Source organism: Pongo abelii, chromosome 10 (genome assembly GCF_028885655.2).
Source record: "Pongo abelii isolate AG06213 chromosome 10, NHGRI_mPonAbe1-v2.0_pri, whole genome shotgun sequence".
Classification (NCBI taxonomy): Eukaryota; Metazoa; Chordata; class Mammalia; order Primates; family Hominidae; genus Pongo; species Pongo abelii.
In genome coordinates, this window is record NC_071995.2 from 36,725,713 (window position 1) to 36,847,608 (window position 121,896).

A 121,896-nucleotide genomic window follows, 5' to 3' on the forward strand; every position below is an offset into this window, starting at 1 on the left:
AAGAGAACCTCATTCAAATTAACAATTGACTTTCCATCAGAAACAATGAAGACACAAGGTAGGAGAATGACATACTCAAAATGCTGAAAGGTCAAAAAGTCACTTGTCAACCGAAGACCTTATTTCTAACAAAACTATCTTTCTAAAATGATGGCAAAATAAAGACATTCTCAAATATGTAAAAATGAAGAGAATTTGTTACTAACAAACCCATCTTACTAGACACACTAAGGAAGCTCTTTAGGCTAAAAGCAAGTAACTCCAGGCAGCAACTTGAATCCACACTAAAAAAACAAAGAGGGATAATAAACGTGATTTTGTAATTATAACAGTAAAAATATTTCTTCCCTTTTCTTCTTTTAACTAACTTAAAAAGCAACTGTAACTGCTTTCCTTCCTAATAGTATAGATAAATTATCTTGACTCCAAGCTAATGCCTATCCCTCCACTTTGTACTAATTCATTCCTCTCTTTCCTATGCAAGGACATACATTCCACAATTCTTCCCTTTTTATACCCTTCATCATTATTTTTCCCCTTCCTACCAGATTATTTTGTTTAGCACTTAAATTATACAGTTATTTTTGCTGGTTTATTAGCGAGAATTATGAGAGTCTGCACATATTACGGTTTATGTTTTTCAGAGTTTTTCTTACATAAAGAAGAAAAACAAACATTTGGGGGAGGAAAAATTCTAAGCCCATTAGAAGTAATTCCAATGCAATTTAAAAATTATCATCACTTGGGACACGTACTTCGTCATTTATTTGTACAATAAACATTTATTTGCACATAGGTAGAAAATTTAGTTCTACAAAATAAATCAATATCAAATATACACAAACATCAAATTTTACCAACTGGTTAATTACACAAGAGAAGAAAACAGAATGTGCACAGCTAAAAACCAGAAAGCTTCAGAAATAAAAAAAGAGAGATATTTTTAAAATAAATCACACAAGAAAACAAATGCAAGCCTCTAATTTGTTGACTTGCCTTAGCCAGGTAACTCCATCATGCTCCCTAGTACCTCCCATGTACTTGTGCTATCATACTCCAACCACTTATAGAGCTATCACCATGGCCAGGCCCTGAACAAGTCTTTATATTAGTCAATTCTTCATTCAAAAAATATTTGTGAAATACCTACTATGTTCTAGTTATTGATCACACAAGAGTGAACAAAATAATCAAAGTCTATGCCCTCATGCATCATATGTTCCAGCGGAAGCAAATAAAATCAACCAACCAATAAATAAATAAATAAGAAAGAATAACCAATCCTAAGTCCCATGCAGAGACTGTGCGTGTCACAGTGACTACTCCAGATTGGAATGTCAGGATAGGTCTCTTTGAGATGACATTTAAACTAAATCCCAAAATTCATCAAGGAGGATTTCCATGTTACAGATGAGAAAGCTTAAGCCTTAAAGAAGTTAAGTAACTTGACAATGTCACAGAGCTAGTATGTAATAGAACCAGGGTTCTTGAGTATTATTGATAGTGTATTAAATCTGGAGGCTGCCTTATTTGCAACTGAAAAATTAATTTCTCCCCAAGGTGGGGAGGAGCCTAATCTTTAGCTCTTCCCAGTACATAAGAAACCAATATTTCCATTCTATCCTTCTGCCTGTTATTTATTGAGTGTACATTTCCTTTAATAAATGATCGATAAATATGACTTTAAAACATACACACACACATACATTGTACATAGTGATCCTACAATAAAGATTGTAAAACTTCATTATGTGTGTAAATTAACTGATGAACCACTTAGATGTGCAGCTGGCAAGCCTGCAAATCACAGACTCAGAGGCAGTATGGTTGAGGAAGAGAGGATATAGTACTAACTATGCATTTTTTTTTTCTGAAACAAACACCACAGATGCTTTTGTTGCAATGATCAACGGACCACATCTTGAAAAGCCTCCTACTATGGTCTATTACAGTAATTCTCAAACTCCAGTATGAATTAGAATCACCTGGAGAGCTTGTTAAAACAGATTTCTGGGTCCCACCCCAGAATTTTTGATTCAGCAGGGCTGGGGTGGTATCTGAGAATTTGCATTCTAACAAGTTCTCAGAAGGTATCGATGCAGCTGGTTCAGAGACCACATTTTGAGACTCTCTAGTCTATTCAACAGAAAAGTCTCTCTAATCACGGCAATGACATACAGTTTTATGGAATTCCTCACTGTTTCCTCAAAAAAAGTCCTATAGCAAATAAAGAAAAAATGCACAATATGCCTTCTAATTTGAAGTAGAATATCTCATAATAGCATGGTCATCATTACAGCCTGTGGATTTACTGACCTTGATGGTTGGTTGGAGCAAAATGGGGATAGGTGTCATGTAAAAAAAGTGGTTAAACCTGCAGGAAGTTCTGGTTATAGCACCTATTAGGTGCGTAATTGATTGGTATCCTTGAAACTCTGCTTCAGCTGGTCTGTTTTCTACCTCAAGAACCATGCCAAAACAAAACAAGACAAAATAAAGCATACGAGTCTGTTTCAACGCATGCCTAAAAACAGCTGAGCAATTCATCTACTGTTGATTTTATTGATCTGATGCAGGGAGGTAACTTCACTCTAAAACCTTTGTTCATACAAACTACCTATAATTTGCCAAATTATTAAACCCGATAAGTATTGTAAGCCAAAAATAAAATCCCAAGGCCGCCAACCATCTGAATGGACCCCTCCTTTCTGCCATTCTAGTTCAGAACCTGATAGAAGAGAGGGTTGGACATGCCTCATTACAGCTCCCCAGAATTTACATCAACACAGACCTTAGATTTGATAAGAAGCATTTATAGTCTATTCTCTCTGAAGCCTGGTACTTGGAGCCTTCATCCACATGATAAAACCTAGGTCTCCACAAATCCAGATATTCCTTTCTATTGATAATAACTCTTTCAACCAATTGCCAGTCAGAAAATTTTAAAATCTACCTATGACCTGGAAGCCCTCATCTTTAAGTTGTCCAGACTTTCCAGATTGAACCAATGTAATTCTTAGATGTATCGATTGATGTATTGTGTCTCCCTAAAACATGTAAAGCTGTATCCTGACCACCCTGGGCACATGTCATCAGGACCTCCTGAGGCTGTGTCATGGGTGCATCCATAACCTTGGCAAAATAAACTTTCTAAATTGACTGAGACTTGTCTCAAGTACTTTGGGTTTATAACATGTGATATGGTTTGGCTGTGTTCCCCACCAAAGTCTCATCTTGAATTGTAGCTCCCATAATTCCCACGTGTGGTGGGAGGGACCCGATGGGAGATAACTGAATTATGGGGGCAGTTTTCCCCATATTGTTCTCATGGTAGTGAATAAGTCTCAGGAGATCTGATAGTTTTATAGGGGGAAACCCCCTTCATTCTCATTTTCTCTCTTATCTGCTGCCATGTAAGATGTGCCTTTTGCCTTCCCTCACCACGTGGAACTGTGAGTCCATTAAAGCTCTTTTTCTTTATAAATTACCCAGTCTTGGGTATGTCTTTATCAGCAGTGTGAGAACAGACTAATACGGTACATTTTAGAAAAGAAAGCTATATATTAGAACTTAGTTTGGCATCCAGAAGTATATCTCTCTGTAATCACTCTTTTATTCTACATTCCCTTGTCATTTGTTTCAATCTATACTGTGACATTTTACAATAATTTGCTTTACTGTTTCTCTCGTTTGTACATTTCCACAAGTTGATCACAAGCTCCTCCAAATCAGGAATCTTCTCTGTCTTGTATCTCCTTACAGCATTACTTTATTTTTATAAGGAATACTGAGGGAAAATATTGAGGAACAAATGTCCGAACAAAGCCAGGCTCCTAGGGGAATACGGTTGTTCCAGGGGATCACCTAGGATTAATTACAGGACTCCTCCGCCCAACCCTTCACCCTTACCAAATAGGTATTAAGGATGCTCAAGTCTCTTACATAGAATGGCCTTGTATTTGCATATAACCTATGCACATTGCACATACTTCCATACACTTTAAATCATCTCTAGATTCCTTAAAATACCTAACACAATGTAAATGCTGTGGAAATAGTTATACTGTATTTTTTGTTTTTAATTGTATTATTACTTTTTTTTCTCCGAATATTTTCCAGCCCTGGTTGGTTGAATCCACAATGCAGAACCACGGATACAGAGGGCCAATTGTATTAAAACAACAACAACAACAAAACACTCCTGCTTTGATAAACTATTGTTACATTTATCTCCTTTGTGAAGAATTAATGCAGATTGTAGCAATAAGCCATTATGACTTTTAGAAAATCTGTAAAGTGCAGGTAAATATTATTTGATGCAAAGTTATGGTTGTTTGGACAGAGGTAACAGTTATTAAGAGAAAGAAATGAACAGAGTAAATATGTTTGAAAAAGAAAAAGGCTATGGAGGAACCTGAGTCTAAAACACACCTCCAAAATGGCGCTTTCAGTGGCCACCTTACCCCTCCTCATCTTCCCTGGAGCCTGCTCCCCCTGGTTTGAATCAACTTCTATCAGGCACATCCTTCCCGAACTGGACTTCCAGGTGTTCGACTCCCTCCCTTCTTTGTCATGTTCTCAAAGGACCCCAGTCCATTATAATGTCTTCTTTCCCCCGCGCCCCATCATTGCAAGCTGTCAGTGTAATTACTCATAACGTAGGCTGTTTAATACCTCTTAGTCAGATTTAGTTTTCTGAAAAGGGATCGTTGCATCTTCCACAGACTGTGCAACATAGAAAAATTCTAGCGTTCAGCGAGTCAGTGAATCCCTCTGAATATTCACCAAGATACTGTTTTGGTTTGGATATTTAAATTATGTCAGGTATAGATCCCTAAAATTGGAGATGAAACAGTGAACATGACTTTCTATTTTCTCGCATGGTGGTAAGAACACTTAATATGAGATTACCCTCTTAACAAATGCTGAAGTGTACACTATAGTAAGGAGTATGAGATGTGGGACAGTCAAAAGAGGATCTAAAACGCAGGAGACGGAGGTTAAGCAGCGGTTTCCCGGGACTGGGTTGTGCTCCCGAACGTTCGCAGGTTCCAGGACTGACCGCTCACCCCGGGTGTTAACGGCTGGGCGGCAGCCGACCGGGTCCCCACTCAACGCCGAGCTACCTCGGCTCAGCCCCCTGGCCGCGAACTGGGGGTCCAGGTGGGAGCGGACCTCGCGCTACCTGCCCCGCTCGCGGGAAAGGCAGGAGAAGGGAGGTGAGTGGGTCCCCCGCGACAGAATCCGCAACTGCCCCGCATGCCCTGGCTGCAAGTCGCGACGCCTGCAACCAGAGGGCCCAGGGCGCCGGGACTGGGGAGGAGCGGGCCTGGGCGGCCCAGCTGGTCCCGGAGAGGCCGCCACGGAAGCCGACCCCGAGCCCTGGGGCACATTCTGGGGAGGGGGGATGGGGTTCCGCGGCCCCGATCACTACAGCCCAGGAGAGAACCCGGTTTTGAGCGTGGTTTTCCCCGCCTGCCGCCATTTGCACGCCGCGACTCTGTTTTTTAAAACAGGAGTGGAAGAGAAAGGCTCCAACTTATGTCCCTCTTGCTCTTCGGGGCTTCATGAAGGGACCTCCTACCCACACCCACCCCCAACCCGCCACAAACTCCAGAGCGGGACAGAGTCCGCGACCTTCAGACGACCCCGGCGCGAAAGCGCGCGCCCACTCGGAGTGCCACGAGCCAGCGCCGGCGAAGCAGGTGGATTCCACCGCTCCCCACCTGGTCCCACTTCAGCACCCGAGTCACTCCCGCTCCCGCCTCCTGGTGCTGGAGGACCTCACCCAGCACCGAGGGGCACGGACAAAACGGAGCGGGAAGTGCCCAGTTCTTTACGTCGGATCCGTGTTCGCGGCCGGCGCAGGGTCTGGCGCTGAGGACGCGTGTGCGGGGTGGTCCGCCGCCTCCAGCGCGGGCGCCTTAACCCCGCGGGTCGCGGCACCAAAGTCCCGACAGTGGCGGACGCCGGCACCAGGGGGCGATGGAGAGCAGGCGACACCGAGGGTGTCCATCCCATCCACCCAACCTGGTGCAACGCTCTGGGAAGCGCTATGGCAGGATTTCAAGGCCAGAGTTAAAAAGGCGCGTTCCGTGGTAACATTTTAATCCACCCACTGCCAGCTGCTGCCACTTCCCTTGCTACTGCCACTTCCCTTGCTACTGCACAAGGAAAGCCCTCTTCCACCTCTCTCCATTTCCCCAATTCTATAATACCTCCATTTAGTTTCATGTTTGTTTTGCTTTTGCATATTAAAAGAGGTACAATAATAGTTGTGACGCACAAGGCTTAAGAGACAAGCTATATAGACTGCAATCCGATTTTATAGGCTTGAATCCACCGTCGGTTGGTTATGAGATGCTTAGAAAATTATTTCCATTCTCTGTTCCTCATTTTCCTCACATGTACAACATGGATAATAACAGTACTGACCTCATAAGGTTATTTGGAAGATATGGGCATATAGCACAAATTGCCTGATGCCTAGTAAGCACTCAGAGCTCTCCTCCTCACAGAACTGTATTACAACTGAAAGAGCTTTAAAAACACGATTTTCTGAGGCTGAGCGCAATGGCTCAGGCCTGTAATCCCAGCACTTTGGGAGGCCGAGGCGGGCGGATTACCTGAGGTCGGGAGTTCGATACCAGCCTGACCAACATGGAGAAATTCGTCTCTACTAAAAATACAAAATTAGCTGGGCGTGGTGGCACATGCCTGTAATCCCAGCTACTCGGAAGGCTGAGGCAGGAGAATCACTTGAACTCGGGAAGCGGAGGTTGCGGTGAGCCGAGATCGCGCCATTGCACTCCAGCCTGGGCAACAAGAGCGAAACTCCGTCTCAAAAAATAAAAAAAGAAAAAAAAAAACTAAACAAAACCCATGATTTTGTATTGTACTGCGAATTTGTCGATTAGGGATGGGTGGGAAACTTCTGTTAGTGATCGGACTTTCAGGCTGGGCAACCTGGGTTGCAGTTCCACCTTCACCTCTTACAAAATGTGTGACCTTGGGCAAGTCACTTCACCTTTCTGCACCTCAATTACATCATCTGTCAAATGAGATAATAGCTCTTGTTAGGACTAAATAAGCTAACATTTGCAATTAATTTAGAATATTTACTATCAAATGTATATGCCTTTATAAAATGTAGAATTTACCTTTTATAAGGAGGTAACTTGTAATTCAAATTCTATGCAAATCCATCAGAATCTCAGCCTTATTACAAACACTGCTAGCTACATTTGCAATGTACTCTAACCATTTTCATAGTCTTTCCTTTCAACAAGCAATTACAAGTTAAACATGATAGTTAACATTTTCAATGACTGTAAGTAATAATTTTGGGAAAAATACTGAATACCGAATTATACTAGTTGAGGTATAAGATGTTAGTGACAATGTTAATTATTGTTTCCAATATTACTTATAAAATATACATTTTATACTTTTGAGGAAACAATTCAATATTCAGTGAATGTCTCCCTAAGCCTCATATTCACATTCTTTTTTAATTTTAATTTTTAATCTTTGTGGGTATATATTAGGAGTATATATTTAAGATTTACGAGGTATATGGGATATTTTGATACCAGCATACAGTGTGTAATACTTACATCAGGGTAAATGGTGTGTCCATCCCCTCAAGCATTTATCCTTTGTGTTACAAACAGTTCAATTATACTCTTATAGTTATTTTTAAATGTACAATTAAATTATTGTTGACTATGGTAACTCTGTTGTGCTATCAAACACAAGTTCTTATTCTTTCTTTCTAACTACTTTTTGTGCCCATTAACCATACCCACTTCCCCCCAGTTCCCCAACTGCCAGCCCCAGCCTCTGGTTACCTTCCTTCTCTCTGTCTCCATGAGTTCGATTGTTTTAATTTTAAGCTCCCACAAATAAACAAGAACATGCAAAGTTTGTCTTTCTATGCCTGGCTTATTTCACATAACATGACCTCCAGTTCCATACATGTTGATGCAAATGACAGGATCTCATTCTTTTTAATGGCTGAATAGTACTCCATTGTGTATATGTACCACCTTTTCTTTATCCATTCATCTGGTGATGGACACTTAGGTTACTTCCAAATCTTGGCTACTATGAATACAGCTGCAATAAATATGGGAGTATAGAAATCTCTTTGATATCCTGATTTCCTTTGTTTTGGGTATATACACAGCAGTGGGACTGCTGGGTCATGTGGTAGCTCTATTTTTAGGTTTTGAGGAACTTCCAAACTGCTCTCCATAGTGGTTGTACTAATTTACATTCCCGTCAACAGTGTATGAGAGTTCCTTTTCTCCACATCCTCTCCAGCATTTGTTATTGCCTTTCTTTTGGATAAAAGCCATTTTAACTGGGGTGAAGTAGTTTTGATTTACATTTCTCTGACGATCAATGATGTTGAGCACCTTTTCACATGCCTGTTTGCTATTGGTATGTCTTCTTTTGAGAAAAGTCTATTCAGCTATTTTGCTAATTTTTAAATTGGATTATTAGATTTCTTTCCTATAGAGTTGTTTGAACTCCTTATATATTCCTATATTAATCCCTTGTCAGATAGGTAGTTTGCAAATATTTTCTCCCAATCTGGGGGTTGTCTCTTTCCTTTGTTGATTGTTTTCTTTGCTGTGCAGAAGATTTAAGCTTGATTTGTTCATTTTCACTTTAGTTGTCTGGGTTTTTGGGCTATTACTCAAGAAATCTTTGCCTAGTCCAATGTCCTGAAGAATTTCTCCAATGTTTTCTTTTAATAATTTCATATGTTGAGGTCTTAGATTTAAGTCTTTAATCCATTTTGATTTGATTTTTGTACATGACAAGAGATAGGAGTCTATTTTCATTCTTCTGCATATGGATATCCAGTTTTCCCAGTATTATTGATTGAAGAAACTGTCCTTTTCCCAATGTATGTTCCTGGCACATTAGTCAAAATGAGTTCACTGTAGGTATATAGATTTGTTTCCAGATTCTCTATTCTATTCCATTGGTCTATGTGTCTGTTTTTATGCCAGTACCATGCTGTTTTGGTTACTATATCGCTGCGGTATAATTCAAAGTCAGGTAATGAATAATAATTCCTCCCATTTTGTTCCTTTTGCTCAGGATATCTTTAATTATTCTGTGTCTTTTGCAGTTCCATGTAAATTTGGGGATTTTTTTTCTATTTCTGTAAAGAATGTCAGTGATTTTTGTTTGTTTTGTTTTGTTTGAGACAGAGTTTTGTTCTGTCACCCAGGTTGGAGTGCAGTCATGTGATTGTAGCTCACTGCAACGTCTTCCAGGTTCAAGCAATTTTCATGCCTCAACCTCTCAAGTACCTGGGACTACAGTCACGTGCCACCACACCCAGCTAATTTTTGTATTTTTAGTAGAGATGGTGTTTTTGCATGTTGGCCGAGCTGGTCTTAAACTTCTGGCCTCAAGTGATCCACCTGCCTCAGCCTCCAAAAGTGCTGGGATTATAGGCATGAGCCACCGTGACCAGCCGTTGTTGGTATTTTGATAGGGATTGTACTGCATCTCTAGGTTGCTTTCCATGGTATGGACGTTTTAACAATATTGATTCTTCCAATCCATGAACATGGAATATCTTTCCATCTTTTTGTGTTCTCTTCAGTTTCTTTCATGAGTGTTTTGTACTTTTTAACTGTAGAGATCTTTCACTACTTTGGTTAATTGCTAGGTATTTTACTTTATGAGTAGCTATTGTAAGTGGGATTATGTTCCCGATTTCTTTTTCAATTTTTTTTTTGCTGTTGGCATATAGAAATGCTACTGATTTTTGCATGTTGATTTTGAATTCTGCAACTTTACTGATTTTATCAGTTCAAATAGTTTTTAGGTGGAGTCTTCTGGTTTTTCCAAATATAAAATTACATCATCTGAAAACAAGGATAATATGACTTTTTCCTTTCCAATTTGAATGACTTTATTTTTATTTTTATTTATTTTTTTTGACAGAGTCTCACTCTGTCACCAGACTGGAGTGTAGTGGCAGCCTCCCAAAGTGCTGGGGTTAGAGGCGTGAGCCACTGCGCCCAGCCAGATGCCCTTTATTTCTTTCTCTTGTCTGAGTGTTCCAGCTAGGACTTCCAATGTTATGTTGAATGTGGTGAAAGTGAGCATCTTTGTCATGTTTCAGATCTTAGAGGAAAGGCTTTCAGTTTTTCCTCATTTAGTATGGTACTAGCTGTGGGTCTGTCATATATGGCTTTTATGATGTTGAGGTATATTTCTTCTTTCCCCAGATTTTGAGGGTTTTTATCATGAAGGGAGGTTGAATTTTATCAGATGCCTTTTCAGCATCATTTGAGATAACCATATGGGTTTGTCCTTCATTCTGTTGATAAGAAGTATCACACTGATTGCTTTCCATATGTTGAACCATCCTTGCATCCCTGGGATAGATCCCACTTGGTCATGATGAATAATCTATTTAATGTATTGATTAATTTAGTTTGCTTAGTATTTTGTTGAGGATTTTTGTATTAATGTTCACCAGGGATATTATCCTGCAGTTTTCTTTCTTTGATGTGTCCTTGTCTGCCATTGGCATCAAGGGAATACTGGTGTTATAGAATGAGTTTGGAAGTATTCCCTTCTCCTCTATTTTTTGGGAATAGTTTGAGTAGGATTGGTATTAGTTCTTCTTTAAATGTTCAGTGGAATTCAACAGTGAGGCCATTGGGTCCCAGGCTTTTGTTTGCTAGCACACTTTTTGTTGTTGTTGTTGTTGTTGTTGTTGTTGAGACAGAGTCTCACTCTGTCACCCAGGCTGGAGTGCAATGGCATGATCTTGGCTCACTACAGCCTCTACCTCTGGGTTCAAGCAATTCTCCTGTCTTAGCATCCCAAGTAGCTGGTATTATAGGCGTCCACACCATGCCTGGCTAATTTTTTGTACTTTTAGTAGAGACAGGGTTTCACCATGTTGGCCAGGCTGGTCTCAAACGTTTGACCTCAGGTGATCTACCTGCTCAGTCTCCCGAAGTGCTGGGATTACAGGCGTGAGCCACCGCACCCTGCTGCTAGGAGATATTTTATTACAACTTCAATCTTGTTATTTGTTATACGTCAGTTTAGGCTTTGGATTTTATCATGGTCCAATCTTGGTAGGTTGTACGTGTCTAGGAATTTATCCATTTCTTCCAGGTTTTCCAGTGTATTGGGCATATAGTTGCTCTTAGCATCCGCTAATGATCCTTTGAATTTTGGTGATATTGGGTGTAATGTCTCCTTTTTCATCTCTGATTTTATTTATTTGGGTGTTCTATCATTTTTTCATAGTTAATCTGGCTAATGGTTTGTCAACTGTGTTTATCTTTTCAAGAAAACACCTTTTATTTTTTCTATTTTTTCTTTTTTCAATTTCATTTATCTCTGCTCTGATCTTTATTATTTCTTTACTTCTATTAATTTTGGGTTTGGTTTGCTTTTGATTTTCTAGTTATTTAAGATGCATCATTACATTGTTTATTTGAAGTTTGTCTTCTTTTTTGATGTAGGCACTTAAAAACTCCCCTCTTAACAATTGTTTCACTGTATCCCATAGGTTTTGGTATGTTGTATCCCTGTTATCATTTGTTTCAATAAATTTTTAAATTTCCTTCTTAATCTCTCCATTGACCCCCTGATCATTCAGGAGCACATTATTTAATTTCCATGTGTTTGTATAGTTTCCAAAGTTCCTCTTGTTATTGATTTTTAGTTTCTTTTTTTGTGGTGAGAGATGATACTTGATATAATTTTAATTAAAAATATTTTTAAGAGTTGTTTTGTGTACTGACATATGGTCTATCCTTGAGAATGATCTATGTGCTGAGGAGAAGAATGTTGAGTAGAATGTTCTGTAAATATCTATTAGGTCATTTTGGTCTATACTGCAGATTGACCCCTTTATCATTATATAATGACCTTCTGTTTGTCTTTATATTGTTTTTGTCTTGAAGTCTCTTTTCTCTGATTTAAGTATAGCTAATCCTGCTCTGTTTTGCTTTCCATTTGCATTCAATGTTATTATTGATATGTAAGGAATTACTCCTGCCATTTTGTTATTTGTTTTCTGGTGGTTTTGTGGTCTTATCTTCCTTCTTTCCTTGCTTCCTTTCTTCTTTTTAGTGTAGGTTATTTTTCTTGTGGCATGTTTTAATTTCTTGCTTTTTATTTTTTGTTCATCCATTGTATGTTTTTAGATTTAAAGTTACCATGAGGCTTACGAATAATATTTTACAACCCATTATTTAAAACTGATGACAACTTAACACTGATTGCATAAACAAAGTAACAAAGAAGCAAAAAGAAAACTAATAAAAACTCTACACTTTGACTTCGTCTCCCTGAATTTTAAATTTTTGCTGTTTCTATTTATATCTTTGTTTTAGATGTACTTACTATTACCAGTGAGTTTTGTACCTTCAATAATTTCTTATGCTCACTAATATCCTTCTTTTTTCAGATTGAAGAAATTTCTTTACCATTTCATATTGGACAGGTCTGCTGTTGATGAAATCCCTGAGCTTTTGTTTGTCTGGGAAACTGTTTATTTCTCCTTCACGGTTCAGTGAAGAAAACATAAAGGAGATATTTTACCAGATAAATTATTCACCAGATATTTCACCAGATATATTATTCCAGGATTAAATTATCCCGGAATAATATATCTAGTGAAATAGAATTTCATTCAGCCCTTTAATTTAGAATTTTCTTCAACACTTTAATATGTCATGCCACTCTCCTCTGGCCTGTAAGCTTTCTACAGAAAAGGCTGCTGCAAGATGTATTGGAGCTCCATTGTATGTTATTGATTCTTTTTCTCTTGCTGTTTTTAGAATTCTTTCTTTATCCTTGAGCTTTGGGAGTGTGATATTAAATGTCTTGAGGTAATCTTTGAGTAAAATCTATGTGGTGTTCTAACCTTCTTGTATTTGAATATTGATACCTTTCTTTAGGTTTGGGAAGTTCTCTGTTATTATGCCTTTGAACACATTTTCTACCCCTACCTCTCTCTCTACCTCCTCTTTAAGGATAATAACTCTTAGGTTTGCCCTTTTGAAGCTATTTTCTAGACAGTGTAGGCGTGCTTCTTTCTCACTCTATTTTCTCTTGTCTCCTGTTTATTTTCTAATAGCCTGTCTTTAAGCTCACTAATTCTTTCTTAAGTTTCTCACTATGCTCCTAAGAGACTCTGATGTATTCTTCAATATGTCAATTGCATTTTTGAACTCCAGAATTTCTGCTGATTTTAAAAATTATTTCAATTTATTTTTAAATTTAGTATTCTTAATTTCTGATAGGATTCCTAATTTCTTCTCCGTGTTATTTTGAAATTATATGAGTTTCTTCAAAACAGCTATTTCCAATTATCTGTCTAAAAGGTCACATATCTCTGTCTCTCTAGGATTGGTCAGTGGTGCCTCATTTAGTGTTTGGTGAGATCATGTTTTCCTGGATGGTCTTGATACTTGCAGATGATTGTTGATGTCTGGGCAGTTAGATATTTACTGGAGTTTTTGCAGTCTGTGTTTGTTTGTACCCATCCTTCTTGGGAACACTTTTCAGGTATCTGAAGGGACTTGGGTGTTGTGATCTCAGTTTTTGGTCACTGCAGCCATATCTATATTAGGAGACAGTCTCAGCCCAGTAATACTATGGTTCTTGCACACTCCTAGAGGTACCACCTTGGTGGTCATGGATAAGATCCAGGAGAATTCTCTGGATTACCAGGCAGAGACTCTTGTTCTCTTCCCTTACTTTCTCCCAGTGCTATGGAGACTCTCTCTCTCTCTCTGTGATGAGCTCCCTGGAGCTGGGGGAAGGGTGACACAAGCACCTCTATGGCCATGGCCACTGGGACCGTCCTAGGTCAGACCTGAAGCCAGCACAGCACTGAGTCTTGCCCAAGGCCTGCGGTCACCACTCCCTAGCTACCACTTATGTTCTCTCAAGACCCTAGGGCTGTACAATCAGCAGGTGGCAAAGTGAGCTAGGCTTGTTTCCCTCTGTTCAAAGCAGTGAGTTCCCCTGGGCCCCAGGCAGGTCCAGAGATGCTGTCCAGGAGCCAGGGCCTAGAGTCAGAAACCTTAGAAATCTACCTGATGCTTTATTCTACTGTGGTTGAGCTGACACCAAAACCACAGGACAAAGTCCTTCCCACTCTTCCCTCCCCTTTCCTGAGGCAGCGTTGTTTCCCTCCTCATGTCTACTGCCACCACAGGCCCACAAGAACGCTGCCAGAGTACTGTTGATATTCACTTAAGGCCCAAAGGCTTTTCAGTCAACTTGTGGTGAATGCTGCCAGGCCTGGTAGTTGGGGTCCCCTCTGGCCTGGAGTAGTTCTAGAAATGCCATTTAAGGGCCAAGGCTTGAAATCAAGAGCCTGCTTGGTGCTCTTCCCCATTGTGGCTGAGGTGCTACCCAGGCTGCAAGACAAAGTCCCCTTTACTCTTTCCTCTCCTTTACTCAAACAGAAGGAGTCTCTCCTCATAGCCACCACAGCTGGGAATGTGCTGGGTCACACCTGAAGCCAGTATGTCTCAGAGTAAGTCCCTCAGCATGTACTACCTGGTTCAGGGCCCAAGGACACTTTAGTCAGCAGGTGATGGATCCTGCCAGGGCTGGTCCTTCCCTCCAAGACAGCAGGTTTCCTTCTGGCCCAGGGTGTGTCTAGAAATGTTATCCAGGAGCTAGAGCCTGGAATGGGGGGCCTTGTGACTCTGCCTGGTGCCCTATCCCACAGTGGCTGAGCTGGTATCCAAGTTACAAGACAAAGTCCTCTTTACTTTTCCCTTTGCTTTTCCTCAAGAGGAAGAAAAGAGTCTTTTTCAGAGCTGCGAGCTGCATTGCCTGGGGTTGGGGAAGGGGTGATGCAAACACTCCTTTAGCCACCCAGCTCGTGTATCACTAGGTCACATGCACCCCAAGTCCAGTGGCTCTGAACCCAGCATAGCATCAAGACTTAGCTAGCAGTCGCAGTCCTTGTGGCCTAAACTGCCTTTTGAATTTATTTAGAACCCCGGAGCACTTTAGCCTGTGGTGGCAAGGCTTGCTGAAACTCAAGTTCCAACTGCTGGGATGGGCAATTCCCCTCTGGCTAGGGCTTATCTAAATGCTTCCTCCATAGGCAGTGGCTGAGTTCTGCTTGGTGTTGATAGCACTCGATTCCAATGCAAAGTCCCACAATTTCTGTGCTCTCCCTCCCCCAACTGCACAGATTCTCTTTGCATTATATGATCACTGCCATGGGATGAGGGAGGGGTGGTATGGGCAATTCGAGGTTGTCTCTCTTACCCTCTCCAGTGCCTCTTTCAGTGATTTGAAGTTAAAACCAGGTACTATGATCACTCACCTGATTGTTGGTTCTCATGATATGGTGCTTTTTTGTGTAGATAATGTTAAATGTGGTGCTCCTGCTGGGAGGATGACCAATGGGGGCTTCTATTCAGCCATCTTGCTCCACCTCTGACTATATTTATATTCTTTAAGGAAGAATATCTTTTTTCCTTGCTCAATTTTATTTCAGACCATTGGGATTTGACATTTATTGTGAAATATTTCAAGCACATAAAAATAGGAAAAATAGAGTATCTGCATCCAACACCTAGTTTAAAGAAGAAAACAAAGTGTTACCATGAAGCCCCTATGTAGTCTTCGTAGGTGCCCTCTTATCATTCACTTCCATCCACAGCAGGATAACCTTACTTTGAATTTCTTGTTTGCCAAATTCAAGCATTTATTTATATTTTTGCTATGCATACGTATGTCTCCTGCTATGGTCTGAGTGTTTAAGCCCCCTGTCAAAATTTATGTGTTGAAATAATGACTCCCAGAGATAGACTCCTTCTCCCTCTGCCCTGCGAGGACACAGCAAAAAGACAACAAGCCATGAACCAGAAAATGTCCTCTCATTAGACACAGAATCTGCTGGCACATTGATCATGGACTTCCCAGGATCCAAAACTGTAAGATATATGTGTGTGTGTGTGTGTGTGTGTGTGTGTGTGTGTGTGTGTGTGTATATATCTCTGTGTGTGTATGTGTGTGTTTTGTTTATAAGGCACTCAGTCTATGAACAGCAGCCAAAAGGACTCCTGAAGCATATATTTTGTATGTTTGCACATATTTAAACTTCATGGAATGGAATAATTTCTTTTTACTCTTCTATGACTTGATTTTTCTTCCTTAAAATTATATTTTTATGACTCATCCTGTTGATAAATGTCTGTAGTTCATTTGACCACTGTATTTAGGCTTCTGTCTAACAACTATATAACGCTTCGCTTACTCATTTTCTTACTGATAGATGTTTCCACAGTATCTTGCTTTTCAACAAATAGCTGCTCTGAACCTCTTTGTGCTTTTTTCTTAAACATATTTACAAACATCCTTAAAGTATTTTCTGAAGACTAATTAATGGTCATAAAATATGTTCATGTTTTCTGAACTTGGAAAAATCATGTTATCCAAATGGAAATTTTACTTATGTCATTCCAAAAACTGTTAAATAAGAACCCACTATATGTCAGATATCCTGCTTGGTATGGGGGATAGAGCAGCAAACATAGGCATGAACTCTGCCCTCATGGTTCTTATACTATTGTGGATAATAGAGGAGATTGATACTTTGGGGAATGTTCTGTAGTAAATGATGTCTGAGGTCTTACTTAATTTTGAGATTTTATGGTTCTATAAAATCAGACATGATTCTATGAACCAAAATGATTTTAAAGCCAAAATATTTTTCTTTCCTTCAGGAACACTTAATTATTTAACATGTAACCACAAAATGAGGCAATAATACTGAACTTAATGAGACAAAGCAATCAAGGATATTAAATTTTTACTCTTCAGTAAGAAAAGAATATGCAATTCAGACAGAAAGACTATGCAATAGGGAGTAAGCAAATAATTGGTCCAAGAAAAATAACTCCAATTGAAAGATAAGTAATAAGTTAAACAGAAGGAAACAAGATGGGTTGTACCAAAAGCTATTGCAAGAAAAAAAGAAGGAAACAAGCTTGATTTTTAAAAAGGGTTGAGGGGGGGTAGCTAAAAAATAAATGCCTAAAAATTCATGCCATAAACCAGATAACATTACAAATATTTCTCCTAAATCAAATAAATCATTAAAAAGTAGAACTTCCATGAAATGAGAAATGACCGAAATGCTACAGTGGCTCAAAGATAGATGTAGGGCACGATTATGTCAGGAATCCTCTCTACTTAACTATGGTGAGGCCAGAACAAGAAAGGGGAGGAAAATGTATGGCCTTCTTTTGTGAGCTTTAAAACCTTGACCAGGGAAGGAAATAGAGAATGGCAGATTTTTTTTCTTCCATCCCTTTATACGCGCCTCCCCATCATTTTCTTTTGCCTGATATAAAACACTCACTCATTTATTGAACATATAATGGACAATAATGGACAACATAAACTTGTCCAGTGTGCCAAACTATGTGCTATCGGCTGTGAATACAAAAAGTGAACAAGACTAAAAACATACCTGCCCTATAAGCTTATATTCTAGTGCAGTAAACAAATAAATGAAGAAGTAAGTAAATGCACAAATAGGTCAATTTTAGAATCTGATAAGAATTATAAAAAGAATAAACGTATGATGGGATAGTAATTGGAGAAGGTGGATGTGGAAGACAGGGAGATCAGGGAAGGCCTCTCTGATAACTTGAACTGGGACATTAGCTGCATAAAAAAAAAAAAAACAGACCAGGCATGCAAAGAACTAAGGAAAATGTTCCAAGGTAAGATAGATATATGTGAGCTAATGATTGGAGGGCAGAAGGGGTTTGCCATATTTGAGAAACAGAAAGGATACCATTGTGAGGGTCAAGTGGGATTTTTGTTTTTTAATATGGTGATTCTATAGGACATTCATGTAAAGGATGGGAATTAATCACTATAGAGGAGACACATGACTGCAAAGAGAGAAGCCCCTGAGAAATAAAGTAGGGTTCAGAGCTCAAGCATAGGAATTTGATTTTATTAAAAAAAGAGGTCCTTATTGCATTCTTACAGGAAGAAAGGCTGAGAAGATCTGTAAAATTCCATGTATTCTATGGGTCTGGTGTTGGAAATAAAACATGAGGACATTTCGCTCTGATGTTTTTTTGTTAGTCTGATTTTTGGAAGGCAGAACTCAGGCAGATAACATGCTTTTGATGTTTCTATTTCTCTTGGCCAGCAGGTTTGTGGAGGCAGTGTTGGCCAAGGTCCCAGCATCCAATCACTAGCTTTGTAGTGTCAAGAGGCAGAGAACAGTACACTCATTTTTTCTGGTGCAAATCATAGCTGTTGAATTATTGAAGATCTCCTTGTAGTGGTAGCTTCTTTATCGTGATGGTGATTGGGTGGATCTGGAGGTGATAGCTTCCTAATTAGTGAAGGGCAACATATCCTTTGGAGGTCCATCCTGGAGTCATTGTTAATTTAGTAGGTCATTTCCTTCAGATTTCACAATGGTTCTTCAAGTCATTTGTTACCCTGGAATAAATCTTTCCTGCTTAAGTGACAGACAGGGATTTTCTGATTTGACCAGTATCTTCAGGGTCCAAGATCAGTCATTCATGAAATAATAAAGTCATTCAGAAAATGATAGGGTTGGGTGGAGAGGAAGAAAATTTTCAACATAAGAATGTAAATGATGTGGTGGTTTGGGGATGGCATCAATGAGGATTTACAGCTGGTTCTATGACATGACATGAATTGCAAGAGCTGTTTTGTTTAAAATAAGAATCAGGAAGAGACAATGGTGAGCCAGTAGAATATCTATCCCACCTCCTGGCCCTAAATTACACTAAGTTTGTGAGAGAGAAAACTACCTGCATTTGAAAGCCATTAGAGAAAGCTTTCAGAAGGCAAGGGGTCAGAGGAATTTCAGAAAAGGAATGAAGATCTAATAAGAGACTTTGCTGATCACAAACTCTGAAGTTTAGGAAGGCACAGTGATGGCTGGGGCAGTGGCTCATGCCTGTAATCCCGGTACGCTGGGAGGCCGAGGCAGGCAGATTGCATGAGCTCAAGAGTTGGAGACCAGCCTGGCCAACATGGCAAAACCTCGTATCTACCAAAAATACAAAAAATTTGCCAAGTGTGGTGGTGTGTGCCTGTTGTCCCAGCTACTTGGGAGGCTGAGGTTGGAGGATCGCTTGAGCCCAGCGAGTAGAGGTTACAGCAAGCCAAGACTGCACCACTGCTCTCCAGCCTGGATGACAGAGTGAGACCCTCTGTCAGAAAAAAAAAAAAAAAAAAAGGCATAGAAGTAAGTGAAAGGGTTTTTCAGGGATTGGTAGTTACAATAGAGGGTACATAGAAATATTTGGGAATTAGAGTCCTAGGGAAAGTGGATGGCCTGGGAGCCTTGGGCTTCTCTAGATAATCAAGATAGACTGAAGTGTAAGGCATGAGGGGGTCAGTCTTTTTTTTTAATATTATTATTATACTTTAAGTTTTAGGGTACATGTGCACAATGTGCAGGTTAGTTACATATGTATACATGTGCCATGCTGGGGTGCTGCACCCATTAACTCGTCATTTAGCATTAGGTATATCTCCTAATGCTTTCCCTCCTGCCTCCCCCCACCACAGAACAGTCCCCAGAGTGTGATGTTCCCCTTCCTGTGTCCATGTGTTCTCATTGTTCAATTCCCACCTATGAGTGAGAACATGCAGTGTCTGGTTTTTTGTCCTTGCGATAGTTTACTGAGAATGATGATTTCCAATTTCAACCATGTCCCTACAAAGGACATGAACTCATCATTTTTTATGGCTGCATAGTATTCCATGGTGGATATGTGCCACATTTTCTTAATCCAGTCTATCATTGATGGACATTTGGGTTGGTTCCAAGTCTTTGCTATTGTGAATAGTGCTTCAATAAACATACGGGTGCATGTATCTTTATAGCAGCATGATTTATAGTCCTTTGGGTATATACCCAGTAATGGGATGGCTGGGTCAAATGGTATTTCTAGTTCTAGATCCCTGAGGAATCGCCACACTGACTTCCACAATGGTTGAACCATTTTACAGTCCCACCAACAGTGTAAAAGTGTTCCTATTTCTCCACATCCTCTCCAGCACCTGTTGTTTCCTGACTTTTTAATAATCGCCATTCTAACTGGTGTGAGATGGTATCTCATTGTGGTTTTGATTTGCATTTCTCTGATGGCCAGTGATGATGAGCATTTTTTCATGTGTTTTTTGGCTGCACAAATGTCTTCTTTTGAGAAGTGTCTGTTCATGTCCTTTGCCCACTTTTTGATGGGGTTGTTTGTTTTTTTCTTGTAAATTTGTTGGAGTTCATTGTAGATTCTGGATATTAGCCCTTTGTCAGATAAGTAGGTTGCAAAAATTTTCTCCCATTGTGTATGTTGCCTGTTCACTCTGATGGTAGTTTCTTTTGCTATGCAGAAGCTCTTTAGTTTAATTAGATCTCATTTGTCAATTTTGGCTTTTGTTGCCATTGCTTTTGGTGTTTTAGACATGAAGTCCTTGCCCATGCCTATGTCCTGAATGGTAATGCCTAAGTTTTCTTCTAGGGTTTTTATGGTTTTAGGTCTAATGTTTAAGTCTTTAATCCATCTTGAATTAATTTTTGTATAAGGTGTAAGGAAGGGATCCAGTTTCAGCTTTCTTCATATGGGTAGCCAGTTTTCCCAGCACCATTTATTAAATAGGGAATAATTTCCCCATTACTTGTTTTTCTCAGGTTTGTCAAAGATCAGATAGTTGTAGATATGTGGTGTTATTTCTGAGGCCTCTGTTCTGTTCCATTGATCTATATCTCTGTTTTGGTACCAGTACCATGCTGTTTTGGATACTGTAGCCTTGTAGTATAGTTTGAAGTCAGGTAGCGTGATGCCTCCAGCTTAGTTCTTTTGGCTTAGGATTGACTTGGTGATGCGGGCTCTTTTTTGGTTCCATATGAACTTTAAAGTAGTTTTATCCAATTCTGTGAAGAAAGTCATTGGTAGCTTGATGGGGATGGCATTGAATCTATAAATTACCTTGGGTAGTATGACCATTTTCACGATATTGATTCTTCCTACCCATGAGCATGGAATGTTCTTCCATTTGTTTGTATCCTCTTTTATTTCCTTGAGCAGTGGTTTGTAGTTCTCCTTGAAGAGGTCCTTCACATCCCTTGTATGTTGGATTCCTAGGTATTTTATTGTCTTTGAAGCAATTGTGAATGGGAGTTCACTCATGATTTGGCTCTCTGTTTGTCTGTTATTGGTCAGTCTTGATTAGCCTTTTAAATGAGGAGGGGCAATCACTTCAAGCTGTAGTCTGTGATACGGTGGCTGGGGAAAGTATGAGGCAGCCATTCTTGGTCTGACATTTGAATTCTCCTAGAGCAATACATGTATTATCACTGCAACTCCTTTCCTGACCACTGAGGGAAGATTAGACTTTCTTTAATCCTGTTCACAAGATCAGCACAACAAGTAAACAAGTAGAAGAGTTATTTCGGGAAGAACACCATCTACATTCAAGGAATCCTGTATTAGCTCCCACTGGACTATGAGTTTCTAGAAACCAGGGACATATTTTCTTCATAAAAATGTTCCTTTCCCATCATTGGTATCTGTTACTATATCTGGCATAGAATAAATGCTTATTCGTTTTTTGTTAAATGAGTGAATGGATGAGAGATTTAACATAATAACAGAAACCCTCATCTTTGAAAAAAGTCAAGTTGATTAGTGTTAGGAAATCTATACTTTTAAATAACCAGACTCCTTTCCAGTTTTCAAGCTGCTTTCTGCTTAAAAATTAGATAGTTAAAATATCTAATAAGAACAGGCAAACAAAGAACAGGAGGAAAAAGAGTGGCAGTGTCTTAAAACAGTGATCTACGATGTTAATGTTTAAACACCTAACTTCTTACTGAAATTTAGGTTTCATGGAGAAAGCACATGGGTATTTTGCCTTACAAAGAAACGATCCCATCTCTTGCATACTTACTAGGGAGAAACATTGCACTGTAACTGTGTTACTACAGGGAAAAAATCTGAATTGTTCCAAGACACAGAATGCCATTGTGCCTAAAATAATTGCTTTCAAGTAATGATTAATAACATATTTTCTTTCTAAAAGAAGTGTTTCTTTCTACTTTGAAAAGCATAATAGTTTGGCTTAGAAGGACTTCTACAGAGAATGTGAATTGCAAATGCATTCATTTTACAACATTCCATGACATGCCGCTGAGTACTTCATGCTCTTGACTCATTGAGATTTCAGAATGACAGCCAGATTGAACAAAGCTTAATGTATAATAAAAAACATCCTTTACAGGAACATGTGTTTCCAGGGTAACATAAGGGAGTTAGTAAAACACTCTGCTAAGTAGCTGTGAATTAAAAGATAGCATCCCATTGTCTTTAGTGTGAGATAGTGACTTGGCAAATCATTCTTAGGAGACCTCTGTGAACAAGGCTAAAATGCTGACACTTAATTTCCTTAAAATAAAAAGGTTGTATTCTTTTTGTTTTTGTTTTTGTTTTTCCTGCAGCTTATTAACATTTACAAACATGAGGGGATAATCTTAATAAATTGCATTGTTCAAGGTTTTATTAACACAGAATAATGTAACCTCAAAATGTAACTTACCAGCCGGGCGCAGTGGCTCACGCCTGTAATCCCAGCACTTTGGAAGGCCAAGGCGGGTGGATCACGAGGTCAGGAGATCGAGACCATCCTGGCTAACACAGTGAAACCCCGTCTCTAATAAAAATACAAAAAAAATTAGCCGGGCGTTGTGGCGGGTGCCTATAGTCCCAGCTACTCCGGAGGCTGAGGCAGGAAAATGGCGTGAACCCGGGAGGTGGAGCTTGCAGTGAGCCGAGATGGCGCCACTGCACTCCAGCCTGGGCAAATAGAGCGAGACTCTGTCTCAAAGAAAAAAAAAAAAAAAAAATGTAACTTACCATGGGATGTAGAATTACCAATTACATCTTATTCTTTTTTCTATTTAAAATTATTAAAACATTTTGGAGAATTTTACCTTAAAAGTCAAGGAACAATGCTAAAATCTGTTATTTCGTAAAAAGGGTAAGAAAACCCTACGGTAGAAATGGCAAGTAAAACTGATTCCAGTGGGCTGGGGGAGGACCCCAGATGCAGGTGAGACCTTGATCCCAGCCAGTGTCTAGGCTCTTGACACTGTCAGGAGAATGAATTCAAGGATGAGTCTGAAAGTAATGAAAGTACAGAGATTTATTGCAAAGGGAAAAGTACATACTCAAGAAAAAGGAGTGTGGATGTACTCAAGAGAGAGTCACATACAAGGGGCTGCTAGCTTTATGGGTTTCTTTAACCACGAAGTGGAATATTCGTGAACATTTCTGGAAAAAGGTAGAGATTTCTTGGAACTGTGGTGTCACCCATTTTTAAAACAAATATGGGTGTTCTCTGAACTGTCATGGCACTGATTCGTGTGTGATTTAGTATGTTAATGAGCATATAATGCGGTCCTAGGTGAAACTTAGGTCAAATCTAGTGCCATGTTGGGTCCAGTCAGTCTTAGCCAGCTTAGTTCACACCCTGGTTTTTCAGGGTCTTATCATTTCACAGCTTTTGCAACTATTTCAGAAGTTTCCTTTTGCTAGCCATGTGAAACTGCTTCCAGAATTTTCTAATCTCCTGCAACCACCCTGTATTATTCCTGTCTCAAAGTTTGTACTCTGTTTTGTTATGGAGGAGTTAACCAACAATAAAAATAAGATCTCACCATTAGAAAGGTGTATACTGTTTTCAGGGAACAAAAATCAGCCTATAATTTTGACCAAGGAGCATTTACTTGCAAAATATTGAAGCCACCTCTTGAATAATAATAATTAAAAATAACAATTTTACATAAAATCGGAGATCCTCAATTCCATCCAAGGGTGAGCCAGTTCCTTTACCATCAGTATACATCTCCCTTAACTCCAGGACAGGGAAAATGGTCAGCCTATTCTGGCCTTGTGGGATGTTAAGAAAAATTATCCGAAATTCATAAGACAAAAGCATGACTGTATAATCTTTATTGTTAATATAAAGGTTTTCTAGTAATCCTGAGTATCATCTGACTCTAAGGGAACAAATGTTTGTTTGACTTCCTACTTACTACTATTGAGGACCTGAACATACTATAATTCTGTAATCTCAGATATTAATTTGTAGAAAACTGATAAGATAAAAATTATTTTTATTTGCTATAAACATGTTATTTTTGTCTGATAGAGAAAATAAACCCAAAGATTTTATAGATAGATGGATGGATAGATAGATAGATAGATAGATAGATAGATAGATAGATAGGCAGATTGATTTTAGATATAGGATCTCTCTCTGTCACCCAGCTGAAATGCAGTGGCTCAGTCACAGCTCACTGCAACCTCTAACTCCTCGGTTTAAGTGATCCTCTCTGCTGACTCAGCCTCTTGAGTAGCTAAGACTACAGGTGCACACCACCATGACTGGAAAATTCATTTTTTTTTTTTTTTTTTTTTGGTAGGGACAGCATGTTGCCCAGGCTGGTCTTGAACTCCTGAACTCTCACAATCCTTCTGACTCAGTATCCAAAAGTGCTGGAATTAAGGTAATACTTTTGATGCCCTGCAGGCCTTTAACCAATTTTGTATCTCCCTTTCTATTTCTTTTTTCTTTCACTGACCATGCATATATAGATCTCTCTCATGCTCTTTTGAACGGGCTGATTACTTCACTATAAGTTAAATAGAACTTTATACATCCTCATTAGGTTTGGGAATTATGATTTGTAACATTTTGAAGATTATATTTTTGGCAGTTCTGGAAAGTCTTCTAAAATCTGCTTCTATCAGGAGAATCCACTGGATGGAAGGGCAGCCTGTGGATTAAGGAACATCCTGATAAACATGCCTTTGAAAACTGTCCTTGTGTCTCCCTGATTTTCTGGATTCCTGAGCTGCTACGACTGATCTGTAGGGTTTGGAAGTTTTTGTTTTTGTCTGGGAACATAGCAGACTGTACTCTTTCAGACTTGCATGTAACTATTTACCTAATATGTCTTTGTATTTCAAAAATTAAAAACAAAACTTGAGCTCTATAAGTCTTGTCAGATTACTATTTGGAAATTATAAGTTAAGTCCTCACTATTCTGGTTATTATCCTCCAGAGCTGAGTCTAAATACTCTCTCTAGGTTGTTGCTAGAAGTTGTGATATTTTTCTTATCTCCAGGTGAGAGCTGAGTAGACTTGGTTGGACATCCATCTTTAGTATAGAGACTGGAGGTTTGTGTATAATAATATCTTGTTTATGGCACTGCTGTGAAATCTTTGAAGGTCTGTAGAAGCTTGGAAAGGTAAAGTAAAGAACTTGAAGAAGTCTATATGTCTTTAAACAATTCAATAGTTTGGGGTTCTTAAATTCTGAGTAAGTGGGAGAGGAAGGGAGGGAAAGAAGAGAGGAAAGGCCAAAGAAAAGAAGGAAGGAAAATTTACTCAAAAGAGCTAAAGTTGTTTATAATGATATGACTTTGCTATATGTATTTTAAATCCTTGCATTGGTACTCCGATTAATAAGTAGCCAAGCTGCAGTCATACATTGTTCTCAGTCACCTATGTTCTGGACTTCATCAAATGACCAGTGTAAAAATGTTCCCTTCCCAAGATCAGATGCTAAGTTCAGAAAAATAAAATTGTTGAGGTACGTTTTTTGTTAAATTTGTTTTTTAGAGATGGGATCTCACTGTATTTCCCAGGCTGACCTCAAACTCCTGGACTCAAACAATCTTCCTGCCTTGGCCTCCCATAGTGCTGGGATTGCAGGCATGAGCCACCATGCCCAGCCTGAGGTATTTTATATTCCAGAAATATGGACCAGCTTCATGGACAAACATGATATGACAATGTAGAGAGAGAAAATTTGGGTCAAACTAAGCCACAAATGGAAAGAAGGTGAAATAATGGCTGAGTCTGAAGGGTCTAACCAATGGAGTCTTCAAAACAGAAAATCAAGCATAACTTTGGTGCATCAAGACAAGCTTAGAGCAAATAGCTTTCTCTCTTAGCTTACATTCAAATGCTCATATGGGTGAAGCACTTTGTTTTCCAAAGCCTCTGCCATCACTAAAACAAAATTATCTTAACTGGGAGGCAGCCAACCTGAGTACTAAGGTTATGGGGGTGACTAAGTCATATGCTTCAATGCAATATGAAACAAAGCAAACCCGAATGATGGTTATATTGAATAGCTCTAACATGGCTCTGTCTTTTGGCTCACATTTAAAAGATATATTTACTATTGGGGTTTCCATATAGGAATGTAATTTACAGAAATTTCTTCTTCCTGATCAACCGTTAAATACCCTGGTCTGTAATGGGGCTGGGAATCATTTTGTAACTGTAAATTTCATAGTGAAGTGTTAGGGAAAGTACCAGGTTACAAATCTGAAAAACTATCTGTCGTTTACCTGGTGTGTCAGTGTTATTGCCAGAAGAGTTTTTTACCCTGTTTTTGTGGATTAAAAGCATTAAAGAAAAAATGAAAAAAAAACATGTGGGTTATTGAGATCAGTCAATCCATGGGGATTACATGGTGGGTTCATATGTTGGATTCTAAAATACCTGGATTCTGGAGATGTTGCCTATAGGAGACCCTCTGGTACACACAAACAAAAGCACATTTGGGAGTAAACACTAATGTATAAATTTTTCCCCAGGAACACAATGATTTGGGCTACAAAATATATTTTACAATTATACCCAGGCAATTAGCACACAGTGGTAACAGCATATATAGTGAATTTAAAAACTTTGGTCTTCCAGAACAAAGGGAGCTTTGGGAGAAATAGGATCAGCCCTAGGAATATTAGAACATACAGAATATGTTGTTAATGAAATCAGTTACTCAGCCCTTCATGCAGGAATAGGATGTCTCCAGGGTATCCCATACCAGTGAGTAGGCAAATGATAGCAAGCTCCATGATGTAAAAATGGGGTTATCAAATGGAATAAACTTTAAGACAACATGCTGGAACACAATGGTGGGAAATAACTTGTGCTCTAACCCAAGCACGGCTTTTTGATATATGATTTCAAATGGAAGCAGAAGTGGCCCATGTCCATTTACCTGGCACACTGAATGTCAAGTCACAGTGATTCCATTTATGGAAAACAGTTAGGTCCTCTAATTTATGAGAGTTTCTACATGGAGACTATAATTTGCATCAGTGTCCATTTACTGCTTTGGCACCACGAATAAACCAGAATAAGACATACTTGATTGTATAATTTGTACAGATAGTAGATAAATTTTACTCACACACTCCTAATGGGAAGTTGATGTTCCATCTTAAAAGACACCTTCCACTGGGAATTCATTTCAATTCAGTCTTGTAAGACAAAAGAAGATATCTGAATATGTGTCTGATTATGTGCACAGAATACATGGTATCCCAAACCCAATCACACATTGCTTTTAGTTATATCCTAGTACAAAATCATATTTTATATGGGAAAGGGTCCTATTTGTTTGGAAGGGACAGTGAATGAATAATATAGTCTTAATTTATGAGTTGTTTTATCACTATATGTCTGATATCTATATTCATACTGTAAATTATTGGTGAGGCCGATTTGATAGTTGTCAGTAAGACCTACAATAATACAGATATAAATTATCAAATGTTTGAGGAATTCAAACCTCCTCAATAACTGATCCCAGTGGAAGACGATTATTCTGAAGAGGAGTTAGATTTAATTAACAAATCAGTTAATCATGGTTTTAAATCAATTAGCACACACTTACCACAGAGTCAAAATTACAATAGGAAAAAGTAGCAAGAGAAACGTTAAACTGATACAAAAACATGAGGCAACATGAAGGAATTATAGGATGGTTGATCTGCCTTTTAATGTAGATATCCACACCTGAGTTTTGTTTTTATTTTTATTATTATCATTTTTTGAGATGGAGTCTCGCTCTGTCGCCCAGGCTGGAGTGCAGTGGCACAATCTCGGCTCACTGCAACCTCTGCCTCCTGGGTTCACACCATTCTCCTGCCTCAGCCTCCCGAGTAGCTGGGACTACAGGTGCCCACCACCATGCCTGGCTAATTTTTTTGTATTTTTTGTAGAGACGGGGTTTCACCTTGTTAGCCAGAATCGCCTTGGCCTCCCAAAGTGCTGGGATTGCAGGCATGAGCCACCATGCCCAGCCATCCACACCTGAGTTATTATAAAAATAATCATTGGTATTTTGTTGACTTGCTTGCTATATCACTGGTGTGAAAGATGTAATTCTACTAGTGTAGATAAAGAACAATTTATTGTAAAAAGACCTGACTGAGTGTCACTAGATTGGACTACATTGCATGATTGAATCTCAGGTGGTCTGGGTTGACTGCATGCTTTACTCCAGAGTTGCCTGGAGCAAGGTACTGACCATTGGCCAACAATATAAAATATTTTAACTAGACAAATAATGTTCTGTAACCGTCGGTTCATGAGCTGTTTCAAAGGCAGGGCATACCAGCCTGTCAGCATTGTTTAGGTATAGTGATTTGATTTAGCAGTCTATCTAATTGCAATTGCCTTTGGTGTTGTTGGGACCTAGGGGTTTTGATGGCTGCAGCTGATTGCACAGCAGAAATGTGCCTATGTAGCCAGCTCACTATAAAAAATCCTCACCACAAGCAGACATTGGGCTTCCTGGTAATCAAAGTTTCACATATCTGCTGGTGATCGTTCAATAATGGAAAACAAAGAGCATCCTGTGTGATCCAGCAGTGTGAGGACAAAGACTGAACTTGAGATTGTTTCAGATCCCTTTCAAGGAATATTGTTTGCCTGCAGTTGCTATGCTCTATCTTAGCCTGTGATAAAACTATTCTATAAATATAATGTTTAGGGTCTGTAAGTTCTTTCAGCAATCAAACACTTAAGGTAATTAGCGCATAATTAATGCAGCATGCAAACAGGTTGTGCTATTCTAATAATTGAAGTAGAAACTGTAATTGTCAAAACATAAGAACACCTTTATTTATACATAGTAACTGAACTACAATATTTCTAAGACAAAGTTAATACTGAATAGCAAAATCACTTCAGCATAACAATACTCACTTTCTCATTGTCTGTTGTTCTCAATCAGATTTCAGAAATCTTTGAAAAAAAAATCATCTGTCCTACAATGATATTGAACATTTTTGTAAACTTCTAAATTTTGGTTGCCATTTCAATCAATTTTAAATCTTTCATGAAATTATTCATTGATAGAGCACGAAAAAAGTTTAGCTTTTTAAGTTTTTAGTGATTTGTAGGTCTTGAAAACAATGCTTGCAGAAAGATAGAGTTTGAAATTTATTTCTAAAAACAAAAGATGAACTGAATAAATTATACAATGATAACTTGGATTGTGTGCAAGATTTAATTTTAAATCCTATAAATATATTTTGAAATATTTTAATATATATGGAGAATCTTTGATAGAGCACACTTTTTATTGAATTTATATTCTATTCAGAACAGAATTAAAAGACTCATGAATAGAGAACATGTATTGTAGAATTTGGCTTATAAAAATAGTTGACATTGTAGGATACAAGATCAATATAAAACCAGCATACTTGCAATGAAATTCTGAAAATGTACTTAAAGAAACAATTTCTTTACAATAGAATAAAAAAGAATAAAATACTTAGGTATAACTTTAAAAAAAGAAGTACAAGATTGACACAGAGAGTCTCAAAACATTGTTAGAAGAAATTGAAGATTTAAATAAAAAGAAGAATAACACGTTTATAAATCAGAAGAATTATTGTTGAGAACCTATATTCTTTCAATTAATCTATAGATTCAGTGCAATCTCTTTCAAAATCTCAGTTGCCATTCTTACCAAATTGGTAAGCTCCTCCTAAAGTTTATATAAAAATGCAAGGGACTCACAACAGCCAAATAATTCTGGAAAAGAATGAAAGAACGAAATTGAAGGAGTCACATCTTTTTTTTTTTTTTTTTTTGGCACAATATCTCGCTCTTATCACCCAGGCTGGAGTGCAGTGGCACCATCTTGGCTTACTGCAACCTCTGCCTTCTGGGTTCAAACAATTGTCCTGCCTTGGCCTCTCGAGTAGCTGGGATTACAGGCATGACCCACCAAACCCCACTAATTTTTGTATTTTTAGTAGAGATGGAGTTTCCCCATGTTGGCCAGCCTGGTCTTAAACTCCTGGCCTCAAGTGATCCACCTGCTTCGGACTCCCAAAGTGCTGCGATAACAGGTGTGAACCACCAAGCCCGGCCATAACTTCACTTCTATGAGGTATCTAAAGTAGTCAAACTCATAGAATTAGATAGTAAAATGGTGATTACCAGGGAATCAGGGAAGGGAAAATTGGGAGTTGTTCAATGACTATAGAATTTCATTCATACAAGATGAGACATTTCTGGAGTTCTGCTGTACAACTTTGTGCTTATGATTAACAATATGATACACTTAAAAATCTGTAAAAAGGGTAGATCTCAGGTTATGCCTTTTTGACCATGACCACCACATACACACACACACACACAAACCACTAAAAAAACCACAACAAAAAATAAGGTAACCTGACACAAAGTTGCACCAAATCAATAGCCAAAGTTGCTGTAGTTTCATCTTCACCTTCACGTTTCCCTTAGCCAAAAATGAACTATTTTGCCACTGAGTTTAAAGCATCCATCAAACAATCACAAGGCAGAGCCATCAGAAACCTATACCTGATTTTCATGACAAATACAGGAATGCTGTATTAGCGAGTGGAGCCACTCCTGTATATCTATGCACATACACTTCAACACAAATTGGAATACAGTGGAAACTGTCCCCTGTTAGCAAAGCCACTCCAAAGGAATGGAAAAATCAATAATTAGCTGATGTAATAATACTGAATTGTCTCAAAACCAACTCATGGTTGATGCCAAATAAAAACACTGTGTTCTTATTAAAATATGATATTATTGAACAAATAAAGTACATTTGAAACCTTAAAAAATAAAAAGAAATTGTTTGGCAATTAAAAAAAAACACTTAACTTTGAATCAAAAACTGAGTTTTGCCGGGCGCAGTGGCTCATGCCTATAATCCCAATACTTTGTGGTGCTGAGGCAGGTGGATCACGAGGTCAGGAGATCAAGACCAGCCTGGCCAACATAGTGAAACCCCGTCTCTACTAAAAATACAAAAATTAGCCCAGCGTGGTGGCATGCACCTGCAGTCCCAGCTACTCAGGAGGCTAAGGCAAGAGAATTGCTTGAACCTGGGAGGAAGAGGTTGCAGTGAGCCGAGATCATGCCACTGCACTCCAGCCTGGGCGACGAAGAGAGACTCCATCTCAAAAACAAACAAACAAACAAAACACAAACAAACAAACTGAGTTTTAGAAATCTTTTTGCCACTATCTGACTATGTGACTCTTGTCAAGTAATTCCATCTCTCTAAATCTGGTTAACCATCCCTTCTCCCCAAGGCAGAATTAGTCAACAACTTTACATTTGATCCACATCCACAATTCCTTAGCATGTTTTTGGTCACATTCGTATGATTCTATTAAATTTGAGGGAAAAGTATAAACTAGAATTTAAAAGGCCTCTTCTTGCAATTCACTTTAGGAAACGTCAGCATTTTCTGAAAACAGACAAAATGCCTCTTGGGTTTAGTCCATGGAATCAAACACGATTTATGTATTTAAGTCACAGCTAAAACTAGAATCACAAAATTCACTCTACTGAAATTGTAAGCAAGACTTAAAATCAGAAGCAAGAATCAGACATTAAGCAGAAACATAATTTAGACTGACCAAATAGTTGTCCAAGGATTCTGACTCTTGATTTCTTATTGGGGTTCAAAGCAGAGATCAAGTAAGAGAATAAAGTGAGATGGAAGAACTTCACTAATTAATGGCGCAAGAACAGACACGAGTCTGGGCTTTCTCAATTTGATATGAATTCTGTGAGAATATATAGCAGTTGAGTCAATGAAGGACCAGGCATACTGGTTGATGTGTGTCCATACGTAGATAAACCTCACAAGCAGGGCGCTATTCATGACATTTTCATTTAAGCTACACTAGGGCAGGAGTTCTGGTCTTTTGATGTTGTTTTTCCCCTACTATATTCCTAGCTCTTAGATTAGTACCTGGGCTCTTATTGGTGTTCAATAAATATTGGCCGAAGAAATGAATAGATAACTTGCAAATATGGTTTGAATATTGGTCCTTGTGCTTAATAGATGTGCTCCTTTGATTAACTGCTTAATCTCTGAAGCCTTCATTCCTATATCCTTGAAAGGAGAATAATCTACCCATCAGATACGTATGAGGTTTAAATTACCAATCTAAGTACCTAGCGTGGTGCCCGGTACATAGGAGACATTACATAAAAACAGATTTATTTGCTTTTTTCTCCCTCAATTCATTACTTTAACTACTGTAATTATTTAAAGCAATATTATTATACTTTAAAAATATAACGACCACCCTTTTTTATGGTATTTTGCTGAGAGCAGTGAACAATTCTCCCAATTCTGTTTCAGTTAAATGAACTTATGTGAGAAGTTTTAATACATTTATTTATTTACTTATTTAAGGAAAGACCAAATATAGTATTTCCAGATACATATTCTTTTCTGCCTAATTCTTTAGCATTTTCTTTTAATCCTTTGAATTAGCTCTAAAATCCCTCTTTGGGGCAAATCATTACTACACCTAATTTAAGATACCCCATGGCCTCCTCTAGCCAGTAGTGTAAGCACAGGATTCTAGAGTTCTCATTAGCTTCTCAAATGAATCTAAAATTATCTATATATGCATATCTCTATGTGACCTACAAAGTTATCATTGTCAGTGGCAACCATAACAGAATGTAGGATTACTCACCATTATTTTGTCTGTATGGCAGCTACCACCATGTAAATGTGCACTTATAATGAAATACCATACATGAAAACCTCTTAAACAGTGATAAATTCATGGGTGTGTTTCCTCTTGTATATAATTAGGGCCTCAAAAAATAATCTATTTTCAACATGAACAGGATTCTCTTTGCAAGAAAAAACAGATGGAGCCAAGAAGGTAAATAAGAATAGTGTGATTTGGCAATGACCATCTCAACACACATTATAAAAAACTTATGAAAATATTTCCCAGTTTGAGATGGAAACTAAAACAGTCATGTATAGCACATTAAAATGTTAAACCTCCACATTTTCCACCAAAAATTTGTTTTGCACCATATTGTAAAATTTTTAAAAATGCTCTTTGAGCCATTAGTAAATATACCATAAGAATAGCTATCCTAAATACAAGTATGACCTTTGTGACAATTATGGTTTTGTCTGCCCAGTAACTGTACTGGGTACAATTGCCTCCCCAACTTAGGTTATAACAAGAGCCTCCTCCCCTCACTGAAGAGGTGAATGTGTGCCTGGGTTATGCACTGCATCTTTATCTTTTACTGCAATGACTTTCTTCAGGTTTGGTTGCTGAACTAGTTGGACAAATCAGGCCATCCATGCCCTTTTCCTAAGGTAGAGCAAGGTAGAGCCCTTTTTCTTCTGCAGACATAAATGTGACACCAGAGCTTCTGGCTATCATGTTCCCATCTTATAAAATGGCATAAATGAAAGACAAAAATGTAGAGAATCTTGGAAGTCAGTTTCTATGATCAAGTCCTGAGTTTTCTTGGTTGCTATGTTCCGGAAGTTTTCCCTTCAACTGTATGAGCTGTTCCAGCATCATTCAGTATCATTCCAATAAATTCTCCATTTTTGCTGAAACTAGTTTGAGTTGGATTTTATAACAGAGCTTACTAAAAAGTGTACACACAGAACTTCTACAGCTGTGCAAATCCCAAAGACTCTAAAACTGGTTCATAGTACCACTTACCCTCGAATTAATGAGTCATTTTGTATTTATTGGCTTGAAAATGAAAGCATGGTTGCTTTCTGTATTAGTGCACAGAAGAAAAATAGATCACGCTTTGTTTTGCCAGTCAAATGAAGAAAATTGGTTTGAAATGTTTTTCCCATGGAGGAGATTAGTTGAAATTTATCATGCATTACGGGAAATGGAACTAGAAATAACTCAAATTGATGTCATCTTCATGTATTTTTCATTGCTGTTCGCATTTCTCTGGGTGTGTTAAGAAAAGAGAATAGTTTACTCTTTCAAACTACAACAAAATGCTTATATATTTTTGTTTTAATATATAATCCCCTGCTTTCTTCTGAAGTGAGTTGATCCTCGCTAGGAAGCGTTGCTTGCTGAACTGGGTGATAAGTGGGAGAATACAAAAGAAGAGTAGCTAAAGAAAGCTAACACAAGAGCATATCTGTAATCAAGAAATGGCTGTAAGCAGCAAAGGAGGAGGCTGGGAGGCAGTAGGATAGATGTGGTTGAAGTGGATTTTGGCTAAAGAAGAATTCCTGGAGGAGGTTGGAAATGTTTAATGGGAATTTTGAGCAAGTATTGTTAAGGTACCACACTGCACCATTTTTCTTCAGTCTACCCACAACGTCCTCAGTAAAATCCATACTTCATGCTAACTAATGCTTTCTGGAGTTAGATTTGCTTTGCAGGGTGTGACAGAGTATTATTCCTTGATTTAATGTTACCAAGGTCATAAAAGCAAAACCAAAAACAATTCAGAGGTTTTCTGTGTGGACCTCATGACATTTGTTTTCAATTATAAATAACAATTGTTTTTCATAACGCATTATGGATTGCAATGGGTCTTATAAGAAATTTGGCACATCCATCTTAAACCCCAAATTTTGGAACTGTTTGCATTGTGTTGTTTATTTTTGAAAAGGAGAAATGAAGTGACAGTCCTCAGGTACTTTGAAGTTGAAACAAAACATACTGAAGGTACCATCTACAATCCTTAAGTGAGGAATAATCTATGGAGGATTTTACCTTAGAGACTTTGTCAAATGCTGCACTTCTTATAGATACCAGTTTAAATGGTCTTCGAAGTAAAGTGTGTTTAATTACACACTGTTGGTAAAAATAGTTCACGCAATTTGTAAGCAAACAGGATCAGCATTATAAAGATGTTTTTATTTTTTCTTCTATCTCCTATGGAACTCAGAATACATTCCCACATGTACTCTTTCCTTGGCATGAGTTCTAAACCATCTCCAGCACAAAGTGGTCTGTAAAGTTTCAAGGAACAATTATATAGCCATACCCTATAGGTCAGTGTTCCCAGTGCCCAGGCTATGGACCGGTATTCGTCCGTGGCCTGTTAGGAACTGAACCTCATAGCAAGAGGTGAGCAGCGAGTGAATGAATGAAGCTTCATCTGTATTTACAGACATTCCCCATCGCTCACATGAGCTCCACCTCAGATCAGCAGTGGCATTAGATTCTCACAGGAGCACAAACCCTATTGTGAACTACACACACGAGGGATCTAGGTTTTGTGCTCCTGTTGAGAATCTAATGCCTGATGATCTGTCACTGTTTCCCATCAGCCCCAGATGAGACTGTCAAGTTGCAGGAAAATAAGCTCAGGGCTCCCACTGATTCTACATTACGGTGAGTTGTATAATTATTTCATTATATATTATAATGTAATAATAATATAAATAAAGTACATGATAAATTTAATGTGTTTGAATCATCCTGAAATCATCCCTCTGCCCCAACTCCAGTCCATGGAAAAATTGTCTTCCATGAAACTGGTCCCTGGTGCCAAAAAAGGCTGGGGACCACTGCTATAGATGATGAATGGTTTAACTGTTGTGACACTTGAAAATTTCACTCAGAATTAGGATACAGGCCTAAGAATTTATGATAAGATTCTTGGTCTTTGCTACAAATCCTTCTCTTCCCTATTTTTATCTCTCTTTCTTTATCTCTTTTTTTATAAACTGGAGAAAATAAAGAATGAAACCAAGGCTCCCAGAGGATAGAATAACTTGATTACCATTATAAATTCATATATTAGGAATACTTGAAATATTACTTGAGTAAATAAATGTATTAGTGATTCGCTAATGGTGACCCCAAGAGTTAACCTCCATGCTACTCAAAAAGGATCCATACAGATGAAAAGGAAGAGGCTCCTAATTTACATCATAGAATGAGTTCTGGTCAAAAAGCTCTAGATAGGGTTAATTTCTCTTTGGAAAATCACTTTAGATCACTTTCTTTGAGAAGTTTGAAGTATCAGCATTTGATTTTCTCTTTCATCACTTATTTAACACCATGAGAATATGCCATAACTTGTTCTATGAAAGTACTAGATTCTAAGTTACAGTAAATATTTTGAATGTTGTGCTTTCTGTGCATCATATTTATAGGATATGTATATCCTTGGCCCAAATAATTCAATCCTGGAAGCAAACTGGATTTTAATACATTTTATTAGAATTGTGGAATTGTGGAAACAGCTGGAAGCTCTCAAAATTCAATAGACAATAATATTTCTACAAGTGCTTCCTACTGCTTATAGGCTTAGCTTTAACTAGCTACTTTGTTGTAAGTATCATGCTGTTGTCATAGCAACTTTGAAGAAGGTCATGATGTATGGGAAACTGAGTTGGTGATGACCTAAAGACATAGTCTAATAATGACTGCAGTAATGCCTCCTGGGAAAACTCCTCCTTTGGATCAAGGAGTTGTGATAATTCTTCAGAAATTCGATAGAGAAGGCTTACTTGGGGCTTAATATTTTCAAGCTAAAACTGAATGTATCTGAACACAGATTCCTTTCCTTCACTCCATTACCTACAACTTTGGCTTAAAGAACGATACTTCCGAGGCTGGTGTATGAATGACATAAACTGAATTCCTGTACTTTCAAAAATAATATTCTTTGTTTTCTTCTAAATATGGAGCCAATACATATCTTTACTTTTCTTCTTTATAGTCACTGATCTAGAAAAAACCCACAGTTTTCATTTGTAACAAAAATCTCCACTGAAACAATCATCTTACATGTAGCACATGAGTACTGAGCACAGAGTACTTTTCAAGGAATCTTGATGACTTAAGAAATTGACTATCCTTTAATTTTTTTTTCTGATTTCTTAATGTGGGGACATGAATGTGAATATCATTCTAAGCTTGAAAACTAAAACATGACAATTTCATTTGGAAATTATATCTAAAGTTTCTGTTGTGATTCTTAACCAGGATAAAATCTCCCAACCGAGATATATTCTTTTAAAGTTAAACCAACATCTATTTGTCTCTAACTGAATATTTCTAGTTATCCATACTGATAAAAAAAAAAATGATTACTTTGGGAGAGTAATTAAAATAGTTGGAAATTACCCAAATGCTTCAATATTTATATACATTATAACAGGCCAAGGAACAACTTTTCATCTTTGTTACCAAAATCCAACAAAGGCTACTCTGAGAGAAGCAGTTTTGCCTATAAGAAAGAACACGTCAGACGTGGGTTTAATCAGAGCTTGGCCACTTACTAAACACTTGTCCTTGTGTAAGTTATATATACCTTCTGAGTCTGTTTCCTCAAGTGTGAAATATAAATGAATCCTATGTTGCAGGACTATGGATAGAGAGAAAATATATGTAAGATATCTTGAGCAAAATAATGAAGGCTAGCAAACAGAAGAAGCATAGTTCATGATCACTATTGAAAAGTTTCATTAACTACTTATTGATGTTCCATTTGGTAATTATCTAACTGAGTGAAATAACTAATGGATTTTCTAATGAAGGAAAAGTAAATGGATATATCTCACCCCCAGACAACATCAGGGGCAAAGGCTGCCAAAGATATTTCTCCAAAATCCACAGAGAAGGAATCACACATTACCAATGTTTAGTACCATGTTTCCTTTTTTTAAAAAAGTATCTTATTCCAAAACTCAAATGAGGATATATTGTCAATTAAAAAAATTAAAACTCAATTCTTACGAAAGAAAAAAATGAGCTATCTTTAACAGAAAGCTATGTAAAGGAAGCCAGGAATCCAATTGAAGAAAACAGTCCTAAATCCCCAGAAGACAGCTGTGTAGCAGGCATAGCTGTGATACAGACAAGAGCCAGGGAAATACTGGGCAGAAGAGGGCAGTTTCCTGGCAAAGGCCCCACCCTCAAGACTAGATACCTGTGCCCCTAAATGGGAAGAGGCATTCCTGTTTTCACACCCAAAAAGTTGCCTTTTGGCCTGCCACACTCCCCTTGTACTGTACCCATATAAACCCCATACCCAGGCTCCAGGAGATGAGAAGACAAGCAGACAAGGAGACAAGCAGATGAACGGCAGAACGACCCTGCAGAGAAAGAGAGAAGAGGAGGAGCATCTGAACGAGCAGAGTTTGGCTGAAGGTGGTGGGAGAGGAGTTTGGCCACTGGACAGCCAACTCCAGGGAAAGATCACCTTTCCACTCCATCCCCCTACCAGCTCCCCATCCATCCCACTGAGAGCCACCTCCATCACTCAATAAAATCCCCACATTTATCCTTCAAGGTTGTGTGTGACTCAATTCTTCTGGGATGCTGGACAAGAGCTTGGAATACAGAAAGCTGTCACACTGGCCCTCTGCTCTGGCAAAAAGGCAGAGGGTCCACTGAGCTGGTTAACACTTAAGCCGTCTGCAGATGGCAAAGCTAAAAGAGCATACTGTAACACATGCCATACCTACTTGGGTTTTGGGAGTTGCAGGCACCTACCCCTAGACCCTACCATGGCGCCAGAGCCCCAGAGCGCTTGCCCCAGCTCCTGCACCTGCCCGTTTGCATGCTCCCCTTCTAGTAAGGGTTTTGAGTGCTTGGTGGCCAAACATATAAGCCATGCCCCAGTTGCACGTCCTGCAAGGGATGGGGGGGGGCGTCAGGGAACTCTCCCGTCTCAGCGGCACCACTGATTCAGATTGGTTTGGGATGTTAAATAACTCAGGGAAGTTATTCTCCAACAAAAAATATAAAGTGCAATACAAAATATAATTTACAGCACAGAAATATTTGATGACATATACAATTTGAGCAAATAGAAATTCCTCCTCCATCATGAACAGACTAAACCTTTGCAATAAAGTTGTAGTTGAAACACAAGGCAAACAAAAATATGACTCAAGCTTGGGTATAGGAAAGGAGAATCTACTTGACCTTACTTAGGAACTAAGCCGGTAGCAAAGGTAGTATAGACAAGGGAATATAGTACTACTTAAGCTGGTGGATTATATTTACATAGTCATAATACTGTAATGAAAATGGTGTTTACAAGTTGTCAGCTTTTCAAGTCAACCAATGGATAAAAGATGAAAGTTTCTATTATGGGATCAGAACATAGTGTAAATGTCAACAATTTTTCAAACAAAATACCAAAATTATAGCTGTAAGAAAGAAGCAGTTGGAAGGAAACAAAGGGGGGAGTGAAAAAAAACAAGGACAAGTGTATTATATTTATATCCTCTCATAGAACAGAGAATCAAGTATAGACTGCAGTGAACGCAGCAGGAAGTAGAAGTATGTTACTTAAAATTAACAAAGCAGCCAGGTGACTGGGAAACCGAGGTAGGAGAATCCCTTGAGGCTGGGAGTTTGAGAACAGCCTGGGCAAGATAGCAAGATCTTGCCTCTACAAAAATTCACCTCCATGTGGTCTAACAGTGACACAAATAAAAAAAGTATTTATAGTTATGGATGTTATTACTAGAAACTTACAATAAATGCTATTTTAAAATGTTGGCTATGGAGATGGAAATGGAGATAGAGGAAGAGTGGTCAGGAAACTATAATTTCTTACCAAAAGGACTCTGAACTATTCAATTTTCACAATGTATATACCTTTTATATATTTTTGTAGATGGAGTCTCGCTTTGTCACCCAGGTTGGAGTGCAGAGACATGATCTCAGTCATTGCGACCTCTGCCACCCAGGTTAAAGTGATTCTCCTGCCTCAGCCTCCCCAGCAGCTGGGATTATAGGCACCCACGACAACACCACACTAATTTTTGTATTTTTAGTAGAGATGGGGTTTCACCATGTTAGCCAGGCTGGTCTTGAACTCCTGACTTCAGGTGATCCACCCGCCTCGGCCTCCCAAAGTGCTGAAATTACAGGCGTGAGCCACTGTGCCCAGCTATATCCTTATTTTTTAATTCAAGGATATAGAGTAAAAATCATAAATGTGTTTTCAACTTAAAAAAGTTTCTGATGTACACATAGATTTTTAAGGTATATTTTTTATCAGAGATCAACTCCATATTGATTAGTTTCAAAAGGCTTCTCATTAGGTAGAACTTAATTTGATCTTAAGTGCTTGAGCTCCCAAAACCCTCGCGGGGATTACAGGCGTGAGCCACCGTGCCGGGCAAGAGGGCATAATAATAGTCATCACCGCAGTCCATTTTTTTTTTTTTAGAGCCCTTTAAAGCAGTGGTTCCCAACATTTTTGGCCCCGGGGACCAGTTTTGTGGAAGACAATTTTTCCATGGATGGGGAGCGGTGGGGGATTGTTTTGGGATGAAATTGTTCCACTTCAGATCATCAGGCATTAGTTAGATTCTCACAACCTAGATCCCTCACATGCGCAGTTCACAATAGGGTTGGCACTCCTTCCTATGAGAATCTAATGCTGCCATTGATCTGACAGGAAGTGGAGCTCAGGCAGTAATGTGAGTGATGGAGAGTGGCTGTAAATACAGATGAAGCTTCGTTTGCTTGTTCGCTGCTCACCTCCTGCTGTGCCACCCCATTCCTAACAGGCCATAGACTGGTACTGCTGTGCAGCCCGGGGTTTGGAGGACCCCTGCTTTAGTAGAAATCAGTTCCTTCATAGGGTGAGATTTTGGCCAGTCTACTACCAATAAAACTTTAAAAAGTGACAGTGTCAGAAAATTCAAGTAATACATCAAAGAAACAAAACTGAGATGGATGATTAAGTATACACAAATTCTAGTCTATGACTGTGAGGTCCAAAGTATTTCTATGACAGGTAAAGAAGGAAAGAGAGAAAGTAAATCCACAGGTAGGAATAAAAGTGGATCTTAAATTTGTATTTAACCCATAATGCTACCATTAAATATTAAATGGGAAATTCATATCCATATGTGTCACATGATGCATATAATCTAACACTGTAAGTACAATACTAAGGTTTGGAAAATCTGGAAATTTCCCATTAAATGTATTTCTTTTTTAAAATTTTGGCAAAAAGATTTTTGTTTCCTGCACTGGTGTATCAAGTAGTCTTTTTTTTTTTTTTTTTCTTATTCAGAGTCTGCTGTAGATATATGCAAATACAAATTTTTCAGTGCAAATTTCCCAAAGAGCTTCTGTGTCCTTAACATGACCAAACACTTTTCATTTATAAGTGAGCATTAACTTGTTGAAAAGGCACCTGGCTGGAAATCAGATGGATTGTTTAATGCTGTCAATCACTAGCTGTTTGGATTTGTGTTCATCACTTAACCCTTCTAAGCTGAAGTTCCAACTCTTGAAATAGTTCAACATCTGTCCTTTCTACCTCCTGAAATTCTTTTCAGGAACAAATAATATGATATTTGCTGATAATTTGGTGATAATTAAATGCTTATGTAGCATACAAACACACACACTTTTCCATTAAATGAGGAACAGACCATTTAGGAGAGAAATATAAAAATATGAATAAATAATTATCTAAAGGACTAGTGTTGATTAAAACAGGCATTTAAGGAATCCACTACAGAAAGTTGAGAACTTGTAGACTCTAGTCATTAGAATATTAAAAAGCACTTTTTGTCATTCAGAGATAACCAAAAACCAGTGTGTATTTCTATGCCGTTCCTATGCTCTCCCACCAAGTGTAACAGGAACTGTCCTGTGAAAATAGTCAGAGTTAGTAATAGACAGCATTTAGTCACTTCAATTTCCTCTGATCGATGGTAGTCAAAATCTGACAATGGAAATTGTTTCTTGTATAATATTGGACTCTGTGCTAGGAAATGTAAATCTTAATAAGTCTTAAAAACAGAATCCAGTATCTAGTAGCCTAGGCAAGTGCAGTGAACCGTGAACTTAGAATGTAGTCATTGTAACTTCATTTCTTTTCTTGAGTGCTCACTCTAAAAGTTTACACAGGCAAATATAACTTAATATTTTTTATTAAGTGTTTTTACTGACTTCTGAAACATAACCTTTAATTCTGATGACTCCTCCTAAAATACATCCTTTTTTCATGTATTTTGGTTTTAAAGTGTATGTTTTACATTTTTAAAAAATATATGGTTCCTATTATACAGTCAATGATTGTTTAGAATTACTCACATTTTCTTTGATTATCATCCCTTCTTGTTACTCACAGCTTCCATATGGGATGTCTTTCCTTCTGCCCGAAATAAACCTGAATTAAAGGAGAAACTTCTTTGTGTGTGAAGATCTTATTGTGGCAAACCCTCTTTGTTTTTTGCTTTTAAAATATTACCTTACTTTTGAAGTACATGTTATCGGAAATAGAAATCTAGATGACAGTTATCTTTCTCTTAGGTCATTATAATGATTACTTCACAGTATTCTGTTTCCCATTGTTGTCAGTGCAAAGCAGTTTTAAGTCTAATAGTAGGTACAGTCCTTTGAAGGTAATCTCTAGATAGATAGATAGATAGATAGATGATAGATAGATGACAGATAGATAGATAGATAGATAGATAGATAGATAGATATAATCTATCTATGTGTATTCCTTTCTGGTTGCTTTTAAACTTTTACTTTTTGTGATTTTCCAGATTAACTGAAAATTGTCTAAGTATAGATTTTGTAGATTTTTCTTACATTTACCCTGCTTGGGGTAACTAGAATTTCTTAATCTATGGTTTGGTGTCTTTCATAAATTCTGAAAAATTCTCATTCACTATCTTTTCAATGTGTCTTCTCTATGATTCCTCTCCTCCCTTTCTGAAGCACGAGTTAAATGTACATTAGACCATTCCACTCTCTCCTCCTTATTGCCAACCTCTCTTTCACATTTTCCATTCCACTGTCTCCGGGGTGTAGTCTGGATACGTCCTATAGATCTACGGTATGCTAATTCTATCTTCAAAAGGGTTTCCTATGCTACTAAATGCATCTTCTTTTCTAGAAGTTTTTTTTTTTAATTTTCTTAGATTTTTGATTCCCTTTTTTTATGCTTTCAAATATATTAAGTATAATTCCAATATCTACAGTTTTGGTCAATGATTCTTTAGTCTTTTTTCTGCCTTTTTCTCACTCACAGTGTTTTATTTCCTTGAATAATCTGTGATTTTTTTTTTTTTCTGTAACTTTATGTTTCTTGGATCTCTTTACCTCTGAGAATTTGTTGAGACCTGGTTTAAAGTTGGTTTCTTCAGAGAAGTCATGTATTTCCTTATGCCAACTGCAGGCTCTACCAATCACAAATTCTAGTTTTAAAAGATATTAACTTTGGGCTGTTTTTTTAATCACCCAAGTAGTATGAATTGTGAGCTGCAAATCCAATGGAGAACTTGCAATTCTGCATCCTCAGAGATATACATTTTCCCACTTTATTCAGTGCCAAGTCTGAAGATAGGTAATTTTGCTGTAAGTTTCCTGGAGTTTGATATTAAGAGGCCTTTTCTTGTTCACTTTTATACTGAGTGTGTAGCCACTTGAAGTCCTATATTTATACAAAAGAGTCTTGAACACTGATGTTTCACACTAGGTAGGCTTACATCTTTGCTTCATTTCTTTTACGCCTAGCACGTCAGGAAAAATTAAACTCAAGTTCACGCAGCTTTAGAAAACACTTCAAGGTAAAAACCAGCTTTCTGACTCTGCATACTTTTCTAGGTTTTCACCTTCAGTACACATAATACATGGAACACAAATATATTAAACAGATAAGAGTAGCCTTTAACCAGCACAGTATACATCATTTTATAAATTCTCATTTATATCATATTTCCTGATTTTTTAATTCAGTAAATGAGAATGCATGTTAATACTTAGCATCTTCTAACGTGTTAATATTTGCTACATATTTGTGCATCACACAGTCCTTTATATTATTGTTTTAACCACAGCTTAAAGTCTAAAAACTAAATTTTATTAGAGCATTTGCAGTTATCCTCAAGCATCATTGTAAAATATATTTTGAAAATTATTGACATAATCAGTCAAGTTGTTATTCTGCATATTAGATAATCTGACTGTCCTTTCCAAACAATTACCTCTAAATTTCATTGTTGCTACTGGTGAAATAGTAACATTAATTGCAAGTAACATAGTTTGTTCATATTCTGGCTTTGTGAGTTGGGCAATTAACGAGCATGTTCAATTAAAATCATTCTGTTTCACAGATAATGTTGCTTTCGTTTTTGTGCCAGAATCAATTCTCAGTAAATTTGACAACAATGTGTCCACAGTTTATTTCTTCCTAAAAGAAGTGCTGAAGTGAATAAGCTAGTTGTAAAGGATATGCTGGATAGTAGAGATATTTAGATGAGTGCTATTTAGAACAGGGATCCCCAGTTCCTGGGCTGTGGACTGGTACCGGTCCATGGCCTGTTAGGAACTGGGCCACACAGCAGGAGGTGAGCACCGGCAAGTGAGCGTTACCACCTGAGCTCCGCCTCCTTTCAGCCCCCAGCGGCAGTAGAGGAGCATGATCCCTATTGTGAACCCTATTGTGAACTGCTCATGCAAGAGGTGGATCTAGCTTGTGTGCTTCTTATGAGACTCTAATGCCTGATGATCTGAGGTGGAACAGTTTCATTCTCAAACCATCCTCCATCCCCCTCAACATCCCCCACCTACCATCCCCCATCCGTGGAAAAATTATCTTCCACGAAACTGCTCCTTAGTGCCAAAAGGATTGGAGACCACTGGTCTAGAAGACCAAGTGATCTTGACCACCTCGGTGACGTGTTACTGGACTAGACAAAAAGATGGAATTAAATTAGATCAATAAAGCTTTGGTAATAATGATCCCCTCACTAAATAAAGAAACTGGCATTAAAAATGAGAACTCATTCCATAGGCCTTGGTTCCATCCTTGAAGTGGTCTAGTGACATTTATTGGAGTCACCTGTAGAATCCCACATAGGTCCTCACAAAAAATGACATTGAGTGTAAGATAGTCCAAATTTTCCCAACTAGAAGAGCCAGTTAAAAAAAAGTAACGTGCCACATGAATTAAATAAAATAAACAAATATATACTTACAACATTTATTAATTTAAACAATATTTAACATTCTATTAGTTGGTGAGTATCAGTTTTTCTACCTTGAAAATAATTTTATCCAAACATGCATCTATATCAATCTTCTTATCATTACCAAATAAAATTTGAGATACCCATCACATTTTCCCGGAATATATATCTTCATTTCCATCTAAGCTGTTAGAGATAAAGTCATTTGGGAAGTGGTATACGATTCCATCCCTGGAAATTCTATCTTAAGCCACATTTGTCTTTTACATAACTTTAAGACTTTGTTATAAAAATTAGTCTAATGGGCTATTATTTATAATTTCCACAATGTTACTATGTGTAATGACATGGAATGTTTAGAATTATGATGTCTTACATCCAGGAATAATTGCTGACTGTATGCCAATATTTTTGCTTCTATTTCTCTAGATTTTATCTGGTGATCTCTGAGAGCAAGCATTGATTGAGGTTATTTTTAGGATACCATATTTTCCTCCCATAGTAATTTACTTCTCAAAATATTTAAAACAGTGCCTGTAATAAGAAACTTTATAAAGAATTAAATATAATACAAGCATTTTCTGAGTGTTGATGCCAAAAAACACTTATATTTGGACATATATAAGTAATTTACTTTACAATAAAAATTATTATGAATATATGTTCCCTGACAATATATAAATTTGTATTTTTACATCTGGTCAAAACAGTGTTAAATACCTAAACTGACTATTTTTTTCCCTCTACCAAACTGAATTCTAAATAGGCTTTGGAATTCAGTTCTAGTTCTGCGCTCCTTCTTAAATACTCCTTATTTCAGCCTATACTGATCTCTTTCTTCTGAAAATGTCTACACTATTTGTGATCTGTGTTATGGTTTATAATTTAATAGTGTTGTTCTATATTGTTCTCCAATTCTTTCATGTTAGTTAACTCCTCTACTTCATTGATTTGAGGACATATACTTCTATTTTATTCTATATGCCACTTATCATATTGTTAACCGTAGCATAATTACTCAAGTGATCATTGGTTGTAAACTATATTTAGTAACTTTCACAAATAAATATCTTCTGATTGAGTTTTGTACTGACAGGCAGTGCTGGGAAGAAAAGAGAGTGGTCCCTTTAAACGGTATGGAAGAGGGGAAAGGAAGTGTCCGTAGAGAAGGTGATGGTCCCAGGCTAGGGCTCCACCCCGACGGACCTTGGTGAGGACAGGCATTTCGTGCCCAAATGTTGTATTTCCCAAGACCACCCTGGCCTGCCACACTGCCCCCCGTCCTGTGACTATGAAAACTCAAGAACCCGTCCGGTGCGATGGCTTACGCCTGTAATCCCAGCACTTTGGGAGGCCAAGGCGGGAAGATCACCAGGTCAGGAGATGGAAACCATCCTGGCTAACACGTGAAACCCTGTCTCTACTAAAAATACAAAAATTAGCGGGACATGGTGGCGGGCGCCTGTAGTCCCAGCTACTCGGGAGGCTGAGGCAGGAGAATGGCATGAACATGGGAGGCTGAGCTTGCAGTGAGCTGAGATGGCACCACGGCACTCCAGCCTGGGCGACAGAGGGAGACTCTGTCTCAAAACAAACAAACAAACAAACAAACAAAAACCCCTGAAACCCTAGCAAGGCAGACAGAGACAAAAGCGGCTGGATGTCGAGAGGAGCACATGGGGGAGGAACGCATCCATAAGCACCGGCCCGCCGGCAGGCCACTAACCGACAGAATAACGTGGAGTTTGGCTGGGGCAGTCGAAGGAGCACTGCGTCCGCTGAGTGGCCCAACTCCTGGGGAAAGCCATCTCCCTTCTGGGTCCCCCATCGGCTGAGAGCTACTTCCACTCAATAAAACCTTGCACTCATTCTCCAAGCCCAGGTGTAATCTGATTCTTCCAGTACACCAAGGCAAGAACCCTGGGATTCAGAAAGCCCTCTGTCCTTGCAACAGAGGGCTTTCTGAAAAGGTAGAGGGTCTAATTGAACTGGTTAACACAAGCCTCCTATGGACAGCAAAACTAAAGTAGAGCACCCTGTAACACATGCCCACTGGAACTACAGGAGCTGTAAACATCCACCCCTAGCTGCTGTCATGGGGTTGGAGTCCCACTATGCTCCCCTAGAGGTTTGAGCAGCAAGGCACTGAAGAAGCGAGCCATTCCCCCTGTCGCACGCCCTGCCAAGCGACAAGGGAACCTTTCCCATTTCAAAGCCATCCTCAAGTGACTGTACAGATTAATTAAGGCCATCTGGATCTATTCTATAGAAAATCAGATGAGGCTAGAATAAAGTAAACAGAAAACTTACTCAGACATGAATAAACTCTTGTATTTCCACCATCATAAAAATGGTAAAACAAAGTATCAATGGGTGTCTGATCTTTAACACTGAACGAGAAATCACAACACTCTCCCTTCTTATTATTAAATTAAGGAGGGCAGGAAGGCTTTGTTGCTTGAAGTGCAAAGTTATCAAGTGTCAATTCTTTTCTTCTTTTTTCCCGGAACAAACAATTGTTCAATATTTTTTTCTCCATGTATTTTAATTGTTGACACAATAATGGATGATAGCAAATATATATTTGATGGCAACAATAATGTTACTAACAGTTCTTTTTTATAACTACAAGACTAGAAATTACTTTTGCATTTAAATAAGATCCCTAAAGTGTTTGAAATAGTCAGCAGTCTGTACTCATAGGAATCACAGAAATATTTCAGATTATTTCAAAATGGCAGATCATTCCATAATTTTTTTTTCTTCCCAAAGAGGGATAGGCCATAAAGTCTGAGTAATGTCATTGAATCACGTTTAAATCTCTTTCAGCCAAGAAGAAAGGTAACTTCTTATTGAGCCATACTATAAACTGCCTCTTAGCAGTATACAAATTCAGCATCTAACAGATGAGGGAAATGCTTGTTTAGAATGATTAAATATAATATGGTTTGTCTGTTGCTGCCATATAATTTGAAATATTGGTTTATAGGCTAACTCCTCATACAAATTCAGGAAGCTTGTTTCTCTGATGTTTTCATTATTATCACCTTTTTCTGCAGCCTCTGATAATAAGTCATAAGTAAATTAAAAATTTAAATATTTGCTTAATCCAGCTGAATTAAAGAACACATTGGGTTTTAACTCTTTGTATTTTTATGTTTATATAGGTATAGTTTTGTTTATGTATGTGACTGTGTATAATTATTCTTTTATGGAGAAAATATGATTATCTTTTATAACTTCAAAGGGTTTTTTTAGGGGATAAAATTTCATGAGATGAATCCAAAGCAATATTCATAAGACCTGCATTTAACCACTAAATATCAGCTCAAATCTACATTATGTATTTATTAAAGTCAACATCAAGTTGTATCACATAACCATTTAATAAATGTGTATGCCTTCCTATAATTTAGCATGTAATGAAAACTTTATTATAAATGAATGACCTAATTGCCACAAATTTCCTATAAGTTCACATTAGGATCACAATTATTTTTATAATATCTATATGCATTTAATTCTAATACTGTAAGCATGTCACATTTGTAGTTTATAGTCAGCAAAAATTGGTTTTGTCTTTTCTTTTAATATATTATCCATATCTTTAATAAAATACCAAAATTTAATTCATCAGCAATAATTTCTAAATTGTCAACTCATCACCATAACATCTGTAGTAATGTTTTGTGGGATTTTTGCCAAGACCAGCTCGGTCGGGGAGACCCTAACCCAGCAGCACTAGAGGAATTAAAGACACACAAAGAAATATAGAGGAGCGAAGTGGGAAATCTGGGGTCTCACAGCCTTCAGAGCTGACAGCCCCTAACAGAGATTTACCCACATATTTATTAACAGCAAACCAGTCATTAGCATTGTTTCTGTAGATATTAGATTAACTAAAAGTGTCCCTTATGGGAAATGAAGGGATGGGCTGAATTAAAGGAATAGGTTGGGCTAGTTAACTACAGCAAGAGCATGTCCTTAAAGCATTCATGCTATTGTTTGTGGCTTAAGAATGCCTTTAAGTGGTTTTCTGCCCTGGGCGGGCCAGGTGTTCCTTGCCCTCATTCCCGTAAACCCACAACCTTCCAGTGTGGGCGTTAGGGCGATTATAAACATGTTACAGTGCTGCAGAGATTTTGTTTATGGCCAGTTTTGGAGCCAGTTGATGGTCAGATTTTGGGAGGCCTGCTCCCAACATGTCCCCCTTATTTGATTTGTAAATCGATAAATGCAAAGGCAGCTTTGTCAGGGTGAGCTACTTCTCGCAGCAGTCAGGATCCACATCTGCAGACTATACAAAGACAAACACCACAGATTAAAAGCACAATCAGCATTAAAATCACATAGCTTCCAAGTGTTTTTATCCATTTTAATGGGTTACTAGCTGCTAATTTGTCTGTAACTCCTTCAAGCACTCCAGTTCCTGGCATTAAGGTCAGGTGTGCCTGGGGTACCTTAAATATTTGTTCTTTTAATTTTAAATCCTTATGTTAAGCTCCTAGAGCGGGCCATATCATTTGAGGTTGAGGTGCCACTAGACCACCATGGGTCCAGATAGTAGGAACTTTTGCCGTACTTCTTATCATTTCTACCATCTGACCGTTTTGTTCAGATCATCTGAACGTAGTATGGCTGTGGCATGCAGACTGAGAGGTGCAATTCAAGCTAAAAATCCACTTAGGGGACCAATTAATAATGATTCCATAGGAATCGTTGTGCAGCACCTCTGCCTGTTCTGCAATACAATCTTCCTAAACAAGTTCGTTCATTTTTTCTAACTGGGTCCAATCCTGTTTACAAATAGGTTTTTGAGGGCAGTGTGCCTCAATTATAGGAGCAGATTTATTATGGTAAATACTGAGATCAAAAAGCATGTGTAACTGTGTCATAGAGTGATTGCATCCAGGCATTATTGTCAGCCAAGTTTGATAAATATACCCAATAAGTATAATTGTTCTCTGTGTCAGCCTTTATTGAAGGAATACTCATGGCAGTGGTGATAACCGCTTTCATAGCTACCATTAAATTACTCATTGTGACAGGTTGTCACACTTTCCTCAGGTTTTCTTCCACCATCTGTGACAGCTTCTTGATCTGTCCCCACATGGGTGGCTGTGTTCGACGGGTGTTGCTCATGACAGTTGGGGTCCTCCTCAGCATCAGTCTCGACATGGCTGTAACTGGGGGGTCCTCAGGATCCTCCCAGAGTCTCTTCCTCAACATCTGGCTCATGATAAGGTTTCAGGTGTCTTGATGGTATCCAAATCAGCTGTTGATTTTGGCCTGGAGAAATACAAGCATAACCTCTACCCCAAGTTATTATTTTACCTGTTTCCCAACTTTTTGTTATTGGATCTCTCCACCAAACCAATTGTTCTGCTTCTGTCTTTGCAGCTGGTTTCTGTAGATGCTGTTCAGCTGCTGATAACATCTGGCCTTTGGGCAGGCTCAAAAAATTTAAAGTTAATAATGCTAGATTCAGTTGTATCTGTGGTGTTCCATATTCTCTGTCTCCCCCTTTCTGCTTTTGCAACTGCTGTTTTAGGGAGAGATTCATTCTTTCTACTATGGCTTGTCCTTGAGAATTGTATGGGATACCAGTAATGTGTTTAATATTCCACATAGGGAAAAATGTAGTTAGAGCTTGGCTGGTATAACCTGGGGCATTATCTGTTTTCATAGAAGCTGGAATGCCCTTCACCACAAAACACTGCAAAAGGTGATGTTTAACACAGGCAGAAGACTCTCCTGATTGGTGTGTAGCCCAGACAAAGTGAGAAAAAGTGTCCACCCATACATTTACATAAGCTAGTCTCCCAAACGAGGGAACATGTGTGACATCAATTTGCCAAAGAGAGTTAGGTTGCAGTCCTTTAGGATTAACTCCTCCTGTAAAAGATGAGGAATGTACCATTTGGCAAGTTGGGCATTGCTGGATAATAGCTTTTGCTTCTTTCCCGGTAATGCTGTATCTGCATTTGTGACCAGAGGCATTAACATGGGTTAAATTGTGAAAGTGTCTAGCATTAGATATTGCATTAGCAACTAGGTGATCAGCCATTTGATTCCCTTCAGTCAAAGGTCCTGGAAGAGGTGTATGAGCCCTAAAGTGAGTGATGTAAAAAGGATGCATTCTATTCCTAACGGCTGTTTACAATTGGGTAAATAAAGTCATCAGTTGTTCATCTGTATGAAATTGTAACTGAACACTTTCAATTAACTGTGTGGAATGAACCACATATGAAGAATCAGAAATCACATTAATAGGTATATCAAAAGCAATCAATACCTCAATTACAGCTACCAGCTCCACTTTTTGAGCTGAAGTATAGGACGTCTGGAAAACTTTACTTTTTGAGCCAAAATAAGAGTCTTTACCATTACTAGACCCATCTATAAAACAATGAAAATGCTTAGCAGACTGCAGGTTGTTTACTGAAGAAATTGTAAATGCAAACTGTTCACAGTCTTGCTCAGCTAAGGGGATAGTAAAGAAATAGTCTTTTAAATCTATGACTATTAAAGGCCAATTTTTTGGAATTATAGCAGGAGAAGGTAGTCCTGGCTGTAATGCTCCCATAGCTTGTATAACTGAATTGATGGCTCTTAAGTCAGTTAACTTTCTCCATTTACCTGATTTTTTCTTAATTACAAAAACTGGAGAATTCCAAAGGTAAAATGTTGGAGTTATGTGCCCATTTTCTAATTGTTCAGTAACTAATGTCTCTAAAGCCTCCAGTTTCTCTTTACTTAGCGGCCATTGTTCTATCCAAATTGGCTTATCTTTAACCATTTTAAAGGTATAGGTTCTGGAGGCTTAACACTGGCCGCCATCAAAAATTATTTCCTAATCTTTTGCGGGAACTTTGTTTTTCCACTTGAAGCGGTTCTTTCAAAGCTTGCAAATTTTTTTCTAGTCCAATACCAGGGACATACCCTATTTCATGCATTGTGTGTCGACTTTGAGGGCTATATAATTGTTCTGGAATTAGAACTTGTGCTCCCCACTGTTGTAATAAATCTCTTCCCCATAAATTTATAGGTACAGAAGTTATAATTGGTTGAATAGCCCCAGGTTGTCCATCAGGCCCTTCACAATGTAAAATATAACTACTTTGATATACTTCAGCAGCTTTCCCAACTCCAACTATGTTAAATTCAGCGGGTTGAATTGGCCATGTGGACCATCAGTGCTGTAGAGAAATGATTGAAATATCTGCTCCTGTATCTACCAAACCTTTAAATTTCTTTCCCCAAATAGTTATTTCACAGGTAGGACTTTTTTTTTTATTATTATACTTTAAGTTTTAGGGTATGTCTATCAGTAATTTGATTTACCCAATAAGCTGCTTTGCCTTGTTTATTTGTGCTTCCAAATCCTCCTGTTCGTTTAATTTCACTTTTTCCCATTCCCACATATAGCACAATTAGGAGCTGTGCTATGCGCTCTCCTGGCTCTGCTTTCCAGGGAACAGAAGTAGATATAACAATTTGAATTTCCCCATCATAATCTGAAACAATGACTCTTGTATGTATTTGTACCCCTTTTAAACCTAAACTATGAACAGACACTTCTCAAAAGAAGACATTTATGCAGCCAAAAAACACATGAAAAAATACTCATCATCACTGGCCATCAGAGAAATGCAAATCAAATGAGATACCATCTCACACCAGTTAGAATGGCAATCATGAAAAAGTCGGGAAACAACAGGTGCTGGAGAGGATGTGGAGAAATAGGAACACTTTTACACTGTTGGTGGGACTGTAAACTAGTTCAACCATTGTGGAAGTCAGTGTGGTGATTCCTCAGGGATCTGGAGCTAGAAATACCATTTGACCCAGCCACCCCATTACTGGGTATATACCCAAAGGACTATAAATCATGCTGCTATAAAGACACGTGCACACATACGTTTATTGTGATGCTGTTCACAATAGCAAAGACTTGGAACCAACCCAAATGTCCATCAATGATAGACTGGATTAAGAAAATGTGGCACATATACACCACGGAATACTATGCAGCCATAAAAAATGATGAGTTCATGTCCTTTGTAGGGACATGGATGAAGCTGGAAACCATTATTCTCAGCAAACTAAACAAAAAACCAAACACCGCATGTTCTCACTCATAGGTGGGAATTGAACAATGAGAACACATGGACACAGGAAGGGGAGCATCACACACTGGGGACTGCTGTGGGGTGGGGGGAGGGGGGAGGGAAAACATTAGGAGATATACCTAATGCTAAATGACGAGTTAATGGGTGCAGCACACCAACATGGCACATGTATACATATGTGACAAGCCTGCACATTGTGCACATGTATCCTAAAACTTAAAGTATAATAATAATAAAATTTGAAAAAAGCCAAAAAAATTAAAGAAACCTAAACTAGACCTTCCTAAAAGTAATCCTATTGTCCCTGCTAGCAAGGGTCCACAGACTCCTGTTGGGACCTTTAGCAGGGGGTTCCCCAGGCAGAAGGTTCACAGCTCTTGTGCAACATAAATCTACTGCGGCTCTACCAGCTGTGGCAGGGGATAGACATTGTACAGGGTTGAGGGAATGGCCTGAGCTGGAAATGCCCCAGTTTAGAATGGGGCCTGGGATGGGCCCCTCATGGCATTTTCTGAAATTGGGTTCCCTTCTTTATCAAACTTAGAGTGACACTGGTTAGCCCAATGTTTTCCTTTTTTACATTTTGGACTTATTTCAGGATTAGCAGTTTTCTTTTTTCCCCTATCTGGTGGCCTGACTCACTGATTTTTTTTCTACATTCTTTTTTAGTATGACCATGCTTCCCACAGTTAAAACAAACTCCAGGAAATGGAGTATTTCCTTTATCCTCTCTCAGTCCTGCCATTGCCTATGCCAACAAAGCAGCTTTACGCAGATTACCTCCGATACTGTCACAGGCCTTGATATAATCAACTAAATGTGCTTTCCCTCTGATAGGTCACCGAGCAGCCTGGCAATTGGGATTAGCATTGTTGAAAGCTAGTAACTGCAGCACTATATCCTGAGCAGCTGAATCTGCAATCATCTTTTTAAGAGACTCCTGTAACAGAGCTATAAAATCAACATATGGTTCTCTTGGTCCCTGTTTTACAGCACTAAAGGAAGGGTATTTTTCCCCATCTGAAGCAATTTTTTCCCAAGCTCTAATGCACACTCCTTTAAGCTGTTCTATGACATCATCCTGCATGACCAGTTGTGCATCTAAACCAGCCCATGTGCTAACCCCCAGAAGTTGGTCTGCAGTTATATTATTTTGAGGTTGGGCATGGGCATTGTGAGCAGCCTGAATGGAAGCTTCATCTGCCCACCGAGTTTTAAATTGTAAGAACTGAGCAGGAGTTAGACAAGCTAGAGTAAGAGCATCCCAGTAAGCAGGAATCATCTGATTGGAAACAGCAACATTCTTTAACAGTCCCATTACAAAATGAGAACCTGGTCCATACTGATTTATAGCTTGTTTAAATTCTTTGAGTAATTTAAAAGGAAAAGGCTCAAATTTAGCTATAATATTTCCCTATTGATCTAGGGGGTGTATTCTAACAGGAAACTGCCAAGCCTCTATATCACCCTCTCATCTAGCTTGCTGAATTCCTGCCTGAATAGAACAAAGAGCGGTCGCTTGAGGCACTGCTCAAACAGTCACTGGGGCAACTATTTTCGCCTAGTGTCCTCCAGAAAAGCAAGATCTGGAGGGTCTTTTTCTTCAAAATAATAATGAGGGGGTGCAGAAGGGTAGGGATGAACCTCTCCTTCCTTTGCCGCTTTAGCTTTAGCTGGTAAATAAACATGCTCTGTAACCTCTGCTGTTACGTCGCTATACTGTCCTTCCTCCTCATCAGTGTGAAAAAGTTCCAAGGTGAAACAAACCACACCCACACTTGTCTCATTGTTACCCTGATGCTTCTGAGCTCCCCTTCTTACTCACCATGGGGATTGCTTTAAGAGTACTCAGGTGTCCTCCAGCTAGTTTTCCATTCCAACCATCACTCTGGGACACTTCAACCTGGATTTGAGACCCCGATGGACGCCACTTGCCGAGACCAGCTCTGTCAGGGAGACCCTAACCCAATGGCACTAGAGGAATTAAAGACAAACACACAGAAATATAGAGGTGTGAAGTGGGAAATCACAGGTCTCACAGCCTTCAGAGCTGAAAGCCCTGAACAGAGATTTACCCACGTATTTATTAACAGCAAACCAGTCATTAGCATTGTTTCTATAGATATTAAAGTAACTAAAATATCCCTTATGGGAAATGAAGGGATGGGCTGAATTAAAGGAATAGGTTGGGCTAGTTAACTGCAGCAGGAGCATGCCCTTAAGGCACAGATTGCTCGTACTATTGTTTGTGGCTTAAGAATGCCTTTAAGTGGTTTTCTGCCCTGGGCCTGCCAGGTGTTGCTTGCCCTCCTTCCCGTAAACCTACAACCTTCCAGCATGGGCATTAGGGCCATTACAAACATGTTACAGTGCTGCAGAGATTTTGTTTATGGACAGTTTTGGGGCCAGTTTATGGCCAGATTTTGGGGGGCCTGCTCCCAACAGATTTTATTGTTTGTTTATCTTTTATCATAAGACTTTGGCTAAAAAGAACAGTACCCTTTTACTTTTGGTAGTTAAAATTTTACTTCCATACTGCAATGACTAAATCTCTATTGTAAGGCTGCGAGGCAAGATGACCACCCACTCCAAGCATGTGGAGGAAGGACTCAGATGCTGGGGTGAAGGGGGAGTAAGCTGGGAACCCTACATAAGGTTACTGTGCACTGGGACTCATTCCTGATCCCCAACAATGCCTGGGTAGAGATGAGTTGAACAAGTGATGAATGACCCACTCTCACCACAGGCCTCTGGAATCCTGGCAGCAGGAAACCCCATGACCCCCACGGACACTTGAGCTGACAGGGAGAAGCACATCAAAAAGCTAATCCACCACAATCAAATGGGCTTTATTCTTGGGATGCAAAGTTGATTCATCATACACAAATCAATGAATGTGATTCACCACGTAAAGAGAACCAAAAACAGAAACCACATGATCCTCTCAATAGATGCAGAAAAAGCTTTTGATAAAATTCGACATCCCTTCATGGTAAAAATCCTCAACAAACTAGGCATTGAAGAAACATACCTCAAAATAATAAGAGTCATCTATGGCAAATCCATAGCCAACATCATAATGAATGGGCAAAAGCTGGAAGCATTCTCCTTGAAAAACGGAATAAAACAAGATGGCCTCTCTCACCACTCCTAGTCAACACAGTACTGAAAGTCCTAGCCAGAGCAATCAGGTAAGAAAAAGAAATAAAAGGCATCCAAATAAGAAGAAAGAAAGCCAAACTATTCCTGTTTCAGAAAATATGATTCTACATGTAGAAAACTCCATAGTCATTCTTAGCAAATTGATAAGAGTTAGTATAATATTTGTTTAAGGCATTTATTCCATGTTTCTTCTTAATTATTTTGAGGTACTTTGCTTTTCATACCTTTATTTAATAGCACTTCTTTATTGAAATGTAAATTATTTCTTATCAAGTTATCAGTCAAAAGAACAAACAACGTAATTTTTCCCTCTCTCTAGAATCAGTTATCTAACAGCCTATCAACATGGGGAAAAAACTACGTATAGGAGCAAGTCTCAGTGCTGTCCGGGATTCTATGAAAGCAAGAAAATGTGTGTAATGTATAAGACTTTCACCCATTTGAGGTTTGCTTGTTTTTCCCAGTGCTGGTTTCCTTCTGTTAATGGCAGTCAAGATGGAGTTTTGGGGATATGGGCTTCTTGGAACATTTCCTTTTACTCCAGCTGCTATTTCCCTGGCTTTTGTAATGAGGGAAGCATTAGCTCTGTATCCCTGTCCAATCCGAAGTCTCCAAATGAATGCTGCTTGAAAAGAAAACAGTTGTTACAGAAGGATGATTCAAGGATGGATGTAGTGATGTTAATTGCAATTCTTCAGTAAATGTCCCATGGAGGAAAAGAAAAGAAAGAAAACCCCATAGTCTCTGCCTAAAAGCTCCTTGATCTGACAAACAGCTTCAGCAAAGTTTCAGGATACAAAATCAGTGTACAAAAATCAGTAGTATTCCTGTACTCCAACAACATTCAAGCTGAAAGCCAAATTAAGGATGCATTCCCATTTACGATAACCCCCCCAAAAAAATATAAAATACCTATGAATGCGGCTAACCAGGGAGGTGGAAGATCTCTACAATGAGATTTACAAAACACTGCTCAAAGTAATCAGAAATGATGCCAAAAAATGGAAGAATATTCCATGATTATGGATAGGAAGACTCAATATTGTTAAGATAAACATATTGCCCAATTTACCAACTCAATGCTATTCCTATCAAACTATCAGTGACATTCTTAAGAGAATTAGATAAGTCTATTATAAAATTCATATGGAACCAAAAAAGAGCCCAAATAGCCAAGGTAATCCTAAGCCAAAAGAACAAAGCTGGAGGCATTACATTACTCAACTTAAAACTATACTACAAGTCTACAGTAACAAAAACAGCATGGTACTGATATGAAACAGACACACAGACCAATGGAGTAGAACAGACAGGCCAGAAATCATGCTGCACTTCTACAACCATCTGATCCTTGACAAAGTTGACAAAAACAAGCAATAAGGAAATGACTACCTATTCAATAAATGGTGCTGGGATAAATGGCTAATCATCAGAAGATTGAAACTGGACCCTTTCCTTACATAATATAAAATAATCAACTCAAAATTGATTAAAGACTTAAATGTAAAGCCTAAACCTATGAAACCCTGGAAGATAACCTGGGAAATACCATTCTGAACAGAAGACCTGGAAAAGATTTCATGACAAAGATGCCAAAACCAATTGCAACAAAATGAAATTCAACAAATGGAATCTAACTAAAGAGCTTCTGCACAGCAAAAGAAACTATCAACAGCATAAACAGACAACCTACAGAATAAGAATATATTTACAAACTATGCGTTCGACTAAAGTCTAATATTTGGAATCTATAAGAACTTGAACAAATTAACAAGCAAAAAACAAACAATCTTACAAAAAAAGTAGGCAAAGGACATGAACAGACATTTTTCAAAAGAAGACATACAAGCAGCCAGCAAGTATATGAAAAAATGCTCAACATCACTAATCATTAGAGAAATGCAAGTCAAATGCATTTGAAATCGCATCTTGCATCAGCTAGAATGGATATCATTAAAAAGCCAAAAACTAACAGATGCTGGTGAGGTTGTGGAGAAAAGAGAAGGCTTATACGTTGCTGGTGAGGATGTAAATTAGTTCAACCATTGTGGAAAGCAGTGTGGTGATTTCTCAAAGAACTTAAAACAGAAGTACCATTCAACCCAGAAATCCCATTATTGGGTATATATTCAAAGCAATATAAATTGTTCTACCATAAAAACACATGTACTCATATGTTCATTGGAGCACTATTCACAATAGCAACATGAAATCAACCCAAATGCCCATCAATAGTAGACTGGATAAAGAAAATGTGGTAGATGTATACCATGGAATATGATGCAGCCATAAAAAAGAATTAGATCATGTCTTTTGCAGCAATATGGCTGAAGTTGTAGGTTATTATTCTAAGTGAAATAATACAGGAACAGAAAAACAAATACCACATGTTCTCATTTAGAAATGGGAGGTAAACATTGAGTACATACAGACACGAAGAAGGGAACAGACACTAGAACCTGCTTGAGGGTAGAGGAAGGGAGAAGTGTGAGGATCAAAAAACTACCTATTGAATACTATGCTTATTACCTGGGTAACAAAATAATCTATACGCCAAACCCCTGTGATGTGCAATTTACCTATGTAACAAACATGTACGTGTACCCCTGAGCATAAAGTAAAAGTTAAATAAATAAATAAATCTCTATTGTAAATTTTACCCCCTGCATCCAAAAAAAAATTTTCCTTTCTTGTCTTCACCCTAAAATCAGAGGTTTTGAGCTCGTGGCTGGTTGCTGACAGTGGACATAATCTGTTTTATCTTTTCTCAATCCCATGTTCTATTGTATCATGATCAGTTGTTTCACTCAGAAATTCAATGAATTTCAAGATAATCATGGTACTATTGTGACCTACACAGGCTAAGGGCATTTCAAAAGAGAACAAAGAAATCATAAAGTTACTGTTGTTAAAATTTCATAAAATGAGTTTATTTCCCCACACATAATGAAAAATACTAATTTTTCTAGAGTTCTTATAAAATTATGTAGTGCAATTTAACTTTCTAGAAATAAAAAATTGTACCTAAAAGTGATACAGACTATTATGTGCAAGAAATTTTACATATGAAAATCCAGTATTTGACACATGCAAAGCATGTCAAACATTTTTTTCTACAAAATTTTACAGAAAGTTTAATATTCTCAGGATAAACAATTCTTGCACAATTCATTTTGATCATGCATTTCAAAATATTGAACAAATTAGAACTCTGATCAGTAGTGCATAAAAGTGAAGGAATTAAGGAAAGTGTTACAAAAGTGGCTCTATGTAGTAAGGTCTAAAGAATATAAATTATTGCATAAGTTTTATGAACAACTTTTAAAAGCCATATTTAAGCATTTAAATTACATTTCTTAGTTAGTTCCTCTTATGAGTTTTAATTTAGTGCCATGATGTTCACAATATCATTAAAGATTTTTCAATATCTGAACAGTGCCTTGTAGTGCACACTTATTTATGAATATAGATATGGGGCATTTTCACAGATTAGTTAAACTTTCTCCTTTACATCTATCTTGCTTTTATAAAAATCAGAGTCAATACAAAGATGTTTCAGGTGATTAAAAAGTTTGTCAACACACGAAGTCAACAAAAATAAGCAATGGGTAAAGAATTCCCTATTCAATAAATGCTGTGGGGATAACTGGTTGCAGAAGGATGAAACTGGACCCCTAACTTTCACCAGGTACAAAAACTGTTAACTCAAGAAGGATTAAACATTTAAATGTAAGATCTCAAGCTATAAAAATCCTATAAGGAAACCTAGGAAATACCATTTGGACTTCAGCCTTGGCAAAAAAATTTATGACTAAGTCCTCAAAAGAAATTTCAACAAAAACAAAAATTTACAAATGGGACCTAATTAAGCAAAAGAGCTCTGTGCAGCAAAAAAAGAAACTATCAATAGAGTAAACAGACGACCTACAGAATGGGAGAAAATATTTGCAAGCTATGCATCTGACAAAGGCATAATATCCAGAATCTATAAGAAACTTCAACAATTCAACAAACAAAAAACCAACTCCATTAAAAGGTGGGCAAAAGACATGAACAGACACTTCTCAAAAGAAGACATACAAGTGGCCAAAAAATGTATGAAAAATGCTCCACATCACTAATCACCTGAGAAATGAAAGTCAAAACCACAGTAAGATACCCTTTCACAAAAGTCAGAATGGCTATTTTTTAAAAGTCAATAAACAACAGATGCTGGTGAGGCATCAGAGAAAAGGGAGTGGTTATTCCCTGTTGGTGAGAATATAAATTAGTTCAGCTACTGTGAAAGCAGTTTAGAGGTTTCTCAAAGAACTTAAAATGGAACAACCATTTGACTAAGCAATCCCATTACTGGGTACATATCCAAAAGAAAATGAATTGTTCTACCAAAATTAGACACATGCATTCATATGTTTATCACAGCACTATTCAGTATCGCAATGACATGGAATCAATGTAGGTGCCCATCAATGGTCGATTGGATAAAGAAAATGTGGTATACATACACCATGGAATACTATGGAGTCATTAAAAAGAACAAAATTTTGTCCTTTGCAGCAACATGGATGCAGCTGGAGGCCATTATCCTAAGTGAATAAATTCGGAAACAGAAAACCAGCTACCTCATGTTTTCACTTGTAAGTGGGAGCTAAACATTGGATACTCATGGATATAAGGATGGTAATAATAGACACTGAGGTCCACTAGAGGGGGTAATGGAGGGAGGCAAATAATGAAACACTACATATTGGGTGCTATGCTCACTACCCAGGTGACAGAATCATTCATATCCCACACCTCAGCATCCTGCAATATACCCATGTAACAAACATACACATGTAACTCCTGAATTGAAAATGAAAGTTGACATTATTTTTAAAAAAGCATTTGGTATCAATTTAATATATAAAATTGAAATCAATAAAATATTTATTTCAAAAAAGATTATTAATACAAAGAATGGTCAAGTTTAGCAGCATAAAATATGGAAAGTATATGGTCTTTGGAATCAGACAGAAATTCAAACCCAAGCTTCACCATTTTATAGCAGTGCTAATTTGGGAAAATTACCAACTCTGACTTCAGGCCACTCATCTGTGAAATGCTCATCATAGGATTGCTGAATTTAGACAGATAATAAATATATATATGAAAGTGCTGTGCTTAACATGTGGTGGAATTCCATGTAACTACTTCCCTACACTTTTATCATTATGTGTGTTGAGCAAATACCACAGCTCCATATCTGGTTAAATCTGATCATGTAGCTTATATCTGAATTGGGCAATGTCTACCCACAACTTATCAATCTATTGTTTTGACTGTCAGATTCAATCCAAATACCTGTTGACATTTTGAGAAAAAAGTTGAGAAATGGATACACTGAGGGTTAGTGGCTCCTCTTGTAATCTTGATATTATGGATTTAATTGTGTTCCCATCCAAAATTCATATGTTAAAATCCTAACCCCAGTACTTCAGAATGTAACTTGATTTGAATATAGGTTAAAGGAGTAATGAAGTTAAAATGAAGTCATTACAGTAGGCCCAAATTCAGTAGGACTGGTGTTTTCATAAGAAGAGAAAATTTGGACACACACACATATAGAGGGAAGACAATGGTAGGATACAAAGAGAACATGGTCATCTGTAAACCAAAGAGGGATGGGCCCTAAAAAAAATCAACCCTGCTGAGAGTTTGATTTTGGAATTTGTAGGCTTCAGAATTGTGAGAAAATTAATTTCTGTTTTTTAAACCACCCAGTCTCTTGTACTTTGTTGTGGCAACCCTAGAAAATTAATACATGTGGGTGGATCATTCCAAGATGGCCGAATAGGAACAGCTCTGGTCTGCAGCTCCCAGCATGATCAAGGCAGAAGATGGGTAATTTCTGCATTTCCAACTGAGGTACCTGGTTCATCTCATTGGGATTAGTTGGAGAGTGGGTGCAGCCCACAGAGGTTGAGTCAAAACAGGGCGGGGCCTCATCTTGCCTGGGAAGTGCAAGGAGTTGGGGGATTTCCCTTTCCTAGCCAAGGGAAGCCATGACAGATGGTACCTGGAAAATCAGGATGCTCCTGCCCAAATACTGTGCTTTTCCAATGGTCTTAGCAAACAGCACACCAGGAGATTTTATTCTGCACCTGGCTTGGCAGGTCCCATGCCCACGGAGCCTTGCTCACTACTAGTGCAGCAGTCTGAGATCAAACTGCCAGGTGGCAGCCTGGGCTGCGGGAGGGGCGTCTGCCATTGCTGAGGCTTAAGTAGGTAAACAAAGTGGCAGGGAAGCTCAAACAGGGTGGAGCTCACCACAGCTCAATGAGGCCTGCCTACCTCTGTAGATTCCACTTCTGGGGGCAGGACAAAGGCAGCAGAAACTTCTGCAGACTTAAACGTCCCTGTCTGACAGCTCTGAAGAGAGCAGTGGTCCTCCATTCATGGAGTTTAAGCTCTGAGAACGGACAGACTGCCTCCTCAAGTGGGTCCCTGACCCCTGTGTAGCCTAACTGGGGGACACCTGCCAGTAGGAGCCAACTGACACCTCATACAGCCAGTGTCCCTCTGAGACAAAGCTTCCAGAGGAAGGATTAGGCAGCAATATTTGCTGTTCTGCAGCCTCCACTGATGATACCCAGGCAAAAAGGGTCTGGTGTGGACCTCCAGCAGACTCCAACAGACCTGCAGCTGAGGGTCCTGACTGTTAGAAGGAAAACTAACAAACAGAAAGGAATAGCATCAACATCAACAAAAAGGACATCCACACCAAAACCCCATCTGTAGGTCACCAACATCAAAGACCAAAGGTAGATAAAACCGCAAAAATGGGGAGAAACCAGAGCAGAAAAGCTGAAAATTCCAAAAACAAGAGCACCTCTTCTCCTCCAAAGGATCGCAGCTCCTCGAGAGCAACGAAACAAAGCTGGACAGAAAATGACTTTGATGAGTTGACAGAAGTAGGCTTCAGAAGGTTGGTAATAACAAACCTCTCCGAGCTAAAGGAGGATGTTCAAACCCATCTCAAGGAAGCTAAAAACCTTGAAAAAAGATTAGACAAATGGCTAACTAGAATAAACAGCATAGAGAAGATGTTAAATGACCTGATGGAGCTGAAAACCATGGCATGAGAACTATGTGATGCATGCACAAGCTTCAGTAGCCGATTCAATCAAGTGGAAGAAAGGGTATCAGTGATAGAAGATCAAATGAATGAAATGAAGTCAGAAGAGAAGTTTAGAGAAAAAAGAGTAAAAAGAAATGAACAAAGCCTCAAAGAAATATGGGATTGTGTGAAAAGACCAAATCTACATTAGATTGTTGTACCTGAAAGTGATGGGAAGAATGGAACCAAGTTGGAAAACGTCCTTCAGGATATTATCCAGGAGAACTTCCCCAACCTAGTGAGACAGTCCAACATTCAAAGTCAAGAAATACAGAGAACACCACAAAGATACTCCTTGAGAAGAGCAACCACAAGACACATAATTGTCAGATTCACCAAGATTGAAATAAAGGAAAAAATGTTAAGGGCAGCCAGAGAGAAAGGTCGGGTTACCCACAAAGGGAAGCCCATCAGAATAACAGCAGATCCCTCAGCAGAAACTCTACAAGCCAGAAGAGAGTGGGGGCCAATATTCAACATTCTTAAAGAAAAGAATTGTCAACCCACAATTTCATATCCAGCCAAACTAAGCTTCATAAGTGAAGGAGAAATAAAATCCTTTACAAACAAGCAGGTGCTGAGAGATTTTGTCACGACCAGACCGGCCTTACAAGAGCTCCTGAAGGAAGTGCTAAACATGGAAAGGCACAACCAGTATCAGCCACTGCAAAAACATGCCAAATTGTAAAGACCATTGATGCTAAGAAGAAACTGCATCAACTAATGAGCAAAATAACCAGCTAACATCATAATGATAGGATCAAATTCACACATAACAGTATTAACTTTATATGTAAATGAGCTAAATGTGCCAATTAAAAGATTCGGACTGGCAAATTGGATAAAGAGTCAAGACCCATCAGTGTGCTGTATTCAGAAGACCCATCTCACGTTCAGAGACACACATAGGCTCAAAATAAAGGGATGGAGGAAGATCTACCAAGCAAATGGAAAACAAAAAAAAAACAGGGGTTGCAATCCTAGTCTCTGATAAAACAGACTTTAAACCAACAAAGATCAAAAGAGACAAAGAAGGCCATTACATAATGGTAAAGGGATCAATTCAACAAGAAGAGCTAACTATCCTAAATACATATGCACCCAATACAGGAGCACACAGATTCATAAGGCAAGTCCTTAGAGACCTACAAAGAGACTTAGACTCCCACACAATAATAATGGGAGACTTTAACACCCCACTGTCAATATTAGACACATCAATGAGACAGAAGGTTAACAAGGATATCCAGGAATTAAACTCAGCTCTGCACCAAGAAGACCTAATAGACATCTATAGAACTCTCCACCCCAAATCAACAGAATATAAATTCTTCCCAGCACCACATCACACTTATTCCAAAATTGACCACACAGTTGGAAGTAAAGCACTCTTCAGCAAACATAAAAGAACAGAAATCACAACAAACTGTCTCTTAGACCACAGTGCAATCAAATTAGAACTCAGGATTAAGAAACTCACTCAAAACTGCACAACTACATGGAAACTGAACAACCAGCTCCTGAATGGCTACTGGGTAAATAATGAAATGAAGGCAGAAATAAAGATGTTCTTTGAAACCAATAAGAACAAAGACACAATATATCAGAATCTCTGGGACACATTTAAATCAGTGTGTAGAGGGAAATTCATAGCACTAAATGCCCACAAGAGAAAGCAGGAAAGATCTAAAATTGATACCCTAACATCACGATTAAAAGAACTAGAGAAGCAAGAGCAATCAAATTGAAAACCTAGCAGAAGGCAAGAAATAACTAAGATCAGAGCAGAACTGAAGGAAATAGAGACACAAAAAAAAACTTCAAAAAATCAATGAATCCAGGAGCTGGTTTTTTGAAAAGATCAACAAAATAGATAGACCACTAGCAAGACTAATAAAGAAGAAAAGAGAGAAGAATCAAATAGATGCAATAAAAAATGATAAAGGGGATATCACCACTGATCCCACAGAAATACAAACTACCATCAGAGAATACTATAAACACCTCTGTGCAAATAAACTAGAAAATCTAGAAGAAATGGATAAATTCCTGGACACATACACCCTCCCAAAACTAAACCAGGAAGAAGTTCAATCTCTGAATAGACCAATAACAGGCTCTGAAATTGAGGCAATAATTAACAGCCTACCAAGCAAAAAAAGTCGAGGACTAGATGGATTCACAGTCAAATTCTACCAGAGGTACAAAGAGGAGCTGCTAGCATTCCTTCTGAAGCTATCCCAATCAATAGAAAAAAAGGGAATCCTCCCTAACTCATTTTATGAGGCCAGCATCATCCTGATACCAAAGCCTGGCAGAGACACAACAAAAAAAGAGAATTTTAGACCAATATCCCAAATGAACATCGATGCAAAAATCCTCAATAAAATACTGGCAAACTGAATCCAGCAGCACATCAAAAAGCTTATCTACCATGATCAGGTTGGCTTCATCCCTGTGATGCAAGGCTGGTTCAACATACACAAATCAATAAACGTAATCCATCATATAAGATGAAACCAAAGACAAAAACCACTTGATTATCTCAATAGATGCAGAAAAGGCCTTTGACAAAATTCAACAGCCCTTCATGCTAAAAACTCTCAAGAAACTAAGTATTGATGGGATGTATCTCTAAATAATAAGAGCTATTTATGACAAACCCACAGCCAATATCATACTGAATGGGCAAAAACTGGAAGCATTCCCTTTGAAAACTGGCACAAGACAGAGATGCCCTCCCTCACCACTCCTATTCAACATAGTGTTGGAAGTTCAGTCCAGGGCAATCAGGCAGGAGAAAGAAATAAAGGGTATTCAATTACAAAAAGAGGAAGTCAAATTGTCCCTGTTTGCAGATAAGATGATTGTACATTTAGAAAACCCCATCATCTCAGCCCCAAATCTCCTTAAGTTGATAAGCAACTTCAGCAAAGTCTCAGGATACAAAATCAACGTGCAAAAATAACAAGTATTCCTATACACCAATAACAGACAAACAGAGAGCCAAATCATGAGTGAACTCTCGTTTACAATTGCTTCAAAAAGAATAAAATACCTAGGAATTCAACTTACACGTGATGTGAAGGACCTCTTTGAGGAGAACTACAAACCGCTGCTCAACTAAATAAAGTGGATACAAACAAATGGAAGAACATTCCATGCTCATGGATAGGAAGAATCAATATCATGAAAATGGCCATACTTCCCAAGGTAATTTATAGATTCAATGACATCCCCATCAAGATACCAATGACTTTCTTCACAGAATTGGAGAAAACTACTTTAAAGTTCATATGGAGCCAAAAAAGAGTCCGCATTGCCAAGGCAATCCTAAGCAAAAAGAACAAAGCTGGAGGCACCATGCTACCTCACTTCAAACCATACTACAAGGGTACAGTAAGCAAAACTGCATGGTACTGGTACCAAAACAGAGATATAGACCAATGGAACAGAACAGAGGCCTCAGAAATAACACCACACATCTACAACCATCTGATCTTTGACAAACCTGACAAAAACAAGCAATAAGGAAAAGATTCCCTACTTCATAAATGGTGCTGGGAAAACTGGTTAGCCATATGTAGAAAGCTGAAACTGCATCCCTTCCTTACACCTTATACAAAAATTAATTCAAGATGGATTATAGACTTAAATGTTAGACCTAAAACCATAAAAACCCTGGAAGAAAACCTAGGCAATACCGTTCAGGACATAGGCATGGGCAAGTACTTCATGTCTAAAACACCAAAAGCAATGGCAACAAAAGCCAAAATTGACAAATGAGATCTAATTAAACTCAAGAGCTTCTGCACAGCAAAAGAAACTACCATCAGAGTGAACAGGCAGCCTACAGAATGGGAGAAAATTTTTGCAATATACCTATCTGACAACGGACTAATATCCAGAATCTACAAAGAACTTAAACAAATTTACAAGAAAAAATCAAACAACCCCATCAAAAGTGGGCAAAGGATATGAACAGACACTTCTCAAAAGAAGACATTTATGCAGCCAAAAAACACATGAAAAAATGCTCACCATCACTGGCCATCAGAGAAATGCAAATCAAAACCACAGTGAGATACCATCTCACACCAGTTAGAATGGCAATCATGAAAAAGTCAGGAAACAACAGGTGCTGGAGAGGATGTGGAGAAATAGGAACACTTTTACACTGTTGGTGGGACTGTAAACTAGTTCAACCATTGTGGAAGACAGTGTGGCGATTCCTCAGGGATCTAGAACTAGAAACACCACTTGACCCAGCCATCCCATTACTGGGTATACACCCAAAGGATTATAAATCATGCTGCTCTAAAGACACATGCACACGTATGTTTATTGCGGCACTATTCACAATAGCAAAGACTTGGAACCAACCCAAATGTCCATCAGTGATAGAGACTGGATAAAGAAAATGTGGCACCTATACACCATGGAATACTATGCAGCCATAAAAAAGGATGAGTTCATGTCCTTTGTAGAGAAGTGGATGAAGCTGGAAACCATCATTCTGTGCAAACTGTCTCAAGGACAGTAAACCAAACACTGCATGTTCTCACTCATAGGTGGGAATTGAACAATGAGAACATGTAGACACAGGGCGGGGAACATCACCTAGCGGGCCTGTCATAGGGTGGGGGGAGAGGGGAGGGATAGTATTAAGAGAAATACCTAATGTAAATGACAAGTTAATGGGTGCAGCACACGAACGTGGCACATGTATACATATGTAACAAACCTGCACGTTGTGCACACGTACCCTAGAACTTAAAGTATAATAAAAAAAAGAAAATGAATACATTTGGTACACATTATTTTTCCTTGTAAATGTAGATCTTCCTAATACTTCTACTGAAATACATTTTTATGTCTTTTGGTAAGCAATTTTCACAGTTTTAATTTCATTAGGTTGAATTCATTATGAAAGTAATGTTATTCTTACCCTTGTTATGATAAGATTTAGAATTATACCTCTTCCTTTTGAAAAAATACATATCTAAAGAAACTTTTTATTCTTATTTAAGGACTCCCACTGCTCACATAATTCAGATGCAATTAACAAGTTCTTGGAGAGCATGGATGTGGGTGGTGGTGTCTAAAGGGAGGCTTGTCAATGCCTAGTAGGAATGAGGAATAGAATTCTTGCATTTTCATTATGAAACTGGAGATAGCTTATTAATAGAAATACCTTGAAATAATTGTAGGAGGCATAGCTTTTTTGTGTCTTACGTGAGTAGCATAAAGTATTAACTTATTTCCGTGTGGTGAATATTTCAAGTACATAAAATCATTTTCCACCCCAAAAGTACAATTGACAGGTCTATTTCTATGTTAGCACTTTTCATTTTAATTAATTAGAATATAATTGTTTACCTCATTTAGTCAAAGTTTATGATCTTTCTGTTTCCAGACAAAGCAAAGCAAACTAAATAAAATACAGATAAATGCAAAACTGTTTAAAAATTTAGTGGTAAGTATGGCAGAGTCAGCATCCATGATCATGTAGTGCTGTACTTCTCTTTCATGTTGATTACAAAAAATGGACTTAAGAATTTTTCCAAAGACATAGCTATAGTTAAATGGTTCTACACAAAAGTCATGATTATATAACAATAAATTCTAATATTTATGCTCTAAAATTGGTTCTACCTTAATTACCATAATTCACTGATATGGCAGCCCAACTGATACCTGAGGTTCATCCCTATGAAAAGGAAAATGTCTGAATCTACCAACTATGTATTCAGCCAGGTACCTGGCTAGAGAAAGCTTTCTCTGTCCACATATGATCCCCACAGCCCTCCCAGGAGACCAGAAGTTTATTCTTCGTGTCCAGGGACTCCAGGCAATAGTCAAGACTGGAATGAGGTGGCAAGTTAAAAACAAGGAACTTGAGAGAATATTTCCATAATGAATACTGAGATCTCATCCTCTTTCCCCAGTCCTGCTTCCAGAACAACTACGACTGTGTGCAGGAGACTGGATAATTCTTTTTTGAAGAAACAGAACTACCTCACATGCATGGTGGTCCTCAAGGTTGGCAAGCTACTTCATCTCGCTGCAATGAAGCTCACCAGGCAAAGCACCTCACCTCCAGTTGCAGATCATCCAACATGCTTTTTAGTATTTTGCTATTAATTATGAATGGGCAGATAAGGAGCCATAAGACATTTAGGAAAAGGATTCAACCTGAGGGAAGAAAGCCAAAAAGACATTTAAGAAAAGGATTCAGCTTGAGGGATGAAGGCCAAAATAAAGAGAAAAAAAAGTGGGGGACCTGAAAGACATGATGACTATGAATGAAGGAGACGAAAATTTCAAAAAGAGAAGAGCCAGCTGGGTACAGTGGCTCATGCCTGTTATCCCAGAACTTTGGGAGGTTAAAGTGCTGAGAATCGTTTGAGGCCAGGAGTTCAAAATCAGCCTGGCCAACATAGTGAGATCCCATCTCTATTTTTATTTAGAAAGGAGAAAGAGAGAGAGAGAGAAGCCTATAATAATATCCTTGGAAAAGTAAGAAAATACATCATGCCCATGAAACCAGAATAGGGATGAATGGGAAAAAAAAGCACTATACAAGAAAGAACAATGGTTTTTTAAAATATGACAAAACAAGGATTTTGATAGAAAGATTGAGATATATGATCAAGATAATCACTGAAAATAGGATAGAAAAATAAGGAAAATTAGAAAATTATACCAAGGGGGGTAAAATCTAAATAAGAGTTCCAGAATAGAAAAAAAATCAGAGGAAAAATGTTATCAAAAAAAAAATCAATAGAAATTTTCCAGGGCTAAAAGATATAAGTCCTTGTATTGAAAGCCCCACTGTCTACCTCTTTGACAGATAAAAGACCCATACAAACACACTCTGTTAAATTTCAGAACAGGGTGAAAGATCCAAAAACCTATAAGCTGGGCTGGGGGAATACGGAGTCATATGCAAAGAAACAGGCATTATAATGGCACTGGATGGCTAACAGCAACATTAAACAATAGAAGACAGCAGGAACAATAATTTCAAAATTCTAAGAGCACACTTTCCAACTTAGACCTCAACCCAGACTAAAAAGTAAGTGTGAGCACACAAAAAAGATGCATTTTTAAACATTCAATAACTAAAAAAAAAATTGCCATACACACTTTTCCAGGAAGCTTCAAAGATGTTTGCTTCACCAAAATGAGGGAATAAACCATGAAAGGGGAAGACACAGAATCCAGGTCAAATATACAAAACCTTTTCTGGATGTAAAAAGTACAGTTGACCCTTGAACTTATATGAGGGTTTTTTCCCACCTCTGCCACCCCTGAGACAGTGATACCAACTCCTCCCCTTTCTCCTCTTCAGCCTACACAACTTGAGGACAACAAGGATGAAGATCTTTATAATAATCCACTTCCACTTAATGAATAGTAAATATATTTTCTCTTCCTTATGATATTCTTAATAACATTTTCTTTTCTCTAGCTTACTTTGTTGTAAGAGTATAGTATATAATACCTATAACATAAATTTGTGTTGATTTAGTGTTTATGTTCACTGTAAGGCTTCTGGTCAACAATAGCTTATTAGTAGTTAAGTTTTAGGGAGTCAGAAGTTACACATGGGTTTTTTTACTGCACCGGAAATTGGTTCCCCTAAGCCCCACACTGCTCAAGAGTCAATTGTTTGAGAACTCTGCACCAAACTACAGAGCAACCAGTCTAGATTAGAGAACCAAGCAGACAACTACAGGAAAGAGTTCTGCAGTGGGGTGAATAAATTGGGGTGAGAGGTTATTTTGTGTGTTTAAGCATTTGCGAAAAATTCATCAATGTTTAAAGATTTGGTGGAGCATTAAAAAAAAAAAAACAAATACAGCTGGGCACAGTGGTATGTGTCTGTAATCCCAGCTACTCCAGAGGCTATAGCAGGAGGATCACTTGAGCCCAGGAGTTCAAGTCCAGCCTGGGCAACACAGCGAGACCCTGCCCCAGAAAAGCAAAGCAAAGAAAAGAAAAGAAAAGAAATTTATAGGAAAAGAAATAAATAGAAAACTAAGCAAATGAATGACACACACTATTACCCCCAAGGATGTGGAAGGAAAATATTGTAAGGGAAATGAAAATGTGATCCTAGTCCAGTAAGTTATTAGTGAGCAATATTTATTATCATAAAAATATAAACATTGTAATTTAAAATATGATAGAATTATATTGGGAAACTGGAAGAAAGAAACGAGATTGAGGTGCAGTAAGAGTTTAAATCCTCAACCACCAGAAAAGCAAGTCAGTGATTAAAATCCATAAATGAAGAAATAAAAGTATATTATTTAGAAACCTATAGGTGAATGTCAGAGGCAACTTCCACAGAGTAGTATGGACTGGAAATATTATTTCTAAACTACGTGTCTACATTACTTCGATTAAAATAAAAGTTCTACAAACAACATTCCCTATGGAATCAGTGTTAACAGAAAGTAAAATTGCATAGCTTTAGGAACTTGAGAAGGCAGCTCTCTAATAACAAATGACTGAAAACCAGAAACTCTTATTTCCCATTTTGGCTAAGATTATTATTACTGTAGCCTCCAGCCTGGAATGGCAACCCCTCTTATTCCCTAGGTGACCTTGGGCAAGTTGCTTGGTCACCAAGTACCTCAGTCTACCTCTGTAAATTATGGGTACATAATGGCCTCAGTCTCTCATGGCCTTGGGAAGAGCATCCTTCCACCGTGCCGACAAATAGTAAGCATTCAATGAGAGCAGCCCAACAAATAGATCAGTGAGGGCTGCTGGGGCTGAGTAAGGAAGCAGCTGATGCAGAATTAACCAGATCATCTGTGCTTTGGACCTGGATGAGGGACTGAGCACATATGCCTACAGGATCAGGTCGAAGACTTAATGAGTTGCGAGGAATTGACATTAGAATGAGGGCACGCAATGTGTGAATGGCAGGGACTATGAAAGAAACAGAAACTTAGCTCATTCTCATCATGGCCATGCAGAATTTCAAGTATTTTGTACTCGATTCACCTTTTAAATCATCTGCTTTTCAAATCATCTGATTTCAAGTCATAACATGTCAATAAAACATCATGCAAGCCAAACTAAATCCATCTTTAAGCTGTATATAGCTTACAACTCCCCATTTAGCAGTATCTAAGAAAGGTATTAGGCTGGTACAAAAGTTATTGTGGTTTTTACCATTACTTCTAATGCCATTTGTTTTTATGGTTTTTGCACAATAAATTGCAATAACTTGTACCAACCTAATAACTTTCGAAGACTCCTAACTGGAGAGCAGTCTCTAAGAAATGCCATTAAAAGTAATGGCAAAAACCACAATAACTTGTACCAACCTATATCCACGGTCTTGCTCTGTATGGCATTGAGTAAAGGCATCATGCCCAGGTCACTCCTTATACTATTTAATGAGAAGGCCAATGGTGTGTGCTCTTTTTATTGGTGCATGAAAATAGTTCATTTGGAGTTAATGTTATTACAGAAAGAAATAGTAATTTTAAAATGTTGTGAGTACATACCTCCTTTAATATTCTACATACTACCTAATGCCTTCTAGTAAATGAAGAGTGCATGAGAAAGTTTGCTCTTTGTTATACTTTTTCCTGGTAATTTTGAAATGTACTAGAAAGTAATGTTTTAGCTCCTGTAATTGTCAATAAGCTTTTAAGTCCTCTACTATGGTCATGATGATATGCTTTTGAGATGTTGCAACTACTCATTGAAAATACTTGAAGTGATAGGAAGTATGTATATCTGATAGTAAATAAAGTAAAACATTGAAGAGGAAAATGACTTTCCATTGACCTTGTAAATTTAACATTTAAAAAACAAGAAAATTGAACATCTATGTAAAAACACTACCTCTCTGTCCATCATGTAAAATGAATTAAAGACATTACCATAATCAAAATACGCTTGAACCAAATTATAAGAACTACTTTCTAGAAAGAAGTTTTATCTGTGACTAGAAAATTATAGACTCTTTGTTGATAATCACCCAAGTAAACTCTGGGCATAATGTCAGTGTGGACAAAATTTATCAGTGATAGCTAAGGAAGAAATGAAAATGAATTTCAAAACTAATTAAAAAATCCTCAAATTTGTAATTAATATGCAAAGTATTACATAGATATGAACAAATATCTTTGAAACCGTAAAAGCATATAGCCTAAAATCACAAGACAACCAAATATAACAGTGAACTATTCCCTAAAATTCTAGGTGTAATCGTTAAAATCTTCTAGCATTTCTGTCTTCTAGTGTTTTCTTGGGGGGGGGAAGATATTATTACTAAATACGGCTGCTTGTTTCTAATATGTTCTATATATATTCATTAACATTAACATTGATCTTTTAGAACAGAGGCTGGCAGACTACAGCCTGCAGACCAATTTCAGCCATGCCCATTTGCTACTGTCTAATGACCACTTTGCTTTCATGCTACTATGGCAGGGTTGAGTAGTTGTGGCAGAGACTACACAGGTCACAAAGCCTAAAATATTTACTTTCTGATTCTTTACAGAAAAGAATTGCTGATCCTTATTTTAGAGACATATATTAGACCTTCATAGGGGCAAAAATTATGTAGCTTGTCTCTTTGGAATGTATGCCTCTAAAATCAGATCTTTTCTCTTACTTCTTTCACATAATTCATAGCATTTAATTATTGGAAAAATAATAATGTCTTTTCTATAATAAAATGATGAACCTTCTAGGAAAATAGGAAATGATTATTGTCATCTGTTTTTGAAAAATACATTTTTAAATGGGTTCCACATGAACTACTATAATAATCTGGGGAAACAGGATTTATATCACTGGGCTTCAGAGATTTTTAGAGTAGTTTTTTTTCAACAAATAAGATCTTATGATGGAATTCCAATTTAGAGATCAGATAAGAGGAATATATATATGTTCCTCCACAGTTTGTCAGGAAAAAAAATTCTCCAGTGAGTCCTTGAATGTCAGGGACAATAGTTTGCAACGGTCTAGAAAAATCACTGAGTTATCATGGCATATGCAACTGGATCATAACCAGATAAAAATAACCAATGACTCTTTTGTTTCACTTATATCCCCATAATAGATTTTTACAATGTGCTAAACAAGTATTGAATGCTTATGTACAATACACAGGCAAGAAATTATATTATATACAAATGTACTGTAATGAATAAACTGTGAACCCCTTAAGGGCAGAGACTTCCATATAAGAATGCAATATATTCTAAAGAGCATTTTCATGGGACTCAATACATCTTCCACTAATTGGGACATGACTACGAAGGCTGATAGGCATAAAATCATTTGGTCTATATAAGACATACCTAATAGGTCCTAGTACTTTGCAACTTAACTGGGTTATGTTTATTAATGACAGCACATTCTAGTCACTGCCAAAGAAGATACCTATATTTGGTTTAGGATAGAAAAATCTACATTTGAAGAAAGCTTAGCAAGCAGAAATAGTCACAGAAATATTTCAAGAATTGAAGAGTAATAAATTACAGGATGATTATTGCCAAGACACTCTTCCTGTAAGTGGGCTCTTTGAAGTAATCACAAAAAGAATTATTTAGGAAAGCCCACTTTATCATTCTTTATTTAGAGCCAAGTGTCATTAATTTTTTATTACCCTCTTCCTATGCCTTAAGCTATACTCACTACAAACCCAAATATATCATTTTTACCAAAAGCGATGTGAGTGAGATGTATGTATCTGTCCTGCTTGTTTCTGCAATATTTGAATGAAAGGGTAATATTATAAAGATGTTCTCAATTTGTAAGGAGAAAAGAACTTTGTGTTAAATATAAAATAGACGTGTTCTAATTGTATGGAGTCATCTGCCCACCTGTGCTAGATTTTGCTACACAAATATCAGTCACAGATTCTGTTTCCTACACCTGACTTCAACATCAGACTCCTCTTTTGCCTTTCTCTTCAAACTAGGTCTCTGGATATTGACTTGACATGTATTTTGACTGTAGCATATACAATGTACTCTGGAGTCAAGCACAGCTCGAATCTAAGTTCTGCAATGTAGAAGTTACGGGATGGTGGCAAATTACTTCTGTGTCATGAACTTCGTCTTGCTCATCTTTAAGATAGAATATGTAAGAGAACACTTTTATAGGGGTGATGAGAGAATTCAATGGTACAGTGCATGTAAAGTACTCAGCTTGATGCATGGCAAGGTGGACAAGGAGACGGAGGTATACAGCTTTTCCTAGACTCTGTTGTCCAACTTTCACTATGAATGCCAGAACTAGCCATCCGCTAGGGCTCTGTCTCTGTCCTTCAGTTTGCCTGACAACTGGTGCCTGACCACTCACATCGCAAAGGAAATCTGCTGATCCCATTTAATCAGAAAATATCAAGACCTGCTGTAGAGAGAAGAGCAACTAAGAAGAATGAATACATTCTAGAGTGGATTTACATAAAATTCTGGGACTTCTGTGAGATGGAATCCCAAGTAAAAGAGAGAATCATTCCGTCTCAGAAGGAATAGTTTGGAGAGACACTTGATCAAAATGATGGAATCCTAGAGGGCAGTGGTCAGAAGGAGACTATCCTTCATTACGGGATAATGCAAAGTGGTACACAGAGGAAGAAAGGAAGTCAGGCTATTTTAGGAGATGAAAGGAGGCTTTAAACCTTCTGTTATGCCCAAAGTGAAAGCTGGACACATCACATCTGCCCTTCTGAATTGAGTTGATTCCATGGCACAGAAAAAAGTGCCTTCTTTATGTATATTATAGCTCTTCTAACACTATTTGCTGTGACAGGCAGCACTTATTTGATATTTAATCAGTACTGTACGCTTGAGAGTGGGAGTCAGATTTCCCTCCCTTCTCCGTTCCCTCTCCACTCCCTGAACTTATTATAGTGGTAAACATTCAGAATAAAAGATACTTATTGAATTGAATATGTAGTTCTTTAAATTGAGATATGAATTGTGTCTCACTGTGGATTTTGTACTTAAGTAACAATACCTATTAATCCTGAAATATAAAAAAACCCAAGGTCTTTTGTGTATGGGTATAAAATCTGAAATGTGAAGCCGAAGGGAACACATTAGGGAAAAAGGTGTGCTATAATCAGATGGTACAAGTCCAGTTGTCTTCCTTAGTAGAAGAGCAGAAACAGTCAAATACAGAAATGCCTTCCCAGGGCTGTTTATTTTCATTTTTATTTATTTATTTGTTTTTTGACATGGAGTCTTGCTCTGTCGCCCAGGCTGGAGTACAGTGGTGCGATCTTGGCTCACTGCCACCTCCACCTCCCTGGTTCACACAATTCCCCTGCCTCAGCCTCTCACGTAGCTGAGATTACAGGCGCATGCCACCATGCCAGGCTAATATATATATATATTTTTTTGCATTTTTAGTAGAGATGGGGTTTCACCATGTTGGCCAGCCTGGTCTCGAACTCCTGACCTCAGGCATCCAGAGCTGTTTTGACCCTTTACTGATCAAAGTTCAATAGTACCCCATTCCAACTCCACAGCCATCAAAACAGTCATAATGCTGGGAACTATGACACTGGTTTGTCATCCTAATTCTTGAAGAACTTAATCCATTTACATTCAAAGTTATTATTGACAAGTAAGGACTTACCCCTGCCATTTTAAAAATTGTTCTCTGATTCTTTTGTATATCCTTTGTTCCTTTCTTCCTCTCTTATTGTTTACCTTTTTGGTTGGTGATTTTCTGTAGTGATAAGCTTTGATTCCTTTCTCTTTCTCATTTGTGTATCTGCTGAAATTGGTGGAAATTTGGTTACTATGGGGGCTTCTGTAAAAATTCTTATCATTACTGATAACAACTTAACTTTGGTCATATTAAATACTGTAGACATTTTCCCTCCCTGCTACCATTTAAAATTGTGTTGCCTTAATTTACGTATTTTCTATTCTGTGTGTTCCTTAACAACTTATTGTAGCTATAGTGATTGTTGACAATCTTGACCTTTCATTCTCATCCTGGAGATTTGAAAGATTATATACCACCAGCAGAAATAGAGTATTCTAAATTTGGTAATAAATTTACATCTATCAGTGAGATTTATACTTCTACATGTCTTTATGATAGTGATTATTGTCCTTTTGCTTCTAGTTGAAGCACTCCCTTAAGCATTTCTTAAAAGACTTGGTTAGTAATCATGAATTCTTTCAGGTTTTTTTAATCTGGGAAAGACTATTTCTCCTTCATTTCTGACAAAAAGATTTGCTGGTTATGATATTCTAGGCTTGCAGTTTATTTCTTTCAGCACTTTAAATATATCATCCCTTTCTTTCCTAACCTACAAGGTTTCTGCTGAGAAATCTGATAATAGTATAATAGGGATTCCCTGATATGTGACTTGAGACTTTTCTCTCGATGCTTTTAGAATTCTGTCTTGACTTTTGAAAGTTTGGGCCGGGCATGATGGCTCATGTTTGTAATCCCAGCACTTTGGGAGGCCGAGACAGGTGGATCACCTGAGGTCAGGAGTTCAAGACCAGCCTGACCAACATGGTGAAACCCCATCTCTACTAAAAATGCAAAAATTAGTTGAGCGTGGTGGTGCATGCATGTAATCCCAGCTACTTGGGAGGCTAAGGCAGGAGAATCGCTTGAACCCAGGAGGCAGAGGTTGCAGTGAGCCGAGGTCACGCCATTGCACTTCAGTCCGGGCAAGAAGAGCGAGACTCCATCTCAAAAAAAAAAAGTTTGATTATAATGTGTTTCAAAGAGTAACTATTTAGATTTAATCTAGCTGTCATCCTTTCAGCTTAATGGATCTGAATCCCATATTTCTCCCAAGTTTGGGAAGTTTTTACCTATTATTTTGTTAAATAAGCTTTCTATGCCTTTGTCCATCTCTTCTCCTTCTGGAACTCCCACAAAGGCCAAGTGTTTGTTCACTTAATAGTGTCCCATAAGTCCTGTAGACTTTCTTTGCTCTTTTCATTCTTTTTTCCCCACTCTGACTGGGTTATTTCAGAAGACCTCTCTTCAAGTTCAAAAATTCTTTCTTCTGCTTGATCTAATCTGTTGTTGTTCAATTGTATTTTGTTATTTAATTAATAACATTTATTAAATTCATTAGCTGTAAGATTCCTGTTCGCTTCTTTTTTTATAGGTCTTTGTTGAATTTCTCACTTAGATCATGAATTGTTTTTCTGATTTCATCGAATTGTCTGTCTGTATTCTCTCGTATCTTGCTGAGTGTCCGTAAGATTATTATTTTGAATTTCCCTTCAGGCAATTTGTAAATTTTAGTTTCTTTAGGGCCAGTTAATAGAGAACTGTGTTTCTTTGGTAGTGTTATGTTCCTTTGGTTTTTCATGTTTCTCGTATTCCTGCATTAATATCTGTGCATCTGATGGAATGGTCGCCTCTTCCAATTTTTTAAGTGCCTTTTGTGGAAGAAGTCTTTCACCTGCAGATGCATCCTAGGGTGTCGGTTGGTTAGGGTGTGTTGGCTTTGGTTCTGGGTGGGTACAATAGTGTAGCCTCCATGCAACTTATTCAACTATACTCAAAGTCAGCCATATCTGTGAGTGACTCAGTAGCACAGGCTGCAAGAGTTTTTGTGGCTGGCTCATCTCTTTGGGTGCTGCTCCCCTGAAGGCAAGGCACAGGGCTGGTTTGTGCTTCAGGCAGGTCAGGGACTGTTTGGCTGGTGGCTCTGCTTAGGTGCTGCTCCCCTGAGGGTGAAGAATCAAAGTTATAAAGTTATGGCTATTTAGCTGGACCTGGGCTCCATGTAGCCAGAGCAGGATGCTGTAGCCCCTGGGATAGAGAAGCTAGAGTGTCTCCAAGGCAGCTTATTCCTAGGGGGTATGGAGCTATAGTAGCTCAGCTGTGAAATGGTGTCCTACAAGGCATAATGGTGGCAGAGACTTAAGGATGGGGAGATGCAGTGGCTCTTGTCCTGCAGAGAAGGATGCACTCTAGCAGTGGCTCCAGTTTCAAGATGGCACCTTTCAGCAGCAGCTTGAGTCACAATGGGGAGGAGGCACAACATAGGCTTTTTCCCTGGAGCAACGCAGCTGTGTAATCTCCTGGATGCTCCTCATACTGGGCTCAGGCCTTGCAAGAACTGTAGGATTCCCCAGCAACAAAAACTGTAGGTGTTGACAGAATTAATGGAGGCTGCCAGGAGCCTCCCACTTACATTCTCTGGGTACTGGGAAGTCCCTCCTGGTTCTGAGATGTTTTTCACTGGGAAGACAGGGTGTCAGCTGCAAGGCTCCTCTCTCCTTCCTCTGTGTGGCTATTCTGAGTTTCTATGTTCTACAGGGTCTCTAACAGACCACTGCTGTACTCCAGCATTCTCCTTTAAATACTCTAGTTAAAATAAAGTTGTTTATTCATTGTTTGGGTCCTTTTTCAGTGGTAGCCATAAGCACCGGACACCTCTAGTTAGTCATCTTTTTGACATCACATCACATAACTTCTTTTTTAATCTGCCTATTCTTCCCCCTCTCTAAATCAGCAGTTCTTAATTCTTGGTTCCCATTAGAATTAACTGGGAAGGTTTTAAAATTATCAACGCCAAGGCCCACCACCAGGAAATAGTCTGAGTTACTAGAAATAGGATAGAGGCTGAGCTTCAGAATGGTTTAAAGCTCCCTAAGTTATTCTAATATGCAACTAAAGGTTAAAGGCTACTGGTGTACCCAATCTTATTCATACCCAGAGCTTCAATTACTATTTGTACTATGTTGGCCCGAAGACCTATTAACCTCAGTAGGGAAGTCACCAGGATCAAAAGGCTGAAGAAGAGACCCAAAGAAAGCAAATGAGACATTGAGTTTTATTAGAGGCTTACATACACGGTAGAGAATCTAGTGGCAGTGGGCAGGACAGAACCACTTTATGTATAGAAATGGTCCAGTGATGGTGGACGGGACAATGTATCTGCCTTACATACATTACAGTGGTGGTGGTTTGGAGAACATATCCACTTTCCTACAGTCCAGTGGCAGCAGGATGGACAATATAACTGCACAGCCCAGTGGTGGCACGCTAGGCAGGAAAACTGCCTGCAAACATGTGCAGTTTACATAGCATTTTCACTTAACACTTTCCCCTTAACAGCCTCCACCTGGCAACGTTCATTTACCCCAAAATCTCAGGACCTCATTCCCCTGTATGGCCCATGTTTCATAGGACAGGCTGGACTTAACACTTTCCCCTTAACAGCCTCCACCTGGCAACCTTTGTTTACCCCAAAACCTCAGGACCTCATTCCCTGTATGGCCCATGTTCTATGGGACAGGCTGGAAGGTTCAAATGTTTATCATACATAAGGAACAAATCTCCAGATTGGCCACTCCCAGATTCCCTAGTTTGGAACACACATTCGAGTGCATCTGCCGCACAGGGTCATTCTAAGAGTATGCTTAAATTATTGCTATCAGGTACATTTATGCTACATACTAATGATTCCAAAATCTAGGTCTTCAGCCCACTTTTGCTTCTGAGCTCCAAGTCTGTGATTATTCGGCATTTCTCTCACCCTGCTAGACCACAGGTTCTGTGAGGATGGGAGCTATGGTTGATTTGCTGCTTGCCCATTTTATTCCAACACCAGAAACAATGAAGATGCACATAGAAGATGCTGATTAAATATTTGTCAGTTAATTGATCTAATTTCTTGATCATCATGTAGGATCAAGGGAGTTAAAGTTTTTTGATGAAAAGAAAATCTGATGTTTAGCTATATCAACATTCTTCATTGCAAGAATGTGAGGCAACAGAAGAATCCAGGGCATAAATTCATCTAAGTCAGATCTGCTGCATTTAATCCTGGAATTTGCTGCCAGCATAAATTTTGTCTCTCTCTTCTATATATCCAAAATTGAGATAATAACGGCATTTCTGCAGTTGTATTCCAAGTATGTTTTAAAGGTAGATAATCCCATTTTTGCAAAATTGCTTTGAACTACTTAGCGAGAGTGTGCGGTGCCATATTCATTAAAAACTATTGATTCTACTTAAAGATTATCTGTAAAGAAAACAAGCTGCTCTTACTAGTTAGGTTTTTAAGAGTGTGGTTGTTTCTCAAACAATTTTAAAGTTTAGCCTATTGCCCTTTAGTTTTCAAAACTACCTACTAAAGGAAACAAAATATAACTCTTAGATTTTTTTATGTCTGAAACACCTTCTTATCACTTTATCATGTGCATCTTCTATGACTAACGTTTTCTTCTGCTCACAAAACCTTCAACTCAAGTTAAAGCCATTTGCAAGATGTGCACACAAAGGAAAATGATGGCAGAGTAACCTGGACATGTTGTATTAATCTTCTCACCCCCTGAAGAGAAAGGGAGCAGGCTTCCTCATAGCCATTTCCTCCCCAGAGAACATTTTAAGCACTAACCATACCATAATAAGGCAGGACCCCTGGGCCACACGGGAAAACGGCACAAGCATAGATAATTACTGTGGAATGCAGTGGGTAATTACAGGACTCCTGTACTTTCGCCAGAATAGAACTCCTAATTATCTCAAATCCTAACTTTATGAAATCAGAAACAGTTACCAAAGAAATTGCACAAAGGGGTAAAACCTTGGATTGTTGAAATGTGAAAGCAATAACAAAGAATTTTTGTAATAGAGAAAAATAGCCTGAGGATCTAGAAACAATTCTGGTGCTTCATTGAGTCTTCAGTGTCAGCACCACTTAGCCTGGCTGCAAGTAAGTTTTTTTTTTTTAATATATTGCACATTAATTTGTGTGCAGAATGCATCTAAAATCCTGGCCAGTCTTATTTCTTTCTTTTAAAAAGTTCTTTAGGTAGTATTGTTAAAATTCTATCTTTTGTTTGTTTCATACTTTTTTTCCTCCCAGTTTACATTATACTCTACTAGTCTAAGAAAAAAAAAACCATAAATCTTCAGGTAGCTAACTAGTCATTCATTTAAAAATGAACTCTATTATGTGTATAAAACACGAAAGCCTCCTTAGATAGTCAAATTTTAGCACACCTAATAGGAATGTCACAGGTGTAATTGCTCATTGGCTTTAATTGGCAAAACACTTGAAGCTGATTAAATGGGAAAAAGTTCGACAATACAATTTCTGGAACACCTACTGTATGTGAGGCTGTATGCTAGATTCTTTGCATATACCTTTTATAATTAGAGCTGCAATTCTTTGATTAATTAGACACTCTAGACACTACTAGACACTATTTCTAAATTTCAGAGGAGATAACCGAAATCAGAAATAAAGTAGCTTGCCCTAGCCCCTTGTTTCTCAGGGGGTGGTTTACAGATAAGCAGGCACTGGCATTTTAAGGAACTTATTAGAAATGTGAAATCTTGGGCCTCACCACAGAACTACTGTGTCAGAATTTACATTTTAACAAGGTCCCCAGATGTTTTGTGTACATTTTGAATTTTGAGAAGGCTGTGATACCTCAAACATCTCGTAGGTAGGTGGCTGAGACGAAAGCCTAACCCAGGTACATCTGTACACAGAGCCTGTGGCTTTCCCGTGTCACAGTGCCACTCTCAGTAACATCTTGATGGTACTCTACCCTTCTACTAGAAACTTCTTTTTGGAAGCGTCCTAGCAAATCTCTATCAGCTCCCAGGAGCTTTGAGTATGTTGCTATTGAGAGCTAAGTTGACTTTCCATCTCTACTGGCCCTTAATTTCTGTGCTCTATAGTCTCTGCTGTGATTTCCTCTGGGAAGGCACAGCACAGCTTTCATACCCCCATATCCTGCTACCCAGTTTACATCTGATGACAAGAGATGCACATCCTTAGACCTCCAAAAGCCTGAGAAGAATATGGGGGCTTGCCATTTTCAGAATTTTAGTCTTGTTCTTTTCCATTTTGCTTTCCCTTTCATCATGATTGAGTGGGATCTGAATCACTGCTCACGCAAATGGCTGTAATTGCTTAGGAAATGTAAATAAAGAGCTATAATCATTCAAACTAAATGGTGAAAATTAATTTCCCAAGAAGAAGTCTCTCTTTATTTGCAGAAAAATTTTTATTTCTCTATTCAATAACCACAATTTATATCTTGCAGTAATTGTCATCGAGATTGATTAGTTGTGAAAATAGCAAATTTTAGAGAAATAAAAAGCTGAACAGGCCTAGTGGCTGAACAGGCAAACTTAGTCATATAAGAGTCATCTGTAATATAACATTTGGAAATGTTAGTTCCCTGCTCTATCCTCTTCCCTAAAAATAGAATAATTCATTAGTAAAGAGGGATGTATTAGGGCAAACACCATGAAGTGATTAAATTAAATGCAAACAGGCGGGCGTGGTGGCTCACTCCTGTAATCCCAGCACTTTGGGAGGCCAAGGCAGGTGGATCATGAGGTCAGGAGTTCGAGACCATCCTGGTTAACATGGTGAAACCCTGTCTCTACTAAAAATACAAAAAAATAGCTGGGCGTGGTGGCGGGCGCCTGTAGTCCCAGCTACTTGGGAGGCCAAGGCAGGAGAATGGCATGGACCCAGGAGGTGGAGGTTGCAGTGAGTTGAGATAGTGCCAGTGCACTCCAGCCTGGGTGACAGAGCGAGACTCTGTCTCAAAAAAAAAAAAAAAAAATTAAATGCAAATAAATCGTATAGGACCTTTCTTTGTTAAAATTAGCAAAAGTGGAAGTATAACTGTGTTATATGGGTATTTGGAGCAAAGAAAATCTATTTAATTAGGAGGAAAAATCCATAGATTAGAAAAATAACATAGTATGAAAATAAAAATGTTCTGTATATTTATTGATAAAATTTTAGGGAACAATTTGATTATGACCCATTGAATAAATCAGAATAGATTAGATAAAATCTTGCTTTTATTCAATATGAAACAATGTATAGGCTAATTACAAAGGATCTAAAACCAAAAACATTTTTTTGAAACTGAAGTTGTGATTGAGAACCTGATCTGAATGGGACATGGAAAATATGATTTAAGACCCCACATTTATTTGAAATAAAGGGTCTTTATTTCAAATAAATAAAAATGAAAAAAGTTGATATTTTCTTTTCCAGTATGATTTCCAAAATCTCACTAGCACAGATGATGGCTATCACTTTCCCAGGCTGGAGTTATGACTAATCCTCCTAAATTACACTAGCCACCTGAATGCATGACACCTGGAATGCAAGCCTGGATCCCCTAGCAGGAACCAACAAAATTAAAACATATCTTGTGACCTTTAACTCATCTGTCTAGGCAAGAGACATATAAATCTCCACTCATTCCAGGATTGGCCATATATGGTGCATTAGTCAGAGTTCTACAGGGAAACAAAACCAACAGGATATGTGTGTGTGTGTGTGTGTGTGTGTGTGTGTGTGTGTGTGTGTGTGCATGCATGCGAGTGTTTATAAAGATATTCATTATTAGAAATATCAAATGATTATGGAGACTAGCAAGACTCAGGATTTGCATGGTAAGTACGCAATCTAAAGACTCAAGACAGCCAATGGTATATGTATTAGTTTGTTTTCATGCTGCTGATTAAGACATACCCGAGACTGGGTAATTTATAAGAGAAAAGAGGTCTAATGGACTCACAGTTCCACGTGGCTGGGGAGGCCTCACAATCATGGCAGAAGGTAAGAGGCATGTCTCACATGGCAACAGATAAGAGAAGAGAATTTGCACAGGAAAGCTCCCCTTTATAAAACCATCAGATCTTGTGAGACTTATTCACTTTCATGAGAACAGCTCAGAAAAGACCTGCTCCCATGATTCAATTACCTCCCACCAAATCCCTCCCATGACATGTGGGAATTGTGGGAGCTACAATTCAAGATAAGATTTAGGTGGGGACACAGTGAAACCATATCAGTAGAGTTCCAGTTTGAGTACAAAGACCTGAGAACAAGGAAATCCAATTGCATAGTTTCAGTCTATAGGTCAGTAGGCTCAAGACCCAGTAAGAGCCAGTGTTTCCATTTTAGTTCAAAGGCAAGAAAAAGATGACGACACAGTTTAAAGTAAATGAGGCAGAAAAAAATTCTCTCCTACCAGGGGGAGGGTCAATCTTTTTGTTCTACTCAGGCCTTCAACTGATTGGATGAGGCCCACCCACATTGAGGAGGGCAATCTACCTTACTCCGTCTACTGATTTAAATGTTAATTTCATTCAAAAACACCTGAAAGTAACACTCAAAATGATGTTTGACCAAATATCTGGGTACCCAATGATCCAGTTAAGTTGACACAAAACATGGACAGCATATGAACAGCAACCATAAATTATAATCACTGAAAATACTCTGCCACACACTTTGAGAATATCTGTGGGGGAAACTTGGCTATATGTGAGTACAATAAACTATAGATGGCTTCAATAGTTAATTAATTTGACTATTGTGTTGGTTTTAAAATATGTCCACAAGTTTTGGATACTCACCCCTTTGAAAAGTGTAGTTAAATCCTCCTCATAAGGGTTGGCTTTACTTATTGACTGGCTTTTATGAATGGAATGTGGCAGAGGGAGAGTCAGTGATGGGCAACACTAAATCATAAAAGGCATTGTGGCATCCTCCTTGCTCTCTCTCTCTCTTCTGGATCACTTGCCCTAGGAGGTCTGCTGCCATGTCATGAAAACATGCCAGTAGTCCCATGGAGAGGTCCATGTGTTGAGGAAACGAAGCCTCCTGCCAATAGCCATCAAGCAACAGGATGCCTTCTGCCAATGGTCATGCAAGTGAGCCCTCTTGGAAGCCAATCCTCCAGTCCCAGTCAAGCCTCGAAAACTGCAGTCCTGGCCAATATCTGGACTGTAACCTTATGAGAAATGCTGAGTCTGAATACCCAGGTAAGCCTCTCCCAGATTCCTCGTTCTCAGAAATAGCACAGGGTCTTAAATGTTGTTTTCTAAAGCTGAGTTTGAGGGTAACTTGTTTCACAGCAATAAATTACTAATAAAACTGTTTCTATTTCCTTCAGGTCAAAACAGGGAGGAGAAGTAACTGGCATCATTAAGATGATATTTATACTCAAAGAGGTTAACCAATTTTTATAGAGATACATTATATCCTTGAAAAATGGATGCTACTACTAAATTTTTCACCCTCAAAAACATATTGTACATCATGTGAGTCACACATTTTTATTTTGAATAGAAGACTAAACTTGTATGGCACCTTCCAGCAAAGACATCATAAAATACACTTTCTTTCTTAGCTGATACTCTAGACAACATTTACTATAATATCTGAATTTTATAGAGTAATAAATTCCACCAGTCCTTTTCAAAGATCTCAAACTACCCTCCAAAGCATTCATTTAACTCCTTTCTGAATTTCGTAGTCATGGCACTGCATGGTTCTCTTTTCCCTCCTTTGAAATGAATCCTGGTAACAAGGGGGAAAGCTGAGCTGACCGTCTAATGTGTCTTCTCACCTTTCCAGCTGTCCAGCTGTTCTCATGCTGCTAATAAAGACATACCTGAGACTGAGTAATTTATAAAGGGAAGAGGTTTAATTGATTCACAGTTCCACATGGCTGGGGAGGCCTCACAAGCATAGCTGAAGGCAAATGAGGAGCAAAGTCATGTCTTACATGGTGGCAGGCAATGGAGCTTGTGCAGGGGAACTCCCCTTTATAAAACCATCAGATCTCATGAGACTTACTCACTATCACAAGAACAGCACAGGAATGACCTGCCCCCATGATTCAATTACCTCCCACCGGGTCCCTCTTGTGACACATGGGAGTTACGGGAGCTACAATTCAAGATGAAATTTGGGTGGGGACACAGCCAAACCATATCACCAGCCAAGGCCTGCATGAGGCTCCCTGAGTGGTTGATGCATCCCCAGCATCTCACACTCTCAACATGTTTAAGCCAAGAAAACACTTACAATAGTGACAGTGATGACAATAAAACCAGTGATAACCAAAGCACTCACTGCCACTACTGAAATCTGTCACAGCTCAACCTGAAAAAAACATCCATGAGTATTGAACGGAGAGGGTAGACCAGAAGACATCATCCCCCAGTACCTTTGTCGGGAGGACTTGAGGTCAGCCCTCAGCCAAAATCTACTGTCTTTAAAGCCAAAACAATGACCAATGGGCAAAAAAAAAAAAGAAAAAAAAAAAAAAAAAGACAATGCTGGCTTCCTGGAATCTGAGTGAGAATTTGCGGTCTTAGTCAATTATAAAGTAAGGACAAAGAAAGTATGCATTAAAATATTTCATAACTGGGCTGTTAGAAGCTAGAGGGACCTAGGAGCAACCAGATGACATGTGAGGAAGCTGTGGCCCCAAGAGGTGAAATGACTCATCCAATGTCGCAAGCCGCTTAGTTGTGATTTATCTTACAGACATCTCTCCTGATTTCTGATCTAGCACATTTTCTACAATATAGCTATATCACAAGGTTTTGATACATCTATTTATTAATTTTGATTTTGCCTCATTCTTTTTTTATCAAAAAAGCAATAACTCATGTGGTAAATAATTCAAAAAATGAATACATGACCCCATTTATATAAAATCTTAAAACCAACCTATTTTAAGTTTTCCTTTGTAATTAATCTATTAAAATATGAGTGGGAAAAATTTATACCAACCTTAGTGATATGATTTGGCTGTATTTCCACCCAAATCTCATCTTGAATGTATCTCCCACAATCCTCACATGTTGTGGAGGAACCTGGTGGGAGGTAATTGAAACATGGGGGTGGGTTTTTCCGATGCTATTCTCATAATAGTGAGTAAGTCTCACAAGATCTGATGGTTTTATAAAGGGCAGTTCCCCTGCACACACTCTCTTGCCTGCCACCATGTAAGACATTCCTTTGCTCCTCCTTCACCTTTCACCATGCTTGTGAGGCCTCCCTGACCATATGGAACTGTGAATCCATTAAACTTCTTTTTCTTTATAAATTACCCAGACTCGGGCATGTCCTTATTAGCAGCATGAGAATGAACTAATAAACTTAGGATGCTGGTAGCTCTGGGATTTGGGATCAAAAGGGCTGGAAAAAAATACACAAAAAGAGACCTTCAATTGTTTTATTAACATGATGATATATTAAGAAAAAAAGATCTGTAGCAATTTTTTAAAAAAACATATTTGGGAGGTTTGTTTTGTTTATAATGTTCTTTATACTCTGTATATTTTAGATATTTCTTGATTAAAACAAAAACAAATGTTAAGATATCATAAAAGAAAGTGTACCTCCTACCACAGGCCCTCACTGACCCGCCTCAAATACAATCTCTAATTAAGTTTCTTATGCATTATTTCAGGAATTTTCTTTGCATATATAAATTTCCTTGGAAACATGCAGAATCATAATATGTACTGTTCTTCATTTTATCTTTTTTATCTAAACAGCACATCTTGCAAACTTTTCTATTTCTGCCTTCTTTTTTAAATGACTTCAAAATATTCCATTGAATTAATGCCTGAGGTGGGTGGATCACCTGAGGTCAAGTGTTCAAGACCAGCCTGGCCAACACGGTGAAACCCCATCTCTACTAAAAAATACAAAAATTAGCTGGGTGTTGTGGCACGTGCCTGTAATCCCAGCTATTCGGGAGGCTGACGCAGGAGAATTGCTTGAACCCAGAAGGCGGAGGTTGCAGTGAGCCAAGATCGCACCACTGCACTCTAGCCTGGGTGACAGACAGAGACCCTGTCTCCAAAAAAAAAGATCTCCAGGTGATTTCTATGAAATTAAAAATTAAAGTTTGGGCCAGGCCCGGTTGCTCATACCTGTAATCCCAGCACTTTGGGAGGCCAGGTGGGTGAGTCACTTGAATCCAGGAGTTGGAGACCAGCCTGGACAATAAGGCAAAATCCCATCTCTACAAAAAAAATTTTTTTTTAATTAGCCAAGCGTGATGGCCTGCTCCTGTAGTCCCAGCTGCTCAGGTGTTTGGGGTGGGAGGATTACCTGAGCCCAGGGAAGTCAAGACTGCAGTGAGCCATGATTGCTCCTGCACTCCAGCTTGGCGACAGAGCAAGACTCTGTCTCTAAAATAAAATAAAATAAAGTAACAAAAACAGCTCCTGCTCCAAAAAAAAAGTTTAAGAAGAATTGACATAAATAGCGTACTATTTGCCAGTGACCTTACTTGAAATAATCCTGTAATCCAGAATACATATATAGTATACATATTTATAAAAACATACATTTATTTTTAAGTAAGTATTTTTCTATATAATATGATTAAAAAATGGTCTCAGTATATAATAAACTCAAGAAATGAGTGAAGAATGATTAAGAGATAACTACTAAAATTTCTTCACAGTTGTTTTTCACTGAATGTATTTGTTGGCTTGAAAGTTTTAGAAAAGTAATGAAGAGCAGTACAGCTTCTGGAGGCTTTGAAATGTTACCATAGGAACAAAACAAACCAATCAAACTAGGCTTGGAAAGCATATTCAAAATAATTTAAAAAATAGTTCAGCATATGGGTAAAACCAAGGAAATAAAAATTTAAAACAGTTTTCCTTCCCCCCACCTCACCTCACAAATCATGACGTGCTTCTCATACCTAATTTTCTAGGATGGAAAAACTTGCCATACAAATATGTTTATTTTGCTACTATTTTATTTGTGGGCTCCTAGATTCTAGGTCTAGGGGTGAGGCTGCCTTAGTACTAGGACAGCACAAAGGAAGGGTATGCAGGCCTGACTGTCGAGCCCTAGTGCAGGCTGAACACTTCACCTGCATCCTCCTGTAACTGTTGTCCCAAGAGTGCTATTCTTGGAACTCTGCTCTTCTCATCCTCAGGACTCTCCCTAGACAATCTCACCTAACTCTATGGCTTCTGCTAGCACCTATGTGTTAGTCTCTTCAAAGTCTCCCACCTAAGACTGACTTGAGAGCTCTAAACCTTTATTTCCAATTCACTACCAAAAATCTACACCAGTTTGGGACACAGATTATTTTAACACAGAGGTTCTCAACTTTAGAAAGGTGCCTCAGAGTCACCTGGAGCACTCGTTAAAACTCGGATTGTTTTGTGGATGGGACTGGGCTCGTCCCCAAAGTTTATGATTCAGTAGGTCTAGTACGGGACCTGAGAATCTGTTTCTAAAAAGTTTCTACGTGATGCTGGTGCTGCTAGTTCAAGGTCCACACTTTGGGAATCACTGCTGTAACAAAACATATTCAAAATGAAACCCATTTTCTTCCTCCAAATTCTTCTTGATCAACTCTTATACCTGTTGTTCATCCAGTAGAGTATTGCTGTTAACTTCTTCATGAATCTTGAAAATAATCCTCTCCCCTTTCTTCTCCATTCTACCTCTCATTAATGTAGAAGAAAACCTGGTTCCTGTGGTTAAAAAGAGTAAGTGACTCACTGCCCAACATACACAAAGCTTACTATAGGCCATATCTACGAAGCACACTGAATGAGTGTGGGGATAGTTCAAGAGAAGTCAAGGAAATGGAAATTACTTTTCTTGATCTACGGCCAGCACTTACCCAGCTTATTTAAAATAGACTGGAAAGAAAATTTAAAAACTCATTCCTCAGGAAAAGCTGCATTTTTGGTGAACTTTGTCATAATTTCCATCTACCAACCCTTTGGATTTATGATGATAACTTTTATAAAATAAATTTTGCAATTAACTTGAGACTTGAGGACTAGAGGGAGCACAATTCTTGAATTTGCTAATTGTTCCTTTTTATTCTACCATTTAAGATAAAGAGCTATTTTAGCAGCATGAGGATAATTTAAACACAAATTACAAAAGTATATTTACATCTATATATTGCTGAACAATATTTTCAGGCGTGGTGGCACCAAACAGATAAAAGACAAGAACTCTTTCAAAAGTCCAAAAAGTTACAGGAAAACATGGATGTACTGTGGCGAGGGGAAAAAATAAACTCTAAGTATAATACAAATAGTCAGGAACACTAGATCACTGAATTTTTTCTCTGTTATTCACATATTAACTAAGCCATTTGTCAACACACTAAATACCAATAGCGATATCTTGTGTTCAAGAATCTGCCAACATTTGATGATTCAGTAACTGTGCAGGGTTTTTCCCCAGAGATTTCACTGGGTTGCTTGTAAATAGGCAACAAAATTATATACATCAAAAAAAAAAAAAAAAAATTATATACATCTATGTGCTTACATAATGTCACATTCAAAGCATGGAAACATTGTCAAGCACAGGTAAGAAAAGCTACAAAGCATATAAATTACTTGAGGCCTGTAATATTCATTTCATAAATTGAAATCCTATGTTAACACAAGCAGGTGACCATGGCAACATTTGCTGGTTAGGCATGGAATATTAAAAGAGGGACAAACTGTTTCATTCCTATGCGCTTCACAGGAGTGACTTCTATTTTCACTAATCTTGCACTATTTAAGAAATCGGTCCATTTCCTCTAAGTTATGAAATTTGTGGCCATAGAGTTGATAATATTTCATTATCATCCTTTTAATGTCAATGAGGTCAGTAGTAACTGACTTCTTTCACTTCTGATATTATAATTTGTATATTTTCTCTCTTTTTTGGTTAGCCTTGCTGATATTTCTCTTTATTTTTAAAGGCAAGAAACTCACAACATTCTTTTTTTTTTTTTTTGAGACGGAGTCTCATTCTGTCACCTAGGCTGGAGTGCAGTGGCACCATCTCAGCTCACTGCAACCTCTGCCTCCCGGTTCAAGTGATTCTCCTGCTTCAGCCTCCGGAGTAGCTGGGATTATAGGTGCCCACCACCATGCCAAGCTAATTTTAGTATTTTTAGTAGGGGTGAGGTTTCACCATGTTGGCTATGGTTGGCCAGGCTGGTCTCAAACTCATGACCTCAGGTGATCTGCTCACCTCAGCCTCCCAAACTGCTGGGATTACAGGCATGAGCTAGTGCATCGGCCATAACATTTTAAATTTATTGCTACTTTCATTTACGTTTTACTGAAAAAGTGTCCTTTTCATAATGAAAAGGGAACTTTTAAATAATTTTAAATTTCTATGTTCTAATTAATAAAAATTATAGTTAAGGAAAAGGCAAAATTAACATACAAATTTGCTTATTTTACATTTTTGTAAAACAATTATATCATTCAGTATTGCTGCTCAAGCAAACACATGCATATGAAAATCTGTCTTGTACACATATAAAATAGAAGACTTATCAAACACCTGCAACACCTATATATTATTTGAGAGTTTATTATCATTTAAATATCCTTTCAAATAAGATCCAATAGCATTTCCAAAAATAGAAAGTGTCTATTTGAATACCAGCTTTTGGTAGAACGTGAATAGCATTAAGTGTGTGGCCTAAGTAAAGGGCAGACCAGCAGAAAACATTAGCAGACTTTCCAACATTTTTACCATGGCTGATTAAATAGAAATACATTTAAACAAAATGCCCCCTAGCATTAAATTCCTAAAACCTCTTATAAACACATGTTTTTCATTCATGCAATATCAGCTATTAATTTGTGTCACTTTTGCTGTCAATAAAGAGAAAATTCACCAAAGACGGCTGGAATTACAAGCACCTTTATTGTTTACTTCATAAGAAACCTGAAGGTTGTTAGTCCTAGAGGTGCTTCTGTGGCTTAAGGAAACATTGACTCTCTCCATCTTTCTGTTCTATTGGCTTTATTCTTGTTGGCTGTTACCTTGTGATGCCAAAATTGCTACTGAAGGTACAAAAAAAGTCCTGAAATCACAGGATCCCAGGCAGGAAGGACAAGGTAAAGGCAAAAAGGCTCTTGCACAGTTTATGCCTTTTTGAGGGGAGGAAAATCTTTCTTACAGCAATTAGATTACTGATCAAAAGTAATCCTTGCTTTCCCCTCAAACTGTCATTGGCAAAGAGGCATGGCCACACTGTCACTCAAACAAAGGGACGTTCCGTTCACAAGGAAAAAGGGAATAATGCTATTGGATGGGTCACAATGTATGCCACATTTTCTCTTGTGACAGAAAAATTTGCAAAGGAGAGTTTTACCATAAAGCCCTCTACTAAATATATAGCCATTGGTGATTGATCTCTAGACAATCCTACATCTAATAAAATCCATGACTTGTTTAAATGATGAATGTTCATGTTCATCAAATCCACGTATAAGACAAGATGGTACAGAATTCATCATTTGTACAAGATGTCTAGAAAGAGAAACAAGAATCCAATAAACAATCTGAATGTCAAGTGATAAGATACTGATAATATGACTTTCAAAAATAAATTCTGTTTTACACATAAGCTCTAAAGTGAACACCTACATTGACTAAGGTTTTCCTTTGAAAAGACCACTCTAATCTCAAAAAAAAAAAAAATTTTAAAACAGAATGAATAAAGAACTAATATTTTGAGGACCTACTAAAGCTAGTTACTGTGTTTGATTTTTAGCATGTGGTACTCTTTTAATCCTCACCATAAACCAATGAGATCTCTCTTTTTATAAAGCTGACTTAAAGTAAACATAGCTAAACAAGGCTGAGTCTGTTAACTAACCAGGCAAGCAATCACATGCCTGTGAAGGAATTTGTTGAATAGTTTGTTCATTCAGAGAGAAAACTCACAGTTTTGAGTCCTAAAAAAGTAGGCATTCATGATAGCTATGGTAATTAAGTGTGAAAGCCAGCACTCTATATAGGAGGGCATAGGTCCATATGTTTATACATGGTTGATTGTAACAAGATCCATTGTTGACGAATCAGAAAAGTCTTCAGTTAGGTCTAGTAAGGGTCTTTCCTCTTTCTGTCTAAAAGCTTGTGATCTTTTATCAGCTCCAGCTTGCCACCAGTTAGAACTAGTGGCAATGAAACACGGCGGTCAGCTTTGTATTTCCCAGACAAGTACTGTTATGGTTGGAAATTTTTCAGTTTACAGCTCAAAGACAATAAAAGTTTATTTCGCACTCAAACAATTCAGGGCAGTTTCCCACGAGGCAATTGGGTGGTGTCTCTACAGTCATTCAGGGACTCAGGCTGACAGAGACCATACAATCTTCAATATGTGGTTTCTAAAATTCCCCAGGGCATTGGCCAGGGGAGAAAAGCTGGAAGGATCTTTTATGAAAGATATTGGGGAACCAGGTCTGTGAATGGCACATATCACTTCCACCTACATTTAACTGGATAAACCTAGTCACATGGCCATGCCTCACTCCAGGATCTGAATGGGTAAAAAATGTCAACTTCCTCATGGTTTCTGTGATCAAATAGTGTTAAACAGAAATGGTCAGTTAATCAGGCTTCCTGCCACAGAATGATTGGCTTTTAATTTGCTAAGGAACCCTGTGATTTTTCCCATGGGATATAAAAATTTGTAGCATTGTAGCATTACTCAAACTGATTTGGGCATAGTACTCATTTTAGACTGCTACAATGATCTAAGTTGTGTTTCTCAACTTTAGTGTACATTAGAATTACCTGGTTTATTAAAACACAAATTCCTGAGCCCCATCCCCAAGGTTTCTAATTCAGTTGGCTGTGAGCTAAAAATGTGCATTTTCAACAAGTCCTCAGGTGATGCTAATACTACTAGTCCAGGGACCACCCTTTGAGAATCACTGATCTGCAGGACCACTTAAGAGATAAGGAAAATCCAAAGCGGTAGGATGAGGATGTGTGCCTGCTGGCTGTAAGTACTGAGCTGTTGCTTTCACCATCATCTCTATTGTTTTCCAAAGCCCAGCCGTCTCACTAGGGAGAAGCCATGGTTTAGTGTATGTGCTAGAGAATTTCATCCATTCAAACGAGGTATTTGCTGCTGAGGGGACATTGTATATAGAAAGACCAAGAATGGAATGTAAGTCAAGCTATGTGGTAAGAATGACTGATAATCTTTTTTTTTTTAAAAAAAGAAGTAAATCCTTTAACACTATTCATTCATCTTTCTCTTCTTTAACATTTTCTGGGCGCATCTAGATGAATAAGAAAAGGTGCCTTCACTCTCAAAGATCACAGAAGCAAACAGAGGTGTGTCTTGGAAATATGAAGGAAAGGCCTATATTCCAGACAAGCCCCAAGGCTGTGGGGTCAGAGAAAGTTTCTTCAAGCAGGTAAGGCTCATTACAAAAATTATTAGCATATATCATTTTACTTGCTTCCTGCATTAAAATTTTCCTTCAAAATCTAATCAAAAATGTTTTTAAAACTCTGATTTTACATGGCTTTTATTAATATTTTCCTTCTCAGATTTTTAAACAACTTAAAAAATATAAATAGATAGTAAGACTTCTTTAATTTTTTCCCTCTGATTGTGAAAAAGGTTTCTGTGATTTTTCTCTCTGAGAGTTTCAAAGCCTGAACTTCTTGATAGTTAATTAAAACAGGTCATTTAGCCACTAGCCACTAATCACATAAATTATAACGCAGAGAAAAAGTGATGGTCATATTCCATTAATAATTGAGCTAAATGTCAATATTGTGCTTTTGCCTCGAAAATGATGAGAAAATATTTACTAGGGTGAAAATAGGCACTATTTTGACCCTTAAATAAGGATGGAGCTACTAAAAATTTAGTCAGAAGGATTTTACACTGGATTTCTCTCAAGTGCTAGGCTAGGTTCTGAAATCCAGAGATACATCTCAAACAATTGCTACACTATGTAATTTTGCACTCACCCATTTTAAAAGTTGAAGATGTAGAAAGAATTTTTAATCTCCTTTATTTTTATCAAACATCGCCAACTTTGAACAATACTTCGTTATGCTCTGGGAGGATGCTGCAAATGAGCCTGTAAAAGTTTTCTGTGTTTCTGTTCTAATGTAGAGGATGGGATATAGAGAAGATAATATTGGCCATGAGCTTTAGAATTACTGAAGCTGAATTGATGGAAAGTGGTGGAATCACCATATTATACTGCCTGACTGTCTTTGTTTGTGCTGCTGTAACGGTATACCACAGACTGGGTAATTGATAAAGAACAGAAATTTATTTTTCACAGTTCTGGAGGCTGAAAGTCCAAGGTCAAAGCGCCAGCATTTGGTGTCTAGTGAGGGCTGCTCTCTGCTTCAATGATGGTGCCTTATTGCTGCATTCTTCAGAGAGCAGAAATGCTGAGTTTTCATATGAGAGAAGGCAGAAGAGCAAGAGGAATGAATTCCTTACATGAAACCATTTTATAAGGGCACCAGTTCTATTCCTAAGGGAAAAGCCCTCATGGCCTAATCACCTTTTAAAAGCCCCACCTCTTAATATTGTCATATTGGCAACGCTTGAATTTTGGAGGTGACCCATTCAAACCATAACACTTGTTTTATGTATATTTAAATTGTTCTTTAATAAACTATTTTACTTAAAAATTAGTGTCCACACCAGGTACAGTGGCTCATGCCTGTAATCCCAGCACTTTGGGAGGCCAAGGCGGGCGGATCACCTGAGGTCAGGAGTTCGAGACCAGCATGGCCAACATGGTGAAACCCCATCTCTACTAAAAATACAAAAATTAGCCAGGCGTGGTGGCACGCTCCTGTAATCCCAGCTACTGGGGAGGCTGAGGTAGGAGAATCGCTTGAACCCAGGAGGCAGAGGTTGCAGTGAGCTGAGATCGTGCCCCTGCACTCCAGCCTGGGAGACAAGTGAGACTCCATCTCAAAAATAATAGTAGTAATAATAATAATTAGTGTTCAATGATCTTACCTGCCTAATCAGTTCTACCAGTAATTTCTTGAAAGATAAGACAATGTTTTAGAAGTTATATTTTTTTACCAAGTCGGTAAATGCTGCCACATAGTTTCCCCTAAAATTTGCACAATGTAACTACAAAATGATGAAACAGTTTATTGCTTTCAGTTTTGAGGCTCCATTTCTTCACTGATGAGTCTTTACCAATAAGCCATTCACACTTCATGAAGAAAAATTCATTTCTAAATACTAGCAAAAAATTTTGATCTAATAACCTGAATTCATATTTTATGTCATAAAATAAATGAAAAATTTCTCAATCTTTAATAAGCCAGTTCAAATATTGTATGCCTATGTAAAAAAAAATAAAATGACCGGTGAGTGATTAATGAAGATTTGCTGAATGAATAATGAATGACTTAAAACTGTGTCTTGGGAGAAAAGAGAGAAATTTCTACCAGTGCTTGATATATTTGATTGAGCCATATGAAGTCTGAAAGGATGTAATTTAAATGAAGAAAAATACACATAACTCTTCTAATTCACTTTTTTTGCTGCTGGTAAATGTTTAACCAGCTCTAAAAAAAAAACATACACAAGTATAATTGCATAGTTTATTTCAAATTCGGATAAAATATGTAGCACACAATTTGCAAATAATAAGTTGTACAATTTTTAACAAATTTATATAACCATTTGTTTTTTAAATAATATTTTTATTTTTTGCCAAAATCTTGATTCTTTAGCTAGTCTATATTTGTAATTCAACCATGATTTGAAAAAAAAATCATATTACAAATAAGTAGTTGATTAGTACTTATTTCAGCAAAGAAGTCACTCAAATTGTCAGTGAATGAGTATATTTCTGACAAATACATTGATGGATGGATATTTTTTATTTTTGTTAAAGAGTGAGAAGAAAGTGAAACAACAAAAACAGATGTTAGAACTTCACTCATTTCATTAATGGCATCATCAACTTCTTGGCCTAATTGAATTATAGTTTTTAATAACTGAAATAATGTTTTTCCAGTTTTTGTGCTTTTCACAAAATAATGGATACAGACACAATATATTTTTGAGTTTAATCCTTATTAGTAACACTTTTTGTCATCACATTCTTAAGTCTAGGCAATCAATAAAACAACGAGTCAAGCCCTGATTTGTAGTTTTGTCAGTTTCCATAGTGTAAATATTCCGACCATGGCTGACTTTAAGCTACCAACATGGCATCACTGAAAATGAAGTTGGGAAGAGATGCACAGTAGCACACCATCACATAGTATTTTCATCATACAGATACAACAAATATAACTAATTTCAAAATTATAGGTAACAAAAGATGTAATAAAATAATTAGGAATTGATATATTTTGAGTATATACTACCTTTGTTTTATTATAATTTATTTAACTGTTGACACATATATTTTTTAACAATGGCTGTGTTTCATAACTGGCCCACAAAATTCCTAAAAATTAAACAGCCACCTTTTAACCTGTGAGCCAGTACAAGTTAGCTCAAGAACAACAGTTCTGCTCTCTTGTGTGAGCTGTTATATGAAATTATCTCGTGTGTGTGGGGGGGTGGGGGTGTGTGTGATAAAACTATATTCTTGCTATGCCACTCTCCTTTCCTCTGAAAATATGCAAAATTGTGCTTACACGTAGTATTTCCTCAAACTTAAATGAGCTCTATCACTTCCCAGTTTGAAATTTTTGTTAAACTTCAGGGCCTCCCAGTTTGAATACCGCCACCTCCCTGGAAGCTTTCTTGACTTTCTTTTCACAATTAATACGTTTTTCATTCCTCTGAGATACCAATGCACTTTACACATCCTCTACCTAAAACCTTCTTAATTTTATAGGTATTATCACCTTTCCACCTTATGCTTCACAGCAGGCACTCAACACATGTTATGGACTCTAATATTTTTCTACATACTTGAAAACATAAGATACAACAAATATTAATTAATAAGGTAACTTCCACAAGGACAAACCTTTATGCCATGTAAGAGAAGCTCAATTTTTCCCTCTATCATTTTGGTGAGTGAGTACTCACACACACATGGGAGAATGCCTCCAAAGTTCTATAATTTGGAAGAATTAATGAAAATGTCACTTCTATATGACAAGACAGCACGTGAACACTGGACCCCAATACAAACATGACTCAAGTTCCGTCTAATCAAAGGAAATTGGGCAGCAGCTTGTGGCTAAAATAACACACATGCTCAGCTAGGACATTCTCTATAGAGTCACACAGCAGCTTAGGCCATAGTGGAAGAAGTTCTTTCAGTATCGGAAGTTAGGAGGCTTAAATCTCAGTCTTGTTTCAACAATACATTGATTGAGCAAGGTCTCCTAGTATTTCTGAGGCTTGGTGTGTATATCTATAAAGTAATATGGCTGGATGAGATGGCCTCAAAAAGAGAACCAGCTAGCCCCAATTGTATATAATTTTAAGACTCAGTCATGTGCAGCTGGGCAATGCAGAGACTGCTGTCTCCAGTGTCGTATAAACCCAATTCTTACATCAAATTATCAAAAGGTAGGCAGGAGTAATTATTTTCTCACTCCCTAATTCTAGATTGTTCTATAAAGGGAATCATCTTGAACTTTGGACCTATGTGGAGAAATATGTAATCAATACTACTTATAATATATAGCTGCATTGTGGTGGAATAATTTTAGAGCTCTATTTTAAACACATTATTCTATTGAAATATTGAACTGTTCTGGAAAGAAAATATAGTTTTTCAATTAAGAAAACTTCCTGCTATAAACAAAGATTTTTTGTAACTATGGGCTCTGCATCAGAGTATTGGCTGCGATGGAGACCAAAGGACATAAATATCAAGTAAATTCTAAATCATCTGGTAATCTCTGTTGGGAAGAATATTTTTCTTTTCTTCAGAAAAAAATAATTTTATAAGTTCAACAGTAGAGAAAGGAAGACAAAATTTATAAAGCTGACGCAAGTATGTCCCTATGGGAGTCACAGAGTATGATAAATAGAGCCTAAGTCTGTTGTTCCAGTTGTTTGTAATAACCAGCAAAGTAAGACGGTAGCTGTTACAGAAGTAAGCGGCATCACTTGGAAAGCAGGTAGGAGTTCTTTGATGCTGCACTACCTCACTCACAGAAATAATTGGTCCCATGGAACCTGAAAGAACTAAGGAGGTGAAAATTGATCTCAAAAAACAATTTGGGGCTCCTTCTATGTCCTAGGTGCCATGTAACCCAGGCCTTCTTCGCAGGCCTCTCTACACGAGCTGCTCAGCTTCTATGCAGCCCAAAGAGAAATAAAGTTCTGAATTTTCTATCCCATTCAGATATCTCAAAATAATTGATAGACTTGATTGAAAAGGTTGCCAGCTTCCCTATCTCAACCCAAGAGGGTGAGAGGAAAGAAAAGGCAACAGATAACATTTTTTATTTACACTTTCTTAAAATCATTGGGTTTTGACCTCAAACTGGAATTCCCACCTCTTGCATCTCAACTGCATGTCTGTTGTCACTTAGCATTCCTTAAATATGCATCTGGCAAGAGCCTCATGTTCGTTAATACACATCCAGTGAATACCTACAACATACAGAACACTCTGTTAGCTTCTTTGGGCATAAAAGAACCAAATAAACATTGATTCTGCCCCACAGTGAGCTTATATACTACTGCAGTAGAGATAAAAACATGTCCATAAATATAATACAAAATGCTGTTTTATAATGAAAATGAATGCCAAGTATATAGGAGTTCTTTTGTGGAGAAGGCAGATTTCAGCTGAGCAGCTAGGGAAATGAAATAATGAGGTAATGAAAAAGTTGGAATTAAAGGGGATTATAAAAATCAAGCAATTGTGGAAGGAGAGGACAGGTACCTAAGATTGATTAGTTTCACTAGAGTATAAGATGTAAAATGGGAGTGACAGGCTATAGGAAGTAGGTTCTTGGGGGGAATTACGGCTAATAAAATTAGTTATGGTATGTCTAAAATCTTTATTTAAAAACTCTGGAAGATAACCAATAAAGAGACTAAAAATCTGGGGAGGAGCCAAAATGGCTGAATAGGAACAGCTCCGGTCTACAGCTCCCAGCGTGAGCGACGCAGAAGACGGGTGATTTCTGCATTTCCATCTGAGGTACCGTGTTCATCTCACTAGGGAGTGCCAGACAGTGGGCGCAGGTCAGTGGGTGAGTGCACCATGCGCCAGCCAAAGCAGGGGCGAGGCATTGCCTCACTCGGGAAGTGCAAGGGGTCAGGGAGTTCCCTTTCCAGGGGTGACAGATGGCACCTGGAAAATCGGGCCACTCCCACCCGAATACTGTGCTTTTCCCAGGGGCTTAGGAAACGGTGTACCAGGAGATTATAGCCCGCAACTGGCTCAGAGGGTCCTACGCCCACGGAGTCTCGCTGATTGCTAGCACAGCAGTCTGAGATCAAACTGCAAGGCGGCAGCGAAGCTGGGGGAGGGGCGCCCGCCATTGCCCAGGCTCGCTTAGGTAAACAAAGCAGCCAGGAAGCTTGATCTGGGTGGAGCCCACCACAGCTCAAGGAGGCCTGCCTGACTCTGTAGGCTCCACCTCTGGGGGCAGGGCACAGACAAACAAAAAGACAGCAGTAACCTCTGCAGACTTAAATGTCCCTGTCTGACAGCTTTGAGGAGAGCAGTGGTTCTCCCAGCACGCAGCTGGAGATCTCAGAACGGGCAGACTGCCTCCTCAAGTGGGTCCCTGACCCCTGACCCCCGAGCAGCCTAATTGGGAGGCACCCCCCAGCAGGGGCAGACTGACACCTCACACGGCCGGCCGGGTAATCCAACAGACCTGCAGCTGAGGGTCCTGTCTGTTAGAAGCAAAACTAACAGAAAGGACAGCCACACCAAAAACCCATCTGTACATCACCATCATCAAAGAACAAAAGTAGATAAAACCACAAAGATGGGGAAAAAACAGAGCAGAAAACCTGGAAACCCTAAAAAGCAGAGTGCCTCTCCTCCTCCAAAGGAACGCAGTTCCTCACCGTCCATTCAACGGAGCAAAGCTGGACGGAGAATGACTTTGATGAGCTGAGAGACGATCAAATTACTCTGAGCTATGGGAGGATATTCAAACGAAAGGCAAAGGAGTTGAAAACTTTGAAAAAAATTTAGAAGAATGTATAACTAGAATAACCAATACAGAGAAGTGCTTAAAGGAGCTGATGGAGCTGAAAACCAAGGCTCGAGAACTACGTGAAGAATGCAGAAGCCTCAGGAGCCGATGCGATCAAATGGAAGAAAGGGTATCAGCCCTGGAAGATGAAATGAATGAAATGAAGTGAGAAGGGAAGTTTAGAGAAAAAAGAATAAAAAGAAACGAGGAAAGCCTCCAAGAAATGTGGGACTGTGTGAAAACACCAAATCTACGTCTGATTGGTGTACCTGAAAGTGACGGGGAGAATGGAACCAACTTGGAAAACACTCTGCAGGATATTATCCAGGAGAACTTCCCCAATCTAGCAAGGCAGGCCAACATTCAGATTCAGGAAATACAGTGAACACCACAAAGATACTCCTCGAGAAGAGCAACTCCAAGACACATAATTGTCAGATTCACCAAAGTTGAAATGAAGGAAAAAATGTTAAGGGCAGCCAGAGAGAAAGGTCGGGTTACCCTCAAAGGGAAGCCCATCAGACTAACAGCAGATCTTTCGGCAGAAACTCTACAAGCCAGAAGAGAGTGGGGGCCAATATTCAACATTCTTAAAGAAAAGAATTTTCAACCCAGAATTTCATATCCAGCCAAACTAAGCTTCATAAGTGAAGGAGAAATGAAATACTTTACAGACAAGCAAATGTTGAGAGATTTTGTCACCACCAGACCTGCCCTAAAAGAGCTCCTGAAGGAAGCGCTAAACATGGAAAGGCACAACCGGTAACAGCCACTGCAAAATCATGCCAAAATGTAAAGACCATCAAGACTGGGAAGAGACTGCATCAACTAACAAGCAAAATAACCAGCTGACATCATAATGACAGGATCAAATTCACACATAACAATATTAACTTTAAATGTAAATGGACTAAATGCTCCAATTCAAAGACACAGACTGGCAAATTGGATAAAGACTCAAGACCCATCAGTGTGCTGTATTCAGGAAACCCATCTCACGTGCAGAGACACATATAGGCTCAAAATAAAAGGATGGAGGAAGATCTACCAAGCAAATGGAAAATGAAAAAGACAGGGGTTGCAATCCTAGTCTCTGATAAAACAGACTTTAAACCAACAAAGATCAAAAGAGACAAAGAAGGCCATTACATAATGGTAAAGGGGTCAATTCAACAAGAAGAGCTAACTATCCTAAATATATATGCACCCAATACAGGAGCACCCAGATTCATAAAGCAAGTCCTGAGTGACCTACAAAGAGACTTAGACTCCCACACATTAATAATGGGAGACTTTAACACCCCACTGTCAACATTAGACAGATCAACGAGACAGAAAGTCAACAAGGATACCCAGGAATTGAACTCAGCTCTGCATCAAGCGGATCTAATAGACATCTACAGAACTCTCCACCCCAAATCAACAGAATATACATTTTTTTCAGCACCACACCACACCTATTCCAAAATTGACCACATACTTGGAAGTAAAGCTCTCCTCAGCAAATGTAAAAGGACAGAAATTATAACAAACTATGTCTCAGATCACAGTGCAATCAAGCTAGAACTCAGGATTAAGAATCTCACTCAAAACCGCTCAACTACATGGAAACTGAACAACCTGCTCCTGAATGACTACTGGGTACATAACGAAATGAAGGCAGAAATAAAGATGTTCTTTGAAACCAATGAGAACCAACACACCACATACCAGAATCTCTGGGATGCATTCAAAGCAGTGTGTAGAGGGAAATTTATAGCCCTAAATGCCCATAAGAGAAAGCAGGAAAGATCCAAAATTGACACTCTAACATCACAATTAAAAGAACTAGAAATGCAAGAGCAAACACATTCAAAAGCTAGCAGAAGGCAAGAAATAACCAAAATCAGAGCAGAACTGAAGGAAATAGAGACACAAAAAACCCTTCAAAAAATTAATGAATCCAGGAGCTGGTTTTTTGAAAGGATCAACAAAATCGATAGACCACTAGCAAGATTAATAAAGAAAAAAAGAGGGAAGAATCAAATAGACGCAATAAAAAATGATAAAGGGGATATCACCACTGATCCCACAGAAATACAAACTACCATCAGAGAATACTACAAACACCTCTACGCAAATAAACTAGAAAATCTAGAAGAAATGGATAAATTCCTCAACACATACACCCTCCCAAGACTAAACCAGGAAGAAGTTAAATCTCTGAATAGACCAATAACAGGAGCTGAAATTGTGGCAATAATCAATAGCTTACCAACCAAAAAAAGTCCAGGACCAGATGGGTTCACAGCCGAATTCTACCAGAAGTACAAGGAGGAACTGGTACCATTCCTTCTGAAACTATTCCAATCAATAGAAAAAGAGGGAATCCTCCCTAACTCATTTTATGAGGCCAGCATCATCCTGATACCAAAGTCAGGCAGAGACACAACAAAAAAAAGAGAATTTTAGACCAATATCCTTGATGAACATTGATGCAAAAATCCTCAATAAAATACTGGCAAACTGAATCCAGCAGAACATCAAAAAGCTTATCCACCATGATCAAGTGTGCTTCATCCCTGGGATGCAAGGCTGGTTCAATATACACAAATCAATAAATGTAATCCAGCATATAAACAGAACCAAAGACAAAAACCACATGATTATCTCAATAGATGCAGAAAAGGCCTTTGACAAAATTCAACAACTCTTCATGCTAAAAACTCTCAATAAATTAGGTATTGATGGGACGTATGTCAAAATAATAAGAGCTATCTATGACAAACCCACAGCCAATATCATACTGAATGGGCAAAAACTGGAAGCATTCCCTTTGAAAACTGGCACAAGACAGGGATGCCCTCTCTCACCACTTCTATTCAACATGGTGTTGGAAGTTCTGGCCAGGGCAATTAGGCAGGAGAAGGAAATAAAGGGTATTCAATTAGGAAAAGAGGAAGTCAAATTGTCCCTGTTTGCAGATGACATGATTGTATATCTAGAAAACCCCATTGTCTCAGCCCAAAGTCTCCTTAAGCTGATAAGCAACTTCAGCAAAGTCTCAGGATACAAAATCAATGTGCAAAAATCACAAGCATTCTTATACACCAATAACAGACAAACAGAGAGCCAAATCATGAGTGAACTCCCATTCACAATTGCTTCAAAGAGAATAAAATACCTAGGAATCCAACTTACAAGGGACGTGAAGGACCTCTTCAAGGAGAACTACAAACCACTGCTCAAGGAAATAAAAGAGGATACAAACAAATGGAAGAACATTCCATGCTCATGGGTAGGAAGAATCAATATCGTGAAAATGGCCATACTGCCCAAGGTAATTTATAGATTCAATGCCATCCCCATCAAGCTACCAATGACTTTCTTCACAGAATTGGAAAAAACTACTTTAAAGTTCATATGGAACCAAAAAAGAGCCCGCATCGCCAAGTCAATCCTAAGCCAAAAGAACAAAGCTGGAGGCATCACACTACCTGACTTCAAACTATACTACAAGGCTACAGTAACCAAAACAGCATAGTACTGGTACCAAAACAGAGATATAGATCAATGGAACAGAACAGAGCTGTCAGAAATAACACCACATATCTACAACTATCTGATCTTTGACAAACTGGAGAAAAACAAGAAATGGGGAAACGATTCCCTATTTAATAAATGGTGCTGGGAAAACTGGCTAGCCATATGTAGAAAGCTGAAACTGGATCCCTTCCTTACATCTTATACAAAAATCAATTCAAGATGGATTAAAGACTTAAACGTTAGACCTAAAACCATAAAAACCCTAGAAGAAAACCTAGGCATTACCATTCAGGACATAGGCATGGGCAAGGACTTCATGTCTAAAACACCAAAAGCAATGGCAACAGAAGCCAAAATTGACAAATGGGATCTAATTAAACTAAAGAGCTTCTGCACAGCAAAGGAAACTACCACCAGAGTGAACAGGCAACCTACAAAATGGGAGAAAATTTTCACAACCTACTCATCTGACAAAGGGCTAATATCCAGAATCTACAATGAACTCCAACAAATTTACAAGAAACAAACAAACAACCCCATCAAAAAGTGGGCGAAGGACATGAACAGACACTTCTCAAAAGAAGACATTTATGCAGCCAAAAAACACATGAAAAAATGCTCACCATCACTGGCCATCAGAGAAATGCAAATCAAAACCACAATGAGATACCATCTCACACCAGTTAGAATGGCAATCATGAAAAAGTCAGGAAACAACAGGTGCTGGAGAGGATGTGGAGAAATAGGAACACTTTTACACTGTTGGTGGGACTGTAAACTAGTTCAACCATTGTGGAAATCAGTGTGGTGATTCCTCAGGGATCTAGAACTAGAAATTCCATTTGACCCAGCCATCCCATTACTGGGTATATACCCAAAGGACTATAAATCATGCTGCTATAAAGACACATGCACACGTATGTTTACTGCGGCATTATTCACAATAGCAAAGACTTGGAACCAACCCAAATGTCCAACAATGATAGACTGGATTAAGAAAATGTGGCACATATACACCATGGAATACTATGCAGCCATAAAAAATGATGAGTTCATGTCCTTTGTAGGGACATGGATGAAATTGGAAATCATCATTCTCAGTAAACTATCGCAAGAACAAAAAACCAAACACCGCATATTCTCACTCATAGGTGGGAATTGAACAATGAGAACACATGGACACAGGAAGGGGATCATCACACACTGGGGACTGTTGTGGGGTGGGGGGAAGGGGGAGGGATAGCACTGGGAGATATACCTAATGCTAGATGATGAGTTAGTGGGTGCGGCACACCAGCATGGCACATGTATACATATGTAACTAACCTGCACATTGCACACATGTACCATAAAACCTAAAGTATAATAATAAAACAAAAACAATTAAATTTAAAAAATTTAAAAAAATAAAGAGATTAAAAATCTTGGATTAAAATTATTAGTTGAGTGCTTAAAATACAGTTTTGGATGTAAGCTATATGGGGATGAGAATCGAAATAATTAGATGGCCAAGAGACAGACCTCAGGGTGAGTGAAACAAAAAGAGAAATGAGGATGCAGTGAAGGACTACTTAGATTTTATTTTTTTATATAAAGTGATTTTATATAAAATCTGGGTATATGTTTTAGTAGATTCAAATCATGAACCTAAAACAATCATAACAAAACTATGAATTATTGAATGCAGTCATTGTGATAAATACCTTTATAAATTATCTTATTTTGCCATTATTTGCCATTATGGCAGCTTTATGAAGAATACTAATTTCCCTCAATGTCACACTATTGAAATATTCTAAGACGGTAATAGATTCCAGATCTAATTTGATCCAAACTCTAAATCACTGTGCTATCCTGCCTCTCAAATGCTGTCCTTCCCTAAAAGCTGCTGATAACCTAAATAATTGGACCAACTAGGATTGTCAGATTTAGCAAATAAAAATACAGAATATCCAGTTAAATGTGAACTTTAGATAAACAACAAATACATTTTTAGAATAAGTATGTCACAGGCAATATTTGGGAAATAATTATACTAAAAACTTGTTATTTATCCGAAATTCAAATTTAACGGAGCATCTTATATTTTGTCTGGCAAACCTACGATGAACTAAAGTGTAGGAAATTATGTCCATTCTCTTAAAAAAACTGATTTTTCTGGCCGGGCATGGTGGCTCATTCCTATAATCCCAGCACTTTGGGAGGCCGAGGGGGATGGATCACCTGAGGTCAGGGGTTTGAGGCCAGCCTGGCCCACATAGTGAAACCCCGTCTCTACAAAAAATACAAAAATTAGCCGGGCATAGTGGCAGCCATCTGTAATCCCAGCTACTGGGGAGGCTGAGGCAGGAGAATCACTTGAACCTGAGAGGCGGAGGTTGCAGTGAGCCAACATCACACCACTGCACTCCAGCCTGGGCAACAAGAGCGAGACTCCATCTCAAAAAACAAAAAAACAAAAAACAAAAAACAAAACAGATTTTCCTTAGCCCTTAGTCAATAACAAAGTAGGGAGACAATAAATGAGTTACAGATAAATAAAAATGAATTATTAAATGAATGATACATCATAAAAATCACTATGGAGTGAATAATCTTACTTTAGCTATTTTTATATAATGTTATTATTGACACCTTTTGGATGTTATCTTACTTAGGAATATGGGGTAAAATATCCATATAAGTGCCTCAAATGTAGGTGAAGATATTAACATACCCATCTTAACGAATTTTGAAAAGAAACCTTGCCACAACCCCAACAATCTACATGCACAGAGCTAATTTAAAATGTTCTTCTGATTTAATGTAGCTAAAGAATAAATGCATATTTTAGTGGTCTGTTTCTCTTATTATACTCTCTAGATGTGATACATCCAAGGACCAAATCAAGAGCACAATAGTGTGGACATTTTAATGAAGAAAACAATAATTTAAACTTATTTTAAATAATATTATTCAAAATAATAATTACTCAAATTCAATAAAATTATTCAAAATAATTGTATAAATTTAAATTATTCTTGAGTTATTACTATTCTCAGCTGATAGAATAAAGCCTTTAAAAAGTCACTGTCCTTAATCTATTTTGAGGTGATTTTTATATATTATATAAGGGTCCGATTTCATTCCTTTGCGTGTGAATATCCAAATTTCTTAACAGCATTTATTGAAGAGGCTATCTTTTCCCCGTTGTAAATTCTTACCACCCTTGTTCATCAGTTGACCATATATGCATGGGTTTCTGTCTGGGATTTCTATTCGATTTCATTGGTCTATGTATGTTTTTGTGCCAGTATCATCCTGTTTTGATTACTGTCAATTTGTAATATATTTTGAAATCAGGGAATGTAATACCTCCAGTTTTGTTCTTCTTGCTCAAAATGCTTTTGGCTACTCAAGGTCTTTTGTGGTTCCAAATGAATTTCAAGATTGTTTTTTCTATTTCTGTAAAAAAAAAACAGGGAAATATGGATGTTTTAACAATATTAATTCTTCCAATCAATAAACATGAGATGCCATTCCATTTATTTGTGCCTTTTGAATTTCTTTCATCAATATTTTGTAGTTTTCAGTGTTCAAGTTTTCACCTTCTTGGTTGAGTTTATTCCTAAGCATTTTTTTATGTTCCTGTAAATTGAATTATTTTCTTAATTTCCTTTTGGGATAGATTATTGTTAGTGTTTAGAAATGCTACTGATTTTTATATGTTGATTTTTTATCATGAGAATTTACTATATTTGCTTATTAGTTCTAATAGTTTCTTTTTTAGCAATATAGGTTTTTCTATATATAAGATCATGTCATCTGCAAGCAGAGACAATTTTACTTCTTCCTATTTGATTTGTATGCCGTTTATTTCTTTTCCTTTCCTAATTACTCTAGGTAGGACTTCCAGTACTAATTTGAATAGGAGCGTTGACAGTATCCTTCTCTTGTTCTAATTCGTAGAAAGAATTCAGCTTTTCACCATTGAATATGTTAGCTGTGGGCTCCTCATAAATGGCCATCATCATGTTGAGGTAAGTTCCTTCCAAACCTAATTTTTTGAGAATTTTTCTCATGAAAGAGCTTTGAATTTTGTCAAATGCTTTTTGTTGTTGTTGCTGTCTATTGAGTTGAACATGTGATTTTACCCCCTCTTTCTATTCATATGGTTTATCCTCCTATGTGTTAATTGATTTGTGTATGTTGAAACACGTTTGCCTTCTAGGGATAAATCCTACCTGGTCATGGTGTATAATTCTTTTAATGGGCAGTTGTATCTGGTTTGTTAGTATTTTGTTGAAGATTTTGGTAACTACATTCATCAGGGATAAGTGAGATTACATCAAACTATATGTGATGGTTAAATTTATTAGTACTCTTGGCTGGGCCACAGTGCCCAGATATTTAGTCAAGTCTTATTCTGGATGTTTCTGTAAGCATGTTTTTTGATGAGGTTAACGTTTAACTTGTTGGACCTGGAGCAAAGTAGATTGTTCTCCATAATGTGGGTGGGCCTCTTTGGATTTTGGAGGGAACATATTTCTCATTTGAGTGTGCTATTCCAGTTTGCTTACCAAGTAACCTTAAAAGCTGCTTGTTTTGAGTGGGTACCAGAACAAAAGAAAGCTTCGCTACAGGTCCAGGCTGCTGTGCAAGCTTCTCTGCCACTTGAGCCATATGATTCAGCAGACACAATGGTGTCTGAAATGTCAGTGGCAAATGGGAATGTGTGTAAAGCCTTTGGTAGGCCCCTTTAGGAGAATCACCTGCCATCCTCTGTAGATGGCTACTTTCCTTTTGGAAAACAGCTTTTGACCTGCCACTGGCCCTTAATGAAGATCGAACACTTAACCATGGGCCACCAAGTTACCATGAGACCTGGGCTTCCTATTAGTAACTAGGTGTTTTGTGACACTCAAAGCCATAAAATTGAGTGTGTACATTAGCACTTTATCATCAAATGGAAGTAGTATATATGAGATTGACCCCAAGCATGCCCTGATAGCACAAGTCAGTTCCAAGAAGAAGCATCCCAGATGCCCATGCTTTCCACTCCTGCTATACCTTCTTTCTCCCAGCCTGCACCTATTGCCTCATGTGGAGTTCCCTATGATCTGTTGACAGAGGAAGAAAAGACACAAGCCTGATTTATGGAGGAAGAAAAGACATGGGCCTGATTTACAGTTGGTTTTGCACAATATGCAAACACCACCCAAAAGTAGACAGCTGCAGCATCATACTCCCTTTCTTGGTCATCCCTGAAGGACAATAGTGAAGGGAAATCCTACTGGTGGGCAGAACTTCAAGCAGTGCACCTGACTCTTCACTTGGCTTGAAAGCAAAAATGGCCAGGCATGCAATTGTATACCAATTAGTGGGCTGTGGCCAAAGGTTTAGCTGGGTGGTTAGGGAGTTGGAAGTTACAAGATTGGAAAATTGGTTACAATATAGTCCAAGAAAGACAGCAGAGAACATGAATATATTTATGCCTTATGTGAATGTTCATTAAAGGATGACCTTTTCAGGGGAGGATTTTAATAATCAAGTGGATAGGATGATCAGTTATGTGTATCTGCCTGTTTCCCCAGCCACACCTGTTATCCAGTGAGCTCATGAACCAAGTGGCCATGGTAGCAGGGATGATGGTTATGCATGGGCTTAAAAACATGGATTTCCATTCATCAAGGCAGATCTGGCTGCAGCTGATGCTGAGTGCCCTATCAGCCAGCAGCACAGACAAACATGGAGTCTGATATGACACCATTAGCCAGGGTGATCAGTCAGCTACCTAGTGACAGGTTGATTATGTTGGATCACTTCTATCATGGAAAGGATAGTATTTTGTTGTTACTGGATTAGACACTTACTCTGGATATTAATTTTCCTTCCCTGTGTGCAATGTTTCTGCCAAAACTACCATCCTTGGACTTACAGAATGCCTTATCCAGCATCATGGTATTACACACAGCATTTCTTCTGGTCAAGGAACTCATTTTACAGCCAGTGAAATATATCTTACCATGTTCTCCATTATCCCGAAGGAGCTGTCTGGATAGAATTTTGGAATTACCTTTTGAAGACTCAGTGACAGCACCAGTTAGATGGCAATACCTTGTAGGACTGGTGCAAATTCTCCAGGAGATTGTGTATGCTCTTAATCAGCACCCAATATATGGTGCTGTTTTTCCCATAGCCAAGATTCACAGGGCCAATAATCAATGGGTGGAAATGGGAGTAAGACTGCTCACTATTACCCCTAGTGCCCCACTAGCAAAAATTTTGTTTCCTATTCCCACAACCCTATGCTTTGCTGGCCAAGAAGTCTTCGTGTGAAAAGGAGGAGTGCTTCTACTAGGAGACACAACAATGTTTCCATCAAACTGGAGGCCAAAACTGACACCTAGCCTCTTTGGGCCCCTCATACCTCCAAATCAACAGACAAAGAAAGGAGTTATTGTGCTGGATCAGGTGATTAATCCTGACTACAAAGGAAGACTTGGACTGCTACTTCACAATGGAAATGAGAAAGAGTATGTCTGGAAGAGAGAAGACCTCTTAGAGTGTCTCTTATTATTACCATGTCCTGTAATTAATCCTGTAATAATGTCAATGGAAAACCACAACAACCCAATCTAAGCAAGACCACTAATAGCCCAGACCCTTCAGGAATGAAGATTTGAGTCACCCCACCAGGTTAAACAAACAAACAAACAAAAACATATGTAGTGAGGTGCTTGCTGAGAGCAAAAAGAATATGGAATGAGTAGTGGAACAAGGTAGTCATAAATACCAGCTACAGTCATATGACCAGCTACAGCAATCAGTACTGCAACTGCCGTAAGTATGTCTTTCTTCTTTTGTTATGAATATGTTTGTGTGCATGTATAGCAAATCTTGTTTTCTGACTTCTCTGATCCCCTTTTCATGTGACCTAAGATGTATTGACTTTATATCATAGTATTTAAGTATAATTAACTATGTAAACATCAAATATTTCAGTTATTGGATTCTAGAAGAGTAAGTGTCACCCAAGTACGTTGCATCCTTTTTTGGAGAAATGGTTGATGTGTTTTTGATTGTATACAGTATAGTTGTATCATGTTAGGCCAGAAGTATGACCTTGTTACTGTCTTTAATTGGAGATTAGAAATGGTTTAAGGAGATGCACAGAGGTGCCATGTTGACAAGGGGTGGACTTTTGATGGTTAATTTTATGTGTTAATTTGATTGGGCCACAGTGCCTGGATATTTGGTCAAATATTTTCCTAAACGTTTCTGTAAGGGTGTTTGTGGCTTTGAGGAAAGCATGTTGGCTTCCATAATGTGAATGGGCCGTATCCAGTCAACTGAAGGCCTGATAGAATAAAAAGACTAACCTCTTCCAAGCAAAAAAGTAATTCTGCAAGCAGATGACCTTCAGACTTGAACTGTACCATTGGCACGCCTCCCTGGGTGTCTAGCCTGCCAGATCACCCAGAAGACTTTGGATTTGCCAGCCTTCATAATTGTATGAGCCAACTCCTCACAACAAATTTTTCTCTGCATATGTATTTATCCAATTTGTTATTTTTATCTGGAGAACTCTAACTAATAAGTATGACTATAATTCAATTTAGGTACCCTTTATTTATTTCACATTGAATCCTACATTCTGCTATGTTCAGTCTCTCTAAATCCTTTTACATGAAGATTCTAATTTGCATTTAAAATATTTTTAAATGTTCTCTGAATAAAGTCCAAGAAAATTTATACCAAGGTCAAAGTCTAATTAAAGAAACAAGTCATGTCATATAACACAAGTTAATTCAATTGTATTCTTTTTTTATTTTCCTACTTTTAAATTGAAAAAAATGTCCTTGAGAGTTTGGCTCAACCTAGAGAATTCTAAGCCCTCAGAAAAAAAGAAAAAATATATAATCTTTATTTCTTCCTTCTATCTTTGCTTTTCTATGTGAAATTGATGCTGTCTCTGAGCTTTGCCCAGTAGAAACCTGGTATATTCCATTGTCTATACCTTTCCTGTCTAACACACTACCCACTCTCTCCCCTCACTCCAGGTCCCAAGCATATGCCTCTATCTACTATTACTAAGGACAGTGCTGTTTCTCTTGTGAAAGAGAACACAATTCAGAATCATATACTAAACATCATGATAAATTTTTTAAAATTATTTCACTGAAAATACAAGAAAAAATCAGACACATTATATTTAAATTGCCAAAAGCAGAAATGAAGAGAAAATCTTGAAAGCACCCAGAAAAAATAAAGATAGATACACTATATACAGAAAAACAAAGATAAGAATTATAGCAGACCTCTTAGAGAAAACAGCGAAAGTCAGAAGGCCATGATAGGACAATCATATGTCACATTATGGTATTTTGGTCAATGATAGATTGCATAAATGTTGGTGGTCCCATAAGATTATAAAATAAAGCTAAAGGCCAGGTGCAGTGGCTCACACTTGTAATCCTAGCACTTTGGGAAGCCGAGGCGGGAGGATTACTTGAGGTCAGGAGTTCGAGACCAGCCTGGCCAATATGGTGAAACCCCGTCTCTACTAAAAATACAAAAATTAGCCAGATGTGCTGGCACACACCTAATGTGTGGCATACAAAAATTAGCCGGGTGTGGTGGCACATGCCTTTTGTTCATACCAGCATAACCATAAACACATGAGTAATGCATCATGCTACAATGTTATGATGGTTATGACTTCACTAGGTGATAGGAATTTTTTAGTTCCATTTTTTCGTTTTTTTGGTTTTTCTTTTGAGATAGAGTCTTCCTCTGTTAGCCAGGCTGGTGTGTAATGGCGCAATCTCGGCTCACTGCAACCTCTGCCCCTCAGGTTCAAGTGATTCTCGTGCCTCAGCCTCCCTAGTAGCTGGGATTACAGGCGCCCACCACCAGGCCCAGCTAATTTTTGTATTTTTATTAGAGACAGCATTTCACCATTTTGGCCAGACTGGTCTCAAACTCCTGACCTCAGGTGATCTGCCCGCCTCGGCCTCCCAAAGGTGTTAGGATTACAGATGTGAGCCACCATACCCCACTTACACATACGTTTTAAGCTAAGTGTTATTACAAGAGTCAAGATGTTTTGAAAAACTAAAAGTTTATAAAGTAAAAAATTTATAGTAAATTATGATTAATTTAGTATTGAAGAAAAATATTTTTTATAAGTTTAGTATAGCCTATGTGTATAGTGTTTATATGTAAAGTCTACAGTAGAGTACAGTAATGTCCTAGGCCTTCACATCCACTTGCCACTCACTCACTGACTCACCCAGAACAGCTTCCAGTCCTATAAGCTCCATTCATGTTAAGTGCCCTTCGGAAGTGTACAATTTTTTATTTTTTATGTCATATATTTACTGTAGCTTTTCTATGTGTATGTATTCTTAGATATACAAACACCATTGTGTTCAACTACCTACAATATTAGGTAGAGTAAAATGCTGTATAGGTTTGTAGCCTAGGAGCAATAGGCTCTACCACACAGCCTCAGTGTGTAGCAGGCTATTTCATCTAGGTTTGTGTAAGTACACTCTATGATGTTCACACGAGTATAAAATCAACTAGTGATGCATTCTCAGAACATATCCTCATCATTCAGTTACACATGACAATACTCAAAGTACAGAAAGAATAAAGTACCCGCCCAGAATCCTATGTTCATGAAAAATAACCTTCAAAAATCAATGAGAAATGACTTTTTCAAATAAAAACTGTACATATTTATTACCAGCATATCTGCATTTCAAAAACTATTTAAAAAACTTTTTAGGGAAGAAAGGGTACAAAATCAGAAAAAAATTATTGGATCTACACAAAGAAATATACAGTGCTAAAAGGTCTTAAATGAGATAAATATAAAATTTGCTGTTTCATATTTTTAATGCTGTAAGATATAACCAACTTTTTAAAACAAATAGCAATGCACTATGTGTTTATAGCATAGGTAAAATAAAATGTTTGCCAACAATAACACAAAGAATGGGAAAGGTAAATTAGAAGTATACTATAGTAATGTATATGAAACTTTAAATTTATTTGAAGATAGAGATAGACAGCAAATAATTAAAAGAATGAATATTTTCCCCAGGTAATATATAGACATATGATTGATATTTGATTCATTTTTGTTACTTAATCATTTAAAATGCTTACTTATTTCAAGGTATGCTTCCTGGTGTTAATAGTGACAAAACAGATATACTTAAAGTTTTCCAATTTTTGTATTATTTTTCAAAAACAATTTTACATGTAAATAAATTACAATTAACATGATTTACATAAAATCAATTATGTTGTTAATAATCATGAAATTACTATTTTACAAAGTTATATGTGGCAAGTGTTATTTTTAATGAAATTGTACTACTGCAGAAAAATCAAGAAATTTATTTTAACTAGCTGAGTTTTAGCCATAATTCAGAAAAGGTTTTTATCTCATAGGATTTGTGTTTAAGACTGGTTTGCAATGAAACACCTCACTGTACAAAATAGTAAGTAATCTCTCAATATCAAGCAGGGGACCTTACAACTGACCAAGAAAAACATAAGTTAGTTCTAACTTCCTCTTCAGCTGGCAAGTTTTGACCAACTGATTAAAATACAAAAAAAAGATACAGCAAAGAAAAAAAACAGCTTTTTTCTCCTTTGGTTCACCACAGGAGGGCAAAGTACCCAGGAGATAAAAAATAAAAATAGAAAGTAAAACAAAATGACATGAATACCACACTGAGGGTGAACTAAAAATGTTAGGGCATCTATAGTTAACAATAATTTATTGTATATTTTAAAATAACTAAAAGAGTGCAATTGAAATGTTTTTAACACAAGGAAGTGATACATGCCTGAGGTGATGGATGCCCCAATTACCCTAATTGGTTCATTACAGACTGTATGCTTGTATTGGAATATTACATGTGTCCCATAAAAATGTACAACTATTACAAATCCATTATAATTAAAACTTAAAAATTTTAAAAAGTAGCAAAGAGAAGATTGTTTATAAAAAGTCTGGAAACAATTCCTTTATTCCTTTCTCTCCTTTCTGAGTCCTATAGGGTAGAACCTTCTGGGCAGCCTTTTTGGCCATTGACTGGAAAGAAGCCCTGAGACCTACTGGCCAGCATGATAACAACTCAGTCTTTAACTGTGCAAGTGTCATAAGTGGCTCCTAGGTGAGGATGGTACTCAGTACATTTCTGAAAGGGAAATCTACTGGTATCCCTAGTCTGTTCTTTGAACTAATAGAAGAAGATAGAACATTGTGATCGCCTGACATACAACAGTCCCTATAGGCAGCTTTGAATGATTGTGGTTCAGGGTAACACTTAGCTCACTTAGAGACAATTGTTCTATCCATCAATTGTATCAAAGCATCAAAGGATTTTTGGAAGTTTAGATAAAAAGTAGCAGCAATTTCTGACTGAGTATATGTGGCTTTTAATAAAAGTTGGAGCTACAACTGAATCAGTTGTAAACATATCAGAATCTCTATTGTCCACAGTCACTTTAAGAAGAGTAAATAAAATCTGCTTCTGGCCAGAGTGAAAGGACATGGACCAGATATATGCTTCCACCTTGAACGGCCAGAAAACAGACAGAATATATGAAACAACTGTTTTCAAACATGTGAAATAGGCAATACAAGACAGTAAAACAAACTGAGAGAAGGGAAATAAATAAAATAAGCCCACAGTTGCATCAATGTATTGTCTAGAGTCAGTTTACAGGCCCAGAGCATAGAGAGAGAACCCAAACAAAGCCAGGCAATACTGTTGAGTGGAGAGGTCAGAATCCAGAGGGCTCAGGGCAGCTAGAATTTGTGGACAATGTGCCAAAGAGAAGGGAGCTACAGAAAAAGAGATCTGAAAGTCTGCAGAGGGTTTTCTTCCTGAATTGTGTATGCCTACGAAGAAACTAGCTAAAGCCAGAGAAAGAACCACCAAAAAGGAAGATGGAGAATATTTCTTGGAGACCATACAGGACCAGACAGATTGAACACATCTGTAATAACATGAGACACTGGGTGTAGTCCTCAAAATGATACAGCTTTAGCAATGAGGCTACTAGGGCCATGCTGAGCTCTTCTCTCTCCTTTCAGTATACTCCTTCAATTCTAGGAAGAAGGCTTCTCTGGACCTACCCTACCAAGGCTTAAAAGCAAGTCTTGAGAAGATCTAGCTGATTCTTACTGAAACTCATGCCAGAAAAAAAAAACAAACAATACTCTATTTAAAGAAATACAGCAATCAATACCTTAAAATTCACAATGATGAACATTCAATAAAAACATTTTATCAGACAGAAAAATATGACCCACAAACATAGGGAAAATCAATCAATAGAAATATATCCAGAAATTATAGCAATTATGAAACTAGCCAAAAGGGATATTAAATGAGCTATTATTACTATGTTCCATCACTTCAAAATAGTAAAGGAAAACATCAGCATGATGAGCAGAGAAATGACAGAGCCCAAAGCCCTAAAATGAAAAATATGCTGGATGGAATTAATAGCATATTAGGAACTGCAAGTGAAAAAAAATCAGTGAATGAAAAAAATCAGTGAACTTGAAACCATATCCAGGAACTATCCAGAATAAAATACAGAAAAAAGACTGAAAAAATTAAACAGAGGCTCAATGACCTATGGGACAACACCAGCAATTTAACATATGTGCAGTAGGAGTCCCACCGGGGGTACAGGGACAGACAAATATTTGAAGAAAGAATGATGGAATTTTTCCAAATTTGATGACAATTATAAGCCCACAGATCCAAAAAGCCAAAGTATCCAAAGCAAAATATATCTAAAGAAAACCACATCAAGTCATATCACAATTCATTGCTGAAAAGCTGTTTCAAAGAGAAAACCTCAATTACTACTAGAGGAGAAAAAGATACATTATAAGAGGAACAAAGATAAAAATAATAGCACACTTCCGGTTAAAAAACATGCAACCCAGAATACATTGGAGATATCATCTTTAACAAAATGAAAGGGAAAAAATTCAATCTAGAATTTTTTACTCAGTAAAAATATTTTTCAAAAATGAAGGTGAAATGAAGTCTTTTCCAGACAACAGAAAACAAGCAAATTCCTTGCCAGCAGACCTGCACTACAAGACATGTTTAAAAAACAGTTCTTTAAGCAGAAGGAAAATAATAGCAGATGGAAATTCAGATCTACACAAATAAATGAAGGGCTCTGGAAATGGTGTAACTATGTGGATAAATAGAAAGACGTTCTTATATTTTAATGTCTTTGGAAGATAGTTTTACACTTAACAAATACAAACCCTAATCAGAAAAGCATAGTCTACATGCTTAAAAAGGAATGGATATGTGATGCTTATTTTGTTTTTTGAGCTGTGGGAAAGTTATTTTAAGATGGATAGAAGACATGGGATATGGTCTGAGTGTTTCCAGAGACATCATACACTTATGGATAAATGTAGATATCTTTCCTGCTTCCTACAAATGTTCTGTCTCTCATTGAATCAGAACCCCTAATATTGCATGGTCTGAGTACAAGAAGAAATATTTCCAGACAGTGGTTGGTATAAATTAGGCTCCTAACTGTTGGTGCCCATGGAAACAGGCCCAGATGAGGTTCTCATTACTAACAGTGGAGACCTGGCAATTTGAAGGACCTGGCACAGGAAGAGTAGTACTAGTAGGAAAATAGGGATTGGGCAGACAAACTTATCTGTCACAAATGCACCCAATTGAATTAATTTAATGAATTCTTTGTTATGTCTATTGGCAATATTTTAACAACACTTTTTGAATAAATTCTATCAGGACACAAGAAAGTAGAGGAATTTCATCTTGCTAGGATGGATATGGATAACAGGCACTAAACTTAACAGGCCTCCAGTAGTGAGCTGGAGCTATATTTTCTGGAGTTCTGGAAAGCCAGTTTTCCTAGATTTGGAGGAGATATACTGAAAGGAGAGAGAAGATTTCGGCTGAAGTATGATTTACTGAAAAATCTGAGCATTAGAACTCATACTCATTGTCTAGTTGGGTATGAGGGAAAAAAAATCAAACGTTTATTTCCCAGGAACAGACCTTAGTTCATCACCACTGTAGTCCACTAATTAACACGTATTGCTCTCTGTCAGCAAGATTTCAAGCAATAATGTAACTAAATGAAAGAAACATATATCTTAGCTTCATCTCAGTTGTTTTAGACAGAAGACCCAATTAAATGATCAATTTATATACAGTTTCATATCAAGTAATATTGTTATGTATCTATGACATTCACATTTCTGAACCAAAACTTAGATCAATGCATTACTGAAGTCTTGCAATTCCTTGATATTCAACATGTAGTCCATGAACCAGCAGTGTTAGCATCACTTCAGAGCTTGTTAGAACTGCAAAGTCTCTGGTCCAAGACATAATAAATCAGAATCTATGTTTTAACAAAATTCTCATGTGACATCAAAGTTTTAGAAGTGCCAGCATAACTCATATTATGATTATGATAGTGAACAAAAGAAAAATCCATGGATATCAAAATATGAAGTCTGTATTATAGGTGAACTTTCTGTAAACTTTATTTTCATACTACTACATGTATTATCAATGTAACTGCAGCTTTTAAAGTGAATTAAACATCATGAAAACATTTGTTTCAAGTTCCCTTCACAAATCCAGTTACTGTGATAATATTCATTGAAGGAAAATAAAACACATACATGTTTGTTACTGTAGTTATATAAGAACATAACATTTCTGACTGCATTTACACAGTATTTAATTTCTGTTTGTTCACGAAGTTCAGAGAAAAAATAATGATAAATAGAAATTTTTATTGTGTTTATTCTTAATTAGCTGTGATAGCATTCCTTCATTCCTTCCTATAAATAGTTTAAGAGTTTGAGAAATATCAGGCTTTGTGGACTGTTATTAATCTTTATTACATCATGGAATCTGTCGAACCATGTCTCTTTTCAAAAGGATATGGAAAAACAGCAAAGTTGGCCAGGAAAATGGGATGGTCTAGCAGCCTGCAACACCTGCTGAAGCCCTGTCACTGAGGTTGGAGACCTAAGCAAAGTATGTACACTGAAACTGGAAGATCAAATGGTTCTCTGTACTTTCCAGCCACTGGTAAATAATAAAAAGTTCAAATCGCCAACATAGTCTCAAAATATTTTGTCCTAGCTTGAGCTGCTATAACAAACTACCTTTAATCAGGTGGCTTAAACAACAGAAATTTATTTCTCACAGCTCTGGAGGCTGGAAATCAGAAATCAGGATGCCAGCATGGTGAGTAAGGACCCTCTTCTTAGTTACAAACTACTGACTTCTCCCTGTATACGCACATGGCAATTAGAGAGCCAGGGAATACCCGTGTCGCGGCTCCACTCACGTGACCTAATCTAACCTTAATTACCTCCCAAAAGTGCCACCTCCAAACACCATCATAGCGGGAGTTTGAGGTTCAACATACGAATTTTGGGGTAGGAAGGGAGACAAAAATTTAGTTCATAATATCTTTATACAATTTTCTAGTTCTAGATGATGATCAAAACCCTCAACTTGATTTAGAGTTAATATCTCTTTTCTAGTTTCTCTTTCCTCATCTTGCTGGCCATGTTTTCTAACTCATGGTCTTAGTCATGGCTACTGCCCAGGAACAGAGAAAGTGTAGAAGAAAGTTCTCACTTTAAATGTAGGAAGGTTTTGTGTTTGCTGGGCATCCTGTTTAAGTGCTGTTGCTTGTTCTCTGGGATAATTTATCTGACTGGGATTCCTGTAAAGTTGTTGATGTACTCTGTTCTTCCTTCTCACCTGTCAGTCCCCAGGTTTGCAGTGGTCCACCCCATGGGGACTCTCTCTACAGGGGTTTCATTGCTCATCCTTTACCCAAGCACCCTGAGAGAGCAGCAACTCTCCTTTGCTCAGTTTCTAAAGGGGCCTGCTCTCTTGCCCCAGGCACGAATCAGGCAACATCCGAGGAGCCCTGATGAACAGAGGATTGCAGAGGAGGTATCACACATTAAACCCTTTAGTGTTCCCAGTGAAGC

The 121,896-nt window shown here is 38.0% G+C and overlaps 2 long non-coding RNA genes across 3 annotated transcripts; one reads left to right on the plus strand and one right to left on the minus strand.

Moving 5' to 3' along the window:
• Positions 1-50,125: 50,125 nt before the first annotated feature.
• On the minus strand, positions 50,126-86,041 carry LOC129049102 (uncharacterized). Its single transcript, XR_008511896.1, has 3 exons — positions 85,994-86,041; positions 77,228-77,368; positions 50,126-50,434 (listed from the first exon to the last, which is right to left on the minus strand). It is a non-coding gene; the product is annotated as an uncharacterized LOC129049102 (long non-coding RNA).
• A 128-nt stretch (positions 86,042-86,169) lies between these two features.
• Positions 86,170-121,080, plus strand: LOC129049101 (uncharacterized). Of its 2 annotated transcripts, XR_008511895.2 has the most exons (6): positions 86,170-86,401; positions 95,466-95,599; positions 109,797-109,867; positions 111,768-112,670; positions 116,909-117,025; positions 120,824-121,080. It is a non-coding gene; the product is annotated as an uncharacterized LOC129049101 (long non-coding RNA). The 2 variants fall into 2 exon arrangements; XR_008511894.2 differs by lacking the exon at positions 111,768-112,670.
• Positions 121,081-121,896: the final 816 nt, after the last annotated feature.